The sequence below is a fragment of the Pan troglodytes genome, chromosome 8 (genome assembly GCF_028858775.2).
Source record: "Pan troglodytes isolate AG18354 chromosome 8, NHGRI_mPanTro3-v2.0_pri, whole genome shotgun sequence".
Taxonomy (NCBI): domain Eukaryota; kingdom Metazoa; phylum Chordata; class Mammalia; order Primates; family Hominidae; genus Pan; species Pan troglodytes.
The window spans coordinates 131,669,300-131,811,758 of record NC_072406.2 but is presented as its reverse complement, the minus strand read 5'-3'; the positions used below and the strand labels follow the sequence as shown (position 1 = coordinate 131,811,758).

Here is a 142,459-nt window from a genome sequence, read left to right as displayed (position 1 = left end):
TCGGTCATATTGTATTAGGGCCCAACCTATTGACCTCCTTTTACCTCAGTCAGCTCTTTAAGAGCCCTGTCTTCAAACCCAGTCACAGTCTGAGGTACTTGGGGGTTTGGACTTCAACACGTAGATTTTAGGGAGGCACAATTCAGCCCATACCACCAGCCAAAGATCTGATCATCAGCTTACCTGCATTTCCCTCCTCCCCCCATCATTCCCTACCTTAGGGCCCATCCAAATTGCCCTACAAAATGTGGAGTCCCTTCTCTATGCACAATATGAAATATATGAAATAATATAGACATATAGAAACCAGATACTTGCAACAACCTATTCATGACTGATATACCCTTAAGGTTCTTGGACAAATGGGAGTACCTATTAAAAATTATTCTTTCAGGCCAGACACAGTGGCTCACACTTATAATCCCACCACTTTGGGAAGCCAAGGTGGGAGGATTGCTTGAGCTCAGGAGTTCGAGACCAGCCTGGGCAACAAAGCAAGACCTTGTATCTACTAAATTAAAAAAAAAAAAAAATCAGCCAGGTGTAGTGGCAAATGCCTGTAGTATCAGCTACTCAGGAAGTTGAGGCTGGAGGGTCGCTTGAGATCAAGGCTACAGTAAGCTATGATCGTGCCACTGAGCTCCAGCCAGGGCGACAGAGCAAGACCCAGTCTCAGTCAATCAATCAATAAGATCCTTTCAGAGACATCTTGAAAATATTTTTTAACTGAGAAAGTGGAAAAGAAAAGTCAAGAAACTGACTTAGTTTCATTATTAGTCTAATCTAAAATAACAGGTTTGCTGTGTGCTAAAAATAATACTCAGACTCTCTGAATGAGTAAGCCCACTAAGAATAAACAGGGTTTTTTTAAATCATAAAAATGTCAATCATAATCAACACCTAATGTGGGAAAGTATCTTCCTCTTAAAAATATTAAGAAGGTGGCTGGGTGCAGTGGCTCACGCCTGTAGTCCCAGCACTTTGGGAGGCCAAGGTGGGTGGATCACAGGAGTTCGAGACCAGCCTGGCCAACATGGTGAAACCCTATCTCTACCAAAAATACAAAAATTAGCTGAGTGGGAGGCACCTTGTAATCCCAGCTGCTTGAGAGGCCGAGGCAGGAGAATCACTTGAGCCCAGGAGGCAGAGGTTGCAGTGAGCCAAGATTGCGCCATTGCACTCCAGCCTGGGCGACAGAGCAAGACTCCATCTCACAAAACAAAAACAAAAACAAAAAAAAATTAAGAAGGTGAGCAATGAGCAACAAAAACGTCTAAATTTTGCAGACAGAATAAGAGCCCAAAGGTTGTATGCACTGAAAAACAAAACCGAATAGCTATTCATATTTTCCTTAGGGTTTGAGGACAAAGAAGCTCTAGAAGAAGGTTATACTGGAGCCAGAAAGGAAGCATACAAAAATATCCCTATCTATTTTTGTAAAGACAGGGTCTCACTCTGTTGCCCAGGCTGCTCTTGAACTCCGGGCCTCAAGTGATCCTTCTGCCTCAGCCTCCGAAAGTGCTGGAATTATAGACGTACCCCACCACCTGTGGCTGAGTTTCTCTTTCAACCGACAAATAGAACCTTTCTTGGAGTTAGAAAGTAGGAGATCAGGAGCTTCTCACTAATGATGGTGTAATTCAGCAATGGATCCCTTTTCGGGTCATCAGCTTAGTGTCAGTTCCTGGTTCTATCTGACTCATTGCAGTAGTGGGAGGTTTCGAAAACTTGAAGTCAGGAGGGTTTACATCAATTTCACATATTACAAACAACAACAACAACTCACAGCGCTAGGGAGGCATCCCATTCTACTCATCTTTACAACCTGACAAGAACAGGAATACATTCAACAGAAATATTCTTCTCTGCTACGAACAGATTGAAATAAATACCTGAGTTCCTGATAGAATGGAAAATAACAGCTTTCCATAGGTGCGGAATCACCAATGACATCAGAACAAAACTTATTGCTCGGTACCAAGGAGAAAATGTCTTGAGGACAAGATGTGAATAACAAGTTCAGAAGAAGGGAATGTCAGTCAAAAAAAAAAAAAAAAAAAAGCAGCCTCCTGGGCGACAGAGCAAGACTCAAAAAAAAAAAAAAAAAAAAGGAGATGAAGGAAGATTATCATGCTACCTCTAAATTTCTACAGCAGGCTCCATAGAGCTCAAAATACTTTAAAGACGTATTTTTATTCTGAAGTAGCAGGAAGGAAATATCAGCAGCGTTTACAGATGGTGAAACTGAAGCGTCACATCATTGGGGGATGCCCAGTTCTCCCTGCAGCATCTAGTAGCTGTGCAGGATGGGGCCTACAGAGTGAGTTTCTGTCTTTCCTAGGAGCTTACCAACTCAGTCATCAGAAGGTTTCCCCAATCTAAATATATATTATTTTAATGTAAAAATAGAATATGTTGGCAGGGCGTGGTGGCTCACGTCTGTAATCCCAGCACTTTGGGAGGCCGGGGCGGGCGGATCACGAGGTCAGGAGATAGAGACCATCCTGGCTAACACAGTGAAACACCGTCTCTACTAAAAATATAAAAAAATCAGCCAGGCATGGTGGCGGGCACCTGTAGTCCCAGCTACTCGGGAGGCTGAGGCAGGAGAATGGCGTGAACCCAACAGGCAGATCTTGCAGTGAGCCGAGATCGCGCCACTGCACTCCAGCCTGGGCAACAGTGCAAGACTCCGTCTCAAAAACAAAGAATATGTTAATAATTATATTAAAATTTCCATCAGAAACCTCAAGGCTATTGAGAACCAGGATTAATCTACTGATTACAATAAGAGAGGGGGCTGGGCACAGTGGCTCATGCCTGTAATTCCAGCACTTTGGGAGGCTAAGGTGGGAGGATTTCTTGAGCCCAGGAGTTTGAGACCAGTTTTGGCAACATAGTGAGACCCCATCTCTATAAAACATAAGTGAATTAATAAATAAATAAAATAAGAGAGGGGACAAAGAGATGTGGTCATTTGGTCAGTGTATTGGTTTTCTAGGGCTGCTGTAACAAATGACCATAAAGTGGGTGGCAGTAAACAACAGAAGTGTATTTTCTCACAATTCTGGAGGCTAGAAATCCAAAATCAAGGTGTTGGCTGGGCCAGGCTCCCTCTGAAGGCGCCAGGGGAGAATCCTTCCTTGCCTTTTCCAGCTTCTGCAGGCTGCCTGCAATTCTTGGTGTTCCTTGGCTTGTAGATATATCGCTCCAATTTCTGTCTCATTTGTCACACGGCACTCTCCCTGTGTGTCTGTATCAGTGTTCAAATTTTTCTCTTCTTATAAAGGTACCAGTCATTGAACTAGTGTTCCAGTAAAACCTCATCTTAACTTTTTTAGATCTACGAAGGATGTATGTCCAAATAAACTCACATTCATAGGTACCGGGGATTAGGACTTGAGCATATCTTTAAGGGGACATGATTCAATCAGCAATAATCAGTTTGAAAACAAGATATTACTACCTAGTGGTAAATACACTCAAAACTACCAAAGGCCATGACTCTCCCCCCAAAAATGGAGATAGCATCATCTTTACTGTTGAAATAGCCCAGAATGTCTTTCTGAATAAGCTCTCTCTAGATGTTCTTCCCACCTCTAAGACTCATGATTATCTATGACTTAAAACTTACCATCTCACAGACTCTCTCTCTATATGCGGCTTTTCCATTACAACATTTTCACATCCCCATCCTTGAAGCTGGTAACTGTGTTTTTTGTTGTTGTTTTGTTTTTTGTTTTTTTCCAGAGGAAACTTGTCCTGAAATGGAGTGTTTTGTTCTAAACAGTTCATGTATCCTTTAGAAGGAAAGGAGAGGGATGTTCACAGACAGAAAACATATAGTAAAAATAATTAACATATTTGAGCTTCCATTCTGCTTAAGACTGTGGTAGACACCATCAGTCTGTTTAATACACATGACCATTCCCATTTAGGGACATGGAAAATGAAGGGCAGAGCACAGAAGGAACTTGCCAAAGTCTCACGGACCCTAAGAGGGTAAAGGGTAAACTACAGATACAGGCATATGCACCCTGCTTCTGACCCCAAGAGCAACACAACTAGGACAGGTGAAAGGAGTAGAGAGGATGGGATGAGAAAGGCCAGGAACAGAAGCTTCCTTCCTTTCTTTTGCACCAAGCAGCGGTTTGTTCAGGAGCTACCGTTTTCCGTTTGTGCAGTGCTGCCTCTGCACCTCAGCAAATTTCTGACCGACCAACAGAATCAGAATAAGCCACTCATACAACACCCCACAACAGGGACCCATTGTCATGGAAGTCAGGTGGCTGAGAGCTAAGCATTATTCCCCTGATCCATCCAGGGCGTTGTTTGGAGGTTGGATGAAATCATGAAATGTAAGCATTCTTTCTGAGTCTGGAAGCAATCCAACGAAATTGAATGATTCATTCCTGACCCCAATTACCTCCTTTTACCCCACAATATTCTTTCTCTACCTTCTCCTACAAAAGCATGTGTTCACTCAATAACTGCTATGTGCTAGTTTTAACAATCTGACAGCTCAAAGAGATAGACATCAGCTCTCTTTTTTTTTCCTTTTCTTTTTTCTTTTTTTTTTTTTTGAGATGAAGTCTAGCTCTGTCGCCCAGGCTGGAGTGCAGTGGCTCAATCTTGGCTCACTGCAACCTCCACCTCCCAGGTTCAAGCGATTCTTCTGCCTTAGCCTCCTGAGTAGCTGGGATTACAGGCATGTGCCACCACACCTGGCTAATTTTTTGTATTTTTAGTAGAGACGGGGTTTCACCATGTTGACCAGGCTGGTCTCAAACTCCTGACCTCGTGATCCACCCGCCTCAGCTTCCCAAAGTGCTGGGATTACAGGCGTGAGCCATCGCGCCCAGCTTTTCTTTTTCTTTAGAATTGAGAAACCATAGAGAGACAAGTCAAAATAACTCCTGAAGATTGCCTCTTTATGCAAGAGAAATACAAATAACCAGATTTCTTCTTTCTCTTTGGGCTTAAAAATGAAATCTCATGTGATTTATCTTTGTAATTCCAAGAAAATATTTAATGTTTTATTTTCTCCTTTTTACCATATTTTACTTTACTGTGTCACTTTCTGCTGTTCTGAATTATTTTTATCACCTTCTTTGTTCTTAGAATTGTCCTTTGCCCCCCATTTTTTCCCTCTTCTTCAGTTTCCTAATTGTCCCAGCTATTTCACTCTCTCTTTCTTATGGTTCTCTCTAGAATCATCAAAGTGTAGAAATTTAATATGAAAAGGGATCTTCAGTTAGTTTAGCAGCATCATTTTACAGATGAAGAGCTAAGGTTTAGGGAATTTGTCCAAAGTATTCCAGTTAATTTGTGGGAGGAGCTGGCACTGGAACCCAAATGTCCTGATTACCTGAATACAGCTCCAATTCCTTCTTTAGATCTAATGCCACATTCATATAAGACATCTTCATATCCCTGCCATACCTGCTGATCTGTTGTGCTGCGTACTAATGTCAAATCTTAGGCTCTGGGCCATCAAGTATGGATTTATTTATTTATTTTTATTTTTGAGACACAGTCTCTGTTGCCCAGGCTGGAGTGCAGTGGTGTGATCTCGGCTCACTGCAAGTATGGATTTAGTTATTCTGGTGCTTAAAAGGTTTGAGATGTCATTTTTCTGAGTAGATGGCAGATGATTTCATGAAATCTGTGAAATGCGGTGTTCTTATTTAATTTTATGAAAAAGAGAAATACAAAGAAGAAAAGGGGAAATTTTGATACAGTATTACCAATAGTAAAAGTGTGGAGAAAGGAAGAGGAAGTGAAATTTTACAACTCAAAACTATGCTCATGGTATACGCATAGATTTCAGTCAGTAGCACAATCTAATAATGAAACATTTGGGTCATAGGTCAAACAAGTAATTACAATCTGATGTTTTTCACTAATTAGAGTAGAAGCAAATTTTATTCAATGTTGTGTCCCCGCAGTCCCCACAGTTCTTGATGCATCCTAAGTGCTCAATGCACTGTGTCTAATAAATGTTGACTGAAATAAATATGTGGTCTAGAGAAAGTTAAATTAGAAGATCGACTCAACACTGGATTCAGGGTTCTTTTAATGCCAATATTCTAATTCTAATTTTGAAAAGCAGCACAAGAATATTACCAGTTAGAAAGAAAGAATCCGGCCAGGCACGGTGGCTCATGCCTATTATCCCAGCACTTTGGGAGGCCAAGGCGGGTGGATCACCTGAGGTCAGGAGTTCAAGACCAGCTTGGCCAACATGGTGAAACCCTGTCTGTACTAAAAATACAAAAATTAGCTGGACATTGTGACACGTGCCTGTAGTCCCAGCTACTCGGGAAGCTGAGGCAGGAGAATTGCTTGAACCAGGGAGGTGGAGGTTGCAGTGAGCCATGATCACGCCACTGCACTTCAGCCTGGGTGACAGAGAGAGAGAGAGAGAGAGAGACACTGTCTCAAAAAAAAAAAAAAAAAGTTAACATAGTAAACATCATGTTATGCATATTTTACCATAAAAAAAAGCAAGGTAGGGAAAATGTGTATAGTTTTGAGTAAGGAGGTAGATAAATCTAGGTATATTATTACTTATGTATTACAAGGAAAAATAAATATAAATTTTAAATTGCTAACTTTAGTGGAAAAGAGGGAACAGGGTGGAGAACACAGGGATATAAGCTAGACTTATTTGAATATACCTTGCTTTATAGATTAGATTTTGAAATTGTGTAGATATTTTATATAATTATAGAATAAAATAAATAGGCACTCTCAAAAAGAGAAGAAGAGGAACTATACCTCCCCTCTCTCTTTCTTCCTCTACTCCAGCAACCTTATAGACCACTATTCCAGATGATAGTGATGCAAGCTAGGAGGGGGCTGCCTGACCACTATGGACTTCATGTGAGCCAATAAATAAACTCGTGTTGAGTTAAGCCACTGAAACATTGCAGAAGCTAGGATAGATTGGTTTTTGTTTTTGTTTTTGTTTTCGTTGTTTTGTTTTGAGACAGGGTCTCACTCTGTCGTCTAGGCTGGAGTGCAGAGGCACGATCGTGGCTCACTGCAAACTCTGCCTCCCGGCTCAAGCAATCCTCCCATCTCAGCTTCCCAAGTAACTGGGACTAAAGGCACACGCCACCATGCTCAGCTAATTTTTGTATTTTTTGTAGAGATGGGGTTTCACCATGTTGCCCAGGCTGGTCTCAAACTCCTGAGCTCAAGCGATCTGCCCACCTTGGCCTCCCAAAGGGCCAGGATTACAGGCAGGAGCCACCACGACTGGTCTAGGGTATATTATTTGGACCGAATACCAGGTAATGCAGGTAAAGCACTTGGCCCTGACTCATGCTAAGCAGTCAGTACAAATGCAGCCAAGCCTCGGGTCAGCCCCAAAACCAAGAATGAGAACCACTCAGACTCCCTGTCAGAATCACATCTCTTCCCCTCTTGGAACATCTGTTTCTTTTTTTCTCATGTAGAGATCAGTTTTCTCTGCTTCTCTCTTCACATGATAAACAGAAGGTCACTATCCCATAATCCATAAAGTAATTTTTCCTCCATTCAAGAGGCCAATAAGTTCAGGTATTGGCTGTCTCTCAGGCTAATTCCCTAAAGTCTCAAACCCCTCAAGAGAAAGTATTACTGCTTTAGCTTGGGTTAAGTGTGTGCTTGTGGCCCAATAACATGGTCACTGGAGAAAGGTCTTGCCGCCCTCCAGCCCCTGCTGTGAGTGGGACAGGCAGTCACCCAAGAGCAGTCACTGGCAGGCTCCACAGGCGTGCCCCCTAAAATGACTCTATTGGTTGGGATATGGGTTCAGAGACCCCAAATAATAACGGTATAAACAGAGAAAACAGTTATTTTTTCCTTTCTTGAACAGCTGTATGTAGGCAGCTTAGAGTTCATATGGTAGTTGTCGTGGGTTGAATAGGATCTCCCAAAAATTCATATCCACCCAGAACCTCAGAATGCAACTTTACGTGGGAACAGCGTCCCTACAGACGTAATTAGTTAAGGATTTGGAGATGAACTCATCCTGAACTTAGGGTGGACCCTAAATCCAATGACTAGTGTCATTATAAGGAAAGGAGAGGACGTAGAGGAACACAGAGAAGAAGGCCACATGAAGATGGGGGCAGAGATTACAGTGATGCTGCCACAAGCCAAGAACACCTGGGACCACCAGAAGCTGGAAGAGGCAGGGAGGATTCTTCCCTGGAGCCTTCAGAGGGAGCATGGCCCTGCTGACACCTTGATTTTAGACTTCCAGCCTTCAGGACTATGAGAGAATAACTTTATATTGTTTCAAGCCACCTAGCTTGTGATAATTTGTTGTGGTGACTGTAGAACACTGATATAATGGTTTGGGGGGCATCTGGGACCCAGGCTACTTCCAGCTTCCTTTCCACTATCCCTACAAGGTGGCTCTCATCCTCATAACCCAAGATGGATTTCCAGGCTTCATATCCATCAAGCGTTGGGATGGGAGGGGAAAGAAGGAGCTCCCTCCCTCCCTTTAAGGACACACCTTGAGTAGCACCCCACACTTCCACTTACATCCCACAGCCAAGCCCAGATGCAAGGAAGGATGGGAAACACAGTCTACTTTTTAGAGACAGAGTCTTACTCTGATGCCCAGGCTGGAGTGTAGTGACAACATCATAGCTCACTGCAGCCTCAAACTCCTAGGTTCAAGCAATCCTCCCACCTCAGCCTCCCGACTAGCAGGCCTGGCTAATTAAAAAAAAATACTGTGGGCCGGGCGAGGTGGCTCACACCTGTAATCCCAGTACTTTGGGAGGCCGAGGCAGGCAGATCACGAGGTCAGGAGATAGAGACCATTCTGACTAACACGGTGAAACCCCGTCTCTACTAAAAATACAAAAAATTAGCTGGGCATGGTGGTGGGTGCCTGTAGTCCCAGCTACTCAGGAGGCTGAGGCAGGAGAATGGCAGGAGCCCAGGAGGCGGAGCTTGCAGTGAGCCAAGATCGTGCTACTGCACTCCAGCCTGGGCAACAGAGCCAGACTCTGTCTCAGAAAAAAAAAAAAATCTTTTTTTGTAGAGATGGGGTTTCGCTATGTTGCCCAGGCTGGTCTTGAACTTCTGATCCTCCCACCTCGGCCTCCCAAATTGCTGGGATTATAGTCATGAGCCATTGCACACTCAGCCAAACTGCTACCTTTTTTAAAGCAGAGATTTGCCTTAGGATAGTTAATATGGTAGTGGAATATAAAATGTCATTTTTTATAAAATGGAAATGTTAATACTTATTTGGTATGGTTGTTGGGAGGATGTAATGAGATACTAATGCCTGGCTCACAGAAGGTACTCAGTAAACAGTAGTTATTATTAAAGGTGGGAAAGGCTGGGGGACATCAATCAATTCATTCATGTATCCAGCAAACGTTTGATGAGAGCACACACTCAGTGTCAGGGTTAAGGGTCTAGGGAGTCACTCCCCCTACCCCCACTCTAAGAGTCACACCAATAGAATATATGTCCAAGGATCTCTAGCCAAGCAGGAAGCAGAAAACCAACCTGGACGCAAAGCTCTAGTAAAAGCTGGATTTGAACATGGCTTAAACCTAGATCTAAGGGAGACAAAATCCTCCTTTTCCACTGAACTGAACAGAGGAAGACTCATGAGGCAAGGGTCACCGGACCTACCCATCCAGTCATACTGGAGAAGTTGGAAAAAAGAGAATGACAGATCCTCGCTTCCCCTGCCACAGAAGTGGTCCTGCCAAGGGGTGCTAACCCCACAGAAGCATTGTATCTGAGCTCAGGCAAAGCAAGAAGGGTGGGACCTGGGGCCTTGCCTTTAAGACCAGTTACTCCACCCACCAATGAAGTTGGCCCAATCAGACCTTCAACCTCTCCCCTGGGAGGGGGCAACTAAAGGAAAGGAGAAGGATGATGGAAGTGTTTCCTCAAAATGTTCTTCCAATAGGAAGAGAAATCTTCTCCACATCCAGGGTCTAAAGAGGAACTAAACTTCTATCTGGTTCTCTTTAAGCTATCAGGTATTTGGAAGTTGGGGAGGTGTTCATGACATGAAGAGAAGGATGTACAAAGACATGGAACCACAAAAGATCATGGCAAGTCCAGAAAAGACTCAGTAGTTTATTTTGTCTGAGGCATAGCCATTGTGTGGAGGAAACAACAGAAGAAGTGTCTAAGCAGCCAGGCAGGTGCAAGATGATTTGTCAAGACTGATTAATTTGAAGAAAGATGGCTATTGGAAACTAACAGGAAACATCATATTTATCCACGAAATGCCAGGAGCATTCTCTTTAAATTAAGGAACAGGACAAGGATGTCTGTTATTCTTGATATTATTTAGCATTTTTGCTAGGCATTGTAATAACACAATAAAAAGGATAAGAGAGGCTGGGCACAGTGGCTCATGCCTGTAATCCAAGCACTTTGGGAGGCCAAGGCAGGAGGACTACTTGAGGCCAGGAGTTCGAGACCAGCCTGGCCAACATGGTGAAAACCCATCTCTACTAAAAATACAAAAATTAGCCAGGCATGGTGGCGTGCACCTGTAATCCCAGCTACTTGGGAGGCTGAAGCAGGAGATCACTTGAATCTGGGAGACGGAGGTTGCAGTGAGTTGAGATCGCACCACTGCACTCTAGTCTGGGCAACAGAGTAAGACTCTGTCTCAAAAAAAAAAAAAGAACACGAGGCACAACATAGGATAAATTAATTTATCATTATTATAGATAATATGATTGTCTACCTCTTGCCATCTTACAGAAACAGCTAGGTTGGACCTTGTTTTAGTCAAGTATGGACCAATCAGCATGCACTTTCTCCTTTCTGAAACCCATACAAACCCTCAACTCAGCCAGACTCACAGAGACGTTGGGATGACCTGCTGCTGATAGGAGCTAACCCCTCTGGGTCTCCTCTCCACTGAGGGCTGCAGACGTTGGGATGACCTGCCTGCAAATAGGAGCTACCCACTCTGGGGCTCCTCTCTTCTGAGGGCTAAAGATGTTGGGACTACCAGCTGCAGGAAGGAGCTACCCACTTCGGTCTCCTTGACTCATCAGGATGACCTGCCTGTGGATAGGAGCTAGCCACTTTGAATCTCCTGAGAGCTGTTCTGTCACTCAGTGAAGCTCCTCTCCACCTCACTCACCCTCCAGTTGTCTGTGTACCTCATTCTTCCTGGATGCATGACAAGAACTTGGGACCTGTCGAATGGTGGGACTGAAAAAGCTGTGACACAAACAGGGCTGAAACACAACCCCCTGGCTCACCACATTGCAGGCAATAAGAAAAGAAGAGCTCTGGCCCTTCGGGGAGCTCAGACCTAGGGGCTCTCCAAGCCAGGGCTGCGACACTCTCTTTGGGGCTCTGCGGTTCCTGGCATCTCCAAGTTTGCAGGTGCCACCATATTACCCTCATCCAGACACGGGTGCCTGCATCAGAAGCTGCATGCAGTACATCTGGTCCAGCCACAGCTTTTCATGGAGCAAGCACCTGTGGTGGCACCTGGAGCTGCCTGTCCCACCATAGCAGCTGGCATGCCTGGCTGTGCATAGTGGCCAGACCCCATGCTTGCTTGCCCACACACCCGCCACTCCACGCCTGGCTTGCCCTTGGCAGGTGTGGGATCTGAGCACAGCCTGCTGGGCCAAGTGGGTGGGATGAGCCCAGTGGGCAGAAGCAATATTCAGGCAGAAGGCGCTGCTGGCCACAGAGGTTTTCCAGCTGGAAAAACGACACCCCAAGGATCCTGTGACAAAACTACATTTCTTTTAAAAAGGAGGAAGGAGGCAGGAAAGGAGCCTTCTGGCCATGGGGAGAGTAACTCAGTGGGGGTTACTAGATTGGGTGGTTGGAAGACTGAAAGTGAAGAGCCCATTTAGGAGAATGACTCCAAGAATGATGGTGGTGGCAGGAGGGAAAAAGAAAAGATGGATGCTCTGAAAGTAGAACACTGGATATTTGATATATGAAGGGATTATTGTCGATTTTTTTTTTTTTTGAGACAGAGTTTTGCTCTTGTTGCCCAGGCTGGAGTGCAGTGGCACAATCTCGGCTCACTGAAACCTCTGCCTCCCAGGTTCAAGCGATTCTCCTGCCTCAGCCTCCCGAGTAGCTGGGATTACAGGCACACACCACCATGCCCAGCTAATTTTTTATATTTTTTGTAGAGATGGTGTTTCACCATGTTAGCCAGGCTGGTCTCGAACTCCTGACCTCTGGTGATCCGCCCATCTCAGCCTCCCAAAGTGCGGGGATTACAGGTGTGAGCCACTGCACCTGGCCTGTTGATTCTTTCATGTTTGGTGTTTGGTTGGGTTTAGAGTGAAGGAAATGAGGTGTTAAGCATGATGCTGTTTCTGGCCTGGGCAAGTGGGTGGCACCATCTCCTGAAGTAGGAAACATCAGGGAGAAGAAGGTAGAAGGGAGATGGAGTGCCACTGTGCATACAGTGACTTCGAGGTACCTGTGGGATGTCTAGGTGGAGCTGTCCAGTTGGGTGAGGTCTGGGATGAGGTTGTGCAGATACAGAAAGTCAGAATGGATTCGTATAGAGCAGGTGACCGAGGCCATGTGGAAGAGGCAGATGGCCTGGAGAGGGACTAGAAAGGATTCTGGAAAGGAAAGGAAAATCCAGACCCAGAGGATGGTCAGCTTTGAAAGCACAGGCAGAGAAACAGGAGCCCACAACATAGGCTGGAAGGAAATAGCCAAAATATAGGAGGAAAACTAAAGAGGGTAAATCTCATGGGAGTTACAGGAAAGGGGTCAGGAAAAGGGTCAACAGCTCCAGAAGCCACTGAACATTCATACACAGAAAGAAAGGAATACTGTCCATTGGATTCAACAACAAAGACACTGTTTATGACCTCAGTGAAAGCAGTTTCTGGGCTGCTGAGCACATAGGCCATGCCTTGGGTGGAGGCGTGAATGGGAGGCATACAAAGCTGCTTCTTGTGGTCTGCTCTCCCCGCCGCCTCTCAGGGAGGCCGTCCTGTCCACCATCCTGTGGTCCTAAACAGCCACATCCTGTAATCTGAGGCCAGTGACCTATGACTTGTCTCCTCACTTGAAGAAATTACCAGGCTAGTTGGGTTCCATCTCTTGAGCATCTGTCTGTTGACGGTGGGAGCTGGGCTAAAGATCCTGAAGTTGACTGAAGCTGGAGTGGTCATTATGGGATGGTGCAGGATGGGTAAGTAGAGAGTGGGGGAAATGGCAGAGATGGTCAGAGAGAAGCAGACACACACACACACACACACACACACAGATGAGGGAGGAGAGGGCAGGGTAGAAAGGAGGAGGAGCCCATCCTGATGAGTTTGCAGCCCCTATTCCAGGTTTCCATGAGGCCAATTATCCTTCAGCATCTTGGGTAAGAGGTCTGGGGTGAGGTTCAGCAGATACAGAAAGTCGGAACGGATTCGTGTAGAGCAGGTGAACGAGGCCATGTGGGAGAGGGAGACAGCCTGGAGAGGGACTAGAAAGGACTCTGGAAAAGAATGGGAAATCCAGACCCAGAGGATCTATTGCTAGATTTGCACATGGTTGCCAGTGTGTCCCTATAAGAAGCAGCTCCCTAGAGCCAGCCAGATGGGTCTCTATTCCAAAGGAACTTGAACAGAACAGGAAATGAGGAGGTAGAGGCACTGAGTGTGGACAACTCCTTTAAGAGTTTAATTTTGCAGGGAGGAGAGAAATGGGGCAACAACAGGATAGAGTGGTGAGAGCAACTTAAAGATTATATATATATATATCTTTTTTTTTTTTTTTTGAGATGGAGTGTCACTCTGTTATCCAGGCTGGGGTGCAGTGGCGCGATCTCGGCTCACTGCAACCTCCGCCTCCCGGGTTCAAGTGATTCTCCTGCCTCAGCCTCCTGAGTAGCTGGGACTACAGATGCCCACCACCGTGCCCAGCTAATTTTTGTATTTTTAGTAGAGATGGGATTTCACCACATTGGTCAGGCTGGTCTTGAACTCCTGACCTCGTGATCCGCCTGCCTCAGCCTCCCAAAGTGCTAGGATTCCAGGCGTGAGCCACCATGCCTGGCCTATTAACTTAAAGATATATTAATGTTGCTGGGGATAAATCAAGAGGAGAAGTTGGACACACAAGAGAGCTGGGACAACTGAAAAATCAAGGTCTCAGAAGAGGTGGATGGTGGGATCATCTTTGAACAGAGACTGTGAGCCCCATGTCATTGGCACCAATGCATTGGGCCCTCGGCCTCCCCAGGACAGGGCGGGTCTCCTCTCAGAGGCCTCTTTCTTACCTCCCTGGAAAGAGAGGAGCCACAGCAACTCCCGCCCTGTCTTCATCAACCCTGCGTTTCTAATCAGGCTGCTAGCATCTTGGGTTGGATACCTGATATTTCACTTCAAATGCCTCCCAGACTTGCTAAGTCACTTCCAGGAAGCATTGACAGCTGTGTGTGATCACTTGTGATGGGACTCTTGAGCAGCAGCCAGCTCTAATACAGAGCTTCAAAGGTGGCGCTGGTTATATTCTGGCTGTCTTCACCTTCAGTGTTAAGGCATACAACAGCCCCTCGTAACCTAACAGGCATGTTTCTCATTACTTCTTTTTTATTTTTTATTTTTTTGAGATGGAGTCTCACTCTGTTGCCCAGGTTGGAGTGCAGTGGCACGATCTCAGCTCACTGCAAGCTCCGCCTCCCGGGTTCAGGCCATTCTCCTGCCTCAGCCTCCCAAGTAGCTGGGACTACAGGAGCCAACCACCACGCCCGGCTAATTTTTTGTATTTTTAGTAGAGACGGGGTTTCACCACATTAGCCAGGATGGTCTCAATCTCCTGACCTCGTGATCCGCCTGCCTCGGGCTCCCAAAGTGCTGGGATTACAGGCGTGAGCCACCGCACCCAGCCAAAGCCACCGCGCCTGGCCGTTTCTCATTACTTCTTTGCAAACACTCTATGCCCCAGCTCCTCCAGACAGCTCACTGTAGAACGGCTCCCCATTCCTTTTCAATCTGCCCTACTAAAGATCCCTGAGCAATTTGCGGAGAAGGACTGGGTCTTGTTCGTCAAGGTACATCGAACTCCTAGCACAGTGCCAGGTATAGAGTAGGCATTCAGTAATACCTGTGGGATACAATTTTCCCTGAATGCACTTTATGCTTTCACACCTGCAGGCTTTTGTTCACGATACTCCTGCTCCCCAGAAGACCCTCTTCCCGTTTCAGACTCTTAACTAGATTCCCCTTATCTACTGTCTCTCTCTCTCTCTCCCCTCCAGCACCCGATTACTCTTCATCTTCTTAGCCTGTTGTGCTCTGTCCTGAGTTGCCCCAGCATACTGTATTCAAACTGCTGGTTTACTTGATTCACTGCCCAAACCCCCTTACCCCTATTAGGCCTGAAGACAATGGATAGGCTTTACCCATCTTTATATTCCAGTCTTAAACTCACTGTGTTTCTTTTTCTTTTTTTTTTTTTTTTTTTTGAGACAGGGTCTCACTCTATGACCCAGGCTGTGGAGTGCAGTGGCACAATCATGGCTCACTGCTGCAGCCTCGAACTCCTGGCTCAAGTGATCTTCTCACCTCAGGATCACTGACAAGGTCGCACCACGTTTCCCAGGCTGGTCTCCTAGGCTCAAGCAACCCTCCCGACTTGCCCTCCCAAAGTGCTGGGATTACAGGCAAGAGCCACCGTGCCTGGCCTACTCTCTGTTCTTAGCAACAATTAGAATAATGTCTGCCGTATAGTAGGTATCAATATACCTGTGTAATCCAGGTAGGACAGGCTCCTCTTCTGTATCCTGGAGTACTTCTTGCTAAAATACAGTGAGGAGAGATGAGACAGGAATTAAATATTCAGTCTTACTGTCTCTCAATTTTGAAACTGCCTCAGACCATAGGACTCTCTAAGTTTAGTGACACCTGGTAGCACCTCCATGGCAGGGGTGGAGGGCTGCAGCTCTGCTGGAGACACTCTCCCAGTTGATCAGAATGTGCTTACCACCCTTTTGGCCGCCTCACTAGTCTTTGCCAACCCAAACCCCACTGGCTGCTACGGAGTCCACAATGAAAGGGGTCCCCAAGAGAGTGTTCTTGGATCTCACACAAGAAATTATTCAGGGTGAGTCTGCAGAGTAAAGTGAAAACAAGTATATTAAGACAGTAAAGAATATAAGAATGGCTACTGTGGCCAGGCGCCTGTAATCCCAACACTTTGGGAGGCCAAGGCAGGAGAATCATGAGGTCAGGAGTTCGAGACCAGCCTGACCAACATGGTGAAACCCCATCTCTACTAAAAATACAAAAATTAACCAGGTGTGGTGGCGCACGCCTGTAATCCCAGCTACTCAGGAGGCTGAGGCAGGAGAATCGCTTGAACCCAGGAGGCAGAGGTTGCAGTGAACCGAGATCGCGCTACTGCACTCCAGCCTGTGCGACAGAGTGAGACTCTGTCTCAAAAAAAAAAAAAAAGAAAGAAAGAAAAGAAAAGAAAACAAAGGCCGGGCATGGTGGCTCACGTCTGTAATCCCAGCACTTTGGGAAGCTGAGGTGGGCAGATCACCTGAGATCAGGAGTTCGAGACCAGCCTGACCAGTATGGTGAAACCCTGTCTCTACTAAAAGTACAAAAATTAGCCGGGCGTGGTGGCGCGCGCCTGTAGACCCAGCTACTCAGAAGGCTGAAACAGGAGAATTGCCTGAACCCCGGGAGGCGGAGGTTGCAGTGAGCCAAGATCATGCCACTACACTATAGCCCGGGTGACAGAGCGAGACTCCATCTCAAAAAAAAAAAAAATAGCTACTGCAAAGACAGAGCAGCCCCAAGGGCTGCTGGTTGCTCATTTTTATGGTTATTTCTTGATTATATGCTAAACAAGGGGTGGATTCTTCATGCCTCCCCTTTTGAGACCAAATAGGGTAACTTTCTGATGTTGCCATGGCATTGGTAAACTGTCATGGTGCTGGCGGGAGTGTAGCAGTGAGGTCACTCTCATTGCCATCTTGGTTTTGGTGGGTTTTGGCCAGCTTCTTTACTGCAGGCTGTTTTATCAGCAAGGTCTTTGTGACCTGTATCTTGTGCTGACCTCCTATCTCATCGTGTGACTTAGAATGCCTAACCTTCTGGGAATGCAGTGCAGTAGGTTTCAGCCTCATTTTACCCAGCTCCTATTCAAGGTGAAGTTGCTCTGGTTCACATGCCTCCGGCAGACTGGAGGTACAGATAGATCTCACAGAGCAGCCAGTATAGTCTGGATGAAGGAACAAAGGAAACGACACAGTTCCCTTGTACCGTTCATGCGGAAAAGGCCTTATAGAATTAGGCCTCCAGAAAGAGGGGGCCCACAAAGACCCTCCTTTTCTCTCCATTTCTCCATCTGCGCTCAATACCCCCCTTCCTGCCAACCCCTCTTTCACGCAACCAGACCTGATACCTTTCTCTTTTCCTCCAGATACTTCTCTCCGTAGTTTACCCTGTTACCCTAACCTTGTTGATTTTTTTTTCTGCTTAGTCCATCATTTTCTCAGAAATGTGTCTTAACATCTCCCACTATGATTGTGGATTTGTCTATTTCTCTTTTTAGTTCTGTCAACTTTGTTATGTATTTTAAAGCTTTGTTCTTTATTAAGTGCTGCATATCATGTATGAAAAATTATAGATATAATTTGAGGCCCTAGATGATAGTAAGATTTATTTTTGCTTCTGGAAGGCAGTTGGGGTCTGCGCAGGCACCCTTAATCCAGTGGTTTTCAACCACAGGTGATTTTCCCCACCAGGGGACATTTGGCAATGTCTGGAGAAAGTTTGGTTGTCAGAATTTGGGGAAGGAGAGGTGCTACTGGCATCCAGTGGTTAAAAGCCAGGAATACTAAACATTGCATAGGATGGTCCACTGATAATGTCAATTTATCAGTGTCAATAGCACTGAGGTTGCGAAAGCTTGCCCTAATCCAATTATCAGAGGTGTTTGAACCAAAGTAACTCCATCTTGAGTAGGGGCTGCGTAAAATAAGGCTGAGACCTGCTGGGCTGCATTCCTAGAAGGTTAGGCAATCTAAGTCATGGGATGAGATAGGAGGTCAGCAGAAGATACAGGTCATAAAGACCTTGCTAATAAACCAGGTTGCAGTAAAGAAGCCGGCTAAAACCCGCCAAAGCCAAGATAGTGACAACAGTGACCTCTGGTCGTCATCACTGCCACACTCCACTTGCGCCATGACAGTTTACAAATGCCATGACAACATTAGGAAGTTGCCCTATATGGTCTCAAAAGGGGAGGCATGAATAATCCACCCTTTGTTTAGCATATCATCAAGAGATAACCATAAAAATGGGCAACCCGCAGCCCTCGGGGCTGCTGTGCCTATGGGGTAGCCATTCTTTTATTCCTTTACTTTCCTGATAAACTTGCTTTCACTTTACTCTGTGGACTCACCCTGAATTCCTTCTTGCTCCAGATCCAAGAACCTTCTCTTGTGGTCTGGATCAAGACCCCTTTCCTGTAACACAGTCAAACGGTAAGCCAATGGGAAGCTGGGTTTCAGTCTTTGTGAGAGTTTCTCTATTTTCATTCCCGTTCCTTCCAAAGGGTGAGGCCCTTTGGAAGTTGAAAGCTGGCGGCGACTACTTGAGCTCTTCCTTCCTTAGCATGAGACTGCTGGGAGCTTCTCTGCCTCATGAAATAGGCAAATGCCTCAAAATTCAAAGCTCTGCTAACCCTTCTCTCCAGGACCTTGACCCTCAAATCCTCACCCCCTTGGCGGCTCACCTTCAGATAGGTCTTGTTTGTTTTGCCAGCTTTTCTAGCTGCTCCGGATAGGAGGGCTGATCTGCCAATCTGCCTTTAGGGGAAACAGCAAGAGATTGCCTCTCAGTCTTTTCTTGAAGCTTTCAAATGCAGGCTTTAGGCCTATTGTGATGCTAATGGCTCTCCTCTGCCCTTACTTTGCCCATTCTGCATGGAGGGGGCAGCTCTAGTCCCCCAAGCATGAAAGAAGTTGGATACTCCCGGTTCTGATCATTACTGCCACCAGGAAGAGCTACGGGGTGAGAGGGGGGATAGATTTCTCCCTAGTTATGTAAGAAACAAGCAGGTCTCACCCTTCATTTTTCCTTTCTCATACAAGGTGAAATACTGCAGTCTCATACGAGGAAGCATGTTTTTCCTGTTAACATTATTTTGATCCTGGTCCTTAGGGAAAAATAAGCCCGGCATTAAAGTGCGGGGAGCACTCACCTTCCTCCACCCCACAGTCTGGCTTGTAGTGCTAGAACACCAACCAAGTGGTGACTGGGCCGGACCACAAATGGATGCGGATGCGGTCAGCTCCCGTTATGAGGATAGAATTCTAATCAGATTGTGGATCCGATTACTTCTGACTCATAAATCTCCCTGACTTTAGAAAACAGGGATATCTTATTTATTGGAGGAATGACAGTGTGAACAGAGGCATGGCTGCCTTCTCACCAGCTGAGATAAACGCCGACCAGACCAGCACAGACATCCTGTGCTCGTTTCCTTTACTTGGTTTTTCAAATAAAGCCTTTGTGTGTCACTGGTATTGTGAGGAATACGAAATAATGAAAGAAGTGATTCTTCAGGTGAGTCATTCTATTATAAAATGGAGCCCACAGTCAGGAACTGCTCCCTGAGAGAGCAGGACAGGATTTCCCTGCGCGGGGAGTGAAAGCAGAAGGCGCAGTCACGACGCGCCCCCTACTGGTCAGCGAGGAGAAATCCCTCACCTCAGGTTTCAATTAGTGCGGGTGAGTCCTGGATTAGGAACCTCAGACCTGAGGCCTGGTGTGGTGGCTCACACCTGTAGCCCCAGCACTTTGGGAGGCCGAGGCAGGTGGATCACTTGAGGCCAGGAGTTTGAGACCAGCCTGGCCAATATGGTGAAACCCCGTCTCAGGTAAAATAACAAAAATCAGCTTGACGTCGTGGCACACACCTGTATACCAGCTACTCAGGAGGCTGAGGCAGGAGAATCGCTTGAACCCGGGAGGCGGAGGTGCAGTGAGCCGAGATGGCGCCATGGCACTCCAAAGAATCACAGAACTGGCCAGGCGCGGTGGCTCACGCCTGTAATCCCAGCACTTTGGGAGGCCGAGGTGGAAGGATCACCTGAGGTCAGGAGTTCGAGACCAGCCTGGCCAAAATGGCGAAACCCCCCTCTCTACCGAAAAATGCGAAAAGTAGCCGGGCATGGTGGTGCCCAACTACTGGGGAAGCTGAGGCAGGAGAATTGCTTGAACCAGGGAGGCCAACGGAGGTTGCAGTGAGCTTAAGTCGTGCCACGGCACTCCAGACTGGGTGACAGAGAGGAACCTTGTCTCAAAAAAAAAAAGAAAAGAAAGAAATATTACTGAGAATCACAGAACTGAAGTGGAATTCCATGAATCCAATGGAATTACATTAAATTCCATGAGTAGGAATCCAATTCCATGAATGAAATTTCATGAATCCAATGGGATTCATGGAATTGCTGACACACAGTGAGATACTAAGGAGGCTAAGATGAAGAGCCCCTGTCTCAGGACTCAGGGCCTAATTTAACAGCCACAATCTGCCAAGGTCAGAGGTAGCCTTAACGTGTACTGTACTCATAAATCAATCTCCCTGGAGATTTCAAACCTTCAAATTGCTTTGGTAAAGCCTTAACTCCTTTCAACCTGAGGAAGTCGATTGAAGAAAAAAGCCTTAGCTCTAAAGAAAGATTTTGAGTTTCTCATTCCAGTGGACCACAAAAAAATTAAAAAGAAAGAAAGAAAAATTGCATTTGTGCAAAATCAACCATTTACATTTTATACTAATCAGTAAGTTATTCTTGGGCCTCGTGCTTGTTTGTAAACACATGCCTTCTCTCTTTCATTCTAACTGGAAACTTTATCCTTAAATCTGTTCGTGCAATAATTATGAAATGTAATTTTATTTTTAAACAATATATTTTCTTTTGTTTGTTAATTTCTTACTTTTTTTTTTTTTTTTTTAGACAGAGTCTATGTTGCCCAGGCTGCAGTGCAGTGGCGTGATCTCGGCTCACTGCAACCTCTGCTTCCTGGGTTCAAGCTATTCTCCAGCCTCAGCCCCCCAAGTAGCTGGGATTACAGGCATGCGCCATGACGCCCGGCTAATTTTTTTTGTATTTTTGGTAGAGACGGGGTTTCGCCATGTTGGCCAGGTTGGTCTCAAACTCCTGGCCTCAAGTGATCCACCTGCCTTGGCCTCCCAAAGTGCTGAGATTACAGGCGTGAGCCACCATGCACAGACTCTTTTGTTAATTTCTTTAATTTTTAAATTTCTATTGATATATTATAGTTGTTCTTATCCTGAGGATATTTTGATACATGTATAAATGCATAGGATCAAATCAGGGTAGCTGAGACATCGATCGCCTCTATGTATTTTCTTGTATCTTGATCGTTAGAGTGAAATATAAGGAACAAAAAACAAACATGGAGAAGTTACCATGTTTTTAGTATTTTTAAATCCTAAGGGTTTGAAAGGTATATATTTGGGATAATGGGCCTTTTTGTCTTTTTTTGTCTGAAGGAAATTTGTGACCCAATAATTAGTCAAAATTATCTCCAAAAAATGTTAATGAAACTGGGCACCTTTTGGGAGACATTTTAAAATTATGTCAGCTACTTCAATGTCAGAGGGTGGACAGAGTTGGCTGAGAACAGTCACATTTAGACAAGAGTCTTGTGTGTACTCTTTTGGTTATGAAAATGTAGGGCAAGTAAGCACTCGTTGCCCTGAGTGAAAAGTGACGTAAACATTTTTTTAAAGGGTTCATGAAGCCTGTCCCTCCCTTAATACCTCTTGATGGGACAATTTCATTGTCAGGCTGGGGCTCACACCTGTAATCCCGGCACATTGGGAGGCCAAGACAGGCAGATCATCTGAGGTCAGGAGTTCGAGACCAGCCTGGGCAACGTGGTGAAACCTGGTCTCTACTAAAATTACAAACATTAGCCGGGCATGGTGTCGGGTGCCTGTAATCCCAGCTACTTGGGAGGTTAAGATGGGAGAATCACTTGAACCAGGGAGGTGGAGGTTGCTGTGAGCAGAGATTGCGCCACTGCACTCCAACCTGGGCAATAAGAGTGAAATTCCATCTTAAAAAAAAAAAATTAAAAATTGAGAGATTTCACAGGAACAAATTTCTGGTCTTTCTGGAAAATTGGAAATCTCTTGTAACACTGGACCAATGCCCCACATGACAATTGCTGCGTGGAGCCAAGCATCAGTCCCTGGGTCTGCCCCCAGCCTACATCCAACTTGTGACAGCTTGGCTCTGTCAATCCTCCACCTGGCTGGCCTCTGTGAACTGTGGGATCGCACCTTGTGGAAGGCTTGTGCTGGGATAGAGCTGACTCAGTGCTGGGGGATCCCTGAGGGGACCCCAGGATTTGAATTCCAGGTTCCTGGAGGATATCAGCTGAATGCTCACCTTTCTGTGTGCCCTGTAGGCATAGATAAGTTTGGCGTTCAGGAGAAAGAGGGTACCAGAGCTCCAAGCTCGATCCGGCACTTTTGGATCCGTTTCCATCGGTTCTTACAGCTGCTCCTCAGACCCTAGCAGCCAAGATGGTGAAGCAAATTGAGAGCAAGGTTGCTTTTCAGGAAGGCTTGGAGGCTGCAGGTGATAAATTTGTCATGGTTGACTTCTCAGCCACGTGGTATGGGCCTTGCAAAAAGATCAAGCTTTTCTTTCATTCCCTCTCTGAAAAGTATTCCAACATGGTATTCTTTGAAGTACATGTGGCTGACTGTCAGGATGTTGCTTCAGAATGTGAAGTCAAATGCATGCCAACCTTCCAGTTTTTTGTTGTTGTTTGTTTGTTTGTTTGTTTTTGAGATGGATTTTTCCTCTTGTCCCCCAGGCTGGAGTGCAATGGCAAAATCTCGGCTCACAGCAACCGCCATCTCGCAGGTTCAAGTGATTCTCCTGCCTCAGCCTCCCGAGTAGCTGGGGTTATAGGCATGCGCCACCAGGCCTGGCTAATTTTTGTATTTTTAGTAGAGACGGGGTTTCTCCATGTTGGTCAGGCTGGTCTCGAACTCCTGACCTCAGGTGATCCACCCGCCTCAGCCTCCCAAAGTGCTGGGATTACAGGTGTGAGCCACCGTGCCTGGCCCTTTCCAGTTCTTTAAGAAGGGACAAAAGTGGGTGAATTTTCTGGAGCTAATAAGGAAAAGCTTGAAGCCACCATTAATGAATTAGTCTAATCATGGTTTCTGAAAACATAACCAGCCATTGGCTATTTAAAACTTGTAATTATTTTTATTTACATAAAGTATAAAGTATGGAGACTATAAACCCAACTGCCATCTGGATGACAACAAAATATGAATTCTACTCTTTTTAAAAAAAAAAAAAAAAAGAAGAAAGAAAAAAAGAGGGTATCAGAAACAGACCCAGAGATGACTGGGGTCTGGGAGGAGGAAGCTGGAGAATCGGTGAGTGTGAACAGTATGCGTCAGTCAGGGTTCGCCAGAGAAACAAAATACACATATACAGCGCTTGTGTGGTGGGGATGTGTATGTGTGTGTGGGTTTAATTTTTATTATAAATAGAGATGGGGTTTTGCCATGTTTCCCAAGCTTGTCTTGAACTCCTGGGCTCAAGCAATCCACCCTCCCCAGTCTCCCAAAGTGCTGGGATTACAGGCATGAGCCACCGCACCCAGCCATGTGTGTATTTTTTTTTTTTTAAGGAATTGGCTCACATGATTGTGGGGACAGACAAGTTGGAAAGCTGTAGGGCAGGGCAAGTCAGGGCAGGGCAGCAGGCTAGAAACTCAGCCAGGGCAGATGCTGTAGTCTTGAGGCAGAATTTCTTCTCCTCCGGGAGAAGTCAACTGATGGTAGATGTTAACCAAGTCTGTAGAATATCTACTCAGCAGCATCTAGTGTTGGAGTTAAATAGCTGGGTGCTATGGTCCAGCCAAGGTGCCGCCTGAAACACCCTCACATGGTGGGAAGAGCGGTGGTTGAAGAAGGAACCCTGGAGACCTTGATGTTGAAGAGAGGGCAAGGGAAGAGGGTGAGTCAGAGCCTGCTGGGGAGGAGAGCTGGAGACATTGCATAACACCAGTGACAGTGTGCCCACAGAAGTGGTTTCGGTAGGGGTGGGTGCAGGAATGGATGGCTGTGGGTGGATCAGGACGTGGGAAGTGAGGGGACTTAGCTGGCTCTTCCACGACATGTGATCAGAAAGTGGGGGTGGTGAGCTGGGGGTGGTGACCCGGGCGCGATGGCTCATGACTGTAATCCCAGCACTTTGGGAAGCCAAAGCAGGTGGATCACTTGAGGTCAGGAGTTCAAGACCAGCCTGGCCAACATGGTGAAACCCCTTCTCTACTAAAAATAGAATTTTTTTTTTTTAATTTAGCTGGGTGTGGTGGCACATGTCTGTAATTCCAGCTACTCGGGAGGCTGAGGTGGGAGAACTGCTTGAACTTCGGAAGCAGAGGTTGCAGTGAGCCAAAATTGCACTACTTCACTCCAGCCTGGGCAACAGAGCAATACTCTGTCTCAAAAAGAAAAAGAAAAAGAAAAGTGGGGGCAGGGGGTAAAGTGAGGAGGAAGCATTTCTTTTTGGTTTGTGTTTTCTGTAGGCTAAGGACAAGAAAAGAGCCATTGGAGAGAGAAAGAGATGAAGTGGAAGACAGTGAGTGAGGGGCTGGCAGAAGGATTTCCCCTCTTCAAACTAGAGGAGAACTTCCTCAGCCTCCATGCAGCCGGCCAGATCCTAGGGCAAAGCTCTGGCTAGAGAAGGCAAGGACAGGCAAGAAAATGTTTTAGAAAAAGACCCTTTCCATCTGGAATGCTTTTTCCAACTCCCTTCACACCTTCAGGCTGGCTTCTAGTTGCACCAGGAACTCTGGGCCCACGTGTGAGGTGCGGGGGCAACACTGTCCATCGGGAGGACCTGTGGCTGCCTCCTCATCCCTTCCACCGAGCGCAGGATGGCACCATTGCTGGCTTCTGCTGCCCTCTGTTGTGGTCCTGTACCTCCTCACCTGCTCAGATGCTCCGCGGGGACTGATGGAGCTCTTCCTGGTCTCCAGTGGTTCTTACTGGGTAGTGCTGGACAACAGAGTACCAGGAAGGCAGGGACCTGGCCAAGCGCACATACGCATGAGTGGAGGAAATTTTACAATTTTTAGGAAGCAACAAAAGTATAAAGTGGGAATTGCACATCTTCCTTACGTTTCTTTTGTTGTTTTTATTTTGAATTACGTATTGAGGGAAGCGCTACAATTTTTTCCATAGGTGGGTGTCTAGGGCTTCCCCAGCCCCGCTCTCAGCCCTCTGCACTCACACTTTTCAGAGCCACAGGATGTGTAAGGGCACCGGAATCACAAAGGGTGGGTGTGCCTGCTGGAGCTTTTTTTGTGCTACCTGAAAGTTCAAAACACGCTGGAACAGGGAAAGAAAGGTATTTGCCCAAGTGACTAAGACATGTTCCAGCGTTTTCCCACAGGCTCCTGCACATCCCAAAATAACTGCAACCCTGGATCCTGTCCGTTGGCATTCGATTACATTTGTATAATGTTACAGACAGTGGGCAGGCCGGTCAGCCACACTCACACAGGGGCTTGCAGGGCCGCACAGCCCATAATGGAGCTCCACGCTATGTTTCCTGGCTAGGCTGCTAAGGGAGAAATACCAAGGCAGAGACCACAACAGTAGCCAAGTGCAGACCTGCCAGAAACATCCAGATCACCAAGAGGGCCCTTGGGCAAGGCCCTCCTTTCACAGATGAGAGCAAAGGGCACAGAGAGAGGAAATTACTTACATAAATTAACTTAAATAAATTACATATCTGGGAATTATGAAAGTTGGTGAAAGAGTTGGCCCTCAACTCACAGCTCCTAAAGAGGTATTTATTTGTGCAGGAACATCAATTTAGCCTTAGAATCCTAACATCTTAAGTGGAAGGGACTTTTAAGCACTCCCTGACCATCCAGGGTGCTTCTGTGCCCAGGTCTGGACAACAATGTGGGAAGAAGGAAGTGTTGGAATGAACCTGCCACCCCTCCGGGGATTCTATCTTGCTGAGGAAATGACTCAGGATGTTGAGAAAACAACTGGGTTTTGGCAAATGCACAGAAGGGTGCTAGGAGCTTTGGGAAGGGAGAGTCTGAGAAGGAATGCGTGGTCCAGGTGGGGAAAGTTTCAACCCAAGGTGGGCCTCAGAGTGGGAAGATCTGGAGGCTGGGCATGGTGGCTCACAGCTGTAATCCCAGCACTTGGGAGGCCGAGGTGGGCAGATCACTTGAGGTCAGGAGTTCAAGACTAGCCTAGCCTGGCCAACATGGCAAAAACCCATCTCTACTAAAAAATACAAAAATTAGCTGGGGTGACGCACACCTATAATCCCGGCTGCTAGGGAGGCTGAGACAGGACAATCACTTGAACCCGGGAGGCAGAGGTTTCAGTGAGCTGAGATTGCATCACTGCACTCCAGCCTGGGCGACAGAGTAAGACTCCATCTCAAAAAAAAAAAAAAAAAAATGGAGTCGGAAGATTTGGAAAAGCAGATAGAGAGGGCCCAAGCAGGCATCGCAGGAAATAGCCCTGACACTCGGTAGATGCTCAGTGGCTATAGCCCCCCAACGCCTACAGGGGCCAAGACAGTTGCGTCACCAAGAGCGTACAGCTAGCTCTATGCCCTGCTCCCCACACAAGGCCCAGGGGCCACCAACACAGGCCAGATAACTCCCGTCCTGATGCCCACAGCATGTCTCATTTGGATGATTGAAAATATTCCAACCACATTAAACAGCTACTTATTTGATGATGTTTAGTGATAAAAATACTATCAACTTAATCCAGTAACCACTCAAGGAGGCTTAACATCGTATGAGGTCCATTGAGTCCCAAAGAGAAGTGGTCACATCATCTTTGGTTCTTTTTTTTTTTTTTTGAGACCGAGTCTCACTCTGTTGCTCAGGCTGCAGTATAGTGGCGTGATCTCGGCTCATTGCAACATCTGCCTCCCAGGTACAAACAATTCTTGTGCCTCAGCCTCCCAAGTAGCTGGGAGTATAGGTGCATGCCACCACGCCCGGCTAATTTTTGTATTTTTAGTAGAGGTGGGGTTTCACCATGTTTGCCAGGCTGGTCTCGAACTCCTGACCTCAAGTAATCCACCCGCCTCGGCCTCCCAAAGTGCTGGGATTACAGGAATGAGCCACTGCACCCAGCCTGGTTCATTTTTAAAATAGTCTAGTAGGTTTTTTTTTTTTCCTATTTACATGTTCGAGTTTCTAGAATCAGTGGCATGTCGGCTTGTACTCCCCAAATGAGTTCACCCAGGAATGATGTTGGCAGATTCCCATGGGAATGACTTCAGCCTTCCTCAGCAGGCTAACAGTGGCAAGCACACCAGGGTGTATTTTTGTGCAGCATCGTCAGGCACCAGTATTAAACTCAATACAGTCATGAGAAATTCAGCTCGGGGGCTCTTAAGTCAGCACTTCACTGAGAGTTCCAAGGTCTCAGGCCTTTCTTTTTTCACTTTATTTGGCAAGTAGTTAAATAAATAAATAAAATAAAAATAAAAAATAAACAAATCCAGCACATCTCCATGCTGTGGGGCTGTGGTCCCTCCCAAGGTTAAAAAAAAAAAAAAAAAAGCCACTGGCACAGCAAGAAGAATCTCCTTCTACCCAGGCCTGAGTGTATCTCGTCCCTAACTCCAGAGGCTTCTAGGAACCCAATCCAGGAAGATAAATCTGGTCTCAGTTTGGTTTGGTGACTCACAAGGTGTTAATAAAGATGACCCCAAGATTCTCAGAGCACATTTCCAACCCCCAGTGACCTAGACTCCAAGGAACACTTTGGCCAGCCTTGGGCAATAGTGGGAGCTGGCTTCCCTGTGCGCTTCCTTTTTTAATTTTTAGAGACAGGGTCTCAACTCTGTCGCCCAGGTTGGAGTGCAGTGGCGGGATCACAGCTCACGGCAGCCTCATCTCTTGGACTTAAACTATCTTCACGTCTCAGCATCCCTGGTAGCTTGGGACTGAAGATGCATGCCACCACCTAGCTGATTTGTTTTTTGTAGAGACAGGGTCTTGCTATGTTGCCCAGGCTGGTCTCAAACTCCTGGCCTCAAGGGATCCTCCTGCCTTGGCCTCCCAAAATGCTGGGATAACAGGTGTGAGCCATTGCGCCAGGCCCTCTGGGCACTTTTGGACAATCTCAGCTTCTTGGTGAGGCCTGAGGACAGGTGGGCAGACATGCTACCTAACTGGCACCTTGGCTGTTGGCTGGGTCAGTCCGAACGGATGCAGCAGGCATATTCCCATTACCGGAGTTCACAGCCCTGAGTCTTCCCAGGTTCCTGTTGCAATCTGAGACTGAAAGGTGACCAAGACAATTCTCTCATGAGCCAGGCTATTGGAGACGTCACAAAACCCAAAGCAGGCTTGTTAAATGCACCTGTCATTTATTCTGACTGAAACCAGGGACAGACAATCTCCATGATGCCACTGCTTTCAAAGATTTAGAAACCACAAAAACCATTTTGAGTTATATTATTACTTTATTTTCTTTTTTTAAAATGTAGCATTAAAGTCATCCAACATACAGATATTCCTATGGCTCCTGGCACATTTTACTCTCTCTGAAGTCAGGTATTTTAATTATGAGATGAAGGAAATCATCTCATTAAAATGGCAACATTTCTGATAAATGTTTCATATTTATGTGATGGGTAATTGACTCCCCATCTACCCCTCCAGTCCAGAGCTACAAAAGACAGCGCACAACCACAGCTAACAGGTGGTGGGGGTGCCCAAGTAGACAGGGCTGCAGAACAACAAGCAACGGGGTTAAACTTCTGAAACAACAAGCAACTTCTTTATTTGTACAGAGTAATATAGAAGAAAAGCATCATTTTCCTTTTTAGTCCTTTTATTAGTGTTTTGCCTCCACCCAAGTTACTGCATACCAAGCAGCTAATAAAAACCAACTGACTTAAAGTCTCTGAAATGCATGCAACTTAAAATTCCCTAAAGCACACATCGGTTCCGAGTCTGATTTTTACGGGGCAGAGGCTACGGTGCTGTTGGGTTACCAGGGGTGTCTGTCGTGCTGCTGGGGTTTGAAGTCGCTGCTGCTGTGGCTTCTGGCTGCTGGGTTTCTGTGTGGGGATCTTCTGCATTTCCAGCATTTTTCTTGCCCTTGTCTGCTGCCACGGCACTCATCTCCATGATTGCCTGCAGTGGCTGATCTGCTTCAAGGTTGCTGGGCTGGAGTTCATAGACCTGGACTTGACCTGGGACATCAATGGCTTTCTGTTCAAGTTTTTCCAAGATGGTCTGAACCTTCCTGACACCGTCTCTCCTGGCCTGACGCACATCGGCTCGTCCCTCGGGGTCCACTGAATCCAGGGCCAGCAGCTCTTTGGTCAAATACTCTTCGATCATCAGGTACTTTTTGTCAGTCTTCTTGCCTTCAAAGTTGTCTACAGCCTGCTCCAGCCCCTGCACCTTCTCCAGGATGGCTTCCACTTTCAGCACTCCTGGATGTTTTGGGGGAGCCTCAGCTTCTCCTGGTTTTGGAGGTGTAGCTTCTGCAGGGGCAGTGCTGGGGGCTGCCCTCTCTTCTGTAGCCACACTCTTGGGGGAAGAGGGGACAGCAGAAGGGCCAGGGCTGGGAGGAGGACAAGGAACTGGAGCAGGGGGAACTTTCACCTCTACCTTCTCAGAGGGAGGTGGGGGCTTCTGGGAAACAGGTTTAGAATCCACCTCTTTGCGGATCACTTGAATTGGGACGTGTCCAGGAGGGAGTTCTGGTCCAACTGGGCCTGGCTTACTTTCTGGTTTGTTTTCAGGCTGGGGAACAGGTGCAGTTTCTCGATGGGTCATGGGCTGCTGAAAAAAGGACACAAAAAGATATTTTTAATAACTGACTGAAAGTCACAGAAATTGTTTGTAGCTAGTACAGATTAGAAAGAAAACTGAGAAATGGCTTTTTTAAAAAAGTTTAATAGTATAAAAGATTTTCAAAGTCAATCAATGGCTGTTACAAAATAAAAACATGGTATTAATCATGTATGTAACCAAATCATTAGTCAGGCTTCCATTGATCACCCCAGGCTATTTGTCTGTTACCTCTCACTGAATTTCTCTGTAGATGGTATTCTTAATGGCAATGAAAAGAAACCCAATAAAATTTTCAAAAATGAAAATAGCTAACCTGGGCAATATAGTAAGACCCCAACCCTACAAAAAATCTTTAAAAATTAGCCAGGTGTGGGAGCTTGCACTCGTAGTCCCAGCTACTCAGAAGGCTGAGGCGGAAGAATCGCTTGAGCCCAGGAATCCAAGGCTTTAGTGAGCCACGATTATGTCATTGCACTCCAGCCTGAGTGACAGAGCAAGATCCTGTCTCAAAGAAGGAAGGGAGGGAGGGAGGGAGGGAGGGAGGAAGGAAGGAAGGAAGGAAGGGGGGAAGGGGGGAAAAGGGGAAGGGGAAAGGAAGGAAGGAAGGAAGGGGAGAAGGGGGAAAGGAAGGAAGGAAGGGGGAAGGGGGCAAGGGGGAAGGGGAAGGAAGGAAGGAGGGAAGGGGTAAAGGGCGAAGGGAGGAAGGAAGAAGGGAAGGGGTAAGGGGGGAAGGGAGGAAGGAAGGAAGGGGGGAAGGGGGAAAGGAAGGAAGGAAGGAAGGGGGCAAGGGGGAAGGGGGAAGGAAGGAAGGAGGGAAGGGGGAAGGGGGAAGGGGGAAGGAAGCAGGGAAGGGGGGAAGGGGAAGGGGGGAAGGGAGGGGGAGGGAAGGAGGGAAGGAAGGAAGGAAAGAAGGAAAAAGATAGCAAAAACTCATGCTGACTGCTGAACTAGGCTGACTCAGAGCAGAGTCCTGAGTGACTCCAGCTCTCAGGTGTTGCAGCCTTGGAGTCACTGCCTCTGGTCCTCCTTCCTTACACTGTGCAGACAGTCTGCTCACGGTGTGATCTTCTTGTCTCCTGTTTTAGGAAAGATATGATCTTCTTTTTTTAAAACCGTGACAGCCTAGTAGTTTCTGCCCAGACCAATGTATTTTTTTAGGATTAGCCAAGATGCTCTAAATGGTTAACTTCAGAACAATTTTGCTTCAGGATAGCTGTGCTGTAGCCTAACATTCAGCAATGACACAGCGCCTCTGTGCTAACCTCTGGCTGCACAGGTTTTCCTGTGACTATAAACTACAGCCATATAGATATATAGATTTTTGTGGGGGACAGGGTCTCACTCTGTTGCCCAGGCTGGAGTGCAGCGGGGCTATCACAGCTCACTGCAGCCTCAACCTTCTGGCCTCAGGTGATCCTCTCACCTTAGCTTCATGATTAGTTGCAACTACAGGCACATACCATCGTGCCTGGCTAATTTTTCTATTTTTTTGTAGAGACAGGGTTTCACCATGCTGCCCAGGCTGGTCTTGAATTTCTAAGCTCAAGCAATCTGCCCACCTCGGCCTCCCAAAGTGCTAGGATTATAGGTGTGAGCCACCACGCCTAGTAAGCCATATATTTTTTAATGAGCTATGCTCAAAGCAAAAATATCTTGACGCTTTTTGTTTTTGTTTTTGAGACGGAGCCTCGCTCTGTCACCCAGGCTGGAGTGTGCAGTGGTGTGATCTCAGTTCACTGCAACCTCTACCTCCCGAGTTCAAGCAATCCTCCCACCCCAGCCTCCCGAGTAGCTGGGATTACAGGCGCCCACCAACATGCCTGGTTAACTTTTTTTTTTTGTATTTTTAGTAGAGATGGGGTTTCACCATGTTGGCCAGGCTAGTCTTGAACTCCTGACCTTAAGTGATACCCCCGCCTCGGCCTCCCAAAGTGCTAGGATTACAGGATTACAGGCGTGAGCCACTGCGCTTGGCCTTATCTTGGCTCTTATTCATGTAAGTGAATATCTAACACTTCTTTTAAAATCTCACCCTAATTTCATCAACTGGGAAATAACTGGACTATATTATTTCTAAACTATTCCCAGCTTAAAACACTCAATTCCACTATAACGTTCAGTTTGGTGAACTCCTGGAAAGCCTCCCAAAAGGGAACTTTGAATCAGCTCTAAAAGGGAGGTCACCACAAACACGGTTAATGGTAAGAACAGGATGAAATATCATTTCACTGATGATGAGAAACACATGGGAATGATGTGGAGAAAATATCCCTCTCTCTACAAATGGGACCCTCCTAGGATTGCTGAACCCAAGTATGGATCGATGTAGCTGTCTACACTCCAGCAACCTCCTTTTCCATCAAATCTCTTTCGTCAATGCAGACATTCGCAACTTTGGCCCTTACCACTCACAACCCAACCACGCACCCCTCCTAGGTTCTAACAGCGATGGCTGTGTAAGAAGTGACTTTAGAAACACTTTAGAGAGGGTGTTCCACAGCCTGTGCTCTTCAAAAACGTCAAGGCCGTGAAAGCAAAGAAAGGCTGAGGGAACACTGAAGAGAAGTTGCATCTAAATGCGGTGCTCATGATCCTTGTTTCAGTCCTGGAAGACATCCTGGAAGTGGGGGCAAACTGCTATAAAAAAGATTCAAAAATGGGCTGTGTACTGGATAATAATGTTGTAAGAATGTCAAATTTCCCGAATCTGGTAAGTCTACCATGGTTATGAACGAAAATGTCTTCCTCTTAGGAAAATATTTGCTATTCAGGGGAAAAGGGACATGATGTCTGCAATTAATTTTCAAACAGTTAAAACACATCAATAATATACGAGAGAAGAAATGACAAGGCGAATGCAGACATATTGACAAACAGTGAACTGGATGAAGTATATGTGGGACTCTGTATGATTCACACAACTCTTCTATGAGATTGAAATTATTTCCAAATAAAACAACATTTTAAGATGAGGGTGCTCTATTCCAGGGCCCTGGCCAGTGTGACCATTTGTAATGAAAGAATATCCCACATTTGTTCACGGGGGGCTTTCCTTTTTAAAAACTGTAGCATTCAGCTGCTCAAGTTGCAGCCACAGGGGGCCCAGGGCTGCTGACTGTCCTGCTGCTAAGCTGCGAGCTGCTTCAACTAAATGACATCCTCTTCCAGGAACCTGCACCTTGTGTCTCCACTGGAAGATAACCAGACCCCTGCCTACAACCTTCCCCAGGCCAGCACGGCTTCCAATCCGCCATAGCTGGCTGATGCCTCAGCCAGACCACATGGTACCTGATTACAAAGGGAGGAGGGGGGTTAAGACATGGGCCCTGTGGTCAGGCTCAGCCCTAAGCTGAAGAGATAAAATGAACACTTCTGAAATGCCCCGAATAATGACATGTTGAACTCATACAAGTTGGGTGTTCTCATTAAGGGACTCATATGAGGCATCATGAGATGAGAAGGATGAGTAGGCTTCATGGAGGAGACAAGACTGGCTCGTCCCTCAGAGGACAGGGAGAACCTATACTGTGCAGGCATTTCAGGGAGCGGGTTCAGCATGGGCAAAGGCACAGGGGTGGGAATGAGCAAAATGGGCCTGCAGAGTGGAGTGGGTAACTGAGCGGAAGGTGACACACTGCCTACACCCAAGATGAGGCTGTGGCTGCGGTGTGGATGCAGGTGTGAAGAGCCCTGAAAGGGTGTGGTGGACACTAAGGAAGCTGGTCCCAGGTATGTAAGTTCTGCCAAGCTGTTTCGTCTGCTCTAAGTCAGCCGCAATGCACAATGATCAGCCCAGCAAAAGCTGCAGAGTGCAGAGGGTTCACAGCCTGAGCAACTGTCCTGCATTTCTGTTAATACCTAGCAATTTCTCGAATCTCACTTGCCTCTAGGTACACGCATGTTAAATAGGCAGGGATGAAGGGGGAACCCAGGGCACCCACAGAGCTCCTGCACCCCTGGAGACATACCACCATAACCAGTCTGCTGACGACTAACTTCCCGTACCTGAGGCCTGTCGACCACGGTGTGCACACGGATGGGCGAGGGGGAGTGGAGTGGCGTGCTGCTCCTGGCTGGTGAGCCCTCCCGGCTCGATGCACCCTGGACAGATGACCTGAACGGGGATGCCGCCCGCAGGGGCCGGGGCTCCCAGTCATCCCCCTGGATCTTGTGGTACACAGGCTGGTGGGTCTGGTACTCCCCCTGCTGCGCTGGGTAGTGCGTCTTCTGGGCTTGGTGGAAGGAGGGCTGGGCTGCTGGCCGGGTAACGTTCTGCTCGTGTATCACCGGAATGGAGATGTACCCCCGCGGGAGCTGGTGACTGCCCAGGCTGCTCCTGCCAGAGGAAGGCAGGCTGGCCGAGGAGGATGAGGATGAGCAGTCGGAGGCAGCTGGAGACTGGGACCGCTGCAAGAGACACAGGGTAGAGGGCATGACCCCACAAATGACTCCCCTGGCTTGGCATCCTGACCACGCCTTCTGCTGTGCACCTCCTCAGGGCAATCCATATTGTAAGACCTCCTATCTGTAATTTTCAATTTTCAAAATGTGCAGTTAAGACTGAGAGCTCTGGGGCTGGGCGCGGTGGCTCACACCTGTAATCCCAGCACTTTGGGAGGCCTAGGTGAGCGGACCACCTGAGGTCAGGAGTTCAAGAGCAGCCTGGCCAACATGGTGAAACCCCATCTCTACTAAAAATACAAAAATTAGCTGGGTGTGGTGGCGCATGCCTGTAGTGCCAGCTACTCAGGAGGCTGAGGCAGGGGAATTGCTTGAACCTAGGAGGCAGAGGTTGCAGTGAGCTGAGATCACACCACTGCACTCCAGTCTGGGCAACAGAGAGAGACTCCACCTCAAACAAAGCAAAACAAAACAAAACACACACACACACAACAAAGACTGAAGGCTTTGGAATCAAGGGGCCTATGTTCAAATTCCTAGTAATTCAATCATTTTCTAAGCTTCATTCAAAATATAGGAAGAGTGCCCCTCCCTCACTGGGCTGCTCTGAAGATGAGGTCAGTCACCTGGGCATGTGCCTCAGCCCCAGGCCAGCACACAGGAAGCGCTCATACAAGGGATGTGTTGTCCCCACTACCCTTTCTCTGCCAATCTACAGAGAACTCGGCTGAGCAACTGGGAGCTGCCAGCATCCCGTGTGGCCCAAGGCAGGTCAAGCACCTTTCCCTGCTGGGCCACCTTCTATTCACCTTGAAATTGAGAGCATTTCCTCTTCTAAGTGCCTTGTTAGCCTAAATTTGTGAAGATGTCTCGCATTTATGTGTCACTTTGATTTCTTGCAGCAAAACCATTATAAATATAGGCATTACTTATTTTTTTATTTTTGAGACAGTCTCGCTCTATCACCTAGGCTGGAGTGCAGTGGTGCGATCTCGGCTCACTGCAACCTCTGCCTCCTGGGTTTAAGCAATTCTCCTGCCTCAGCCTCCTGAGTAGCTGGGATTACAGGAATGTGCCACCATGCCCGGCTAATTTTTGTATTTTTTGTAGAGATGGGGTTTCACCGTGTTAGCCAGGCTGGTCTTGAATTCCTGGCCTCAAGTGATCCACCTGCCTCAGCCAGGTACTACCTCTTTAAGAAAAGAAAAAAGGTATCCCACATTAACTGTAACTTTTCACTCTCAAGCAGGTGTGAAGCTGAACAGATTCAGACGGAGCTGAGAGGCAAGCATGACTCAGGGTGCAGATAGGACACGGGGGTTTGTGCCCAGGAACAACGCTGGCACACACCACAGGATGATGTGCAGACAGGAAAATGAGAGGACTTACTGCTCAGGAATCCTACTAGGAATGCCTCAAATCTCAGCTAAGAACCAGATTAAGAACTATTTTTTAGCTATTAATGCACAGAATCCACTGACATATCCCTGAGATGTTTGGCTTCAGGATTAAAATGCTGTCTTAAAGCAGCTGCCTTCCTGACTCCTTATTTCTTTTGAAACTGTGGTGCACGGTGAGGGCAGGCATGGGGTCTCATTTTCCTGTCAACATAGCTCCACAAGCGGTTAAGATTTATCCATAAGCATTGAACTGAATAAAATAATGCACAGCTATCTCTGTGCTTCTGAATAGAAAGCCCAGTGTGAATAAGGAGCATGGAAATTAGGCGCCAGAAGGCAGGCCAGGCTTCCAGTCCCAGCTCTGCTCCCTCCACCTGTGTGCATCTGGAGCAGGCAGGCTGCGGTGTGCCCTTCCGAGCCGTTCCTTAGCTACAAAAAGAAGCCACATGATTCCTGCCCTGCCCCACTGAAGAACAGCCCTATGAGATGCTGGGGGATGATGTGGGGCCATCACCCTGTCTTTGCTGGGTGACCTCTGATGCTGCAGGCTAGACCCAGATGCCCTGCATGTGAACAGGTGCCTGGCCCAGGGCACTGTCCTCGGGGGATGGGCCCGGCCTGGGAAGCACAGCGGCTTGCTCCCCAGCAGGCTGGTGAGCCTGGCCTCTCCTTACCTCAGGTCCGTGGGAGGCTGGGGGCTGGGCTGCCGCCGCCGCTGCCACCTGTCCACACTGTTTATCTGGCTGAGTGGTTTCTGGCATGCCCCGCAGAGGTGACTGGGACCTCTGAGGAGCCGCTGCTGCCGCCTCAGTTCGGAATCGCTGCATCCCAGGCTGGGGATAGACATGGAAAGGGTGCACCTGCCGGTTCTCAGCGCCTTCATGGAGCACAGGAATGGGAATGTAGCCTGGTCGGAGCTGGGGGTACACAGGGTGGCCTTCCCTAGCAGGCGGCAGCCTAGAGCCCTCCCGGGAAGGGCCATTGGCAGAGGATGGAGTCTCCTGAAATAAAAAGTGGAGAAACACAGGCTGGTTAGAAACTGGGAAGTGAACCCTCCTGGCAGAGGAAACACTGTGGCGCTTGGCATTGTGATCTTCCCAAGTGACTTGGGCCTCAAAGCGTCAGCCAGCTCCCAGCCCTGTACCCTCCAAATCCCCCACCCCATAGAGGTTGCTATTTGGCCAACAGTTTAGGAATTAGGGGCATCAGGAGAAAGCCAAAAGTATCTGTTAAGCAAAGGAAAGGTCCCAGTTCTCCAAACTGGTAAGACAGGTTTCTTTTCTGGGTGACTGAGGGAAGCGGTGCGTGTAGGAGAGCTGTCCACGCCCGCATTTTCAGAGGCCCGAATCAGAAGATGAGCTCCAGGAGCAGGGGTCAGCTCCAACTTCTACATTACAGCAAGCGTCTCTGTTTCCAAAAAGGCCCTCACATTTCCCAGCAATATAGAGCTTGTACTGGGCCCAAACACAGGACACAGTTTGGGAATCTTTACAGAGAAGTGGGCTGGGGAGCGAGGGCTGCCTCCTCAGGAGTATTGTTAGAACAATTTGCAGGAAGGGGAAGGACAGGGATGCAGAGGCAGCATAGGGAGAGAGGAGCACCCAGGGTTAACTGTGTCGCCTAACGATGCCAAGTGACAAAGATTCTCTGCTTGACCAAACCTTAGGCTTCCGAAGCATCTCCTAGGCCCATCTGTGCACTTCCTTGTAAAGTCAAGTTTTAGCAAAAGACACTGCTAAGTCAGTTTAGCCAGAAACCACCCCCCAGCCTCACTATCTGATCAGCTTCCACAGCCTCCAGGTGCTGTCTAATCACCCTGGCCTGTCTTCGGCAAGAATCCTGTTTGGTCAGCATAGCCAGAAACACCCTTAGCCCTGATGTTTCCTCTTCTAATTTTCCATCCACACTGCTCCTTGACTATAAATTCCCACTCGCCCGTGTTGTATTTGAAGTTGTGCCCAGTCTCTACCCATGACTGCAAGACCCTACTGCCATGGTCCCTGTGCCTATCTTGATGGCCCCGAATAAATCTTCCTGACTGTGCTTAACAAGTATCACTGAAGAACTTTTTCTTCAACGCAACAGAGCCTGCTTGGGCAAGGAGCAGTTGGGGTCCTTCTCTTATGTCCTCTCTTGAAGTTCTCCCTTCAGTGGCCTGGCTATTTTGGGACCCTTGAGAAGGCCAAGTTCCAGATGTACCACAGGAAAGATCTTATTTCAGAAAACAAGGCTGGCCAGTCACTCACTGGGCAATGCCATCTCTCAGCAAGCTGGGCTGCGCAACAGAAGTCCTAACAGTCCCCGAGCACTGAGGGTCCTTTCCCAGGAGGGGAGCTACTGATAAGTGTCATTTGCATATATCTGTGTAAGGCAACTCTTAAGAAGGGGAGTGATCTTTCCTGACGGAGGCAGCTGTCTGCACGGCGAACAAACGCCAAAGGCTAACAATCTATGAGCTTGCAGGGGACAATCTCTACTGCTGCGGAATCAATCAAAAGTAAGGACAGATACTGAGGGCTGCTCTGCACTTTGAGAGAACAGACCATTAATTCTGTGATGTTTCTATTTGTGTGCAGGCGTGGGCACCAGGTGGCTGACCCTGGTTTAGCCCTTTCAGGCCCATCAACTCCCTCCCTCCTGCTGAGACCCTGCCCTTGGAGGGCCTCCAGCACACAGGAAAGGCATGGGTGTCACTGTGTCCTTGGGGACATGGGCAGACAGGCATTCTCAGATTAGAACAGCCACGTGCTCAGGGCGGCGGCATTACATTAGCCTGCTTAACTCTCAGGTCACCCAAGAGCAGGAGCAGGTCCAGGCCTCACATTCAGAGCTGAATTCCTGCTGTGAGACGGCCCTGACAGGGAGCCAGCAAGAGGCACTGAAGAAACCCTCTGCTACTCAGTGTTGAGTCATAACGTGCCTGTGGGCATTCTGTCCACTCACTGAGGTCCTCCTCCTTCCAGCCGAAATCAGGGCCTGCATTAGTCCTGCAGTGTCATTTTTGCTGGCTGCCCAGGGGCTCATTGTTTCTTTCCAGCCACGCACAAAAGCCTCAACCATCTGCACACTCCACACAGCAGGGCCCAGCAGTGAGCAAACCCTCATCCACCACCTGGGGGAACATCCTGCCACCCGCTGAGGAGTCCTATGGGGTTACCAAACCAGCAAGGGGCACTCCCTGCCAACAGGGGCTTACAAGATGGGCTAAGGGGGCAGGAAACAAACAAGAAGCAGAATTACTTGGAAAGCACGGAGGCCCTGAGGGATGGGGAAAGGCACAGGCTCTTCCAGGGTAGACGCCGCCCTAGGTAGGGTCTAAGTGTGATTCGTACCTCTATTTCTAACAGTTCTGTGAGCTTGGTAATTCTCTTACCTCTGTAAGCCTTTGCTTCCTTTTCTAGAAAACGGAGCTAGCCAACACCTGCCCTGGAGAAATGTTGTGAGGTTTTATAAGGGCATATCAAGAGGGATGCCCGGAAGACTGGCAATAAATGTGAGTTTCTCCCTAAATACGCACAAAATTATGCTTTTCAGACTCCAAAGTGTCAAAGGAATCAAAAGTGAAGGATAGGGCCAGGCACGGTGGCTCAAGCCTGTAATACCAGCACTTTGGGAGGCTAAGGCGGGCAGATCACCTGAGGTCAGGAGTTCAAGACCAGCCTAACCAACATGGTGAAACCCCATCTCTACTAAAAATACAAAGATTAGCTGGGCATGGTGGGGGGCACCTGTAGTCCCTGCTATTCAGGAGGCTGAGGCAGGAGAATCACCCGGACCCCGGAGGCAGAGGTGGCAGTAAGCTGAGATCATGCCACTGTACTCCAGCCTGGGCAATAGAGCAAGACTTTGTCTCAAAAAGAAGAAAAAAAAGAAAAAGTGAAGTACAAAGTGAATCAATGGTGCTAGAAACCAGAATGGTGGTCACTTCTGGAGGAGATGGTAGTGGCTGGGAAGGGTCTCGAAAGAGCTTTCTGAGGTGATGGGAATATTCTCTTTTTCTGGGCAGTGGTAAATGGGTGTATGGCTGTGTAAAACTCCATCAAACCCCCACACTGCCCACTCTGCCACATCCCACCCACACTCTCCGGTTTTAACTGGGAGAGCTGCTGATCCCAACCCCTTATAGCCAGACCCTTCCAGGGCCTGGAGTCCTCAGACAGGCCTTGAGGAGATGCAGCTCCTCCTGGGGGAAGCCCCTGGATCCAGAAGGCCCTTGAGCCAGCCACGAGCTGAGCACCTCGTGCATCTCGCTGAGCACCTCGTGCATCTCGCTGAGCACATTTTGTGCCTCCATTGAAAAAGAGAAGGGGAATAAGACAGGAGAGAGAGGGAGGAAGGAAAAACAACTCTGTCTGCACACAAGACTGTGACAGCAGAGACTGCTTGCTGGAGCCAATATTCAACCTTTCCAGAGACATGGCTTGGTCCACGGGGAAGGAATGTGGTCACTGCAGGCAGAGGCAGTGGTGTCAGAAGAGTGGTGGGAAGCAGTGGCAAGGGGCAGGCTTGGGGGTCAGTGCTGAGCTGAGGGAGATGAGGCTAGAGACCAGGGGCCAGGCTGGAAGTGGGGGCTGAGGTCCACCCTTCTGAGTGTTCCAACCATCACAGGAGATGCCTCAGCAAGACAGAGGGACTGGAAAGGAGAAGCCAGGACATGCTGGGAAGTGAGGAAGGACGTCAGGGAGGAGGAGATGAGCACAAAGCAGGGCAGAGGGCCTGGAGGGTAAAGGGCACCCAGAAAAATGAGAGGCATGTGGGGGAAGGGGAAAGGTCTCCACCGTGCGTGAGGTCCACTGAACAGGCCAAGCCTGCCGGCACAGCTGGAAAGCAGAGACGGTCAGGACAGGCAAGGGCGGCCTGGCTGCTTCTCCAACAGTCCCAAGGTCTGTATTCCTGGGCTTGGGTGAATTAATGACCCATTTTTGCCATTTAATAAAAAACCAAGTGTCTCCTTGTGAGCATTGCATCTAAAAGATGTTCCAGGCTCCCCTTCTACTCTGGTGGGGTTTTGTTTAAAAAAAAAAACAACAAAAAAAATTGCTTTAAATAAAAAAAAACATGAATTTCACAAAATAGGCAATTAAACACTTCTACATGAATGAATAATTTCAACGAAAAATGAAACTCCCACCCGTAATGAGGTCTATGCCGGGAATGCTGATGCCACATTCTAATGTTCCCATCCACTATCATTAGGGTCACAACAGCAAATGCTTCGGCTTTTACTAAGTAAAAAACACCACCTGGGCCAGGCGCGGTGGCTCACACCTGTCATCTCAGCACTTTGGGAGGCCGAGGAGGGTGGATCGCCTGAGGTCAGGAGTTCAAGACCAGCCTGGCCAACGTGGTGAAACCCCATCTTCACTAAAAAAAATACAAAAATTAGGCTGGGCGCGGTGGCTCACACCTGTAATCCCAGCACTTTGGCAGGCTGAGGTGGGTGGATCACGAGGTCAGGAGATCAAGACCATCCTGGCTAACACGGTGAAACCCCATCTCTACTAAAAATACAAAAAAAAAATTAGCTGGGCATGGTGGCAGGCACCTGTAGTCCCAGCTACTCGGGAGGCTGAGGCAGGAGAATGGCGTGAACCCGGGAGGTGGAGCTTGCAGTGAGCCGAGATCGCACCACTGCACTCCAGCCTGGGCGACAGAGCAAGACTCCATCTAAAAAAAAAAAAAAAAAAAAAAAAATATATATATATATATATATATACACACACACACATACACACACACACACAACAAAAATTAGCTGCGTGTGGTGGCGGGTGCCTGTAATCCCAGCTACGGGAGGCTGAGGCAGGAGAATCGCTTGAAGCTGGAGGCAGAGGTTGCAGTGAGCTAAGATCACACCATTGCACTCTAGCCTGGGCTACAAGAGTGAAACTCTGCCAAAAAACTCACACACACACACACAAAAAACACCGCCTGGAAGAGTTAAATTGCCCTTTCTCCCTTCTATGGTGTTTTCAACACAATCTAGCAAAGAGAGATATTTTGTAAATAAAAGAATCAAAAGAAAAAATGTGTAATATTTATAATTCTAGAATCTGACTAAAACATGTCTCTTCAGTCTACTAAGTGTTTTCAAGTTCAAGCACATCCAGATAATGCCTCTTGGTTATACCAGCATCTCTCAGATAAGGCTTACTATGTGCCCCTTCCTGATTCAAGCGGGAGCTCGGAATCTGCCTCCTCAAAGTTGGGGGGACAGCTCTGTGTGATCATGGGACAGGGACTGGGACGCAACCACGGTGACCAAGCAGATGACTGCTGATCCTCATGGCCACCTCATCAGGGCCCGCCTGCAGCTCAGAGCTCATTATCCTTATCTCGGCTAAAGACATCAGGAACACATATTATACAAAATCCAATTAGGAAAGAAGAGCCCAGGGGCTCAGTCCTGACTCTCACTGCTTATCTCGCTATATTAATTTATAAAATGAATTGGCTAATTCTGCCCCCTTGTTTGTGCATTGCATTAAAAATCTGAAAAATCTGAGGCATGTCTCAGGGCACCAAACAACTCCATGAGATGGCCAAGATAGAAAGCAGGAAAAAAATGACCCGAGATGAGTCAAAATTTGCCCTATGATGTACAAGATATTATGATTAGAGAAAGTCTGAGGTCAGGTTCTGAGCTTTGGTGAGCTGTTGGGCTCGTTTGCTTAAGAGCAGGTCTAAACTGCACTAGTGGTTTTTAGCAGCAACATGGGCGCTGAGGGAACAGCAGGAGACCTGGGAAGAGGCTGCACTTGGTCCTAACGCTGGCTCTGCCCCTAAATACATGTGTTACGGAAGTGGCTCACATGCCCTCTGTGAACTTTAGTTTTCTCAGCTGCAAAATGAAGGGGAGGCCCAAAAATGTTCTAGAAAGCAGTGGTTCTCCAGCGCTTGGGGTATCGAAGCACCCAGGAAACGCAAACATTGCAGACTCTTAAGCCCAACCCAAGTAGGTCTGATTCCGTAGATGTGTGAGGAAGCCTAAAGGTCCGCAGTGAGAAGAACAATGATGGAAAGTTCCTTTCAGCTCTGACACTCTGCGTGGCCTGATTTCCAAAGTCCCTTCAAGCTCTCAACAGCTATACAAGCCCCCAAACATGGAAAAGTTAATGTCACAGAAATCTAAAAACGACTACTCCTAACTACACTCAAATCATATCAGAACTGCCGGAACTCAGAGCACCCCAAAGTTTCATGTCCCAGATGAAGAGGAGGGCCCGGGTCTGGTGGTTCATGTCTGTAATCCCAGCACTTCGGGAGGCCGAGGCGGGTGGATCATCTGAGGTCAGATCCATTCCCAGGAGTTTGAGACCAGCCTGTCCAAAATGACAAAACCCCGTCTCTACTAAAAATACAAAAATTAGCTGGCCGTGGTGGTGGGCATCATAATCCCAGCTGCTTAGGAAGCTGATGATGCACGAGAATCGCTTGAACCCAGGGGTGAGAGGTTGCAGTGAGCCAAGATTGCAGCACTGCACTCCAGCCTGGGCGACAGAGTGAGACTCTGTCTTAAAAAAACAACAAAAAAACAAAACCAAAAACAAATGAAGAGAAGGAAGCCTCTAACCCCCAACCCTGTGCCCTAAAAGCAGGGTGGGAACCACAACCCTTGGGCACCTGCGAGGTGTCTGCCTAGAGAGGCGTATGCCAGGCACATGTTCATGAAAGAGCCATGGAGAAGAATCTACCTTGACCCACCCACAACTGACTCCCTGTACACTGAGTGGTCACTGAAACCCGAAAATGGGCACCTTCTGTGAGCCCCAATCTTGGCTCCATGGTACAGTGCTCTTTATTTTATTTTTATTTTTGAGACAGAGTCTCACTCTGTCGCCCAGGCTGGAGCGCAGTGGCGCGATCTCGGCTCATTGCAACCTCCGCCTCCCGCGTTCACGCCATTCTCCTGCCTTAGCCTCCTGAGTAGCTGGGACTACAGGTGCCCGCCACCATGCCCAGCTAATTTGTGTGTGTTTTTAGTAGAGACGGGGTTTCACTATATTGGCCAGGATGGTCTCGATCTCCTGACCTCATGATCTGCCCATCTCGGCCTCCCAAAGTGCTGGGATTACAGGCGTGAGCCACCACGCCTGGCCAGTACAGTGCTCTTTAAAAAGTGGGCTCCACATCTACAAACCACAGCTTCCATCACTCTGGTCTGAACTAGGAGAAACAGTAACAAAGGCAACTCTTAGGGCTGTCTCGTAGCACTTCCGACTTGGCAGGCCTGGGGTATTAAGTAGGACACAGACTGTATTAACTGGGTTTTTAGGCCAGAAGAGCCTTCACATGGGTCAAGTGAACACTTCAAAACTTCTAAAACAAAGAAAAAAGATGCAAGAACACAGGAATCCTGGAACTCCCCATATGGCTAAGGCCTGGATCAAAATTAAGTGGCCTGGCTCGCCTCCATCAGGCAGGAAACAAACAAAACACACTTTTCTTCCAAAGTGCAACTGGAACTGGGCGTGGTGGCTTACACCTGTAATCCCAAGACTTTGGGAGGCCGAGGTGGGCGGATCACTTGAGGTCAGGAGTTCAAGACCAGCTTGGTCAACATGGTGAAACCCTGTCTCTACTAAAAATACAAAAAAAAAACCAAAAAAAAAACAAAAAAAACATAGCCAGGCATGGTGGCGGGAGCCTGCAATCCCAGGTACTCGGGAGGCTGAGGCAGGAGAATCGCTTGAACCCAGGAGGCAGAGGTTGCAGTGAGCTGAGATCATGCCATTGCACTCCAGCCTGGGCAAGAGAGTGAGGCTCTGAATTAAAACAACAACCAAAACAAAAAACAAAGTGCAACTAGAGTCGAGCTTCAGCACCCTACCGAAGCTCTCTGCTTGCTATGATGGGGTGCATGAATGAATTAAGTATTACTGCCCATTTGATACTGAAATACACAATAAACAGCCATTAACATCCCTACAGCCAAAGTCAAAATCCCTTCAGTCCCCACTGGATTGTAATACAGGGTCTCTCCCACTCCCCCAGCACTATTTTGGGCACATAATAGAGTCGGGGAAAATTCTGAATAATAAACTAAGTCCACATTCCACTTACAGCACACCTGAGGAGTTAGGCTTTGTCCAAAGACTCCTGGTAAGATAAGAGGTGTGTGCCAACCACATACTCTATAAACTATCATAAGTCACAGGCTACTGGAGGCTTTATCTAATATGCCTGTTACTAAAATATATATACATTTTATCCTGGGATAAACAGATGACTGTCCCTATGTGTTTTCAATGGGAAAAAAAATTTTTTTAGAAGATGAAACCAACATTGCTTCTCTCTGCAGCTGTGTCCAAATAAACAGGAATGAACCAGCATGAACCCAGGTCTTCAAGGTGCCACCCTGGGTTCCAGTCCCTCCTTGATGCTCACCAGCTGTGTGACCACGGACAGGACTCCTTGCTACTGTTTCCCCAGCTGTAAAGATCCCCATATTTCCCAGGGGTTTTTGCAAGAGTTAAGTGAAATAAGGTATGAAATAAGGTACAAGTCTTTGTAAACTCTGAGCTGCTCTGTGCCCTAAACAATTGGGTTTCTTTTTCTTTCTTTCTTTCTTTTTTTTGGAGACTGAGTCTCGCTCTGTTGCCCAGGCTAGAGTGCAATGGCACAATCTCAGCTCACTGCAACCTCCGCCTCCCGAGTTCAAATAATTCTCATGCCTCAGCCTCCCGAGTAGCTGGGATTACAGGCACCTGCCACCACGCCCAGCTAATTTTTGTTTTTGTTTTTGAGACGAAGATTCACTCTTGTTGCCCAGACTGGAGTCCAAAGGCATGATCTCGGCTCACCACAACCTCTGCCTCCCGGGTTCAAGCGATTCTCCTGCCTCAGCCTCCTGAGTAGCTGGGATTACAGGCATGTGCCACCACACCCAGCTAATTTTGTATTTTTAGTAAAGATGGGGTTTCACCATGTTGGCCAGGATGGTCTCGAACTTCTGATCTCAAGTGATCTTCCTGCCTCAGCCTCCCAAAGTGCTGGGATGACAGCCGTGAGCCACCACGCCCAGCCACAATTGCACTTCTTTGTTCCACAAATAGTTATTGATGGACTCAGCTTTTCTCCAGCACTAGCTGGTTGGGCTTACTGTTTACAAAGCCTAATTCTTTTTTTAAAAAAATATTTATTTATCTATTTATTTTAGAGACAAGGTCTCACTATGGGGCCCAGGCTGCTCTCGAACTCCCGGGCTCAAGTGATCCATCTGCCTCGGCCTCCCAAAGTGCTGGGATTACAGGTGTGAGCCACCGCGCCCTGTTCAACAAAGCCTAATTCTTTAGTCTGTCTCACCAAGTTGGTAGTAAGACAGTTAGAATTAGAAGCCCCTTTATCTGAAAGTCTTAAGAGGACTAATTAGCAAGGATGTCACTTTCTCTGCTTAAGACTTTATCTAAAGTTTCACAGCCTGGAAGCAAAGAGCCAAAGACAACTCTAGGGACCTGAGCCCTAAAAGACCCGCCTCTCCAACAGGCTGGGCCGCTGCTCTGGGGAAGAGGCCTGCTCTGCAGACAAACTCCTGGTTGAGCAGGGCGCCCAGCTGCACTGACTGTGGTTCCTTGACACATCTCCCTGAGGCCTAGAGAGAAAAGCCAGGCCAGGCTGGGGCACAGAAGGGTCCGCCTGGGAGCAGAACATCTGCTGGCGTCTCCTCAACATCCTCGATGGCCCCTCACCAGGGCACACGTCAGCCATCTCCAGGCCAGGCACCATCCACAGCTGCTGGTATTTCCCCTGCTGGGGGCACCTGAGTCAGCATCCAGCCTCCCTGCAGCCCCAGCCCTGCAGCCTGCCTCACGGGTTCCATGTGGCAGAGGTAGGAACTGGAATGTGGCCCAAGGTCACATGAAGTTAGCTTCAGGGCATGTTAGAACCTACCTACCTCTTCTTCAGGGGAAAAAAAAAAGAGCGGAGCCACCTGCTTTAATCAAGCCAAAGTCACAAATCACAGATGGAAACTATCTGAAATTTCCATCCCAGGAAGCAAACTCTGAATTTAGACAGAGTCAAGGAAAAGGACCTCTCTCATCTGCTACATTTCCATGCTAAATGGAATGGTCAGCCACCTGGCAAGTCCATCCTCCAGACACGACCCTACAAGTGCCTGTTAGGTCTCAGTATACAGGACATCAGCGGACGTGTATTCTGTACAAAATACAATTTCCAAAAGAAAAACATCCTCAGTTCATCAGCTGCCATGCAGGCAAGGGGACCCTCTCTGATGGACGGTGAGACCCCTGAGTCCCGGGGGGGCTCTGCTCCCACCTGCAGTGGCTTCTCAAGCATTCGGTCCACAGCAGCCACACCCCCCAGAAGAGGGTGGTGGCACTTGGAAAACCCCTCCTTCCTTCCATCTGCGGTGACATTTACACCCCTGAGAGCTGGGTCCAGAAGAGCTGTGCAGGTAATCGGCCCCTCAGTAAGGTGGGCTGACGTCCCCCCTCACAGGCAGCGCTCCTAGCTCCTGCCTGGTACTTTGCGGCTGCACAGACACGGCTGAGGGAGACCCTCCCCTTGAGGAGCTGAGGCTGAGTAAAGCCAGCGCTCTACACAGCACAGTGGAGGAAACAAGGACCCAGCCTATCTCGGGCAGAGGATGGGGAGATGCATCTATGGACGCATGGCGCAGGGTCTGGCAGCTGGGTCAAGGCTCCCGAAGGCCCTGCAGCTTCATCTGTTACTGTTCCTTTACATCCTCCACTCACAAGGGGCACGGGAAGCCCCAGGGAGGGCTCCAAGGGCCACCTGGACACTGGTCGGGGGAGTCAGCTACATTCCGTACAAGGGGGATAAGAGGAGGCCTTGCTTCTAAGAAACAAGACCCCAGTTCTCTCTGACAGCTGAAAGGCCCACGGACAGCCAGGACAGTCTGCTGTGTGGAGAGGCCACACACCTATCCACAAACACACTTCTACTCCACAGAGCAGGCTGCATATGTTTCCGGGAGTTCCACGCATGCATCAGTTCAGGCTTTGGGACGTTCGCCTCCCACACACCATCTTCCTTGATTCTCCCAACCCTGCTAACAGAAGTGTTGCTATGCCCACTTCACACAACGGGAGACTGAGGCTCAGGAAGGGTAAGTGCTTTGCCTAAGATCTCTAGAACCCAGGTTTGTCTGATGGTAAGGCCAGGTAGATGCTAACCTTTCTGCTACTCCTGTCACAGCTGTACACTGTGATAACATCCATGTGTCACTAACGTCTCCAAAACCTTCATCTCCCGGGGTAAAATGCAGCAGGAGAGGCAGCAGGAGAGAAAGGCTTCCATTTCGCCCAGCCACGCTCGGCTGAGGCTCAGACCTGGAACATTCAGTTCAAGTATGCTCTGGGTCAGGGAGCCAGCGCTCCATGCTGAGTCATCGGGCCAGCCAGGCAGGGCACACGAGAGTGAGAGCACTCAGCTTAATTCTGAGTCACCACAGCCCCAAGACTGCAGGGACGCCCGGCATGGAGCGCTGTCAGAACCGGGGAAGACCCCATCCAACCCAGGAAGGAGTGCTAACCCCGCTGGGATGCTGGGGGTCTGAACTGACCCTGAAAGGGTGGGCCAGCGAAGGGGCTGGCTTTTCTTCTGCACATGAAGGGGCCTTCCCATCCTCCCACTGTTTGAATTTTTAAACCATCCATTCATTTATTCATTCATTCAATGTCAAGGAAGAATTTTTTAAATAACTGAAAAAAATATATAATTCTACTTTAATAAACACTGAGAAAGATACTTTAAAACAGCGAACGTTTGTTCTCCAATTGAATGCTAAGGAATTTTCCGTAAAAAGTCTCCCCAGTTCACTGGGGCACAGCTCTGTGCTGGGAGCTCTTGGACAGCTGAGCTGTTTACAGGCTCCTGACGCACAGAGCTGGCACTCTGCGATTCTAGGCTTTTCTGAATTGACAGTGAATAAGAACCTTCACGTATACGGTGTCTGATCTTGCTGCCAGCCACACGAAAAAAATTTTTAAGGACTCTTTTCACAGTGCCAGGGGCTGCTCTCTGCACAGCTATGGAAGTAGGGTCTGGCTGCTGCCAGCTCCCAGCCTCTCCAGCCCTGCTGGAAGATGCTGTGTCATTGGGAGAAACAAAAAAGAGCTTCTCCAGACCTGTAAGGATGAACTTAGGGAATCAATACTGAAGTCCTTTGTGCAGAGAAGGCCATTCACAAAGTGACAAAAAGGAGCAGGCCTCTGGGGACCTTTAGGAGCCCAGGACAACTCTGCAGTTCTTAGGAACCAATGGAAGGCTTCCCGGGACACACCTGCATCCTTCACGGGCAGCTCTTCTGTATCTGCCTTCGTGCTCTGGGCAGGCCCATGTTCTACCCTTCTCCACAGTCACTCGTTCGATCTTTTCTGAGCCTGTGGACCCTGCCAGGCATCAAGAGGCAGCGATGAAGCACACAGACTCTGCCCCAGAACTCCTAACAGGGGTGTGACCCCAAGACAAAGCAGAAAAGTGCAGAGCTTAGGAAAAAAGATTCAAGTTAAAATAATATGGGGTCCAGAGGAGAGACAGCCTGCTTCGGACCAGGGAGAGGCAGGACATGCTTTGTGGAGAACAGTCTCAAAGTGGGCAGACTTGTCCTCTATACGGCATTTAACACTGTGACTCGCACACTGTGGGCACTCAGTGAATTTCAGATGGGGTAAAGGAGTGAGTAAAGAGTCGGGCCCATCTCCTAAATCCAGACCCAGGTTCAAGAAACAGGCCAACATTTCTGATTAACTGTACAAAGATGGACTCAGGGCTGTTTATCACCTCAAGCTGTGCCTGGGGAGTATAAAGCAGCCGTGCCTGGGGAGTATAAAGCAGCCAGGCCCACTAAAGGCAAGTCTGTCTGTCACCCCTTCAGGAACTCAGATGGGGGTAAAGCCACAGAAGTCTTTCTGTTTATCACAGGCCAGGCACACTGCCTCTCCAAATCTGCTGTCCCATGTGTAAGACACTTCATAGTTTCTAGTTCAAAGAGCTGGTGAGGATTTAGAGATAAGGTTACCAAAAGCACCCACTCATATCTGGCACATATATATATGTGTGTGTTGACAGACAGAAAAATACTACATTCATTCCTCTCCCCCCAAATTCTTCCTAAGCTTTTGCAAGCTGCCTGGCTTCCTAAAAGGCTGCCAAGGTCCCAAAGATACCTTCATCGAAATACGTGACAACTTAGTAACACCAGATACCTCACATGGTATCACATGTGCCACATGATGCATACAGATGAATCCTGCACCTGCAAAACGAGGGGCTCTGGAGCCTGCCTCAGACGGCCGGCTGATGGGCATGGTAGCGCTCACCTATAATCCCAGCTACTTGGGAGGCTGAGGCAGGAGAATCGCTTGAACCCAGGAGGCGGAGGTTGCAGTGAGCCAAGATCGCACTACGGCACCCCAGCCTGGGAGACAAAGTGCAACTCCGTCTCAAAAAAATAAATAAAAAATAAATAAAAAAAAAAAAAGAAGGCCAGCTGAGTCTATGCTCTGAGGCAGAAGCAGATCAGGGGTGTCTACTTGACTCACAACAAAAGGGAACCCAGGAGGGGCTGGAGAATAACACGGTCAAGTGTGACACAGGGTTCACTCGTGTTCGCCGGTGCCAGAGGGTCTCAAAGATCCTAATAAGCAAGGCCTTTGTCTTCAGTTTCTTCTGTAAGCTCTCTTAAACATTTAAGAGCAATATTAAAACAGCAAAACTTAAAGGAGAAAGAGTAGGTCTGGATGATGAATGGTTTTCTACTTTGGATGATAAACATCAGAACATCATTTTTAAATGTCAATAGAAAGTAATAAACACGTAGAGTGGTTTACATAAGGTGACTGTGTGTCATTCCAGAAACGAGGACAGCACTAAGCAAGCCTCATGGGTGGTATGAAGCTTTCTGACTCACAAGCAGCCCTGATAGCATCCAACAGTTAAGCCTTCCCAGCCCTGGATAACGTCAAACGCTGCCGCAGGTCCTGTGTACAGGCTCCACCCTCATAAAGGGTAAATCTACCCTACAAAACGGGACAAATGATGTTCTCGGAGGTGCAGTCGGTTCTCATGTGAACAACACAGGCTGTTCTTTAGAGGGGAAAATGAAAGTCCTGGATGAGCTGGGCTCCAAGGCATCTGGCCATGCTGTTCATCTGCCCCCCAACAAATCACTTTCATGCAGTCGCACAGGAACTTGCTCAGCCACAACTGCAACTTGCTGGAAATACGAAGGAGAGAACGGCCACTCATTTCCTGATTGTGCTCCGCCTCTGCTAAGAGGCGTAACAGCTTGCAATAGATCTGGAAAGAGCAAAACGATCTCATCTTTAAGAAAATTCAGGAGTCTCTGCTGAACCTTAAGCAAAATAAATGGGTCTCTCTACTTCAATCATAACTCGAAACATTTCCAGTGTTATCTGAAAGGATGTTTCTATCTCCCTGTCACAGTGCCTGAGTATAATCTGTTAAATGATTATGGTGAGATTCTGCCAGATGGGCAAGACAAAAAGAAAAGGCTCTGGGCTTGCTTCTTCCTGGGGTCCAGGAAGATCTCTGGACCACCTCCCCACTCTCGCACTGCCAGCCACCCTGCCAGACTTTGCAAGGTGCTGTCTCGGCTCGCTTCCCATGTCACCCCCATATTCACACCTCCAGAAGCCCGCGTACCTGGGGAGTTTCCCCAAGAAGGAAAATGGAGGCTTGGGAAAATGCTCTGCAGGATAGATGTTCAGGAGGCACTAAGCCGCAGCTCCTCCTCCCCAAAATGGGATCACTGGCCATCCATGGCTCCCACTGCCAGTGCAGCAGAATCAGAACCACCAAAAAAGCTTTTTGGACTTAATAGTTTTCTGGGCCCTACACTGAGCAATTCAGATTTGAACATGGGGTTTGGGCAGGGAGGCGATGAGACACAGCCACAATCTGTGTTCTTAACAGGACTCCCTGGAGACTGCCAGGCTGGTAACCCCCAAGATCCATGGAGCTAGAGCGGCCCTGCTCCATGAGGGAGGAAGGTCTCCCTCTCATCCCAAGGAGGCCTGGCGGGAACAGCACTCCAGAACATCCGGCCTCTGTTTATTCAGGGAGGAGCCTGGAGGAGTGGCTGCACCAGCACTGAATGCCATCCTCTGCCAGGAAGGGGCCTGGACTGGTATGAACTTGCCAAATTAGTGGGAAGCCCAAGTGTGCAGAAAATCAAAATCCAGGAAGACTGCAGGTGGGGAGGCCCAGCTGCTTAGAATGGGGCTGGATGAAGCCCAACATCTTTGCCGGGAGCCGTCCTGCTTCAGCAATGACAGAAGATACTTGCTTTCGCTCTGCCCCTCTGTGAAAACAGGGAGTTGTCCTAACTACTTCAGGAGAGGGCGGAGGATCAACTGCAAGACGGCAGTAGAAGACGAAATAAAATACAAAGGTCTAGTCTTTTCTTTCCATTTTCTTACTAACGTGATTAAATTTTAAACATCCTGAAGCTGAGTCCTCCCCCAAAAGAGAGGTCGTCTCTTGAGCTCCTCATGCTCAATGAACAGCTTTTTACTGATTGGCAGCATTTCCTCTTGAAGATGATGATGCTCAGACGGGCCTCAGCTCAGCTCCTCCAAAATCGCCCTTTGTTTTATGCAAGGGTCTTTTTCTCATTATGCATTGAGAAGCCAATTTCAAATACAAAATGATATTCAAGGATTTTCCACTACATTTAGTCTCCAGTAAGGTGTAACTCACACAAGTGCAACCTGATATTGTGTGTGTCAAAGCACAGGATTGAAAGCAATGAAGCACAAACAGCCATGGGCTGAATGTTAGTTTTCTCCTTAAGTTTTGGTGCCATGCTGACAAGTCTCAAGTCATTCACTTGGTAAAGGGAACTCTTTTCTTGAGTTGATCAGTCCCATCATCAAAATCCAAGCAACCTCAGCACAGAGGTCAGTGACCCAATAACTTGGTGGCCAGGAGGGCACAAAGATAATCAAGTATTCTAGCCTGCACGCTTCAGTTTCCCAAAACACTCACTGCCAACTTCTGAAGAGACACACTGCCTCTTACTAGGACTTTCCTGACACTTGTTCTCTCCCTGTTGTTGGTACTAGCTGGATGACCTTCCAAGTCACACCTGAACTCTCTGGGTTTCAGAAAATAAAGAAGCCTAACATAAGAGATCTTCAAGGACCTTTCAACTTTAAAATTCTGACTGTGAAATTTTCAAATAAATCTTTCCAGCATCAGACTTCTGATTTAGTAGTTCTTTTTATTTGCTGACAAGAATAATGGTAACTAAACCTGCTTTTTTTCTTTTAATAAGGTTTATGAAATCACAGCCTAACCCATGCACCAGGTGGGTACAGGAAGATCTCAACTTGCTGGGTAAGTTTCATGCTGAGAACAAAGTGCTGGGAATGTTTATGTTCAAACTTGATCTTCACTCACAATAAAGGCTGCCAGCAGATACCACTGTCCCTATGTCTACAGGAAGAAGGCCTCAAAATAATAGTTGTAAACCACACTAAAGATCATGTACATCCACACAGACTCCTAAGAAAGGTGGTTTGAAATGAGTGTCAGTTTCACCCAAAAATGGGTGGAACAGACACACAAAAAGGTATATGTAACTGTGCCCATCCCAGCTAATTACAGCCTCTTGTACTAATTTTCAAGAATAAATATACAACTAATCTCTCGTAAATGTAAACTGCTGCCTGTACACGGTCTCACTGCTGGGCACCGGAGTTTTATCAATATTGTTAAAACAAAAAGTGCATAAAGATGAAGGGAAATAATACAGGTCTTTCTTCTAAAACAATGGGTTACAAAGCAGTTTTAATTTGGTGAGTTTTTAAATCTTCAAAATAATTTACCAGCTCTTTGCTGCTTGTATCTTGCCCAGACGGCATTAACAATTCAGCTTTAAGTATAACATATTTATTTTAAAAACTTTTTATCCTGAAAGCTCAAATTTATAAAAAATTGAAAGAATAGTATAACTAACTCTGATTTTTGAAAATTAACACACTCATTCCAAATTTACGTTTTCAAATTTCATGCTCTTGGGGATTAAGAAGTATATATCCTTGCCTGTATGTAAATGAGACATACTTCTGCTGTATTCACAAGAGTATCATTAGTCAGTTATTTGTGTACTGGTAACAAATCCTCAGTATTTTAATACCATAACAAGGCAGGAAGCGAATGCCATTATAAATATACACGTATCATTCTCTTTCTCTCCAGTGTGAGGCAATGTGGTAAGGCAATGGCCAACTGTAAGACAGTCTCAGATCTCTAGTCTAGATCTCTAGAAACTGCTGGGGAGAAGCACACCCTGTTTTTTATTTTACAAGTCATACTAGGATACCTTCATATTGAAAGCACTTTCAAACAATAATACAATTTTAATTTAAAATACACACACACACACATATATATATGAATGTTTTGACACCAGCCTCCAGAGTCATTGGGTGCCTAACATGGGACAGTAGCCAAGATACCCCTCAACCAAGTTGGAGAAGTTGAGCGGTAAAATTCCCCCCAAAACCACCATCCAAGCTTGCGAGTGTCCCCCTCGAGTCCGCGGTCAGCAGGGTGCGCCGCGGGTCCCGGGCCCGGAGGCCGAGCGGGCAGCAGGGGCCGCGGTGGGCCGGGGCCTCCGGAGCTGACCAGGCCGGCCGCCCCTCTCCCAGCCCTAGAGCGCGAGGCCAGCGCCGGACACCCGGCCTTCCGCCCTGGAGTCGAGCCGTGGACGGCACCGGAGCCACTGCGGGGTCGCTTCCCGGGCCACCGAATCCCGGGGCCTCCTTTCGCCCCGACGCCTGTCAAGGGCGGGTCCGGAGCGGGGACTCGTCCGGGCGCAGCGGGAGTGTGTGGCGGGGCGCGAAGCCGGTGTCCGCCCGCGAGGGGCCTTCGCCGACCCCCGGGCCCCGCCGCCTCGCGTCCCCCCGGCCCAGCCCACTCCCCGCCGCCTGCCGTCGAGGTGGCGCCACCGACCAGGGCGGGCCGCGGGCCCGGCTCACCTTGGGGCCCTCAGAGGGCACGCGCGGGTCGTTCCACGTAGTGGTGCGGCTGTTGTGGTCCACGAAGAAGGGCCAGCCGGTCTGCGGGTCGATCTTGATCTCCCATCCGGGGGGCAAAGGGTCGCGGTTACCGTTGCCGGACGCCACCTGCATCATGGGCGAGTGGGTGGCGGCGCTCATGCTGGGTTGGGGTCTGCCCGCTGGGGCGCGGGTGCGGGGCGCTGGCTCCGGGCGCCGAGTCTCTGGCCGGGCCGCCGCCGTGGGCCCCTCTCCGCCGCCGACGTGTCCGGGAAGCCGGCGCCGGGCACCTTTATGAATTAAAGGCGGGGGTGACGTGGCCAGAGAGGGGTGGAAGGGTCTGGAAATAGCCTCCTCGCTGCCAGAGGGGAAGGAGGAGATAAAGGGAGGTAGCAACTGGCCGGCTAGAAACTTCTGGTCCAGTCCAGAGAAGTTGGCCGCGGCCCGGGGTTGGATGCGGAGCTCCGCCCTGAGTCATCGGCTATAATCGCGGCGGGCGGGGCTGAGGAGCGGGGGCGGGGCATCGGCCCGCTTGCCCCTCCCCCACCTCCTCCCGCCCCTCCCCCACCTCCTCCCACCCCTCCCCCTTCCGCCTCGTGCGCGTGCCCGGGCCGGAGTCGCCGCGGGCGGGCGCGGGCGCGCCTTCGGGGTTCGCCTGCGGGTGGGAAGCCGGACGAGCTGGACTGGGGCCGTCCTCCGTGCGCCCCGGGCGGGTTTCGGCTTTCATACTCGCTCTCTCCCTCTCCTTTGCGCCGAGTGAGTGTTCCCGGGGCCGGAGCCCGTGCTCCCCGTGCCTGCCGCCCGTCCTTCCTGTACAAACAAAACCATCTCGCCCACCTCCACCTCCTCCCCCATATATGATAGCCGAGGACCCTGAGGGCTGTCCGGGAGGAGCGCGGGGACTCTCATCTGACACCGGAAGGAAGCCAGGGAGAAAATGGAAGTCAGTGCAAACTCACCTGCCTTCCTTTGGAAACTTCAAGAAAAAAAGAGATTGTATCAGCTGATGGCTTTTAGTCTCCTACACTAAAAAGAAAGTTTCGTTGCAGTGAACAGCTTTAAAGATAAATCACATTTTCTTGGGTCTGGATCTTTTTTATCGTAGAGGTTGGTTCTTGCTATCTTATATCTTGACCCTGATTTGGGAAGTAAAGACCGAATAACCATGACATTTTTTGTTTGGTTTATTCAATTGCATTTGTAACCTGTCAAAGGAGAAAATTACAAAACATTTAAAGATCTTTGTTGTTGTTGTTGTTGATGTTGATTTTCATTTTTTAACTTTTATTGTTAAAGATCTTATTTGTGATTCTAGAAATTGGGCAACATCTCCATTAAATTAGAATAAGTGCTCCCATGAGCTGAGCAGAAGAGGTTGGTTTTATAGACAGAGAAGGGCTGAAGAAAGCAGAAACAAAGAACCAAGACTGGATTGGTTGTTTCAAAATTACTTTCCTTGTAAGGAGGGGACAGAGAGACAGAATCATAGAAAAATAACTCATGAGGGCTTGCCATCATGGCCCATGCCTATAATGCCAGCACTTTGGAAAGTCAAGACTGGAGGACCTCTTGAGTCCAGGAGTTTGAGACCAGCCTGGACAACACAGTAAGACCCCCATCTCTGCATAAACAAAAAATAAGCCAGGTGCAGTGGCTTATGCCTGTAGTCCCAGCTACTCAGGAGGCTGAGGTGGGAGGCTCATTTGAGCCCAGGAGTTTGAAGCTGCCATGAGCTATGATTTTGCTCTTCATGCCAACCTAAGCGACAGAGCAAGATCCTGTCTCTTTAAAAGAAAGAGAGAGAAAGAAAGAGAGAAATGATTGAGAGAAATGTAACATCAGGTTACATACTTCAGATTACTGTAAAGTTGACCCTTAACATGGGTTTGAATTGAGCAGGTCCACTTGTACATGGATTTTTTTTTCAATAAAACTTACACCGATGTGCTTGCCTCTCCAGTCTCCCCTTCCACCTCCTCCACCTCTTCTGTCTCTGCCACCCCTTGACAGGACAATCAACCCTTCCTCTTCCTTCCCCTCCTCAGCCTCCACATGAAGATAATGAGGATGATGACGTTTATGATGATCGCGTCCACTAAATGAGTAGTAAGTGTACTACTCTTCCTTATGTAAATGTAAAATCTCTTCCTTATGATTTTCTTAACATGTTCTTTTCTCTAGCTTACTTTATTGCACGGATACGTATAATACATATACAACATATGTGTTAATTGACTGTTCATGTTATTGGCAAGGCTTTCGGTCAAGAGTAGGCTATTGGTAGTTTTGGGAGATTCAAAGGTATGCAGGGGCGGGGCATGGTGGCTCACGCCTGTAATCCCAGCACTTTGGGAGGCCAAGCAGCGGATCACTTGAGATCAGAAATTTGAGACCAGCCTGGCCAACATGGTGAAACCCCAACTCTACTAAAAATACAAAAATTAGCTGGATGTGTGGCACACGCCTGTAATCCAGCTACCCGGGAGGCCGAGGCAGGAGAATTGCTTGAACCCAGGAGGTGGAGGTTGCAGTGAGCCAAGATCATGCCACTGCACTCCAGCCTGGGCAACAGAGCCAGACTCCAGTTCAAAAACAAACAAACAAAAAAGTATGCAGGGATTTTCTTTTTTTTTTCTTTTCTTATTTTATTTATTTTATTTATTTATTTTTTTGAGACAGGTTCTTGCTCTCTCTCCCAGACTGGAGTGCAGTGGTGCAATCTCAGCTCACTGTAACCTCCGCCTCCTGGGTTCAAGCGATTGTCCTGCCTCAGCCTCTCGAGTAGCTGGGTTTACAGGTGTGCACCACCATGCCCGGCTAAGTTTTGTATTTTTAGTAGAGACAGGGTTTTGCCATGTTGGCCAAGCTGGTCTCAAACTCCTGGTCTCAAGTGATCCACTCGCCTCAGTCTCCCAAAGTGCTGGGATTACAAGCATGAGCCACCTCGCCCAGCTTTGCAGGGATTTTCGACTGCACGGAGTTGGTGCCGCCAGCCACCTCCTGTCACCCCCCAACCCTCACCCCTCATTCGAAAGTAGCCTGTTTGGGAAATTAGACTATCACCTCTCCTGATTTCTCAGAAAGTCAGATAACAACTTGGTTTTGGTTTGGTGATGTGGAACTTTAGCATGAGTGACTCCTTTCTGATTTTTCGTCGGGTTTGTTAAGGCCTAATGCAGGAGCTTAGTCCAAAACAGTGACCTCTTATAACTTTTATTTAACAAACGTCAATGAGCACCCCAATTCCCCTGGGAAAGAGAGACTGTGTTCCAGAAAGAGAGAATGTTTGGGAGGTGACATTTTAGATCTTTAGGCATACTGACTCATTCCCTTTCCCAGAAACGCTTTGAACTAATATTGGGCCTAGTTTTCAATTCGGAATCAGAGAATATCCTCGAACCCCAGTCAATACCTCTGCCCCTTCCTGCCCTCAGCTTACTCCTTCTGGAGGAAATGCCAGAGAGGCCTGCCTATCATTTACAATGGAATGATTCTCACTTGTAAAAGTATGCTTATCCGCTTTGGAGTCCAGTAACTCCAGTGATGATTAGGCCCCAGGGACTGATGCAGGTCACCAAACATGTTAGAGACAGGTGTATAAACCCGAATGTCAATGCACTAGTTTCCCATGGGAAATATTACTGTTGAAGGAACTAGACCCCCAAATTCACTAGTCAGTGTCTGCCTTATGCTTCCTTATGTCTGCAGCCCTGAACCCAGAGTCCATATTCAATAAATGTTGATGTTTATCGAAGATTGAATCCAGAGTGAAATTTTATTTCTATCTTCTTCCTTGCTCAATTTGCTTTCCACTACAGTTTAAATAACTACCGTTTAAATAAACACAGAGGCTGGGTGTGGTGGTTCATGCCTGTAATCCCAGCACTTTGGGAGGCAGAGGTGGGGGGGATCACTTGAGGTCAGGAGTTTGAGACCAGCCTGGCCAACATAGTGAAACCCCGTCTCTACTAAAAATACAAAAATTAGTCGGGCATGATGGCGGGTGCCTGTAATCCCAGGTACTTGGGAGGCTGAGGCAGGAGAATCGCTGGAACCCGGGGAGCAGAGTTTGCAGTGAGCTGAGATCAAGCCACTGCATTCAGCCTGCGCAACAGAGGAAGACTCTGTCTCAATAAACAAACAAATACTGAAAGTGGTGTTGGCCATTTTTCCCCTGAAAGAAGCAGCAGGGAGGAAGCAGGTTACTCTGGGATTAACATAGCTGCTTCTGACAGTTGCTCTGGAGGCTAAAGCAGCTCCATCCTGGATGCTCATCTGCCATGTTCGTTTCTGATGAACCCGTTCCAGGAATGCCTCTAAGATTTCTATTTTCACATACTTACCCTTAGGTCAAAATAACGTTGGTGTTACTGTAAACACATACTTACTATAAATCCTGCCTGTGGCGAATTCCCTGTGGTATACAAGCCCTGGGACCTCAGGGTAACAGTGCAGGGACCCGCCATCTTGTCTTGCAGCCATCCAGGACATGGCTTGTGTTTGTAAGTCCCTATTAAGTGTTTCTCTCTGAGAAACTGGATTTGTCCACCTCTTTCTTCAGCTTCTCAGTTTCCTCAGCCTTTGAGGGTAGGTGTGCATAGACCTGCTCACCGCAGAACAGTTATCCTCCGCTAGGGACTTCCGCAGGGTTTGTCTAAAACAGAGACACAAGTCTTGGAGAGCTGGCTGGAAGAAGCTGCTTTGAGCCACGTTGAATACTGAGCATCATGTCTGTCCTCGGTGGCTTTTTCTTTTCTCCAGGCCCTCAGACACTCCCTCTTTAGGCCTCCTGGAGTTCATCTGCCCAGATCAGAAGCTTAAGCATAACCCTAAATTTCTTTTGCCCCTCACCATTTAATTATCCTTTTTTTTTTTTTTTTTTTTTTTTTTGAGACTTGCTCTGTCACCCAGGCTGGAGTGCAGTGGCGTGATCTCGGCTCACTGCAACTTCCGCCTCCCTGGCTCAGGCGATTCTCCTGCCTCAGCCTACCGAGTAGCTGGGATTACAGGCACCCGCCACCATGCCCAGCTAATTTTTGTATTTTTAGTAGAGACAGGGTTTCACCATGTTGGCCAGGCTGGTCTTGAACTCTTGACCTCAGGTGATCCTCCTGCCTTGGCCTCCCAAAATGCTGAGATTACAGATGTGAGCCACCGTGCCTGGCCCATTTAATTATCCTTAAATCTGTGGATTCCACTTCCTAGATATTCCTTGATTGTGAACTCCTGTCTGTCTTTAGTGCCACCAACCCATCCAGGTCACCTTTGCCTGTCATCTGGATCTTGGCACGGCCTCCTGATGGATCTCCCAGACTCTAATCTTTGTGTGTGTGTGTGTGTGTATGTGTGTGTGTGTCTGTGTGTGTGCGTAAGCAGTTGGTCACGTAAACCAGCCTCTAATCTTGTTCATCTCCAATTCGTTGCCCACGTGGTAGCCAGAGCAATCTTTCAAGCACAAAACAGGCCTTGCCCCTTCTCTGCCTAGAATTCTTTAATGCCTCTCTGTTGACTCCACAATCCTTGGCTTGGTGTACACAAGACCTTCCTCCCCTCAGCCTGGTGTGCACTCTGGCTGGCCTTGCTGCACCATATCATGCAGGCACTGACACAGCCTGCCCTTGCCTCTGCCCACCCTGCTTCCTCCACCTGGAGAGCCCTTCTCTCCAACACCCAATGGCCTCCACTCTCTTTGCCTGGCTGACTGCCCTTCATCATCAGGTATTACCTTTGGCATCTCTCTTCTTCATCCTCCTGGTCTGAGTCATGTGTCCCTTCTATTATGGCAAAAACTGTGATTACTTTTACACCAACCCAATAGGTGCTCTGCAGAAAGTAAAAAGTTTCCTCTTCGAAGTTTCCCTTCTTGTTAAAGAATAAATCATAAATGTTAAAAATAATAGTTTCTTTTAAAGACTAAACTTCCTTCAAGCCTCCTTGCTTTGTGCTAGTAACTCTTTGTTAAGCCTTGTCCTATGTAGCTGTTAGATATAAAATAATAAGTACAGTTGGCCAGGCACAGTGGCTCACACCTGTAATCCCAGCACTTTGGGAGGCTGAGGCAGGTGGATCATGAGGTCAGAAGATCGAGACCATCCTGGCTAACACAGTGAAACCCCGTCTCTACTAAAAAAATACAAAAAAAAAAAATTAGCTGGGCATGGTGGCCGTCGCCTGTAGTCCCAGCTACTCGAGAGGCTGAGGCAGGAGAATGGCGTGAACCCGGGAGGCGGAGCTTGCAGTGCGCTGAGATCACACCACTGCACTCCAGCCTGGGAGACAGAGCGAGATGCCATCTCAAAAAAAAAAAAAAAAAAAAGAATAAGTACAGTCTATGTCCTTGTACTTTAACCAAGATATTCGTACTAGACGTGCTCACAGGCACGTTCCAGCTTGCAGCCTGTGCCCCTTCCTTATTTAAAAATATTATTACTTTTCTAAGTCCTTTCGCAAGCAACTTCCTCTTTTCCTTTGTTCTCTGTTGCTTTTACCTATTTAAGAAAGTTTTAAATTATTAGCAAGTCGGATTTAATTTAGACTGTGAGGTCCCGCTCCAGCCAATAGAGACAGGACACAGTAGCAGAAACAAACTGCATAAAGGATAAAAATTACTTCAATTCTTTGTTCAAGTGTGCTCTTGCTATTGTTCCATCTGCAAGGAGCACCCTTTCTGCAGAAAGTAAAATTGCCTTGCTAAAAAAATTTTTTTGTCTAAATGCTAATTTTTCCTTGCCGTACCAAGGAACAAGCACTCTGTTTCTAAATAAACATTTTCCTTATAACATGCTCCCTTATACATCCCGTGCCACCCTGTCAATTGCACTGCATTGCAATTGCTTGTCTGATGGTCTAATGTGTCCATGGATTGAGTTTCGTGAGGGCAGGAGCAGACTTGTCAATCACCACTGGGTCCCCAGCCTCTAGCATGGTGCCTGACAGACAGTAGTTACTAAAGCAACAATAGTTGTAATGGCTACCATTTATTGAACATTTACTGCATGCCAGGTACTGTGTGAAAGGCTTTGTGTGGATTGCTGCATTTAATTTTTATGGGAGAAGCTGTAATGTGTGCTGCCCAGATCCACTTTCAGGGATGAGGGACTTATTCCACCTGCTGTTGGGGATGCTGTAGGAAGCCGAATCTCAGCTACCTATGGGGACTGATGCAGCTAAAGAAAACTGCCTCGCCCAAGGTCACACGTCCCTCCAGGGACAACCTGCATCTAGTGACTGATTTATTGAGGGGCTTAGAGGCCCAGCCCCTTGGGTCCAACTCAGGATAGGGCTAACGGGCTACCCCGGCTCCAGAGCGCCCTCTGGGGTTGACTGCTGCTTTCTTTGGGACTGCCTCACAGCTCAGCTTCTCCCTCTGCACAGTCCTGCTTCCTGTGTTGCTCCTAGGAGAATTCCATAATAAAGTCCAGCTTGCTACCTCTCATAGTCCGCTTCCTGAGGAACCAAGCCTGGAACAATCCTCTCAGCAGCCTTCTGGGTAGGCGTTATTATGATTCTCCTTTTACAGATGAAGCAACTAAGGTTTGGAGACATTAACACAAGGCTCTTGATTTGTGGAGGCGGGATTTGAATTGTGGCAATTGACGCTGGATCCCACGCTATTAACCAGGCGCTCAAACATAAGTGAATCAACGGCTTAGTCCCACTTGTCACCAAGGGAAAAAATGTAAAAAGCTAGAATTGAGAAACAACGTTTTGTGCGAATGATTTTTTCTCAATGCTGAGGAAACAGGAGCCATAGCTGGCTGCTGTGGAAGATTATAAATCAGCCCTATTAATGCTGTGCCCAGGCCTGACTGACTCATAGCACAGGTCACAGACAGAGGACTCAAGCCCAGCTATAATGGTGAGTTTTAAATGAAAATGTCAACCACAAGATTTCAGCGTCTGGGTGATTTGATCCATTTCTATTGGAACACAAGAGCCAGCATAGGAGAACAGCCAGTTCTCCCTGATCGGTGCAAAATGCTGGTCATCCCAGGTCTTTTTTTTTGCTTTTGGGATGTTGTGAGAGATCGGCACGTGCAGCCATGCACACCTTCACCAGCCATGCCCTCTCAGGGGGCCCTTCCACTAGGGGCAGCCTAGATAAAAGGAGGCCAGGGCCATCTGGATGGAAGCCATGGCCTCTCTCTAATGTCCTGATGGTCGAGTGCATTGGGAGAGAAGGGCTACAGGCAGTAGGTATTAGCACTGAGGGGGATAGAAGACGTCCGGCCTGGTTATACTGTGCAGACTTCTATGATAAGCTCTATAAATACGCCCTGCTGGAGGTGGAAGGGGAAATCAATATGGCTTCGCTGCAGAGTTTCAGATTGCAGCACTAACTTTGCATCTGTTTGTTATTAAAAGTTAAAGTCTGTGCCTGCTTGAGCCCAGTCGCCCTGTGCTCTCTGACCTTGTGCGGCAGGTACATCCTGGAACAAGCATCTGGGCCTTTAATCACAAACCATCCTGTTTAGCTATTTAACTCTCTACATTCTTCCCTGAAAGAATGGCAGGAACCATGGTACTGGGGACTCTAGCATCAAACGCTAACTATTTTTTACATTTTAGTTTTTGAGGTGGAGTCTTGCTCTGTTGCCCAGGCTGAGTGCAGTGATGGGATCTCAGCTCACTGCAACCTCTGCCTCCTGAGCAGCTGGGATTATGGGTGTGTGGCACCACACTGGATAATTTTTGTGTTTTTAGCAGAGATGGGGTTGCCAGGCTAGTCTCGAACTGCCAACCTCAAGCAATCCACCTGCCTCTGCTTCCCAAAGTGTTGGGATTATGGGCGAGAGCCATTGCACTCAGCTATTTTTTTTCTTTTTTCTTTTTTCTTTTTTTTAATATCAGACACTGTCCTGATCTCATTTATCTACCCAGCAACTCTAGGAAGCACAGGCTTTTATTAAACCCATTGCATGGTTGAGGAAATAGGCTTGGAGATGTTGAATAACTTGCCTGAGCTCACGTAGCTGACCAGCAGGTAAAACCAGGATTTGAAGCCAGGTCTGGCTGATTCTGCAACCTGTATTTAACCACAAGGCAAAACAGCCCTCCACCTCTTGCTGCTTCTCTTTTTTAGGTGAGTCCTAGCTGAGCAGCTGAACTGCATTGAATAGTATCACCACAAGTTCATATCTACCCACAATCTCAGAATGTGAGATGTGTTCATATCTACCCACAACCTCAGAACGTGAGATTACTTTGCAGATGTGATCAAATTGAGATGAGGTCATACTGGATTAGAGTGGGCCTTAATCCAATGACTGGTGTCCTCATAAGAAGAGGACACCGTTCATAACCATAATCCCAGGACTTTGGGAGGCCAAGGCAGGCAGATCCCTGGAGTCCAGGAGTTTGAGACCAGCCTGGGCAACATGTCAAAACCCTGTCTCTACAAAATAAGCAAACGTTAGCTGGGCGTGGTGATGTGAGCCTGTAGTCCCAGCTACTTGGGAGGCTGAGGTGGGAGGATAGCTTGAGTCTGGGAGGCAGAGGTTGCAGTGGGCCAGTATCATGCCACTGCCTTCCAGCCTGGGTGACACAGTGAGACCTATGCCTCAGAAAAAAAATAAAAAGAGGGGCCGGGTGCGATGGCTCATGCCTGTAATCCCAGCACTTTGGTAGGCCAAGGCGGGCAGATCATTTGAGATCAGGAGTTCAAGACCAGCCTGACCAATATGGTGAAACTCCATCTCTACTAAAAATACAAAAAAATTAGCCAGGTGTGGTGGTGCACGCCTGTAATCCCAGCTACTGGGGAGGCTGAGGCAGGAGAATCACTTGAACCCTGGAGGTGCAGGTTGCAGTGAGCCTTGATCGCGCCACTGCACTCCAGCCTGGCTGACAGAGGAAGACTCTGTCTCAAAAATAAATAAATAAAAAATAAGTAAATAAAAATAAAAAGAGGGAAATGTTGATACAGAGACACAGACATACAGGGAGAAGACCAAGTGACAATGAAGGCAGAGATCAGAGCAATGCACCTGTAAGCCAAGGAGCACTGAGGATTGATTGTCTGCAGCCTCCAGAAGCTGGAAGAGGCAGGTAGGATTCTCGCCTAGAGTCTTCTAGAGAGAGCATGGCCCTGTCACCACCTTCATTCCTGACCTCTTCTTTTAAGATCAGTTTTCAATTATATCACCCTGACTAAACATGAATGAATGGATAGCTTGTCAAGCCAAAAACCAATAAATAATGATATGAATGTAGGAGGGAAGTGAAAAATGTCTGGTTACCCATTTGTTTATTCACTCCAACAAGCATTTGATGCCAGTCTCTGGGATTACAATGGTGAATGAAACAGGCTCAGCCTCTGTGCTCAGGAGTTAATGATTTTGTGAAGTCAAGAACCCTGTGAAGAGTTAAGTTACATTACAACATGGTAAATGTTATTGCAGAGATACAGATAAAATGCTGTGGGAGCCGAAAAGACAGAGCAACTAACTCAGCCTAGTGAATCTGGGAAGGCTTCCAGGAGACATTTGTGTTGAAAAAAGTTTTAAATCAATAATCAGTAGTATACACACGATACAGAACTCCAGGTGCCAAAGGAGACTGCATTAGTTCACTAGGGCTGCTGGGACAAAGTACCACAAACTAAGTGGCTTAGAACAACAGACATGCATTGTCTCAGGTCTGGACTCTAGAAGTCCAAGTCAAGGTGTCAGCAAGGTTAGAGCCTTCCAAGGGCTGCAAGGGAAAACTCTGTTCCATGCCTCTCACCTAGCTTCTAGTAGTTTGCTGGGCATCATGCTGATCTCTGCTTTCATTTTCACATGGCATTCTTCCTGTATGATTGCCTGGGTCCAAATTCCTCCCTTTTTTTTTTTTTTTTTTTTTTTGAGACAGAGTCTCACGCTGTTGCCCAGGCTGGAGTGCAGTGGCATGATCTCGGCTCGCTGCAACCTCTGCCTCCTACGTTCAAGCAATTCTTGTGCCTCAGCCTCCCCAGTAGCTGGGATTACAGGCACCTGCCACCATGCCTGGCTAATTTTTGTATTTTTAGTAGAGACAGAATTTTGCCATATTGGCCAGGCTGGTCTCAAACCCCTGACCTCAGGTGATCCACCCGCCTCGACCTCCAAAAGTGCTGGAATTAGAGGCATGAGCCACCACACCCGGCTGCCTCCTTTTCTTTTTTCTTTTTTATATAGAGATGGGGTCTTACTGTGTTGCCAAGGTTGGTTTTGAACTCCTAGGCTCAAGTGATTCTCCTGTCTCAGCCTCCCAAAGTGCTAAGATTACAGGCATGCGCCACCGCACCCAGCCTCAAATTCTCCCTTTTCAACAAGGACATTAGGGGCCCACCCTACTCCAGTGTGACCTCATCTTAACTAATCACATCTGCAATGACACTATTTCCAAATACACTCACATTTTGAGGTCCTGAGGTAGGACTCCAACATATAACTTGGCGGGGGTGGGAGAGGTTCACAATTCAACCCATAACAGGTACTCGGTGAAAAATAAACCTCCCGGCTAGGCTCAGTGGCTCACACTTGTAATCCCTGCACTTTGGGAGGCCGAGGTGGGCTGATCGCCTGAGGTCAGAAGTTCAAGACCAACCTGGCCAACATGGTGAAACCCCGTCTCTACTAAAAATAAAAATAAAATAAAAAAAAAACTAGCCCAGCATGGTGGCACCTATAATCCCAGCTCATCGGGAGGCTGAGGCAGGAGAATCACTTGAACCCAGGAGGCGGAGGTTGCAGTCAGCCGAGATCATGCTACTGCACTCTAACTTGGGTCACAGAGCAAGACTCTGTCTCAAAACAAAAAAAAAAAGAAAAGAAAAGAAAAAGAAACTTCCCTTCCTCTATGCTCCCCAGCTTCCCAGTTCCCTGCTCTAGAGGCAACCAATGTCTCCAGCTTACTGGGTGTTTTTCCAGGGGGTCTCCCATTCATTTACCAACATATATGTGCACGTTCTTCCTACTCGTAAAATGATAGCCATGTGCACTGGCATTCACCTTCCTCTTTTTACTTAACAATGTTCCTGTGAAATTTTCCGTATCACTCCACACAGAGCCTCTTTACTCCTTTAAGTGACTGTACAGTACTTCCTAATTTATTGAACTGGTCTCCTATTAATAGATATTTAGTTTCCAATCTTCTGCTATTACAAACAATGCTGCATTGTGTGTGTGTGTGTATATATATATATATAGAGAGAGAGAGAGAGAGAGAGAGAGAGAGAGAGAAAGAGAGAGAGAGATTGAGACAGAGACAGACAGACAGGGTCTCACTCTGTTACCCAGGCTGGAGTGCATGGCATGATCTCGGCTCACTGCAACCTCCACCTCCTGGGTTCAAGTGATTCTCCTGCCTCAGCCTCCCAAGTAGCTGGGATTACAGGCGTGCACCACCATGCCTGGCTTATTTTTTTGTATTTTTAGTAGAGATGGGATTTCACCATTGGCCAGGCTGGTCTCAAACTCCTGACCTCAAATGATCCACCTGCCTCAGCCTCCCAAAGTGCTGGGACTACAGGCATGAGCCACTGTGCCTGGCCTTCAGTGTATTTTCTTGTGCACAGGTCATTTTGCAAGAAAGTACGAGTAGATCTATCAATACCTGGAAGTGGAAGTGCTCCATCATCAGGCCAATGCGTTTTAAAATTTAAGTTATTTTGCCAAATTTGTCTCCAAGGAGGTCAGAGAAGGTCAGCCTCATACCAGTAGCGTTCAGAGTGCACGTTCCCCATGATTTTTTTTTTTTTTTTTTTTGCCACAGAACAATAGACACCTTTATTCCATGGGCAAAGACAGAAAGGATGAGGATTTATTTGCCTTTCCGGGCCTTGATTTTCCTAAGACAGAACTCCAACTCCTTGCCCTCTGGCACATAGCCATGGGCTTGGCCACACTGTCCCAGCCTTGAAGCGATGCACGCAAGAAGCTCGCCCTGCTGGAACTGCTCCCCCAGGAGACGGCTGATTTTGGCATTCTTTTCCCTTTCATCGTATTTCTTCTGAATTTTTTTAGATCGTTTTTTGTTTAAAGTCTTTTCTTCCTCAGGAGTCAGTTTGGCTCCCTTCTTGCAGCCCAGGGGCAGCGCATAGTGGGACTCGTACCACTGGTGGTACGGTGTGCTGTCGGTGAGCACGAAGCAGTTCTCCACCAGGGTCTTGGTACGGACCAGCTTGCTATTGGACGCATCATAGACAACATCAGTGATCCTTGTTTTGCGAGTACAACACTCTGAACCCCAGGAGAAATTCCCCATGTCCCGCCTCAGGGCACCGTATTTATTGTTACCTCCCCTCACACGGACTGTGTGGATGTGGTGGGGGCCAATCTTGGTGTTGGCAGCCAGGTGCCCCAACTCATACTTCCGCTTCTTGTCGTAGGGCTTTCTCTTGCTGCCAGTCTTGCGGCGCTTGTGCCAGTTGTCCTGAGAGATGCCCATCACTCGGCGCTGGCTGAAAAGACGCCCCATGATCTTACCGGACTGTGTTAGCTAATGTTCTGATCTTTGCCAATCTGATATATTCCCCTTATGCTTTTAATTTGAATTTCTATTATGATGCGTGTAATTGAGCATCTTTTCTTTCTTTTCTTTCTTTTTTTTTTTTTGAGACAGAGTTTTACTCTTGTTGCCCAGGCTGGAGTACAGTGCGATCTCGGCTCACTGTAACCTCCGCCTTGTGGTTTCAAGCGATTCTCCTGCCTCGGCCTCCCAAGTAGCTGGGATTACAGGCACCCACCACCACTCCTGGCTCATTTTTGTATTTTTACCAGAGACAGGGTTTCACCATGTTGGCCAGACTGGTCTTGAACTCCTGACCTCGTGATCCGCCCACCTCGGCCTCCCAAAGTGCTGGGATTACAGGCGAGAGCCACTGCACTTCGCCCCTGTTGAGCATCTTTTCATGTGTTCAGAGACATTTGGAATTCTCTTCTGCGAACAGTCTGAACCTATCCTTTGCCTGTTTCTCCACTGGGACTAAGGGATAATGAAAATGATTTTTACAGATGCAAAAGGGGTTAAACAAGAGCACCAGGTCGATGTGGGACCCATAACAATGGGGACTGGCATTGAAAAATGGCCTGAGGCATTCTACCTCTGGTCCAGTTGCTTGAGATTTCTGACTGAGGCCCCCCCTCCCACTCTCGCCTAAGCAGCAGCCAGCTCTGGAACCAAGGGAAAGCCTGGAAATGAAATTGTAGGTTTAGAAATGAAAATTTGAGCTTGGAATGCAAATTGACTGAGAAACCACCAGGCCCCTCCTCTGAGCCTGGTTTATCTCCAGCCTCTGAGGCTGATTTAAGCTTGGTCGGGGATAGAAGGAAGTGAGAGGTAGGAGCTCGCTGCATGACTTAATAGGCTGAGAGGAAGATGAAGATTGAAACAGGTACACATGTCATAAAATGATGGTCAGAGACCAGTGTCAGGAATTTCTTCCAAGGCCACAAAATATTCTTCTGCCTTGTTCTTTTGTCTTTTCTTCACTGGCTAGGGCTGTGCTAAGTTAAAACCCAAATGGACAGTCATTTCTATCTAAATCCGTTACTGTCTTAGAAGGTGTGGGGCAGTGTTTTCAGGATGGAGAAAGAATCAGGGTTGTGCTTTGGGGATCTCTGCCACCATGTGAATTGCACTCTGAGGTTTAAGTAGGTACCGGTACATGTCTTCTATTGTTTCCAGAAGGTGCACAAAGTTGCTTCCAGAGAGCCTGTTAAATCTCATTCTTCTATTCTTATATGCTTCGAGATTTCTTTTTTTTTTTTTTTTTTCGAGAAGGAGTCTTGCTCTGTTGCCCAGGCTGGAGTGCAGTGGCATGATCTCGGCTCATTGCAACCTCCGCTTCCTGAGTTCAAGCAATTCTTCTGCCTCAACCTCCCAAGTAGCTGGGAGTACAGGCACGCACCACCACGCCTGGCTAATTTTTGTATTTTTAGTAGAGACGGGGTTTTGCCATGTTCGTCAGGCTGGTCTGACCTCATGATCCGCCTACCTCGGCCTCCCAGAGTGCTGGGATTACAGGCGTGAACCACTGTGCCCGGCCCTCTTCAGGGATTTCTTGAACACCTCCAGACAATAATCCCTCAGCTAGGCTCCATGGAAGCTTTCAAAGACATGGAAGAGCTGATCCATGCCTTCTAAAATGGTAGACTCTAGTTGGGGAGTTAAGCCTTCTGTGATAGTTAATTTTATGTGTCCAGTTGGCCCCAGTACCTAGATATTTAGTCAAACATTATACTGGATATTTCTTTTTTTTTTTTTAATTTTCTTTTTTTTAATTGATCATTCTTGGGTGTTTCTCACAGAGGGGGATTTGGCAGGGTCATAGGACAATAGTGGAGGGAAGGTCAGAAGATAAACAAGTGAACAAAGGTCTCTGGTTTTCCTAGGCAGAGGACCCTGCGGCCTTCCGCAGTGTTTGTGTCCCGGGGTACTTGAGATTAGGGAGTGGTGATGACTCTTAACAAGCATGCTGCCTTCAAGCGTCTGTTTAACAAAGCACATCTTGCACCGCCCTTAATCCATTTAACCCTGAGTGGACACAGCACATGTTTCAGAGAGCACAGGGTTGGGGGTAAGGTCACAGATCAACAGGATCCCAAGGCAGAATAATTTTTCTTAGTACAGAACAAAATGAGAAGTCTCCCATGTCTACCTCTTTCTACACAGACACGGCAACCATCCAATTTCTCAATCTTTTCCCCACCTTTCCCCCCTTTCTATTCCACAAAACCGCCATTGTCATCATGGCCCGTTCTCAATGAGCTGTTGGGTACACCTCCCAGACGGGGTGGTGGCCGGGCAGAGGGGCTCCTCACTTCCCGGTAGGGGCAGCCGGGCAGAGGCGCCCCTCACCTCCCGGACGGGGCGGCTGGCCGGGCGGGGAGCTGACTCCCCCACCTCCCTCCCAGACGGGGCGGCTGGCTGGGGGGGGGGTGGCGCTGACCCCCCCCCACCTCCCTCCCGGACGGGGCGGCTGGCCTGGCGGGGGTTGACCCCCGCCTCCCTCCCGGACGGGGTGGCTGCCGGGCGGAGACGCTCCTCACTTCCCAGACGGGGTGGCTGCCGGGCGGAGACGCTCCTCACTTCCCAGACGGGGTGGCTGCCGGGCGGAGACGCTCCTCACTTCCCAGACGGGGTGGCTGCCGGGCGGAGGGGCTCCTCACTTCTCTGACAGGGTGGCTGCCGGGCGGAGGGGCTCCTCACTTCTCAGACGGGGCGGTTGCCGGGCGGAGGGTCTCCTCAGTTCTCAGACAGGGCGGCCGGGCAGAGACGCTCCTCACCTCCCAGACCGGGTCGCGGCCGGTTAGAGGCGCTCCTCACATCCCAGACGGGGCGGCGGGGCAGAGGCGCTCCCCACATCTCAGACGATGGGCGGCCGGGCAGAGACGCTCCTCACTTCCTAGATGGGATGGCGGCCGGGCAGAGACGCTCCTCACTTTCCAGACTGGGCAGCCAGGCAGAGGGGCTCCTCACATCCCAGACGATGGGCGGCCAGGCAGAGACACTCCTCACTTCCCAGACGGGGTGGCGGCCGGGCAGAGGCTGCAATCTCGGCACTTTGGGGGGCCAAGGCAGGCGTCTGGGAGGTGGAGGTTGTAGCGAGCGGAGATCACGCCACTGCACTCCAGCCTGGGCACCATTGAGCACTGAGTGAACCAGACTCCATCTGCAATCCCGGCACCTCGGGAGGCCGAGGCTGGCGGATCACTCGCGGTTAGGAGCTGGAGACCAGCCCGGCCAACACAGCGAAACCCCGTCTCCACCAAAAAAATACGAAAACCAGTCAGGCGTGGCGGCGCGCGCCTGCAATCGCAGGCACTCGGCAGGCTGAGGCAGGAGAATCAGGCAGGGAGGTTGCAGTGAGCCGAGATGGCAGCAGTACAGTCCAGCTTCGGCTCGGCATCAGAGGGAGACCGTGGAGAGAGAGAGAGGGAGACCGTGGGGAGAGGGAGAGGGAGAGGAAGACTGTGGGGAGAGGGAGAGGGAGAGGGACTATACTGGATATTTCTGTGAAGACATTTTCTGGATGGCATTAATTGACTTTTTTTTTTTTTTTTTTGAAACAGGGTCTTGCTCTGTCATCCAGACTGGAGTGCAGTGGCGTGATCTTGGCTCACTGCAACCTCTGCCTCCTGGGTTCGAGCGATCCTCCCACCTCAGCCTCCAAAGTAGCTGAGACTGCAGGCATGCGCCACCATGCCTGGCTAATTTTTTTTTTTTTTTGTAGTGACAGAGTTTCACTATGTTGGCCCAGGCTGGTCTCAAACTCCTGGGCTCAAGCCATCCACCTGCCTTGGCCTCCCAAAATGCTGGAATTACAGACATGAGCCACCGTGCCCAGCCCAAGATTGACATTTAAATCCGTGGTCTTTGGTTCCAATGAAAGATTTATGAAGGGGGAAAAAGTCTGTGGCCTTTAAGTAAAGCAGATTGACCTCCATAATATGGGTGTGCCTCATCCAATCAGTTGAAGGTCTTCAACAGAACAAAGACGAACCTCCCCAGGTAAGAAGTTCTGTCAGCAGACTGCCCCTGCCCCTTCCCTAAATCACTAGTTTGCCCACCTAACCTGCAGACTTTGGATTTGCACCTCCATAATCTTGTGAGTCAAGTCCTTACAATAGATCTCTCTCTATATTTACACATCCTGTTGGTTCTTTTTCTCTGGGAAACCCTGGCTAATATAACTCCTAACGAATTGCATTATCTTCGTGGTGATATCTGACATTACCCGAAGGAAGCCTCCAATCAGACAGACCTTGAACAGGAACTAGAGATTTAAGCAAGATTCCAAAGCAAAGTCAAGTTTGACTATATGGAGGAAGAAGGAAGGGCCTTCTGGGTAGGGAAACACATTTGTAAGAGCAAACATATGGAGTTAGGCCCAAGCAGGAGACCAATCTCAGGGTCACAGGTGCTCTGTTACCTTTCCCATAGCAGCTGCCACAGTTGCACCTGGACACTTGTTAGTGGCAGTATGTGTTCAATGTCTGTCTCTCTCCTTAGGCCATAAGCTGGTATTTGGAGCACATATACATTCCTCATGCCTACTTAGTTCCATTCTTAACACAAGTTGGTGTTGATTAAATATTATGAAATGAATGAATTCACTTTGCCTTCCTGCTGAATTATAGTCAATGGCAGAATTAATTCCCTACCCTTTTCCAAAAGGTGTCAAAAAACTGGCAATGATGGTTATGAGAATTGCTTTTTCCTAATGGGGAGTCAATTTTATTATTTTCTATTTCAAAATACATCCTTGTAAACAATTCAGATAATGCATAAAAATACAAAAAAGAACATCTGTAATCTCATTGCCCAGAGATGAGTTGAGAAATGAAATAACATTAAATTGCCACTGACTGTAAAATGTAGTGTATTGTTATTGCCACATTATCAGATCTTTCCTTGCTCTTGAACTAAGACCCTCATATTTATTGAGTGCTTGCTGTGTGTTAGCCAGTGTGTAGGATCTGAAATACAAAGGTAAATAAGGGAAGCATAGGGTATTCCTGGCTTCTGGAAGTGTCTAGTTAGTTCTCTAGGTCAGGTGGGCGTGGCGGCTCATGCCTATAATCCAGGTGCTCTGGAAGGCTGAGGTGGGAGAATTGCTTGAATCCAGGAGTTCAAGACCATCCTGGGCAATATAGTAAGACCTCATCTCTATGAAAAATCTCTTGGGCCGGGCGCAGTGGCTCATGCCCATAATCCCAGCACTTTGGGAGGCCAAGGCGGGTGGATGACCTGAGGTCAGGAGTTCGAGACCAGCCTGATCAATGTGGTGAAACCCCATCTCTACTAAGAAATACAAAAATTAGCCAGGCATGGTGGCGGGCGCCTGTAATCCCAGCTACTTGGGAGGCTGAGGCAGGAGAATCACTTGAACCTGGGAGGTGGAAGTTGCAGTGAGCCGAGATTGTGCCATTGCACTGCAGCCTGGGCAACAGAGCAAGTCTCCGTCTTAAAAAAAAAAAAACAAAAAAAAGGCCGGGCATGGTGGCTCATGCCTGTAATCCCAGCACTTTGGGAGGCCAAGGCAGGTGGATCACGAGGTCAGGAGATCGAGACCATCCTGGCTAACATGGTGAAACCCCGTCTCTACTAAAAATACAAAAAATTAGCCAGCCATGGTGGCACGTGCCTGTAGTCCCAGCGACTCAGGAGGCTGTCTCAAAAAAAAAAAAAAAAAAAGTTAAAAAATTAGCTGAGTGTGTACTGTGGTGGTACATACCAGTAGTCCCAGCTACTCAGGAGGCTGAGGTGGGAGGGTTGCTTGAGCCTGAGAAATGGAGGGTGGAGGTTGCAGTCAGCCAATATTGCATCACTGCACTCCAGCCTGGGTGACAGAGCAAGTCTCTGTTTCAAAAAAAAAAAAAAAAAAAAAAAGGAGAGAAAGTTTTCTAGAATCAAAGCTTTTACAGACTCCGGTGTTTCTGCATCATCTCTTGGCTGCTGGACACAGGTTCTTTTTGCTGTGCTTGAAAACACGTTTTTCTTTTCCCAAGCTGTGGTGAACAAACCCCTCAGAACATTTCCCCAAAGCCATTTCCATCTTATAGAAAATGTGTTGCTACATTTTGAAGGATTCTTTTCATTACTTCCCCTGGGTCCCTCTGGAAACTTGGCTTCAGTTTAATGATTTTCTTGGTTGTTGTTGTTTGTGTCTAAAGATCACATTCTTCTACCAGGGAGCAGCTGTTTACCCTGACAGACCAAACTGGTTTAACTTTATTACTTTTCACTAATGAAAAGAAACATTGTTCTTAGTAAGTAGAAAGAATATTTAACACCGTTTTCCTTATTTATGTTTGGTTTGTTTATTTGTTTGTTTGTTTTCTAGAGACAGGATCTTGATCTGTTGTCCATCCTGGAGTTCAGTGGTGCAACCATAGCTCACTATACCTTGACCTCCTGTGCTCAAGTAATCCTCCTGCCTCAGCCTCCTGAGTAGCTTGGCCTACAGGCATGCACCACCACATCCAGTTGATTTTCTTATTTTTCATAGAGGTGAGGTTGCTCAAGCACTATGTTGCTCAAGCTGGTCTCAAACTCCTGGCCTCAAGCAATGCTCCTGTCTCAGCCTCCCAAAGTGTTGGGATTACAGGCATGAGCCACCATATCCGGCCTTATATTTTGATTTTTTAAATGTTAATAATTTTTAAGTACATAAATGATATATAACACATATGCTTGTTTGAAAATGTATTTAAAATTTAGGCCGGGCACGGTGGCTCACGCCTGTAATCCCAGCACTGTGGGAGGCCAATGCAGGTGGATCACCTGAGGTCAGGAGTTCAAGACCAGCCTGGCCAACATGGTGAAACCCCATCTCTACTAAAAATACAAAAAAATTAGCTAGGCATGGTGGCACACACCTGTAATCCCAGCTACTTGGGAAGCTGAGGCAGGAGAATCGCTTGAACCTGGGAGGCAGAGGTTGCAGTTAGCCGAGATCGCACCATTGTGCTCCAGCCTGGGTGACAGCGAGACTTCGTCTCAAAAATAAAAAAATAAAAAATAAAATATTAAACAATTGAATAGAGGAAGCTTATCATCCAACAAATCTTGGTCTGGCCTTTTTGTTGTTGCTTTCTTTTTATTTTATTTTTTTTTTTCCATTGTCAATATTCAATATAATGTTGCTTTCTTTAGGGTTTTTTTTTTTTTTTTTTTTTTGAGATGGAGTCTCACTGTGTCACCCAGGCTGGAATGCAGTGGTAAGATCTTGGCTCACTGCAACTTCCGCCTCCTGGGTTCAAGTGATTCTCCTGTCTCAGCCTCCCAAGTAGCTGGGAGTACAGTGCCACCAAAACTGGCTAATTTTTGTATTTTGGGTAGAAATGGGGTTTCACCATGTTGGCCAGGCTGGTCTTTAATTCCTGATTTCAAGTGATCCACCTGCCTCCGCCTCCCAAAGTGCTGGGATTACAGGCATAAGCCACCACGCTCGCCCCTTTTTAGGGTTGTTCTTATAGGGTATAGGCATGGAGCTTAATGCACTTGCACCTGGGGAAAACTTGTTACGATTTTCTGAAGTTCCTCTGTTCCAGATTAATTTCATTCAAAATCTGTAGATTACAGCTGGGTGAGGTGGCTCGTGCCTGTAATCCCAGCACTTTGGGAGACTGAGGTGGAAGGATCACCTGAGGTCAGGAGTTTGAGACCAGCCTGGCCAACATGGTGAAACCCCGTCTCTACTAAATATACAAAAAAATTAGCCAGGCGTGGCGGCGTGTGCCTGTAGTCCCAGCTACTTGGGAGGCTGAGGTGGGAGAATAGCTTGAACCCGGGAGGCAGAGGTTGCAGTGAGCCAAGATCTCACTACTGCACTCCAGCCTGGGTGACAAAGCAAGACACCATCACAAAAACAAAAAACAAAACAAAACAAAAACCTGTGGGTTACTCATCCAGCTATTCTGTACTGTTGATTGGCCACAGGATGCCAAGACCTACTCTTGAACTGGAGCAGGCAATCTTTGCCCTCAAGGGCTCTATACCTGGCGAGGCAGCCTGTGCCCTCAGGGTTAGGACTGGTAGCCCCAAGACTATTTCAGGCCTCAACACTAGGCTGGTAAAGGCACATTTTGAAAACTGGGGAAAGCATTTGCTAGTTAGTGGCAGCTCACTGTATGTGCAAATGGCAGGCAAGTCCAAACACAAAGACCAAGGTGTGCTTGTGTTGGACTCAGTTGCCAACATGATGTGGGAGAGGAGGCCAGTAATATGGTTCTTTCTCTTTTTTTGCCTTTATTGTTAACATAAAGGGCAGAACTAGATTCTGCAGTTAAAACTTTAGAAAATGTATTGCTTTCTCTCTAATTACAAAAGCAATTTATATACACTCTATGAAAGTTGAATGGCTGGATGTGGAGGCTCACACCTGTAACCCCAACACTGTGGGAGGCCAAGGCAGGAGGATTGTTTGAGTCCAGGAGTTTGAGACCAGCCTGGACAACATAGGGGGAGACCCTGTACTTACATAAAATAAAATTTTTTAAAAATTAGCCAGCTGGCCGGGCACAGTGGCTCACACCTATAATTCCAACACTTTGGGAGGCCGAGGTGGGCCATCACCTGAGGTCAGGAGTTCGAGACCAGCCTGGTCAATGTAGTGAAACCCCGTCTCTACTAAAAATACAAAAAAATTAGCCAGGCATGGTGGCGCATGCCTGTAGTCCCAGCTACTCAGAAGGCTGAGGTGGGAGAATCACTTGAACCCGGGAGGCAGAGGTTGCAGTAAACTGAGATTGTACCACTGCACTCCAGCCTGGGCAACAGGGCAAGATTCCATCTCAAAAAAAAAAAAAAAAAATCAGCCAGGCATGGTGGCATGCACCTGTAATCCCAGCTACTTGGGAGGCTGAGACAGGAGGATCACTTGAGCCTGGGAATTCGAGGCTGCAGTAAGCCCTGATTGTGCCACTGCACTCCAGCCTTCATAACAGAGCAAGACCGTGTCTCGAATAAATAAATAAAAATTAGAAAATACAGAAGTCTCCTGGCTAACACGGTGAAACCCCGTCTCTACTAAAAATACAAAAAATTAGCCGGGCGTGGTAGCGGGCGCCTGTAGTCCCAGCTACTCGGGAGGCTGAGGCAGGAGAATGGCGTGAACCCGGGAGGCGGAGCTTGCAGTGAGCCGAGATCGCGCCACTGCACTCCAGCCTGGGCGACAGAGCGAGACTCCGTCTCAAAAAAAAAAAAAAAAGAAAAGAAAATACAGAAGTCACAAACAAATAAAAATCTCACAAATGGGTGGGGACTCTTAAGGAGACACGATTAAGGCTGATATTGGGAAGAACTTGCTAGCAAGTAGGAGTGAGCTCCTGGTCACTGGCCTTATTAACAGAGCAGAAGACTGGATTGTCTCAGCTTCTAAAAGGACTTGGGACTCTGAATTTTGTGATGGGGGTGCCTGTCCTCAGCCTGCTGGGTTCTAAACAGCGTGTCCTTTTGCCCCCACAGAGCAAGAAAGGGCCGAGTGAAGCAAGGCTCTGCAGAATGGTGTTTGCAGAGTCGGTTATAGGCCTCAGGCTGGGAATGCCACTATTTGTTCATTGATTCACTCATTCATCCACCCAATCTTTAAGTATTTATGGAGTGCCTACTATGGGCTGGACACCACACCAAACTCTGGGGATGTTCTGTGAACAACACAAACTCTGACACTCAAATTATACAGATAATAATTTTGGTGCAAATGTTAACACTAAGAAGGAATAGAATAAGATGCCTTGAGAAATTAAATATGGAGGGAACCCTCCAAGTTGGGAGGTCAGGAAGGCATCTTGAGGAAGTCACGTGTAAGCTGAGGCTTGTTGGATGAGTGGGACTTAGCTGGGCAGGAAGAGTGTGGGAAGAAACGATGGCCACTGCAGGTGTGAAGGTCTGTGCTAAGGAACCTTCAGGGAATGAGACAAGGCCACTGAGGGAGGCGCATGCTGAATAGACCTCTGGCGAGGCCCGGGGAGCCTCTACAGTGATGCGAGAATTTATCCCAAGGGTAATGGGAATCACTTGCAGAATTTTTCTTACTTTTTCTTTTCTTTTTTTTTTTTTTTTTCAAGATGGAATCTCACTCTGTCACCCAGGCTGGAGTGCAATGGCACGATCTTGGTTCACTGCAATCTCTGCCTCCCGAGTTCAAGTGATTCTCCTGCCTCAGCCTCCTGAGTAGCTGGGATTACAGGTGCCCACCACCATGCCCGGTTAATATTTTTGTATTTTTAGTAGAGATGGGGGTTTCGCCATGTTGGCCAGGCTGGTCTCGAACTCCTGACCTCAGGTGATCCACCCACCTGGGCCTCCCAAAGTGCTGGGATTATAGGCATGAGCCACCGTGCCTGGCCCACTTACAGAATTTTAAGCAGAGGAGTGGCATGGTCAGGTTTGTGTTTTAAAAAATCATTTCGCTGCCATGTGGAGAATGCCTTGCAGGAGGGTAAGATTGGAAGCAGACTCCAGGTTTCCATATAAGTTCAAAGGCCAGAGGGCAAGGCAGAGGGGAAAAAAAAAAGCCAACATGAACGTTTCCGGGAGAGATGATGTGGCTGGGGTAAGAATGGGTTTGATTGAATATATATTAGTGCCAGGCACTGTGCTCAGCAATTTACCTGCATGATCTCATTCAATCCTCACAAACACCTATGAAATAGGTACTATTATGATTGTCATTTTATAGGGACCACTGAGGCTCAGAGATGTTAAGAAACTTGCCCAAGATCACACAGCTGGTGAACAGAGAGCCAGGATTTGAACTCCTGGGGTTAATTGCCACCCATAACAGCCCATGCCCCATGGGCTCAATTATCACCTATACTGGAGAGAATCAGATCAACTCAAACTATTCTTCAGAGTAAGAAGCAACAGGCTGGGTGCCATAGCTCATGCTTGTAATACTAGCACTTTGGAAGGCTGAGTCGGCAGATCGCTTGATCCCAGGAGTTCGAGACCAGCCTAGGTAACATAGCAAGACCCCCATCTCTACAAAAAACACAAACATTAGCCAGGCATGATGGCACGCACCTGTAGTCCCAGCTTCTCAGGATGCTGAGGTGGGAGGATCACTTGAGCCTAGGAGGTTGAGGCTGCAGTGAGTGCTGGATTCCAGCCTGGGTGACAAAAACAAGACCCTGTCTCAAAAAATAAAAATAAAAAAAATAAAAGCAACAGAACTTGGTGATAAATGATTAGCTCCACTTAGTAACATCGGGACAGCTATTTCAAAGTGAAAATTTGTTGTAGGTATACCTTAACGAGAGGAAAGTTGCAGATCAGTAAATTTACACTAAAGTAATAATAATAATAGCAAACATTTGTATGGTACTTTCTCTGCACTATGTAAAGTTCTTCTAAGAGGTTAATCCTTAGAGGATTCACTTAATCTTCTTAAGAGCCCTGAGAGGGAGGTGTTATTGGTATCATTCCCATTACACAGACCAGGAAACTGAGGTACATAGAGCTCAAGGAACTTACCCAAGGTCACACGGTAGCAAGTCTCACCGGGGTATATAAGCCCAGGCAGGCTGGCTGCAGAGGCTGGCCTCTTAATCACAGGCCATGCAGCTTCCAGGGGTTCCTGCAATGTAATGGTCCCCTTACCTGAGGCCAGACCTCACCAGAGCAACTCATTTCTCTGAGTAAAAGAGGCCAGGAGTGGCTGTGTGTGGTGGCTCACGCCTGGAATCCCAGCACTTTGGGAGGCCGAGGTGGGCAGATCACTTGAGGCCAGGAGCTCGAGACCAGCCTGGCCAATATGGTGAAACTCTGTCTCTACTAAAATATAAAAGTTAGCCTGGCGTGATGGTGTGTGCCTGTAATCCCAGCTATTCAGGTGGCTGGTGCATGAGAATCGCTAGAACCCGGGCAGCAGAGGTTGCAGTGAGCCAAGATTGTGCCACTGCATTCCACCCTGGGAGACAGTGAGACTCTATCTCAAAAAAAAAAAAAAAAAAAAAAAAAGCCCAGGAGCTTGCTTTTTCCTCTGAAGTCACTCTATAAACATGGTCAGTAAGATATAAAATTGGCCTTAGGATTTTTTTTTTTTTTTTTTTGAGAAGGGTCTCGCTCAGTCACCCAGGCTGGACTGCAGTGATGAGATCACAGCTGACGGGTTCAAGCCATCCTCCCACCTCAGCCTCTCAAGTAGCTGGGACCACAAATGTACACCACCGTGCCGGGCTAATATTTTTATTTTTTTGTAGAGACAAGATTTCACTATGTTTCCCAGTCTGGTCTCAAACTCCTGGGCTCAAACAATCCTCCTGCCTTGGCCTCCCAAAGTGCTGGGATTACAGCTGTGAGTGCCCATGTCCAGCCCCGCCTGAGGACATTTAAATAATAAGCCTTCCAGACTGGCGTACTCAGCCCTCATTCCCTGAGGTAGAAATTCCGAGTCTGCTGTAAGCTGCTCATTGGAATGACCTGAACTGAAAAAAGGGGTTTCTTTTCCAGATGTTATTTTCTGAATTGGCTGGGTAGGTATTTGTAGGAGGATGAGGGGTTATTCGATAAGGAGTCCACAGGGAGTTTTCTCAGGCTTCCAGTGAAATATTTTCATTATGCAGATGTGGCCGGCTTGGTGCTTAATAAAGCTTTGCTTAATTTGGATGGCTGTGGAATTATATTTGGAGGGATTGCTATTCAAGGGAACCAGTGGAGGGGCAGTCGTTAGTTCCTCACAAGTTCAGATGTCTTTTTGTAACAGAGAATACAGCTTTCCAAAAAAAATCACAGGTAGCTCCTTGTGAACTGGACTCTGAAGAGGGGAGGACGCTCAGGTGCCTCCTTGGACCCGGCCTCCCTTCTGAGTCACTATCACCCCGGAGCCACCCACGGTGGTCGTTCCTGTTTCAGATACTTAGAGGTCTTCCCACTGCTCTCGGGTAGAGCCCAAGCTCTTTGCTGGTCCCACCAAGCTCGTCACAGCATCACCCTACTGGCCCTGCCAGCTTTCCTCCCAGCTGCCCTGCTCCCCAGTCCCACCTACAGCGTCTCACCTTCCGCCAAAATACCCTGTGCAGGTTCCTTCCTGCCAGAAATGCTATTCTCCCTTCTCTTCATCTGGTAAACTCCAGCTCATCCTTCAAGGCCCTGGCAGCTCATCCTTCAAGGCCCTGGCAGAAGTTTCTTGGGGAGACTTCTCCATGGGCCCCAGGTAGAGGGAATCAACACTCATAGTGCCATGAAAGATCTAGTACAGCCTTATCATGCACAAATTATTTGGTTATGGCCTCGCTAAACAGAGAGGCCAGGGATCAATTTATGGGTCTTCAGTTTTCTTTCTTTCTTTTTTTTTTTTTTGAGACAGAGTCTTGATCTGTCACCCAGGCTGGAGTGCAGTGGCATGATCTCAGCTCACTGTAGCCTTTGCCTCTTGGGTTCAAGCAATTCTCCTGTCTCAGCCTCCCGAGTAGCTGGGATTACAGGCACACACCACCATGCCTGGGTAATTTTTGTATTTTAGTAGAGATAGAGTTTCACCAAGTTGGCCAGGCTGACCTCGAACTCCCGACCTCAGGTGATCCACCCGCCTTGGCCTCCCAAAGTGCTAGGATTACAGGTGTGAGTCACCGCGCCCTGCCCATTTTTCTTTCTTTGCCCCATCTGTGGCCCCTCCATCCAGCACGATGCCTGGTGAGCAGTAGCCATATGGGGCAGGCCACACTTCCCAAGCTGTGTCCCACCTATTATTTCATCTTAGCAAGACTGTCCTGACCACAGCCCTGGGGTAAGATGCCCATGTTTTGGACCATGTGAACCTTGCCTCCCCTATGCCTGGTCTTAGAGTGGATCCTTGGAAGCCAACCCATAGGCTGGCATGTGACCTGTGATGACCTGAGAAAAAAGATGAACCATCAGGCTCTGCTTTTAGGCATGTGAACTAAGAAACATGGGAAGAACTGGCAGGAGAAGAGAGAAGGGGTGTGGCTGAGTCACATGAAGAGGAAGGAACAGGAGGAGTGAAGACAGGGGGATGGCCGCCACTGAAGTGCCTTGAGCTGCCCTGGCTCCTGGGATGCCCTCCAGCTCTTGTCTCTGGGAAGCCTGGCTGGGCTGTAGCTACCATTCTTGATTTCTGAGATCAGTTCCCTTTTGTGGTAGCCAGCCTCCAAGATGGCTCCATGACCATCGCCTTCTGGTATTGTATCCTCCCACACTGAATAAGGTAGACCAATAGGATATTCCAGACAAGATGGTTGTGACTTCCAAGACAAATCATAAAAGACATTGCAGATTCTGCTGTGGTCTCTTGAATCACTGCCTCTGAGGAAGGCCAGTCACCATGTTGTGAAGACACTCAAGCAGCCTTGTGGAGAGGCCACACCCGGGAGGAGCTGAGGCCTTCACCGAGAATCAGCACCAACTCACTACGCATGTGCGTGAACCACTGTGGAAATGGATCCTCCTGCCCCAGTCAACCTAAAACCACTCACTGCTCCCAAATTCCTGACCCACAGAAACTCTGTGAGATGATAAATGTTTGCTGTTGTTTTCTGAGCTAAGTTTTGGAGTAAAGCATTAGGCAGCAATAGATTACTAATATACTTTTTTGTTTCTTTACAACAAAAAGTCTTTGTATTCACTTGTGTATAAGCACTTGCTAGTTGCTTACTGCTGACATGTGTGGTTGGTGGCCCAACTACATACTAGGGGCAGTTTATGCCCTGGAATTAGCAGCTGCTCCACTAGAAGCATAGAAGAAGAAATCCCTCTCTCTCTCCCTCTCTCTCTCTCTATATATAATATACATATATATATAATATATTTATATTTACATATATAATATATAGATTTCTTCTATATATTATATATGTATATTATATAAACCAATAACACATTACTTATGTTTGCTGTGTTACCATTTTTTATTTTTATTTTATTTTTTTGAGATGGGTCTCATTCTGTCACCCAGGCTGGAGTGCAGTGGTGCAATCTTGGCTCACTGCAACCTCCGCCTCCCGGGTTCAAGCGATTCTCCTGCCTCAGCCTCCGAAGTAGCTGGGATTACAGGCATGTGCTACCACGCACAGCTAGTTTTTTAATATTTTTAGTAGAGATGGGTTTTCACCATGTTGGCAAGTCTCGTCTCAAACTCCTGACCTCAAGTGATCCACCTGTCTTGGCCTCCCAAAGTGCTGGGATTACAGGTGTGAGCCACCATGCCTGGCCCTATGTTACCTTTTTTTTTTTTTTTTGAGATGAAGTCTCACTCTGTCACCCAGGCTGGAGTGCAGTGGCACGATCTTGGCTCACTGCAACCTCCACCTCCCGGGTTCAAGCAGTTCTCTGCCTCAGCCTCCCAAGTAGCTGTGATTACAGGCACCTGCCACCACACCCAGCTAATTTTTATATTTTTAGTAGAGACAGGGTTTCACCATCTTGGCCAGGCTGGTCTTGAACTCCTGACCTTGTGATCTACCTGCCTCAGCCTCCCAAAGTGCTGGGATTACAGGCGTGAACCACAGCGCCTGGCCCTATGTTACTATTTTTGAAGAGGTTTTCATACACATCTCATTTGACCCTCTTAGCAACTGACATAGATATATTATTCTAGATCTCAGATATACTTACAGCTACAGATTAACTTTATCTTGAGAACTTTTGCATTAATGCCCAGATAAAGCACATTTTGCAGTTTTTTTCACTTAAATATAGGATCAATATGTTCATTTATTCGACAAATATTTACTGAGTTCCTACCGTGTATAAGAAGTGTGAAGACATAGAAAGGAAGCAAACATTAATCTTGCTTTCAGGGAATTCATAATCTAGTAGTAGGAGCATTAAAACCTACATAAATATCACCTTTGTTGTGAGGCTGTAGAAAAAAAAACAAGATATACAGAAATAACTAAAACTATGCAGAAACTTCTAAAGCCCTAACACCTGGGACTGGGCAGTGGCCTTGTCCTGGGTATTGTACTAAAAGCTTTGTTTTTTTTTTTTTTGGACATGGAATTTCACTCTTGTCGCCCAGGCTGGAGTCCAGTGGTGCAATCTCGGCTCACTGCAACCTCCGTCTCCTGGGATCAAGTGATTCTCCTGCCTCAGCCTCCTGAGTAGTTGGGATTACAGGCATCCGTCATCACGCCTGGCTAATTTTTTATATCTTTTTAGTAGAGATGGGTTTTCACTATGTTGGCCAGGCTGGTCTTGAACTCCTGACCTCATGATCCACCCACCTCGGCCTCCCAAAGTGCTGGGATTACAGGCGTGAGCCACCGCGCCCAGCCCGTAATCCCCATTTTACAGACAAAGAAATGGAGGCTGGGAGATATTCATTAAGCCATTCCCATGCTTTTAACTGTATTACTCTGTTATCTGCAAAACAGATAGTAAAGAAAGGCAGACCAAGATTGGTGTCCATGTATTTTCTGTTTTTTAGTATTGTACTTTATTAAATATAAAAATATTTATATGCCACAAAAATTATTTTAGTGACGACTACCAGAAAAGTACAAAATCACTTAATAACTGGTTTTCTACAGCTTGATTTGTCAAGAAACTTATAAGCAAATGGAAGGTGTCTAATAAGTACTTACTGCAGTTACTTACTGGAATGAACAGTTGTGAGAACAAGAAGAAAACCTGTAACTCTGAAAATTGTTCTGTTTTTTGTTCTTTTTGAGACGGAGTCTCTCTTGCTCAGGCTGGAATGCAGTGGCACGATCTTGGCTCACTGCAACCTCCACCTCCCAGGTTCAAGCAATTCTCCTGCCTCAGCCTCCTGAGTAGCTGGGACTACTGGCATGCACTGCCACACCCGGCCAATTTTTGTATTTTTAGTAGAGATGAGGTTTCATTGTGTTGGCCAGGCTGGTCTTGAACTCCTGACCTCAGGCAATCCGCCTGCCTCAGCCTCCCAAGGTGCTGGGATTACAGGCATGAGCCACTGCACCCGGCCTGAAAATTATTTTATATCCCATTCATAGATCTCTTCAGAAGGTCTACTTTAAAAATAAATCACATAAAGAATTGTTCAGACTTGTTTGGTGATGCCTCAACTTCAGAACATTTGCAAAGAAATCACATGTAAAAGCAATCATCTCAATACAATTAAATGCTAGTTTAAAAAAAAGTTTCCTTTAAAACAGTGGTTCCCAAAATTTAGCATGCGTCAGAATCTCCTGGGGGAAGCATGTTAAAATATAGAATGCTGGCCTCCTCCCCAGAGTTTGCTACAAGTTTGCAGGTGGTTCTGATGCTGGTGTGGGCACAACACTTTGAGAAGCACTGCTTTAAGATCTAGTCTCTAGAATTCAAACTAATAAGCAATGAGCATATACCTTTGCCTTTTCTAATAGTAAATAAATAAAAGAACATTTCAGGTAGCTGCATAAGTCTTTAGACTCTTGAAATGTTCTACTGAAATAGAACGTATAATTTATTAATCTTGGCTCATAATCATTCCCATGAGTTCAAAAGACAGAACTACAGGACAGTCCTGAAAAATCTATGACTACATGAAAACATTTACTTACATGCCCTTTACAAAATGTATTTACAAAACACATAGCAACTATTAGGGTACACAGACCTTGTTTCTATCTTCCCCACGCTTCTTCTCTATAGGAAATCCAATATGAAATTATAAAGAGTACTGAACTCAAGGCTGGGCGTGGTGGCTCATGCCTGTAATCCCAGCACTTTGGGAGGCCGAGGCGGGTGGATCACCTGAGGTCAGGAGTTCAAGACCAGCCTGGCCAACATGGTGAAACCTCATCTCTACTAAAATATAAAAATTAGCCAGACGTGGTAGCAGGCACCTGTAATCCCAGCTACTCGGGAGGCTGAGGCAGGAGAATCGCTTGAACCTGGGAGGCGGAGGTTGCAGTGAGCTGAGATGGCGCCACTGCGCTCCAGCCTCGGCGACATAGTGAGACTCCATCTCAAAAAAGAAAAAAAAAAAGCACCGTACTCAGAATGAGAACTTCATCTATCATCAATGTACACATAAATATCAGTGAATCGTCATACTCAAGACTCAGATTAAAGAACTTCTTCATCAGGGCAGCAGTAATATTCCACAAAATATATTGGTCCATCTTCATTTCTAATCATATACTGTAATGAAAGGAAGCCTTGGTTATCTGTCCGAGTAGATACCTGACAAGACAGGACTAATGCCTTTGTAGAGGGTTTCAGTAAGGAAATCTTGTATCTGTTGACTTGGGTCTGATTATAATGCTTCCATCAAATCAGAATCTTTGGGGCGGTCAAGGTGGGAACTTCCTACATTTCCAAAAGTAGATAACCTGAAATAAGGCTTGTCAGGAGACATGGTAATTTGTAGGACCTCACTCGTCATATCCAATTCAGAAAAAGCTTCACAGAGCCCCTCTGACTGCAGAATTTTATCAATAACATTAGTGCTGTAGAAATTAAAGTCCAGGTCCCTTCAGGTTCCTGTGTATTGATTTTGCAGACTGCCACCTCTCCTGCTTCTTCCAGGAACAGCATCAAAGGGTAACCATAACCTTGGTAACACATCCGAAGTGCAGTTCAAGTCCCTGGCATAGGACTTGATCCAAAAATAGATAAACAGTCTAAAAGGACAATGAAATTAATTCAAAAAGTAACAGACTCTTCCTGAACTTTAAGCTCTTGAAATATTCCAGCCTGAATAAAAGCATTTGCTTGCACACACTTTGCGTTTTCCATTGTTACTTTGATTCCATTTTTAGTTGCGAAACACACGGCACATTTTCGGAAATGAATAGCTTTTAAGATAGTGGAGAGATTCCTAACATTGTCAAGGCTGGCCACAAGACTGTATTGATCATGCTCGTCTTGGATCTGTTGGGTCAGGAGGGGCATCGCCCACTGCACATTCGGCCCCGAGGGATGCTCCTGGGTCCTGTTCCTGCAGATCCCGAAACACCTTTGCACGGGGGTCTGGATGCTGGAGAGCCTCTCCCAGCAAATTCCCTGAGGCGGAGCAAGGCAGCTCCAGGAAACTGCAGAGGAAGTGAAGCAGCCCCTGCCGCTCTTCAGATCAGCCTTCCACTTCCTTTCCAAGCATTTTCTTGTAAAGGTAATGAAGAGTTAGTTCATCCAAAGGTGATGATCAAATTAGTGGAGGGCCTCTTGAAAACAATCTGTTCTATACTGAAGTCAACTGGGTTCTAGCCACAAGTTGCTTTTACTACTCTTCCCCTTAGATAGTTGGTGGGTTTTGCCAGAGAAGCCCCACTGTTCTCTGTTGGTGCAGCCATTTTTGCACGACTCATCAGGCAGTTTATAGCACAATTTAGAAACACCAGGGATAGCAGGATTACGAATCATGCTGTCTGCTGATGTAAACTCTATTTGGATACAATAATGTTTTTAAATAACCTCAAATACAATTACCACCCTGAGGACGGTGCTGGTTGAATGACTACAGGAATATCATTCAGATAGTTCATTAACTAATTACAGAGCATCACAAACAGAGCCTACTGCCAGGGAGGGGCTGTGGGGATGAATCACAGGGCTGAGCTCAGGGGCCAGAGTGATGTTCAGTTCTTTTCTGGTGCTGGCATCACAAGGTGGCACTCTTGACTGAGAGAGGGAGGCTTTTTCCTCCTCTCCTGTCTCTCTAGCATCCGTGGGAAGGTGCTACGCGAGGCCCAGAAATACATGCCAGGGTCACATGGCTTCAAAAAGCTCTCTTCCTTCCCCTCGTCACTCACTGCACTTGTAACTGAAGACAAAGTCTCAGGCAGGGTGCGGTAGCTCCCGCCTGTAATCCCAGCACTTTGGGAGGCCAAGGCGGGTGGATCACCTGAGGTCAGGAGTTCAAGACCAGCCTGGCCAACATGGTGAAACCTCATCTCTACCAAAATACAAAAATTAGCCAGGCATGGTGGTGGGCACCTGTAATCCCAGCTACTCTGGAGGCTGAGGCAGGAGAATTGCTTGAACCCGGGAGGTGGAGGTTGCAGTAAGCCAAGATTGCGCCACTGCACTGCAGCCTGGGCGACAGAGCGAGACTCCATCTCACAAAAAAAAAAACAAAAAGTCTCAGAGAGCTCTGGGCAGGCATGTTGCTGGTTGCCTATTTAGTTACTGAAGCTGTTGTGTTTTGCTTTCTTGAGGAGTTTGAGCACTGCATGGAAGAAAGGTTTATTAGGGACAAATGGGCCCCACTGCCCTGCTGCCTTGCCAGAGGATCTTGGGTCTTCACTACACAGGACAGGAGTGACCACCCGCCAGCTGGGCTGGTTGTAGTGCCGGCACGTGGTAGGGTTAAAAAATCGTTTAAAGTTATAAAAGTGTTTGCAAAGCATATGGAAGCCCTGCTACTTTGGGCAAGCCTCTCTTTGAATCTTGGTTTCTTCAACTGTAAATGGGATTAGTAGTAGTGGTATCCACCTCAAAGAGTTATTGGATCAAACGATATAAAAAATGGGAAGTGCTCAGTACAATGCTTGGCAAGAAGCCAGGGCTCAGTAAATGTGCAGGCCCTTCCTCTCATTGTCATTTGGCTTCATGCACGCTTACATATGGCCTTCAGAAGAGAACAGATTCAGATCTCTGTTCCTTAGCCCCAAGCATGCACCTGTCAGCATTCAGGCCCATGGTTATTTGGCCAGCCTTGTAATGATACTAAAGACTGACTATTCAGAATGTTTCTTCTGAACTTTCAAAATCAATGACAGTTGCACACTATCTCCTTTCAGGCAAAGGTCCCCTCCAGCAGACCCTCTCCCCACCTTGTTTTGAAAAAAGCATTATTTAAGGGAAATATAACAGCCTGGCTGGCTGTACTACCTTATTTTTCTATTTCCCTCCAAAGTGAATGCCAGACATTTCTAGGCCAAAGACAGGATTAACATTTCTCAGCCTAGTAAACACACCCATCTGGATTCAACACGGGGAGCACCAGCACTGCAACCGTTTCCTGTAATCGGCTTGAATGATCCAGGCTGTAAGCTTGAAAATTAAATTCTGGAAGCGATATTTCCATCCTGGAAGCTGTTTCAATTACAGCTTCTTGCAGATGAACCTCAGATAAGCGGCAAACTTACAAGCCCTGGCACGGATGTAATGAGTCTGCACGATGGGAACCTGGCCATGCTACAAGGAAGAGGCTGCCTGCAGGCTGAGAATACAATCGCTGGAGAGAGCAACAAACCTGCGCTGAGCAGCTGCGGCGCGGCAGACATCCGGTGAGACTCTGAGAACCACAGGGAGCCGAACGTGGGCCCCATCCTCAGAGACTTTTGGTTCAGTGGAGGAGATGTATCACCAGGCCATTTTATGTAATAGGCTGGGATGGTGCTCAACCCTGGTGCTGTGAAAACATTAGCCCAGCTTGGGATTGAGGAAGTGATCCCCGAGCTGAATCTCCATAATTAAGCAACAGTCAGCTGTGTGAAGTAAGGTGGAAAGGATATTCGAAGCAAGGGTAAGAGCAAGCAGAGACCCAAAGATATGGAACAGGGGTGTGTGTGTGTGTGTGTGTATGTGTGTCCGTGCATGTGTATCTGAGCCTAGCCAGCCCAGTATTCAAGTACAGGAAAGGGAGTGCCCAGGGAGTAACTGGGTGTACGTTTGCCCTTCACCATCATTTTTAGCATCAGAAAGTCCTTCAGAAACTGCCCCAAAATCTTGGGTTCAAGACACCAGACTTCTAGGGTGTGAGATTCAGAGCCCAGTGAGTCTTCCCAAGGTTTGCAGAGGCCAAGCCTTTACATTTCTAATCTTTAGTTTACAGTGGGGCCTCGGTATTACTAACAGAATTAGGGCTCAGTAGGTGTCCAAACAGCCAGTTCATGGAAGCTGAGGAACCTGAGCCCAGAGGGAAACTTCAGGACACACAGCAATCAATCCTGGAACGTCTCTGAGTTTCAGGGCAGTTTTGGAGGTCATTAGGGAGGTAGCAGCGGGCTGATTTGATAACAGATGCCACCTTGCTGACTGTTCTTCCAGTGTGAAAATGACTTGGGAGCACAACAGAGGCTCCTTTTGAAGGCTGGTCCATGAAGCAGATGCCTCTATTTGTTCTTTTTTCTTTTTCAGAGACAGGTTCTTGCTCTGTCACCCAGGCTGGAGTGCAGTTTTGTGATCGCAGCTCAGTGAAGCCTTGAACTCCGCAGCTCACACGATCTTTCTGCCTCAGCCTCCTGAGTAGCTGGGACTACAGACATGCACCACCACACTCAGCTAATTTCTTATTTCAGAAAAATTTTTTAGAGACAAGTCTTGCTCTCTTGCCCAGGCTGCTCTTGAACTCTCACCCTCAAGCGATTCTCCCACCTCAGCTTCCTGAGTAGCTGGGATTACAAATGCAAGCCACCACGCCCAACGTTGTTCGTTTTTTATATGTTCCACAGTGTATTAGTCCGTTTTTATGCTACTGATAAAAACATACCCAAGACTGGGAAGATAAAGAGGTTTAATTTGACTTATGGTTTCACATGGCTGGATAGGTCTCATAATCACGGCGGAGGGCAAAGGGCACTTCTTACATGGCAGCAGCAAGAGAAAATGAGGAAGAAGCAAATGAGGAAACCCCTGATCAAACCATCAGATCTCATGAGACTTATTCACTATCATGAGAACAGCACGGAAAAGACAAGCCCCCATGATTCAATTACCTCCCCCAGGTCTCTCCCACAACACATGGGAATTCCAGGAGATACAGTTGAAGTTGAGATTTGAATGGGGACACAGCCAAGCCATATCACACAGTTTGGGTGAAGGATACTTAATAAGGGAGGGCGCAACATACAAAAACTGCAACATCTGGCTGCCATCAGCTCCTCCACCAGCGCCCCCGCGTGGGAATTAGTGGAGCGCCAGACAGTCCTGAGGTCAGGTCAGTCCTAAACTTGCAGTTGTTTGTGAGACTTACATCACTTAATTTCACAAACCTCGCTGCTCAAATGGGGACAGTCAGGCTTATGAGTAGTTGTGGGTGTCAAATGAATGTTCGTATGAGGTCTGGCATCACAATGAGTATTTTAATGGATCTTATCCAGATGCCTCCAGATGCTATTGGATAAAAGGTTGCAGCTAACAACTGACCTTGAATTTTTCTGGCTACTTGGGGGGCAGTGCTGCCCTTCAGTTTGGAGACTCCCCTTAGTGTCACCACGGTAGGCAGTGGGGTCAGCCCATCCATAATTACACTCAGAAAACCAGAGGCAGCAGTACCTGAGGGCCTCCAACTTGACCTTTCTTCCTCCTGCTTCTACTGAGCTCTGCCTATGAGCCTAGAGGCTTCTCAACCACCTCTCCACACCAGACTGTGAGAAAAAGGGCGCCTGCCTAGAAGTGACACAACTTGAGTTTCTTCTTCTTCTTTTTTTTTTTTTTATAAGACAGGATCTTGCTCTGTTGCCCAGGCTAGAATGCCATGGCATGATCACAGCTTGCCACAGCCTCCATCTCCCTGGCTCAAGTGATCCTCCCATCTCATTCACCTCAGTAGCTAGGACAACAGGCATGTACCACCACACCCAACTAATTTTTAATTTTTTTGTAAAAACAGAGTCTCACCATGTTGCCCAGGCTTGTCTCAAACTCCTGAGCTCAAGTAAAGCTCCTGCTTCAGCCTCCCAAAGTGCTGGGGTTACAGGCATGAGCCACTGGCCCACTGCACCTAGCACAACCTGGGTTTTCATTCACTGCCACAATAGAACTTGGCACTGAACAGTTCTATTGCCACTCTCAGTTTCAAAATCCCAGAAGAGGGGAAGATTTTAAAATATTTAATAGTATTATTTTTATTTTAAAAGTAACGCAGATACATTTAAAAAAGAAAAACCCACAACGAATAGTATAGAATGCTGAAGTTGAGTCACTTGACTTCTTCTGGCCTCAGTTTCCTAATCTATAAATGGAAGACAATAGTAATACCTTCCTCTTAGGGTTATTATGTAGATTAAATGAAGGATAGGAAAGGCACTTGGTGCAATGCCTGGCAGAGAACAAGCATGTGATATATGTTAGCGATTACCATGATAGCCATTGTACATCCAGAGATGACTTAGAGTCTCTTTCCAAAAATAAGCCATGTTTATAAGAAAACACATTTACACACACTTATACACAGAGAGATGTTATACTTAATGCTCTGCAACTTGCTGTTTTCACTTAACAATAATCTTGAGCATGTTAATGCCTATTAATTCCCCCACACTCTTAAAATGACCGGGCAGTATTTTGTTGAATGGATGTACCATAATTTATATGACCAAATGGGAACATTTAAAATACATAATTACCGGCCGGGCGCAGTGGCTCACGCCTGTAATCCCAGCACTTTGGGAGGCCGAGGCAGGCGAATCACGAGGTCAAGAGATCGAGACCATCCTGGCCAACATGGTGAAACCCCATCTCTACTAAAAATACAAAAATTAGCTGGGCTTGGTGGTGGACGCTTGTAATCCCAGCTACTTGGGAGGCTGAGGCAGGAGAATTGCTGGAACCCGGGAGGCGGAGGCTGCAGTGAGCTGAGATCACGCTACTGCACTCCAGCCTGGGCAATACAGCGAGACTCCATCTCAAAAATAAAATAAAATAAAATAATAATATAAAATAAATAATTACATATTTGCTCAGAGGTTTTATATTTGAAAATATAGGCAAACAACCATTTGAATAACTCAAACACATTTTCAAAATGTACAAGTGTTACAAACTGGACCCACGTTATGTACAAACAGTGCTGCTGAGAGACAGACTGGAACCTCGAATCAAAAGCACCGTGGGCCAAAGTGGACAAGTCTAATGGGGCAGGTTAAAAGCAGTATAAGTTACTATACTTATTCCAGATTCACTTGAAACAGAATGGAATATTAAAGGAGGTGTAATAGTTGTTTGTTCAAGTTCTTTACAGCAATATAAAGGGACCAGTGATTTTACCATTATATTCTTCAACTGGCTTCCCAGCACCTCGAATTCAATCAGTGTCCTGCTGTGCAGAGGTATTTTGAAATGTGCCAAGTCTTCATTGGAGTGGAAGTGCATGAAACCAGAGTTAATACCAGGAGCAACAGGGAGTCGAATTTATGGAGGTAAACTGTTGCTAGCTCTGCATTTCCACTCCTTTCGGCTGCTGGGACCAGTTGAAATTCTGACTGTATACTGGATGGTTGGGAGCTGAGGTGCACTGGGTCACAGGTACAGCTCTGGTAACTGCCGGGTTTTGAGTTTCCACAAAGAGGTGTGCTACAGGGTCCGGGGCCTAGGCCAGATAGCACCTGGCATGCTTTCCACCAGTTACTGTGATGCCTACTGGATGCACCAGATACTCTGCTGGGACCTAGAGGTACAATGGACAACAGGAGACTGGTGGAGCTTAGATTTTAGTTGGGGAGACTGACACAAACAAGCAAGCAAACCAAATAGATAGAACTTATGTATGAGTCCATTTTCACACTGCTATGAAGACACTACCTGAGACTGGGTAATTTACAAACAAAATAGTTTAACTGGCTCACAGTTCCACGTGGCTGGGGAAGCCTCAGGAAACTTACAATCTGGCAGAAAGTGAAGGGGAAGCAGACATGTCTTACTATGGCAAAGCGGGAGAAAGAGAGCCACTTTTATTTATTTATTTATTTATTTATTTATTTATTTATTTATTTATTTTTATTTCTTTTGAGATGGGGTTTTGTTCTTGTTGCCCAGGCTGGAGTGCAACAGCGTGATCGTGGCTCACCATAACCTCCGCCTCCCAGGTTCAAGCAATTCTCACCATAACCTTCAGCCTCCCGAGTACCTGGGATTACAGGTGTGCACCACCACGCCCAGCTAACTGGGAAACTGCCACTTTTAAAACCATCAGATCTCATGAGAACTCCCTCGGTATCATGAGAACAGCATAGAGGAAACCGCCCCCATGATCCAGTCACCTCCCACCAGGTTCCTCCCTTGACATGTGAGAATTACAGTCCGAGATGAGATTTGGGTGGGAACACAGAGCCAAACCATATCAGCTTGTGATTAGCACGTGAAAGAAAGAAACAGTGATGAAATAGAGAGTAACAAGGGGAATCCACTTTCCATAGGAGATGAGGAAGGTGACCCCTGAGCGGTGACTTGATAGATGACAACAGCCCAGCTCTGGGAAAAAGAAAGCAGAAAGAACAAGGGCAAAGGCCCTGGGGTGGGAAAGAGCTTGGCATATTTGATGAACTGGGAAAAAAACCCAGGAGGCTGAATCAGAGTGGGCAAGAGGAGAAGAAACTAAGGCAATAGGCCATCTCCTGCAGGTTTGTATAGACCATAGCAAGGAGTTTGGATTTCATTCTGAATGCTATGGGAGGCCACAGAAGACATTAAGAAAACAGTGGCATAGCCTGATTCCTATCTTTTCAAAAAGATCACTTGACTGCTGTGTGGAGAATGCATTGAAAGGAGGGAGGCCAATGGAGAAGACTGCAGTTTCCCTTGCAAAAGATGATGCTGGTGGAGGCAGAGGCTGCAGCAGCAGATGTACAGCTGTTATCAGTCCCCTCCGGCAGGCCAGAGCCCTCTGTAAGCTCCAGAACACAAAGGTTCTCCAGGGGTCCCCAACTAACTCACTCCCTGGTGAGCTCTTGGGCAACGGCCTAGTGCAGAGGCAAACGTCTGGTGCTATAGGGGTTATGGGACACATTAAGACAGACACCTGTCTCACTGGGGAGACCAAACACCCCCACATGACAAATTAAATTATAAAATTCCAGGCCTCAGGCATTGGTGACCAAGAGCACTAGAGTTAGAGGAAGCAGAGATGACTTGTCATCACCACCGACACCTGTCTTTGGAACCCTTGGCAAAACTATGAACTCTGTATATCACCTGGTATAGGAAAGGTCTATACCACCTTTCTTTTCCCCAGCCAGGAATACGGACCAACGCCCATCTCCCACACTGAATATACCCAGACCCCCTTGGCAGCTTTAGCTACCCGCAACACACATCTGTTTTTGTTTGTTTGTTTTGAGACGGAGCCTGGCTCTGTGGCCCAGGCTGGAGTGCAGTGCCGCAATCTCGGCTCACTGCAACCTCTACTTCCCAGGTTCAAGCAATCCTCCTGCCTCAGCCTCCTGAGTAGCTGGGATTACAGGCGCCCACCACCTGTTCAGGAAACAGTACTGGATCAACCTAGATGGAGTCAGAAGCTTATGTCTTTCACAAGGGGAAAAGGGGTAGGGCTGTGGTACCAAAAAAATCAAAAATCGCCCGGGCACGGTGGCTCAAGCCTGTAATCCCAGCACTTTGGGAGGCCGAGGAGGGTGGATCATGAGGTCAGGAGATCAAGACCATCCTGGCTAACACAGTGAAACTCCATCTCTACTAAAAATACAAAAAATTAGCTGGGTGTGATGGCAGACACCTGTAATCCCAGCTACTTGGGAGGCTAAGGCAGGAGAATGGCATGAACCTGGGAGGCAGAGCTTGCAGTGAGCTGAGATAGCGCCACTGCACTCTAGCCTGGGCGACAGAGCGATACTCTGTCTCAAAATAAATAAATAAACAAATAAATAACATAAAAAATAAAAAAATCATAAATGCCAGTGTGAGTATTTGAAATATAGGTGGTTGGGGGCAATAGGCACAATGGCTTGCACCTATAATCTCAGTACTTTGGGAGGCTGAGATGGGAGAATCACTTGAGCCCAGAAGTTCAAGACCAGCCTCAGCAACATAGCAAGACCCTGTCTCTACAAAGAATTTTTTTAAATTAGCCAGGTATGGTGGCGTGTGCCTGTAATCCCAGGTACTTGGGGGGCTGAGGTAGGAGGATTGACTGAGACTGAAGTGAGCTATGATTATGTCACTGCACTCCAGCCTGGGGAACAGAGTAGGACCCTGTCTCAAAAAAAAAAAAAAAAAAAAAAAAAAAAAGGCTAGGTGTGGTGACTCACCCGTAATCCCAGCATCCCAGCACTTTGGGAGGCTGAGGCAGGTGGATCATTTGAGGTCAGGAGTTTGAGACCAGCCTGGCCAACATGGTGAAACCCCATCTCTACTAAAAATACAAGAAAAATTAGCTGGGCATCGTAGCGGGCACCTGTAATCCCAGCTACTCAGGAGGCTGAGGTAGGAAAATTGCTTGAACCGGGGAGGCGGAGGTTGCAGTAAGCCCATATTGCACCATTGCATGCCATCCTGGGCAACAGAGTGAGACTCCACCTCAAAAAAAAAAAAAAAAAAAGAAAGAAAAAGAAAGAAAGAAATATAGATGGTGGGTGAGGAGCCACTCCACTGTTAAGCAGGGTGTGGCTTTTCTCTCGGATTGTTTTGAAGACCTTCTCTTTGTCTTTGGTGTTCTGCAGCTTTACTATATTGTGTTGGGTGTGGATTTCTTTTCATCTATTTCACCTAGTATGCATTGTGATTCCTATTGTTATGGGCTGAATTGTGAATTGTGTTCCCCTGCCACCACCAAATTCACCTATTGAAGTCCTAACCCCCATGGCCTCAGAATGTGGCTGTATTTGGAGATAGGGTCTTTAAAGAGGTAATTAGATTAAATGAGGTCAGTAGGCTGAGTCCTAATCCAATATGACTGGAGTCCTTATAGAAAGAGATTAAGATACAAACATACACAGAGGGGAGACCACGTGAAGACACAGGGAGAAGACAGCCACCTGCAAGCCAAGGAGAGAGATTCAGAAGAAACCAACCCTGCTGACACCGTGACATGAGACTTTTAGACTCCTGAGTGGTAAGAAAATTAATTTCTGTTGTTCAAGCCACCGAGTCTGTGGTGCTTTGTTAGTTCAGCGCTGGCAAATGGATACCCTGACATCTAAGGATGCATGTCTTCTACATTCTGTAATGTAAAGATGCATCTAAGGATGCGTGTCTTTTACATTCTGGAAAATTCTCAGCTGTTTCTCTTTGGCTATATTTCCTCTTCAGCTGTTTGGCTCTTGTTCTTTTTCTCTGCCCTCTCCTAGACTGCAATCTAATGAATATTAAACTTATTCTCTCCTCCCTGCTCCATGAACTCTTCTGTGTTTCCCACCTCCTTCCTGTCCCCATTGCAGGCAGGGTGATTTCTTCAGATCTCTCCTCCAGTTCACTCATCTTCTGAATATCTGCATCAAATTTGGTGTTTAACCATTATGTTTGTTTAAACAATTGTTTTACATTTTTAAAGTTTCATTTCTTTTTCAAATCTTGCCTTTGGCCAAGTGCAGTGGCTCATGCCTAATTCCAGCACTTGGGAGGCTGAGATGGGAGGATTACTTGAGGCCAGGAATTTGAGACCACCCTGGGCAATACAGTGAGATTCCCTGTAGCTACAGAAAATTAGCCAGGTGGTTGGGTGCGGTGGCTGACGCCTATAATCCTAGCACTTTGAGAGTCTGAGGCAGGCAGATCATTTGAGGTCAGGAGTTTGAGACCAGCCTGACCATGGTGAAACCCCATCTCTACTAAAAATACAAAAAAAATTAGCTGGGTGTGGTAGCGCCTGCCTATATAGTCCCAGCTACTTGGGAGGCTGAGGCAGGAGAATTGCTTGAACCCAGGAAGCAAAGGTTGCAGTGAGCCGAGATCACACCATTGCACTCCAGCCTGGGCAAGAGAATGAGACTCTGTCTCAAAAGAAAAAAAAAAGTGCTCATGTAATTCAATAATAAATACAATTGTCTGGGCACAACGACTCATGCCTGTAATCTCAGCACTTTGGGAAGCCAAGGGTGGGAGGACTGCAGGCAGTTTGAGACCAGCTTGAGTAACATGGCAAGACCTCCATCTCTGAAAAAAATACAAAAATTAGCTGGGCGTGGTGGCACGCACCTGTAATCTCAGCTACTGGAGGGCTGAGATGGGAGGATCACTTGAGCCCAGGAGGTGGAGGTTGCAGAGAGCCATGATTGCACCACTGCACTCCAGCTTGGGCATCAGAGCAAGACCCTGTCTCAAAATAAATAAATATAATTGTGATAAATTAGTATTTTAAATAAGAAAATATTAGAAGCACAAACTCAGAACTTCTGGAGGCGAAACAGATGAGAGAGAAGGAACATATAGATATCAAGTGTGGGTGACTTATTCATTCTTAGGTTGGGTGGTGAATTCCTAAGAATTCAATTTATTCTTGACAATGTCATATGATATATATACATCATATATTATTTTATATATATTTTTATATATATATAATGAGTAACATATTACATCTTGTTTTGAAATAGCATTTTGTTTAGGGGAATCAGAAAGGCCCATATTCAGTCAGACACAGTGACTCATGCCTGTAATCCCAGCACTTTGGGAAGCTGAGGTGGGCAGATCACTTGAGGTCAGAAGTTCGAGACCAGCCTGGCCATCATGGCGAAACCCCCAACTCAACTAAAAATATAAAAATTAGATGGGTGTGGTGGTGCACACCTGTAGTCCCAGCTACATGGGAGGCGGAGACAGGAGAATCGCTTGAACCCGGGAAGCAGAGGTTGCAGTGAGCCGAGATTGTGCCATTGCATTCCAGCCTGGGTGACAAGAGTGAAACTCCGTTTCAAAAAAAAAAGAAAGAAAGAAAGAAGAAAGAAAGAAAGAAAGAAAGAAAGAAAGAAAGGGCCATATTCTACCTCCGGCCAGTCACATCTACCTAGACCTAGTTCCAAAGCAGGCAATGGAGGGTAAATGGAAGGCCAGCCAAGGGATTGCGGAGTGTTCCTCCAAATCCCACTAGAGAGAGTGGATAGGCTGGGCTGGACCCACAGCTGCCCTCTGTGTCTGAGTTGATCAAGCTGTGAGGTCTGTGTATAGGTTCCAAGGTTGAGGGTTTACTTCCCTGATGCTCAGATTTGAGTCTCAGATGCTGGTCTGTGATATGGGACAAGTCAGTTTCACAGGGATCCATCATCATCGGAAGAATGGATGCAGAGAGCAAGAGCAAGAACAAGACAGCCCCTGGAGCCAAGGCAAAGCTGGTGCAGGTCTCGGGAGGAGAAGGGAGAATGAGAATGCTCGCTCTCCAGCGAGGGTGCCAGCTGCCCTTCAGTGCTCCTGTGAGGTGGCATCAGGGGATCCAGGGAGGAGAACCACACCCTTATCCCAGGTCCCTTTTACTCAGTAACTGTCCAGTGGCCAGTGTAGCCCACTTCAGAGAAGCTCCCCTTAACTTGGGGGTGAAATCAGGCGTGGGGTGGGAGGAGGACAGGAAGGGGCCCTGTATTCCTGCTCCTGGAGGACAGCCTGCTTCAAACAACGCAGTTCCCGTTTAACATTTTAAAAATCAAATTAACACAGTTCCTGGAGCCTAATACGTGTTCCCTTGCTTCCTTTCCCTTCCCCTCAAGGAGCCTACCTTCTCTAGGATGAAGAGCTTACCCAAATCTTTTGATCACGACAGGTATCGAGGTGCCCTTATTCCCGGCGGGGCCAGCAGGCTAGAGGCTGTCTCCTTAGGGACAGAGCTCCCTCTGCTGTCTCACCAGCCGCAGCCTTCAGGATGCAGAACAGAGCCCATCCACGGCGACATCAGCTTCAAATAATTGTCATAATAACCTGTGACAATCTGCTTTTCATAGAGGACAATTGTCTGTTGATATGTAGCTTAATAGTGGTAATATGGAGTATGGCAAAGGCTGGAGAATCAGCCAGGGCCCTGTGCAGCAGTGACCTTTGGTGTGCTTCTTAATTTCCTTGAGCCTCACTTCTCTCATCTTTAAAGTGGATATAATGGATCCGCGTTATCAGTCAGGGTCCAGTGAGGAAAACAGAAATTATGGTACAGATGCTCCCCTGCTTATGGGTTTATCGGGATGCTCCACCTCCCGATAAACCCATTGAACATTTAAAATATCCTATGTAGGAATTCAACTTTCAGTATTTTCGACTCGGTTATCCCCATATAACCTCATTGTAAGTTGAGGCGTGTCCTGAATGCTATTGCTTTTGCACCATCGCAAAGTTGAAGAATCATAAGTGGGGCGCTGTGTGTAGTTGTTTTTTTGTTTTTTGTTTTGTTCGTTTGTTTTTTTGAGACAGTCTCGCTCTGTCGCCAGGCTGGAGTACAGTGGTGCCATCTCAGCTCACTGCAACCTCCACCTCCTGGGTTCAAGCAATTCTTGTGCCTCTCAGCATGCTGAATAGGGCTCTGGCTGATGAAGTAGGTGAGGCCCGGGGAGCCTCTATAGGGATGCGAGAACTTATCCCAAGGGTAATGGGAATCACTTGCAGAATTTTTCTTTTTTCTTTTTTTTTTGAGATGGAGTCTCACTCTGTCACCCAAGTTGGAGTGCAATGGCGCGATCTCGGTTCACTGCAACCTCCACCTTGCGAGCTCAAGCGATTCTCGTGCCTCAGTCTCCTGAGCAGCTGGGATTACAGGCGCCCACCACCATGCACGGCTAATTTTAGTATTTTTAGTAGAGATGCGGTTTCGCCATGTTGGCCAGGCTGGCCTCAAACTCCTGACCTCAAATGGTCGGCCTGCCCTGGCCTCATGTGTATGTTATTATGACCCTGTAAATGCTATCTACAGCTGAGCCAAATAATGCAACATAATCACTTTTCCTTTCCTATATAACTTTCATCTTAAAGAGTTAGTAAATTTCGGCCGGGCATGGTAGCTTACGCCTGTAATCCAAGCACTTTGGGAGGCCGAGGTGGGCGGATCACGAGGTCAGGAGATCGAGACCATCCTGGCCAACACGATGAAACCCCCGTCTCTACTAAAAAAAAAAATACATAAATTAGCTGGGCCTGGTGGCAGGCTCCTGTAGTCCCAGCTACTCCGGAGGCTGAGGCAGGATAATGGCGTGAACCCAGGAGGCCCAGCTTGCAGTGAGCGAGATCGCACCACTGCACTCCAGCCTGGGTGACAGAGCGAGACTCCATCTCAAAAAAAAAAAAAGGAGAGTTAGTAAATTCCTTATTTTCTGTTCACTTGGTTTTCTAGGTACTTATTATTAAGATATCCCCAAATTATCCCTCAGTTGTTTGCTTTCCTTTCAGTAAGATCAAATAAATTAGGTATTCTTTAAATTTAATCTTCTTAAAGAAATCTCCATCACAGCCTTTTAAAAAGTAGTGGTGCTGGGCGCGGTGGCTTACGCCTGTAATCCCAGCACTTTGGGAGGCCGAGGCGGGCGGATCACGAGGTCAGAAAATCGAGACCATCCTGGCTAACACTGTGAAACCCTGTCTCCACTAAAAATACAAAAAAATTAGCCGGGCATGGTGGCACGTGCCTGTAGTCCCAGCTACTTGGGAGGCTGAGGCAAGAGAATCACTTGAACCCGGGAGGCAGAGGTTGCAGTGAGTTGAGATTGCACTACTGCACTCTAGCCTGGGTGACAGAGCGAGACTCTGTCTCAAAACAAATAAAAAATAAATAAAAAATAAAAAAAGTGGTAAAATACATATAAGATAAAATTTACCATTTTAATCCCTTTTAAGTGTATAGTTCAGTGGCTTAAGCACATTCCCACTGCTGTGCAACCATCACCACCATCCATTTCCAGAACTTGTTTCATCTTCCCAAACTGAAGTATCATACTCATTAAGTAATAACTCCTCAGTCCTCTTTCCCCCAACCCCTGGCAACCACCATTCTACTTTCTGCTACTAGGAACTGGACTAGTCTAGGTACCTCATACAAGTGGAATCATATAATACTTGTCCTTTTGTGACTGGCTTATACCACTTAGCATAATGTCCTCAAAGTTCCTCCATGTTGTAGCAAGCATCAGAATTTCCTTCCCCTTAATGGCTGAATACTATTCCATTGTAGGCATATACCAGCATTTGTTTATCCATTCATCCATTTGATGGACGCTTGCATTGCTTCCACCTTTCAGTTATTGTGAATAATGCTGCTGTGAACATAAGATGTCTTAGTCTATTCAGGCTGCTGTAGCAAAATACACTAAATGCGATAGCTTTTTATTTTTTGCCCTCTGAACAAATGGACGCTTTTATTTTTTATTTTATTTTTAGAGACAAGAGTCTTGTTCTGTTGCCTAGGCGGCTAGAGTGAGGTGGAGCTATCATAGGTCGTCACAGCCTCAAATTCCTGGGCTCAGGTGAGCCTCTTACGCAGCTAGGACTACAGGTGTGCACCATCATGCCTGGATAATTTTTTTTTCTTTTTGTACAGATGGGGGTGGGTGGGTCTTGCTATGTTGCTCAGACTAGTCTCGAATTCTTGGCTTCAAGTGATCCTTCTACATTGACCTCCCAAAGTGCTAGGATTATAGGCGTGAGCCACCGTGCCCAGCCTGGATAGCTTCTAAACAATAGAAATTTATTTCTCACAGTTCTGGAGGCTGGATGTTCAAGATTAAAGCACCAGAATGATTGGATTCTGGTGAAAGCTGTTTTCTGGTTTGTAGATGGTTTGAGTGCAGTGACACAATCATGGCTCACGGCAGCCTCGATCTTCTGGGCCCAAGCAATCCTCCCATCTCAACCTCCTGAGTAGATGGGACTACAGGCATGCACCACCATGCTTGGCTAATTTTTTTTTTTTTTGATTTGGAATCTCACTCTGTTGCCCAGACTGGAGTGCAGTGGCAGGATCTCAGCTCACTGCAACATCCACCTCCTGGGTTCAAGCGATTCTCCGGCCTCAGCCTCTTGAGTAACTGGGATTACACGAACCCGCCACCATGCCTGGATAATTTTTGTATTTTTAATACAGACGGGGTTTCACCATATTGGTCAGGCTGGTCTCAAACTCCCGACCTCAGGCGATCTGCCCGCCTCAGCCTCCCAAAGTGCTGGGATTACAGGCGTGAGCCACCACACCCAGCCTAATTTTTAATTTTTTTTAGAGATGGGATCTCACTATATTGCTCTGGCTGATCTCAAACTTCTGTGCTCAAATAATCCTCCCGCCTCAGCCTCCCAAAGTGCTAGGATTATAGGCGTGAACCACTATGCTGGACTTCGAGGTCTTTTTAATAAAAGCACTAATCCCATTCATGAAGGCCCCACCCCCATGACTTAATTACCTCCCAAAGTCCCCACCTTCTAATACCATCACCTTGGTTTAGGTTTTAACATATGAATTTTGGGAGGACAAACTCAGAAGACAGCAATGGAGGTACAAATGTCTCTTTGAGACCCTGCTGTCAATTCTTTTGGGTATATTTTGAGAGGTAGAATTGCTGGATCATATGGTAATTATATTTTCAATTTTTTGAGGAACTGTTATACCGTTTTCCACAGCAGCTAGACCATTTTACATTCCCAGCAGCAGTGCACAAAGCATTCCAGTTTCTCCACATCCATGCCAACACTTGCTATTTTCCCTTTTGGGTCAGTAGTAGTCATCCTGGTGGGTGTGATGCTCTTTCCTCTTGGTAGTTTTTTTTGTTTGTTTGTTTGTTTTTTTTGAGGAGTCTGGCTCTGTTGCCCAGGCTGGAGTGCAGTGGCACGATCTTGACTCACTGCAACCTCCGCCTCCTGGGTTCAAGGAATTCTCATGCCTGAGCCTCCCAAGTAGCTGGGATTACAGGTGTGTGCCACCATGCCCAGGTAATTTTTGTATTTTTAGTAGAGATGGGGTTTCACCACATTCGCCAAGCTGGTCTCACTAACTCCTGACCTCAAGTGATCCACCTGCCTCCCAAAGTGCTGGGATTACAGGCGTGAGCCACTGTGCCCAGCCCCTTTGGTTGTTTCTTATCAAGTTTTTAAGTAGTTCCTCTTCTGACTTCTTATATGTCGGCAACCTCCAGGATTCTTAGTCCACTCCTCGTCCATGCCTTCCCCAGGGAATATTTTCTCTAATACTAAAGTTAAACTACACCTGCAGATTTATTACTCCCAAAGCCAGTCTGAGCGAGCTCCAGACTGCTATGTCCATTTATACAATGGACAGCTTAAAATACATGCCCCACAAGCAAGTACAAAACCAAATGAACTTTCCCTACAACCTGTTTCTTCTCCCATATTCCCTGACTCAATAAGAGGCCCCAGTCTAGGCCAGGCATGGTGGCTCACGCCTGTAAGCCCAGCACTTTGGGAGGCCGAGGTGGGCAGACCAAGAGGTCAGAAGATCGAGACCAGCCTGACCAACATGGTGAAACTAAAAATAGAAAATTATTAGCCAGGCATGGTGGCACGCACCTGTAATCCCAGCTACTCAGGAGGCTGAGGCAGGAGAATTGCTTGAATCTGGGAGGTGAAGGTTGCAGTGAGCCAAGATCACGCCACTGCACTCTAGCCTGGATGACAGAGCAAGACTCCATCTCAAAAAAAAAAAAAAAAAAAGGCCCCAGTCTGGACAGTCAGCCAGGCCATTAACATGGGAGTTGGCCAGGCGCAGTGGCTCATGCCTGTAATCCCAGCACTTTCGGAGGCTGAGGCAGGCAGATCACTTGAGTTCAGGAGTTTGAGACCAGCCTGGCCAATATGGTGCAACCCCACCTCTACTAAAAATACAAAAAAAAAAAATTAGCTGAGTGTGGTGGCATGTGCCTGTAATCCCAGCTACCAGGGAGGCTGAGGCAGGAGAATTGCTGGAACCTGGGAGGTGGAGGCTGCAGTGAGCTGAGATCACACCACTACACTCCAGCCTGGGTGACAGAGTGAGACTCCATCTCAAACAAACATGGGAGTTATCTCAGTTTCCCCTTTCTCTCATCCTTCTGCCCTGTTCTCTTGTATCCATAATCTTCAGACTCTTCTCACTGATACTGCCTAAATCCACTCAACATATACCTCCTTTTCTCTTACTTGGACTGTTGAAATAATCTCCCAGAAGTTCTCTCAGCCTGCTGTCTTTCATTCCTATAATACCCCACACTAATGCTTGAGTTATCCTGCTACTATACAGATCTGATGTTAGTCCTCTGCTTAAAACCCCTGAATATATATGGAAGAGTGAGGGACCAAGAATAGCCAGCACCCTTCTAAAGAAGAGCAAGAAGGAGACATACCCTACCAGGATGTGAACTTATAATGAAGCTGTAGTTTGGTATTGGCACAGGCATAGACAAGTTGGCCAATGGACTACTCCATTGGAGTCCATAATAATAATAAACTCAGTCTATATGAAACTCTGGTATCCCTGGTGGCCATGAAGCTGTGCTGCTCAGACCTCCCTCCAAGAGAACCTGCTGCAAGGAGTGTAGTTAGTGGACAACCTCCAAGTGCTGCGTCTTCATGTCCATGGCAGTATTCAGGTAACTACTCTCCCAGAGCAGGCTCTCCCAGAACTGCTTTCAGCCAGTGACTGAGATTGTGGAGGTACTGGAGCTAGAATCCATGGGACTCCTCTAGGGGGCAGTCTTGGCTCTGGGGCTCCCCACAGGGCTAGCCAGGGCTTTCTCAAAGCTGCACCAAGTCTGAGACAATTCCCATTCAGCCCTCCTTCCTTCTCTGTTTTCACAGGTGTCCAACCTGAACTGTGGGCATCCTTGACTATTCCATTTCCCTCCTCCTTTCATTTTTTTACAAGATTTTCCTTCAGTCCATCTCTTGCACATTTAATTTCTTGTGATCTTCTTCTTAAAGGACTCAAATTGCACAATAACACAGGGAACATGTTAGATCAACTTGGTGGAGGGTGTTCAATAGAGCTTGAAAATAATGCTTATCCGTATGGAAAATTTAAAATTGGATCCCTACCCTACACATATGCAAAATTTAACTTCAGGTAGATTAATGACTCCAAATATTAAAGTTTTATTTTATTTTTTGAGACAGGGTCTCATTCTGTCACCCAGGCTGGAGTGCAGTGGTGTGATCTGGGCTCACTGCAACCTCCACCTCCCAGGTTCAAGTGATTCTCATGCCTCAGCCTCCTGGGTAGCCAGACTACAGGTGCCTGGCTAATTTTTATATTTTTATAATTTTTATATTTTCAGTAGAGGAGGGGTGCTGGCCAGGCTGGTCTTGAACTCCTGATCTCAAGTGATCCACCCGCCTCAGCCTCCCGAAGTACTGAGATTACAGGTGTGGGCCACCACACCCGGCTCAAAGTTGCATTTTTTATTTATATATTTTTTATCCTCCTGGGATCCCTGAAAATATCAAAGTTTTAAAACTCTTAGTTTCTATGGATGAGTATCTTTTATAATCTATAATTTAGACCTTGAGGTAGGGAAACATTTCTTAAACAAAGACACACATACACTCAAGATAAAGATATTTGACCATTTTAAAATTAAAAGCTTTTGTTCATCAAAACCATTTTATTTTATTTATTTTGAGATGGAGTCTTGCTCTGTCGCCCAGGCTGGAGTGCAGTGGAGCGATCTTGGCTCACTGCAACCTCTGCCTCCCAGGTTCAAGCGATTCTCCCACCTCAGCCACCCAAGTAGCTAGGATTACAGGCACATGCCACCACTCCTGGCTCATTTTTGTAGAGACGAGGTTTCACCATATTGGCCAGGCTGGTCTCGAACTCCTGACCTCAGGTGATCCACCTGCCTCAGCCTCCCAAACTGCTGGGATTACAGGTGTGAGCCACCACGCCTGGCATCAAAAGCATTTTAAAAAGAGAGGGACAAGTTACAAACTAGGAGAAGATATTTGTAATATACATATATAACAAATAATTAGCATCAAAAATTCCTAAAAATTTGAGAAAAGCACATATAACATAATAGAAAAATAGGCAAAAGATATCAATGGGCATGCTTCAGAAGAGGAAACTTATGGTTAACAGAATATGAGGAGATGTTCAACTTTATTAAGTAAAAATTAAGACCACATTGAGCTAATACTTTGATTGTCAGACTACAAAACTAAGTACTGAAGAAAATGTGGATCCGCTCACAGAGCCTCTTAAACGATGCTGATGGGAGTACAAATTTGTGTATTCACTTTGGGAAAAAGGTTTGATGTTACCCACCAAAATGGAGTGTTCATATACCCTGTTAGCTGACAATTTCACTTTTAGGTATAGATCCAAATAGATCAAAGAAAAGCTCTTGCACTCCCTGGCGGTCTAATGGCTGAGGGGTGAAAGGCTCTTCCACATCTATCACAGGAGACACATACAAGAATGTTCATAGCTGGCTGGGCGTGGTGGCTCACGCCTGTAATCCCAGCACTTTGGGAGGCCAAGGCGGGTGGATCACCTGAGGTCAGGAGTTCAAGACCACCCTGGGCAATATGGTGAAACCTCGTCTTTACTAAAAATACAAAAATTAGCCGGGAGTGGTGGCGGGCACCTGTAGTCTCAGCTACTCAGGAGGCTGAGGCAGGAGAATCGCTTGAATGCGGGAGGCGGAGGTTGCAGTGAGCCGAGATTGCACCACTGCACTCTAGACTGGATGACAGAGCAAGACTCCGTCTCAAAAATGAAAAAAAAAAAAAAAATAAAGAAAGAAAGAAAGGTTAAAAAAAAAAAAGAATGTTCATAGAAGCATTATTCACAGTATAAAAACCTGCAAGCAACCCAAATATCCATTAATGAGAAATCAGACAAATGTAGTATATTTATACACTGGAATATCATATAATAGTCTAAATGAATGAATGATAGCCATAAAATATGGCTGAATCTTATGTGTGTTAATTAAGTGAAAAGCAGTCTCAAAAGATTACAAGGACGTAATTTTTTCCTTTGTAATAAGACTTTTTAGAGCAGTATTAGGTTTATAGAAAAATTGTGCATGAAGTACAGAGTTCCCATGTGCCCTCTCTCCCATTACAAACAGTTTCCCCTGTTATTACTGTTTTATATTAGTGTTAACAAGTGTATCCATTCATAATTGATACATAAACTTCAGTTAATCATAATGTATCAATATTGGTTCATCAATTCCAACAAATGTACAATTGAGGAACAACTATTGATACATTATGATTAACTGAAGTCCATAGTTTACATTAGGACTCACTTTGTGTGGCACAGTTCTATGGGTTTTGACAAATGCATAAGGTCATGTATCCACTATAAGAATATCATACTGAATAATTTCACTACCAGTAAAAATGACCTGTGGTCCACCTATTCATCCCTCTCTCCTTCCCTGATGCCCGGGCAACCACTGAGTTTTGCCCTTTCCAGAGTGTCATATAGTTAAAGTTGTAGCGTTTACAGCCTTTTCCAACGGGCTTCTCTTGGTGATGTACATTTAACATTCCTCCATGTCTTTTTGTAGCTTGAGAGCTGTATTAGTCTGTTTTCACACTGCTGATAAAGACATACCCCAGACTGGGAAGAAAAAGAGGTTTAATTGGACTTAGAGTTCCACATGGCTGGGAAGGCCTCAGAATCATGGTGGCAGCAAGAGAAAATGAGGACGATGCAAAAGCGGAAACCCCTGATAAAACCATCAGATCTCGTGAGACTTATTCACTACCACAAGAACAGTCTGGGGGAAACTGCCCCCATGATTCAAATTATCTCCCACCAGGTCCCTCCCACAACACATGGGAATTATGGGAGTACAATTCAAGATCAGATTGGGTGGGGATACAGAGCCAAACCATATCAATAGCTCTTTTTTAAAAAATCACTGAACAATATTTCTTTGCATGGATGTGCCACCTGGTATGACAGTTTATCCATTCACTTATATCAAGGACATCTTAGTTGCTTCCAATTTGGGATGATTATGAACAAAGCTGCTGTAAACATTTGTGTGCAGGTTTTTATGTAAACATGTTTTCAGCTCATTTGGGTAAGTACCTAGGCATTATGTTTAGTTTTGTAAGGAACTGACAAGCTGTCCTCCAAAGGGGCTATAACATTTTGCAGTCCTACCAGCAAAGAATGATAGTTCCCGTTGCTTTTCATACTCACCAGCACTTGGTGGTGTTAGTGTTTTGGATTTTAACCTTAATAATTTCACTGCCAGTAAACATGCCCATTTTAACCATTCTAGTTTGTAGTGGGCATATTCTTTTTACTAAGTTAAAAAAAAACTCAAATATACATGTATATACATATGATTTTTAGGACTATGTACATGTGGAATAAAACCTTGTAGAAGGAAAGCAAGAAATAGTAAAGACAGGATTCAGAAAGATGGTTACCCCAAGCGAAGGCAGGGGTGTGTGTTATTGTGTGTAGGAGGTATAGCATAGATACAGATATAAACTCGTGTCATTATAACTTTTTAGTGTGGTGGGTTTGTGGCTATAATCAAAACTAAAGTAATAAAGGTGGGTGCGGTAAACTGAATAATGGTCCACCAAAGATTTCTATGTCCTAATTCCCGGAATTTGGGAATGTTATGCTAAAAGGGACTTTGCAGATGTGATTAAGAATCTTGAGATAATCTTCGCCCAAAGTAATCACAACAGGTTCTCGTAAATGAAAAGGGGTGGCAGGAGAATCACGATGTACGTACAGAGGCAGAGAAGAAAGAAGATACTGTGCTTCTTTTCTTGAAGATGGAGGATGGGGCCAAGAGCCAAGGAATGCAGGCAGCCTCTAGAAGCTGGAAAAGGCAAGGAACCAGCCCTGCCGACACCTTGATTTTAGCCCAGTGTAACTGATTTTGGACTTCTGACTTCCAGAATTGTAAGAAAATAAATTCGTGTTGTTTTAAGTATCTAAATTTGCAGTAATTTGTTACAGCATCAACAGGAAACTATCACAGCGGGCCAGGCATGGGTTAATGAATTGGATTATAATTAAATCCAGTTCTACACCTAGGTCCAATTAAAAACATAGACAAAACCTTTGAGTGGCTCCTCACTGCCTGGAAGAGAAAGCTCAAATTCCTCAGCATGAAATAGATTCTTGACAACACGGTTCTACAAGGTCCTCTCTAGCTTTAGTTCCCTTCCCCCCACTCCCGCCCCCATCCCCAGCCCATACATTTTAGCCATGGGTCCTGGCGTCTGAGCCTTTTGTTGTTCCTACGGACTCTTATGGGGCTCAACTCCTTTGCCGTGTCTCTATGAAGTCTTTCAGATTGAAATTTCCTCCCCTGAAAATGGACAACATAAGGGCTTGCTGCATGGTTGATTCTGCTTTCAAGAGTAATGTTCAGTGGCACGCATATGCACCGCCACTTGCAGAGGTCGACATGCACTTAGTACATGTCGGCAGAAGCAACTCTTAAGCCATTACTAACCGGGGCAGTTAAGTTCTGGCAATGGGCTGAAAGATCTTTCTTCATCGCCACTCTTCACTAAGCTACAAGACCAAGTACTTTCTCCTGAAGGTACTTAGAGGAGGAAAAAAGCACACCAGGAACTGTTGTGGGGGGTGAGAAGACAAACTCTACAGGGATGCAGAGCTAGTGTGAACATGGCTTCCCCTATCTTCATGCAAAACTGCGTTTCTAGCCCACATGACTGATGTCTGTAAACGCAACTTTATGTCTGTGCACGTCTCTGCCCAAGGATTTTTTTTTCTTTTAACTCCAAGAATACAGGGGGAGTTGGGCAAGTCATTATAATAGGGCTCCTCTTCTTACCCCACTATCCGATGAGACACTTGATAGGGAAACCTCTGAAACTTGTAAAGCAATTTACAAGCAGGCCACCTACTTGTATTTAACAAATAGGTTAGAAATACCTATTTGTGGGAAATCGCGCCCCCAAAACACCCCAACCCCTCCGGGTCCCCGCCAGCACAGCCTCTCTTCTGACTGTCGCGCGAAGCGGCGGTTGACTAACGCGAGCCAGCCGTTCTGATGAACACAGGAGGGCCGGACGGCTCTGCTGGCTCGGACACCACGCGGAGGGAGAGTGCTGCCTGAGCCACAGTTGAAGAAACCGCTCTCGGGCTGGACGAAGGCGGAGCAGCAGCTCAGACTGGGCCAACAGAAGAGCCTTACAATGCCTGGAGCAGTCCGAGGACAGCCCCCGGCGCGAGGCACTCTGGGACTTGTAGTTCGCTTTCCCAGACAGCGCTTTTTCCCACTTGGTCTCCCCGCCTTTCAATGTCGCTTTTATTCTTCCCTTTACCTCCCAGCCCGCCGACTTCCTGGTCGTCGCACGTCCTCACGTATGACTACACTACCCAGAAGTCTCCTCTTCACGTCCCAGCGCGGGCGGGCGCCGGCGGCTCCTCTTGACTACAGGTTCCAGAAGTCCTCTGCAGAAGTGCTTCCCTCTCTCATTTCCAGGACCACAATTCCCAGAGACTTCGGCTTCACGACGTTTCTCTTTTTGCCCGATCTCTCCCGGAGCTGGCTGGGCTTCGGCCGGCCAGAGGCCCACAGCGACGACGTGATCCGTCGTGAGCGGGTCCCAGGGTTTCCTCGGCGGCCCTTTTTTCTCTCCCCTCGGTCGTCCCCCTTGCAGGCTGTCGCGGCTGGCCTGAGCGGTGACCTGGCGGGTCGCGCCTGCGCTCTGCCCTGTTTCCTGCCTGGCTGGTGGCGGCGGCCATTTTGTTCATCCTCCTCCTCCTCCTGCTCCTCCTGGTTGGAGCGCAGTGTCCGGAGCGGGCTGGGGGGAGAGAGCCCGAGAGCAGGGTTCGGTGCCTTTTCCTCTGTCCCCAGCCGGTGCCCAGAGCCCCCCTCCCCTTCCTCCCCACCCCCCCCCTCCCCAACCCTGCCCTCCCCCTTGTCCCGGGATCGCTCCGTCGCACCCACCATGATGGAAGACGACGGGCAGCCCCGGACTCTGTGAGTACCCGAGACGAGGGGTGTCAGGCGCCAAGAGGCCCGGGCACCGCGGGACGCTAAGGGAGGGAGCAGGAGAGACTGGGCCGAAGCCGGGACTCTAGGCGGCTCCCTGACCAGGGCGGCGTGGACGCGAAGTGCATTCCTCATCTGTCCCCTTTTCCTTGGGAAGGAAGTCCTCCCTTCCCCCAAACAGTCACTTCCTGGGGTCTGGGGCTTGTCTCGACCTTTTTCTCTGGCGTCCTTCTTTGCATGCCCTCCCTAGGCCGGGTTTCTGCACGGCTGAGGCTGTCAGGCCCAGGAGAACTCCTGCACCCCCTCCGCGTTGGACGCCCTGGGCTGGGCCTGGAGCTGCCGGCGCCCACGGGGGAAGGGCCTGGCGGGGGTGGGATTGGGGGTGGGCCCGGGGGTGGGCCCCGCGGGCCCTGAGGAATTAGCACTCACCCCTTCCACGTCCTCAGCTCGAGTCGCTCCCAGCTCTTCTCCCCAGCTAAGCTCTCGGAGGAAGCAGGACACTCTTTCACCACTCAAGCCCCTTCTCTCTTTATGCCCCACGTGCCCCCGCCCACGCTGTCAGAAACACCCGCCTAGCGCCCGCTACTTTTGAAGTACATAAGGGATACCTTTGGCTGCCCGAGCATCTTTCCCTTCTTGGATAAAGAAGTTTACTTTGAGCGCTCCCTACGCTAAACTGACAACCAGTTGTTAAACTCCTTTTGCTCTCTAGGTGTTGCCTCTTCCTAATCTGTTTGTGCGTCGAAACCTTCAGAGTTGGCTAAAATTATGTCTTCATCCGCTATTTGATGTGTGTCTTCTGAACGCTTTTTCTCCTGTCTTGCTGTTGCTTTTTACCTGAAGCTCAATCTAATGAATGAATTCCATCTTCCAACCACTTAATTCTGGTTTCCTTCCTTTCCCAATGAAGAGTGATGACTCAGCATTTGCATTCCTTTCTGAATAGTGTGGCACTCCTTTGCTCTGCATCTTTTTTTTTTTTTTTTTAAGTCTGAATACTTTTTAATTAAATGTTTAAATTGGGCACCCTAATTTCCCGGCCTTTCCAGGTCTAGCACTCCTACCTTGAGTACCAAGGAGTCAGATCGCTGCTTTGTTTCTCTTGCCTCTCCTGGTATTGATAGGATCATAGTCCACTTGGCTCTGCTGTCTGATGGGGAAATTGCTTTTTAGGGAATAGATGAAGGTGGAGGGGCACTCGAGAAGTTTGACTAGCTTCACATCTCTTCACTCCTACCAAAGAAAGGATGCTCAGTAAAGAAGATAGATGTTCAGTATTGATAGAGATTTTTTTGGTGTGGCCTTGTACAGGAATAAATGTGTTCTCTAACGTCTCACTGAAGTATCCGTCCCGTTTTGAGAATCTGAGGCCTACTGAAGCACATCAAATGCTTCAGTGAAACGCCTGCTTAATAGAACGTCTTTGTGTTTTGTGTTGTCTTCCATTTCTGCCTTCTCTCCCTAGAAGAAAGAATTGGGACACACTTTAAATTTGTCCTTCAGGCCGGGCGCAGTGGCTTACGCCTGTAATCCCAGCACTTTGGGAGGCCGAGGTGGGCGGATCACGAGGTCAAGAGATCGAGACCTTCTTGGCCAACATGGTGAAACTCCGTCTCTACAAAAAACACAAAAATTAGCTGGGCGTGGTGGCGCGCGCCTGTAGTCCCTGCTACTCGGGAGGCTGAGGCAGGAGAATCACTTGAAGGCAGGAGAATCACTTGAACCCAGGAGGCGGAGGTTGCAGTGAGCCGAGATCGCACCACTGCACTCCAGACTGGTGACAGAGCGAGACTTCGTCTAAACAATTAAAAAAAAAAAAAATTTATCCTTCAACATCTGTTGAAGCCAAGACTTGGTGTTGAGTTACAATGTGTACTTTGATATAAGCATCTGGGAAAGCTAGACTTAAAGACTAGCTAACATGTATTTAACAAAGATAAAAGTTACATTGTATCTAAAAATCTGAAGTATCATCACACACTGAATGATTGATAAATACTCATGGCAGGGGTCTCATTTACTGTATCTGTTCCTTACCAAGAGGAATCTCTGGTTTTGTAGTGCTAAAGAATGTGCTTTTTTGATGTCTTTTATTTATCTTTGCATCTGCCTTGCCTTCATCCCTATCAGAGTTTCTCCAGGGGAATAATAAGCTAACTTCTTTGTCACTTATTTCCTTCCTCTACCTTCTCTAATCTCTTGTTCTTTCTTTGAAACACAGTTAAGTTGTCTATGTTTACAGTTCTCTAAAACTGTGACATATGTTCATATGAATAAATAAACATCTTAACTCTGTTGTTTTGTATGTCAGTACGTGTTTACTATTCTGTCTTCCTTTTTCCTTCTCCCACCCTTTTCCATAGGGCCTTTTTTTTTTTTAAGAGAAGGACTACTACATCTTCCTAGGTCTTACCCCCACAGCACTTAGTTCACTGCCTGGAACATAAGAGGTACTCAGAATTTCTACAATGATTATACTTCTTTCATTAAATTAGTATTAAGTTCTTTTTTAAAAGTCCTGGTTGAACTAAGATTGTAGGCAGACATTACTGTCACACGTGGTGCAGTCTGTTGACTTTTATATATTTTTTAAAACCTTCAAATGTAAAATCTTGAGATAAAAGCAAATGTTTAACAATTGGGATTTTTATTAGAGTTTAATACAAATAATGCATAGTTTTTCTAAGTGTACGTTTTACATATTCTCAAAGGGTTCTATTAGATATAAGTAACATGATGAAAACTGAACATGATTTTAGACGTTGATATCTAGTAGGGTTTTATTTTATGGAGATCTTATATTTTACATTGTGAGCTATGGATTAGGTTTTTCCAGTGGCCAGTATGTTTTAAAAGAATGTGTTCTTAACAAAGCTTATCTTAAATTGTTTCCTTAAGATGCCTGTGTGTTACTAGTGAGGTTTTTTTCCTGCAGACACACACAAGCTAAGACATATGGTTCTATCTTCAGAAAACAATATGGTGTTTAGAGCCTAGGTAGGTCTTTAAATATTCATTACCTACAGTATTACTAATTTATTTGATGGTATTTAAAGTGGCAAGAATTGCTTTGATGTTGAGCCTAAATTTCTGTTTGTCATATAGTTGCTTTAAAGGTCTGTTTTCTGATGTTCTTCATTCTCATTTGACATTTATTTTGGGGTATTATGCATTGAGTAACTTGTGATCTAAAAAAACAAACAAGATCATGCTGTGTAATACTGGTGTTGGAACTGGACTGTCTGACACCTGCCTTGTGGGACACACGTTTCAGGCTTGGGTTGTGTGTATCTTTGTAGTGCAGTGATTTGATCCATGGTATATCTGAATCTACAATATGACACTAAATTGTAATAGTGTTTTATTGTAGCTTATTTTATTTTCTTCATCTGTCTGATGCACCAAAATTGCTAGGAATTCGTGTAATACCATGTTACACAATCCCTTCCTTTAAGGCTATTCTTTCTTCCTGGAAATAAGCTAATGATTTAGAGTATAATCTGAACATCTAAGAACAAAGCAGAAGAAAATTCTATAAACTATTACAAAATTGACTGGCTATACCATGGATTTGGCTATACTGTGGCTATAATCAAGCCCCTCATTCAAATTCAACTTAATCATATTCTTTGTTTCTTTAAGAGAGAGAGAGTGAGTGTGTGTGTGTGAGAATATCTCATATATATAGTTGGTCAATTTAGTTGTACCTCCTGCAGCTATCTTCCATCATGCCTCCTTCCTAAAATGAAGTACTGTACCGACAAATTGAACAATTAATTAGAGATCTATTGAAGGATATTATTGCAAAATCTCTTCTTGTATAGGACTTGTCAAGAACAAAAGCAAAACTGTTATGGAAATTTAGCTATAGTTTTTTGTGTGAAAGTGCTGATAATTTCAGCCTTGGTAGGGCTACTCTTTTCAGAGTGAGAGCACATTCAGTGTTGAAAAAGTGTCATTAGTCTTCTGAAAGGCATGATATTCTTAACTTAAAATTCTGCCCAGTCGGACACAGGAAGTAGTTTGGCAATGTGAATTTCTGCCTACTGTGAAACTGCTAAGTTTTTAGCCTCAAATTGGATTTTAACCCTGATATTAGAGATAAAGGTGTCATTTTCAGTTTTTAATGCTTCAGTTCCTACAGTTCCTGTTCTTAGAAGACAAAATAGACTCTAAGGTATGCCTCTTCTAAATTTTTTCCTTGAGTTAAAAATCATTTTGGAATTTCCTAAGTGTTTACTCTTTGAATTGACCTCTCAATACAAAAATTAGAGCCATATATCTTTTTTCTGTTATTTTGTGTATGTTCTTTAGGTAGCAATTATATATTTAAAGACTTGGCTCTTTAGCTTGACTATTTCATAACCAGAGCAGAAAGAAAGTGAAGTGTAGAAGCTATAATTTGGAACGAATAAAGATATCATTTCAATGAACTACCAAGAGATGATCTTACTAGGTCAGGCATTGAACTTTGTCTTAAATATTTTTGTTAGTATTTACTTTGGGACAGATTATTTTATGATACTGTAAAAGTACTTAAAATAGAATAGTACAGTATTTTAAAAGCTATACAATACGTCTCTCAAGTGTTATGATGCACGAAGGCAAATGTAAATGAAGAGGCAATCTGAAATTTGGGTACAAGAACTCAGTAAAAGAAAAGACAGTCTGAAATTTGGGTAAAGTTTAGGTGAAATTATATAGTGAATCATGGCCTTTTAATCCTGGTAAATTAAGATATTGTATGTGTTGTTATGGAAGGCCTTTCATGTTAGTTTTTGAAATTTAGTTTGCTGCTTAACATTTAACTTTTAGTGGAGATAATTTGAAAAATAGGAAACCTTAATATTGGATTTTTAAATAAATATTTCATGACATTCTAAACTTAGATATTAACATTTTCATCTTTGCCTTCAGTGCTAGAAATGTAAATTAATATATCTAAATATGCCTCTAGAAATTCTTCAAGATCTGTAACTGGCGGGAAATAGGTTGACTTAGAATAAAGATTTATTTTTTTTTTTTTTCAGATGGAGTTTCGCTCTTGTTGCCCAGGCTGGAGTGCCATGGCGCGATCTCAGCCCACTGCAACCTCCACCTCCCGGGTTCAAGTGATTCTCCTGCCTCAGCCTCCCCCAAGTAGCTGGGATTACAGGCGCCCGCCACCATGCCTGGCTAATTTTTTGTGTTTTTAGTAGAGACAGGGTTTCACCATGTTGGCCAGGCTGGTCTTGAACTCCTGACCTCAAGTGATCCACCTGCCTCGGCTTCCCAGAGTGTTAGGATTACAGGTGTGAGCCACCACACCTGGTGGAATAAAGATCTTATTAAGCAGTGACAGCTTTTTTTGTGACTATTAGATACAGAAGGTAACTAATTCCAATACAGTTTTTCCTGAAGAAATCGATGTTTAAACATTAATGGAAATTTAAAACTATTTAAATCATTTTAAATGTGTTATATTAAAATGATAATTCTATTTTAATTTTGTTATTAGCTAGCTTCAATATGTGAAAACCAGTTTTATCCATCCTTCTTTTCTCTTAGAAGTGAGCTAACTAGCCCTTTAGGCAAGGAGCATAATGTTTAGAAGCTCAAGATCACTTGTTCGTTTCTCTTTCTTTCTTTCTCTCTTTCTCTCTGTCTCTCTCTCTTTCTCTCTTTCTTTTTTATTTATTTTTTTGAGATGGAGTCTCACTCTGTCGCCCAGGCTGGAGTGCAATGGTGCAATCTCAGCTCACTGCAACCTCTGCCTCCCAGGTTCAAGCGATTCTCCTGCCTCGGCCTCCCAGGTAGCTGGGATTATAGGTATGCGCCACCATGCCCGGCTAATTTTTGTATTTGTTGTGGAGACAGGGTTTCACCATGTTGGTCAGGCTGGTCTCAAACTCCTGACCTCATGATCCGCCCGCCTTAGCCTCCCAAAGTGCTGGGATTACAGGCGTGAGCCACCGTGCCTGGTCACTTGTTCATTTTTCTTACAGATAGGTCTACTCTGTACAAAAAGAAATCATTTCAGAGATACAGGCTCACAAACCCCTATGAGTTAAGAAGGGGCAAGCAGCCTATCGCTGGCTCGTAACCCAATAATAACCTTTTAGTCCTGCTGGAAAAAGTATGTCACTACATTGGCCTGCTGATGGATCAGCTCTTTAATTACGTGGAAAAGGTGGCATAGTGGACGTAAAACAGTTTGTCACTTGTTTAGTCCTCTAGTTAGGTAATATTGGATGTGTGTTTCAATTTTAGAGCAGGTACACTAAGGTTATTAGTACTCATTGCAATAAAATTCTTAACTGGAAAATCGCTACTAATTCTTAATTGGATCTTTTCAGTTTTTTACTTAACCTAAGCTTTCTCAGTCTATTTTTCCCTTTGAGTATTCCATCTTAAAGCATGTTGTGTATTTAATGTGGCAGCTATGTTGCAAGTCTTATTTTGGTCTTAATACTCAGTTTCCAGATGTATATTACAAGTAGAAAAAGAAATTTACTTTCCAGAATGAACTTTGTTAAATTTTACAGATATTGTTTGGTTTATGAGGTTGTTCATAACAGATGCAAATTTGAGGAATTATGTGTAGAATACCAGAAAGACTTTAGTGTTTGGCAATTTATTTAGATAAATTAAGATAAATCCATAGTACAAGACATAAACCAAGGTGGTCATCTCTGTGTGATGAAGTAGCATTTTTTTCTTTTCTTTTTTAAACTTTCCTGTATTTAAAATCTTTTACACAAAACACATTCAATTGTAATTAGGAAAAAAAACCCAAATTTTTAAGTGTCCATAGTCAAAAGTATGCCTGGATTTGTCTTAGTTTTTCTCTGAATTTCTTAAGAAATCTTTGTATTAGCTTTTTTATCTACATTAAGATATATTTTGTTGGCTGGGCATGGTGGCTCACTCCTGTAATCCCAGCACTTTGGGAGACCCAGGCAGGTGGATCACTTGAGGTCAGGAGTTTGAGACCAGCCAGGCCAACATGGTGAAACCCCGTCTCCACTAAAAATACAAAAATTAGCCGGGCGTGGTGGTGCACGCCTGTAGTCCCAGCTACCTGGGAGGCTGAGGCAGGAGAATCGCTTGAACCTGGGAGGCGGAGGTTGCAGTGAGCCGAGATTGCACCAATGCACTCCAGCCTGGGTGACAGAGTGAGACTCCATCTCAAAAAAAACACATATATATTTTGTTGATTCTGATGCATTTTAGACTAGGAAATTTTATATTTTACCCTGCTCTCCTAAAATGAAACAGTGAAGACATCATTGCAAACAACCTTACTCAGCCAAAAACAAAACAACAAAAACCCTCCACCCTCTGTATGTTTTACTATAACTTTAATTCTGTTCTTTGTTCATGTAATTGCTTTGGTTGGGAATCTAAGATAAACTCACTTTATGTTTAATATCCTATTACAATCAGATGTTTTAATGAATTAGTATTTGTTGTATGTGTGTGTGTGTTATAAATTATTTTTAATTAGAAATTGTAGTTATCTTGAGACCAGTTTAAAATTTTAACAATTAGAATAAGATGAGAAAATGATATCCAGGGTACAGAATAATAATGCCATTGGGGTATACAAGATCACATTGATTTGTTCTTTAAATGTCTTTCAGAGTGGTATTTTAGTGGCCTAAGAACAATTGTTGCTTTCCTAAATAAGGGTTAATCTTACTTTCATAGGATCAGGTTTAATTGGAGAAATTTTGTTGAAAACAGAGGAAGTTAAAATGAAATAAAAGGTGGCCGGGCGCAGTGGCTCACGCCTGTAATTCCAGCACTTTGGGAGGCCAAGGCGGACAGATCACCTGAGGTCAGGAGTTCAAGACCAGCCTGACCAATACGATGAAACCCCGTCTCTACTAAGAATACAAAAATTAGCCAGGCATGGTGGCATGCGCCTGTAATCCCAGCTACTTGGGAGGCTGAGACAGGAAAATCGTTTGAATCTAGGAGGCGGAAGTTGCAGTGAGCTGAGATCATGCCATTGCACTCCAGCCTGGGCAACAAGAGCAAAACTCCATCTCAAAAAAAAAAAAAGAAAGAAAGAAAGAAAAGGTGATGAATTGGATGATAACACATTAGAGCCAGAGCTAAAGGAAAAATTGCTGATAACGTATTTTTTTCTTGTGCAGATACGTAGGTAACCTTTCCAGAGATGTGACAGAAGTCCTTATACTTCAGTTGTTCAGTCAGATTGGACCCTGTAAAAGCTGTAAAATGATAACAGAGGTAAGATCTTCCCAGTTCCATGTGCTGACAATTAGCATGATGGGTTGATTAGCATGATTTTAAAATTTCATTGTAAGCCTCAAGTTATTCTGGTGGAGAGATTTGTGTTGTGTTGACTTATTACTTTGATTTGGCTGACAAACTAGGCTTAGAATGGAGTTTTATTTAAGAGGGCAAAGTTTCTGTGCTGTTAATCTCAAACGGTCGTTCTTCATGGTGTGGTTATCTTGAAGTGATTCTGCTTTCAGAACATTATTAGAGCTCATTTCAGAATGGTGAAAAATTGGAAAGTATTTCATACAATTCCAATAAGAATGTTAACGATTTAGACAGCATGTGTTCATGTGCGAGAACACGAAGTTATTATGTGTGTAGTGTGCAGCACCGTTCGTCTCGTGTGTCTGTAGCAAATACTTACCTTTTTATACTTTCCTGCTAAGACTGTAGCAGCACCCAATTAGTCATGTTTTAGGCTTTTCTTCCTTGTGTTTTTGTTCACTGATCAGCTTTCTTTTTTTTTTTGGACTATTTCCTATGTACTAGATACTGCAGTAAGTGCTAGAGATACACTGGTGAATAAAGATAGTTCCTTGGCCCAGAGAATTTTACAGTTTAGTAGGGAGACAAAGGAGTTAGCAGGCACTTAGGAAGTAGGATAATAAATGCTCTAGAAGCAGACAACTTAAAGTGCTGTGGGAGCAAATGTGTATCCAGTGCAGCCTTAGGTCAGTGAGCGGCTTCTTGGAGGACTCACTGCCTAGGCGGAAACCTTAAAAGGATAGTAGTACATACTGGCTAGAAAGGAATTGAGGGAAGAAGGGATTCCAAATAAAGGGAACTTTGATCCAGGTTGGTAGGGAGAGCAGGAGTGCTTGAGACAGAGAGGGAAAAATAGAACCCGTAGCATGGTTGTAGTTAAAATGGAATTAGTCATAAGAGATGGCAGGAGTTTATGGAAAGGGCTAGAAACTGTGCTAAAGAGTTTGTTTTATCCTGAAACGGAGAACTGTTAAAAAACCTTTAAAGTGCATTGGCCTTTTGATTGTCTTTCCCAAGTAATGACAATCATTATTTTGTTCTGGTGTATTATATTTTTCCTTCCTGCCTTTAATTATTTATTTGTGCTTTCATCGATCAAAAATTTCCTTTGCACTAGGCACTATACAAGGTACTGGAGATATAATGGAGAGACAGCCAAATGAGTTTCCCAAGCAAATAGGGATGTAAGCCATGAAGAGAATAAAACAGAGTTCTGTGATGATTGGAGGGTTGGTGCTATATAGGCTAGGTGATGAGAGATGTCACCTCTTTGAGCTGAGATGAATAACAAGATGGTGCTATCTATGGTGAGAGCTGGAGGCAGAGGAAACAGCAAATACAAGTCTTGAGTTGGTAATGAACTTGTGTTTGTGGAATCAAAGACCGATGGCTAGAGTTTGGTGAGGGATGGAGGGGAGTTAAGGGAAATGAGTCTAACAGCAGGATTCAGAATCACAGGACATTATGGTCCATGACATAGTTTAGGTTTTACTCTGATTGCAGTGGCAGACCAGTGGAGGGGCTTAAGCAGGGGAATGAGGTGCCAAGATTTGCATATTTAAGCTTACTACTTTATGTAGAGAATGACTGTTTTATGGAGAATAGATTGTAGCGGGCAAGAGCAGAAGGAGAAAAACCATCTGGATTTTCTTCACTAGTCTAGGTAAGAGATGATGGAGGCTTATTCTCGAAAGTGCTAGCCGAAGTCAAGATAAGGACAGAGGTTGATAGATTTGGAATATATTTTGGAGGTAGAATTGATAGGACTGGGTTGGCTGTGGGACATAGGGAAAGGAAGAAATCAGGAAATACGCTAAGATTCATGTTAATGCAGTTGTATAGATGGTAATGCTATTTATTTGCTAAAATGGGGGTGACCTGATGGATGTCACCATGGGGAGTGGTGGGAATCAGAAATTGTGTTTTGGATGTTAGATTTAAGACATGAATTAGACATCAAAGTGGACATTAGATTAGGCAGTTGGATAAAGTAGTTTGGAACTCTGGAGAGACCAGTGCTGAAGCTTGCAGTGGTATTTGAATCCATGAAGCCATGGGACTAGATGAGTTCACAGAGAGAGAATGATGGTAAAGAAGAGCACAGAGGCCGTGAGGTCTGAGCCCTGGACAAGCTCAACATTTAGAGTTTGAGTAAGGGAAGAAAGATCCTACAGTGAGGAAACAGGAAAACCAGAGTGTGGTAGGAGACAGAAAAGAATGTTTAAAGGAGGATGGTGGTCAACTGTAGTGAATTCTGCTTGGAAGTAAAGATTAGGATGGAAAAGGAATCACAGAAGCAGCAGAGAGGTCATTGTTGAGCTCAACATGCAGTTTCAGTGGCATGGTTGGCTTGGAAGCCGACAGAAGTAGGTTTAGGAGAGAACGGGTTGTGAGAAAGTGGGGAAAGACTCACTAGAAAATTTTTGAGAAACATTTGATAAAGATTTATTTTAACTATTTTTTTAAACCCCATGTATACATACAGCTATTTGAAGGGTAGAGGGACTCGAAATGAATTTTCATAACATCCATATTCTAGAACTCCTAGATTTGAGCTTGTAAAGTCTCATATTTCTCTGTCTTGACATTTACGTCATCCAACAAAAATTGGTGTCAACGCTAAATAAGGTAGGGACATAACGGATTTTTTTTTTTTTTTTTTAAGAGACAGGGTCTGACTCTGTCCTCCAGGCCGGAGTGCAGTGGCGCCATCATGGCTCACTGCAGCCTCCACCTCCTGGGTTCAAGTGATCCTCCCACCTCAGTCTCCCAAGTAGCTGGGACAGCACCGCCACACCTAGTTCATTTTTAAATGTTTTTGTAGAGATTGGTTTCACCATGTTACCAATGGTCCCGAACTTCTGGCTGGTCCCAAACTCCTATGCTCAAGTGATCCTCCTGCCTCTGCCTCATCCTCCTAAAGTGCTGAGATTATAGGCATGAGACACTGCACCCAGCCATAATTGATTTTTTTTTTTTTTTTTTGAGATGGAGTCTTGCTCTTTTGCCCAGGCTGGAGTGCAATGGCATGATCTCGGCTCACTGCAGCCTTGGCCTCCTGGGTTCAAGTGATTCTCCCGCCTCAGCCTCCCAAGTAGCTGGGACTACAGGTGTGTGCCATCACGCCCAGCTAATATTTTTTATTTTTTATTTTTTTGTATTTTTAGTAGAGACAAGGTTTCACCATATTAACCAGGATGGTCTTGATCTTCTGACCTCGTGAACCGCCCACCTCGCCCTCCCAAAGTGCTCGGGTTACAGGCGTGAGCACTTTTTTTTGAGACAGAGTCTGGCTCTGTTGCCCAGGCTGGAGTGCAGTGGCACGATCTTGGCTCACTGCAACCTCTGCCTCCCAGGTTCAAACGATTCTCCTGCCTCAGCCTCCTGAGTAACTGGGATTACAGGCGCCCGCCACCACACCCAGCTAATTTTTTGTATTTTTGGTAGAGATGGGGGTCTCACCATGTTGGTCAGGCTGGTCTCGAACTCCTGACCTCAAGTGATCCAGCTGCCTCAGCCTTCCAAAGTGCTGGGATTACAGGTGTGAGCCACTGCGCCCAGCCCATAATTGATTTTTAGGATGTCACTTGGTGGTGTAAATAAGAAGCTACCAGAGGGTATAAACTCTAGCAGAGTATCTAGCAGCTATTTATTTTTCTTTCATAAATTTCATTTCAGTATGTGAAAAATCCTTTTTCCCCCATAGTTTTATGATTTTTTTTTACTTTAGATGTTGTTTATCATAGATTCTAGCTTTCCTTATATAATACAAATATATATTATTGATTCTAAGTCAAATTTTTTTAGAATTTTAATATCTCTGACAGTTGGGATGTGACTTAGAAATAAGTGGTGTCTTAAATTAGATGATATGCAGTGTGATGTGAATATATAAAATATGTGATGTCAGTGAATATATGTGTATATATACATGCACATGCATACATTGATTGGGAGCTGGCCTACTATTAGATAGATTTGAAATTGGTATTCACGAGTAGACTAGTTTCCTAAAGTGTATGGGATTATCATAGATCTACTATTGGACCCCTGTATGTTTTGCTGTGATTATCAATGTTTTCCTTAGAGACCACTGGGGCAAAAGAGATAGGAGTGAAAGGAAAACTCAACTAGCACAATTTTAGCCTCTTATTTATTTTGATGTCCTTTCTTCAATGAATATTTATGGTAAATGTAATAACTCTTTTACAAGAATTTAAATGTGTGTTTTCATTTGAAGTCTTCCCCCATTTCCTTTCTTTACCTCTTAAGAACAGCATTCACGTGGCTACAACAGTAGGATTTTGTATGAGAGCCCATAGTTTTGTTGTCAGTATTAACGATCCCACTTTTTTTCCCTCAAGGAAATGCCTTCTGGTTCCTTTGCCACTATTGTTTAGACGTCTTATTTTGGATTTTTCTTCTAAAACTTTCCTGGAATGAAAAACTGTTATGGTTGAAAAGATCTTTATTTTATCTGGTATATTTATCCCTTGTAAGTCCAGCTAGAATTCCACATTTTAAATATTATTCTTATAGGGCATTTTACATTGAATAATGATGGATGTTTTTAGCCTTACATAAAAATATGTATTTGTACAGTTGTGCAGCTATTCAGTACAGGTTGCAGTTTCATAGAAATTCATTTCTAGTTTGGTTGTCAGGTGAGAATGTTGCTATAGCTTAGGTAGTACTACTTTCTTCACATCTTTATAAATGTGTTTTAGGTAACTACTGTCAAGCACAGGGTTGCAGAATATATTTAATATAGATTTTTTATATGGTGTTCTTATGTAAAATTGTAGCTTTGTCTTGGAATATTTTATTCAGATACATTTTCAGAACCTCTTTTCTTGATCACCGCTGTTACTTCTCTGATCTTTGGAAGACCAAATTCAAAGTATATAGAATCTTCAGTACATTAGACTATTTTGGAAGGTAGGGAATTCATTTCAGTAGCTGGTTATAAAGCTTAAGTTTTCTTGTTTTTATTTTCATTCTTTCCATATCCAGAAAAGAAATCAATAAAATTCAGTCTTTGTAGCAGCATAGAATTCCATCATTTGTAGTATTGATCCTAATTTTGATCAGTAGTTTATGAAGTTGGTTCTTGCTGTATTTCTGTATCCTGGGATACCACTTATAGAGGATTATGATGCATAAGTAGAACGTAATTTAAAAATAATATTGGAGAAGGAAAGTAGTGGTAAGGAGTGGTCCTCATCAGATCTGAGTTTGAGGTTTTGTTTGGTTTAATATAATCTTCTATTTTATATTTAACACACTTCACCAGAATTCTTTATTTTCATTTAATACTGATGCTCATGATTCTACAACTGCTTTTATAGTTCCGTTTGAGTTCAGCAGTATTCTGAGGTGCAAAGTCAGATTTAGCTTTAAATCTTATTTAAAAAGTGTTAGGCTTTCATAAGCTTATGCAGTCTCACCTTGTATATTCCCAGCTATCAGTAATGTTTTTTCCTGGATTTTCTTCTCAGCAACCCGATAGCAGAAGGGTCAACTCTTCTGTTGGATTTTCTGTTTTGCAGCATACAAGCAATGACCCATATTGCTTTGTGGAATTTTATGAACACAGAGATGCAGCTGCTGCATTAGCTGCTATGAATGGGAGAAAAATTTTGGGAAAGGTAAGATAATAGGATGATGGCACCTTATGAGTACATATATTTGCATGTCAAACTAGTTTGTATTCTTTCTAGGCAAATTTTTGAACAAATATTTGGCTGCTGAGTGATGGTTTTGCTTTATTCAGCTTAGTGCTTTTACAAAAATAACCCTGCTTGATAAATGATTTAATAAGTGGTAAGTGTTGTAACTCATGACATGCCTAATAATTTTATTAAATATAATCTTTATTTTTAGGAGGTCAAAGTAAACTGGGCAACCACACCAAGTAGCCAGAAAAAAGATACTTCCAGTAAGTACTCCTGCTGCATTTTACTGTGGAAGAGTTCTGAAATTATCCAGGAGGCATTACCAGCTTAAATAGGGTTTTTTTTTCCTCCTCTAGAGTTGCCTTAAAAAGGTTTTAGTGGCTGACTTCTTAAGTATTTGATTACCAAATGCTCTGATTTCAGATCACTTCCATGTGTTTGTTGGGGATTTGAGTCCAGAAATTACAACAGAAGATATCAAATCAGCATTTGCCCCTTTTGGTAAAATATCGTAAGTATCATAATCAGTACTACACTCAGTCATGATAGGCAGAATTGTATATGATTAACTTGTAATTGAATTAAGATTTTCTTTCTCTAGTTAGTATGGTTTTGTTTTGTTTCTTATTTTTTATTTATTTATTTTGGTTTGTTTTGAGTAGTGGATGTTGTTGAAAATGTTAATGTCATTTCAGTGTCTTGGGGTCTCGTTTTCATCTAATCCTGTGTATAATATGTTAAAAAAAATTTAAGTGATTCTGTTTGTTATCTTTGAAGCAGATGTTTGAATGGTAAAACTTATAAAGTCTAGCTTTTTGTCATATGTTTTCAAAATTTGGTGGTTTAGGATAATGAGTTAATCAAAAGTAAATGTGATTTATACTATGTAAGAGTTCAATAACTTTTATAGGAGGAATTTATAAATGGGGGAGAGTAGGTAAATCCTTGGATATATTGTGATTAAATTGGAAATGTTCATGTTTTATTATGATAAATGTGTTTTTGATATTTTAGCTGTAAGTGAAAAGTACTATTATACTATTAAAATGTTTCAATGTATGAGTCATAAATGTGGGATTAATTAGTAGATGTTTTTGTTAGTGATATTTGATTCTACTAGTTAAGAGGCAAATGTGGTTTGATTTTTAACAAATTTATGCTCAGATTTTACTGTTGTTACTTGGTAAAAAATATATTGGAAAACTAAAAATGGTTATGAATTGTAAAAAATGTTTATCATAATTTATCTTTCTGATTAAAATCAGTTTATTTTGTATATTTCCTGTAGATTTAAAATAAACATGTTAGTACTACTTTACAGGAAAGTGTTTCAACTAAGAACAACAGTATTTTCTCTATACAATTTGTTGCTCTATAGATTTAATTTCTTTAAAAGATGTAATTCTTAACTTTCTGTTTTGATATTTGCTTTGCTTTTTAATCTAAATGTGGTAAGTAGTACTATTTTAAAAATCAATATAAAAATAATACAGGTTGCTGTTTTTCAATCTTTATTTATACCTGAGACCTGCAGTTTTTCTTAAGTCCAAGTCACAATTAAAAGTAATAGCATTCTGGTTATTTTGCAGAATTGCTCATAAGAATGGACAGGATCTTGAAGGCTAACTGCAAGGAACTGTGCACACTGGAACTCAGTTGTAGATTTTTTTTCTCATTTCTATTTATTCTTATTATACATTATTTATATATACATATTTTAGTATTTACATTTTAACATTCTATATTCAGTGGAGTTCTATATTTCCAATCATTTAACTTACTCACTAAAATTTCTGTGTAAATTTGTTGTTTTCGTACTGGTGTGCTTAGCATTGTTGTTAGTTTTTTATTCTCCTTTCTTAAATTTCTGAAAATGTCAATTTTTCAAAATTTACAGCTGCCCAAACTCCAAAATGATGGTAGAGAATTGACCAAGAAAAATAAAGAAATCTGTTAACAGGCCATGTATGCCTTTTTAATTCCTATTTTTTCCTCTTTTTCAATTTTTTAATATTTCATATATTTTGTATCACTAGGCAGAAGACATTTAACTATTTAGAGATTGCATGGTAAAGTAGTTAGTATTGTTACAGTAATTTATAGAATCAGTAAACCTTAGAGGACACTAGTAAATAGAATATTAGAAAGGGAAACTGTTGTTCCTATTAATCTTCAAATTTGAGCATTTAGTTTAGAAAGCACAGGCTATTTGATTAGGTTGCATGTTTATTACATGTTTTTGTCCTACTGCTTTTTTCTAACAGGTAAAGAAGCATTAGGGAGAGTTCAGGAATGGTTGTAGTTAATTAGGGCTAACTGGAATTTTATTTTAAAAATGCTCACAATACAGTGTGTGTGGTTCCTTTTAGTTTTTATTTTGAGGGTGGCTCTTACTTCCCTCATTTAGCTGTGCTTCTTTTCACAGGGATGCCCGGGTAGTTAAAGACATGGCAACTGGAAAATCCAAAGGCTATGGTTTTGTATCTTTTTATAACAAACTGGTACGTTCTTCCATCTCAATTTATATTTTTTAATACTAAATTTAGTCATTAGTTACTTAATGTATTGAATCTGAAACTTGAATATACTTGAATGTTAACTACAAACACAACTTTTATGTAATGTTATGTATGTTTTAATAATAGAGTATAATTTCATTCCTCTTTCATAAACTCGAAAATAAATAGCTAGAAAAAGAATGATTATACTATAAGAAAGATAATTAAAATTGCGTTTGTACATTGGTAAAGGTCAGATGGATTTAGAAGTAAAGCCCAAGTCTAGGACAGACGAGCTAATCTGAGAATTTAGAGGGTAGGTAAATTATATTCAGTTTTAACCATGAAAATCTCAGTTTTAACTCTTCCTTTTAAATTATTACTCATACTCTTATATAACTGGGATGTGAATGACTACAACAAATTATGTAAATAAAAATTTAAGCAATTCATCTTGATTTTTGCATATATTCTTTGCAAAAGGGGTACCAAAGTAAGCATTTGCATTAACTGTAACATTAAATAATAAAGTGGGCTTTGATTTTAAAGCAGTTTCAATAACTTAAATCAACTTTTTTTTTTTTTGAGATAGAGTCTCGCTCTGTTGCCCAGGCTGGAGTCCAGTGGTGCCATCTCAGCCCACTGCAACCTCCACCTCCCGGGTTCAAGCGATCGCGCTGCCTCAGCCTCCTGAGTAGCTGGGATTACAAGCACGTGCCACCACACCCAGCTCATTTTTATATTTTTGGTAGAGACATGGTTTCACTTGGGTTCGCCAGGCTAGTCTCAAACTTCTGATCTCAAGTGATCCTCCCGCCTTGGCCTCCCAAAGTGCTGGGATTACAGGTCATCTACATTTTATTGAAGTGGTAAGATAAAGGGCCAGAGTATTCTGTTTTTGCTTAGATTGAATCTCAAGTTCAAATCATTTTCTAATTGGTAATAGTTCAGTTTTGTTTTGTTTAGGATATTTAGTAAATTCATCTACTGATTTGTATGGAACCAGCAGCGCCGATATTTTATTTCATCTTACTGAGTCTTATTTATCACTCTTTTCTTTGTGATTGTGCTTTCTTTTTTATCCATAGGATGCAGAAAATGCGATTGTGCATATGGGCGGTCAGTGGTTGGGTGGTCGTCAAATCCGAACCAATTGGGCCACACGTAAACCACCTGCACCTAAAAGCACACAAGAAAGTAAGATATGTCCACTGTGTGTGTTAAAATTATAGATTCTTCACAAAATCATATATCATGTATTCATCTAGTCTCAATTTCTAATTTATTTATGTAAGAGACAGGGTCTTGCTCTGTTGCCCAGGCTGGAGTGCGGTGGCATGATCTTAGCTCACTGTAGCCTGAAACTCCTGGGTATAAGTGATCCTTTCACCTCAGCCTCCCGAGTAACTGAGACTACAGGGACATGTCACCATGCCCAGCTAATTTGTAATTTTTTTATAGAGACGGTCTGGTTACGTTGTCCAGGCTGACGTAGTATTTAATTAGTGTTGCAAGACACTAATTATTTCATTTTATATTTCATTATCTGAAAATAATTGGGCTGTGGTATAAGTATTTTTGGAGCTGTGAATCACCTGATTTTATAGATCAAGTCTGTGTCAAATCATAGCATCAAGAAAAATTATGTTTTCTCCTCCCATTGAGGCATATCTTTTTTTTTTTTTTTTTTTGAGGCGGAGTCTCGCTCTGTCACCCAGGCTGGAGTACAGTGGCGCGATCTCAGTTCACTGCAACCTCTGCCTCGCAGGTTCAAGCGATTCTCCTGCCTCAGCCTCCTGAGTGGCTGGAATTACAGGCGTGTGCCACCACACCCAGCCAATTTTTGTATTTTTAGTAGAGACAGGGTTTCACCGTGTTGGTCAGGCTGGTCTCGAACTCGTGACCTCGTGATCCACCTGCCTCAGCCTCCCAAAGTGCTGGGATTACAGGCGTGAGCCACCGTGCCCTGCCTTAATTTTTGTATTTTTAGTAGAGACAGGATTTCGTCATGTTGGCCAGGCTGGTCTCGAACTCCTGACCTCAGGTGATCTGCCCACCTCAGCCTCCCAAAGTGCTGGGTGCCTGGCCTGAGGCATATCTTAATAGTATATAGTAATTAACAAAAGAGTTTTATAGTACAATATAACAGTCAACGTTTTTGTTTTGTTTCTGCATACAGACAACACTAAGCAGTTGAGATTTGAAGATGTAGTAAACCAGTCAAGTCCAAAAAATTGTACTGTGTACTGTGGAGGAATTGCGTCTGGGTTAACAGGTACAATGTTTGGTTTTCTAATCACCTCTGAGGAGCTTCATCACTGTTCATATGAATTTCGTGATACACATGAGCCATGTTTTATTTGTATGTTTTGTTTTATAGATCAGCTTATGAGACAGACATTCTCACCATTTGGACAAATTATGGAAATAAGAGTTTTCCCAGAAAAGGGCTATTCATTTGTCAGGTAACACTCTACTTGAAATATCATTATTACTCTTACATTTGATTCATTCCTTTCACTTATGTTCTCCAGGGTATCAGTGTTTGTTATTTTAGTGCTTCTTTGCAGTATAGAAGTTTAAGCTACCTACCTAATGTACTTTAGAAAAAAAATACCAACTTGCAGGTGTAAACTGATGAGTTTCCATGTTATTTATTGTGTTAGGTTCTTAAAAAATAAAAGACAAAATCATATCATTTTTCTTTCTTAGATTTTCAACCCATGAAAGTGCAGCCCATGCCATTGTTTCGGTGAACGGTACTACGATTGAAGGACATGTGGTTAAATGCTATTGGGGTAAAGAATCTCCTGATATGACTAAAAACTTCCAACAGGTAATTCGATTTTTCATAGCATTCTTTAAGGTTTCCATCTTACATGTCACATAAAAGCTTTGGAAACTCTGTAAAATAAACAATAAAATAAAGCATATAGCTACTTTCAGTTGATTGTATTTCAAAATTGATTATTTGCGGTATTAACTGAATCTTAATACTTTCTTTTCACAGGTGTCACCACCCCAATAAACTTAGACAATGATAAATAACAGAGTCCTATTCACATAAGGGTGCTTACTTAGTTTTTCTCTTCCTTGTCTCCCACTCTTTCTTCATATACGGTGTTTCTTATGTGTTCCCTAAAACAATACTTTGCTTTTTCCTAGGTTGACTATAGTCAGTGGGGCCAATGGAGCCAAGTGTATGGAAACCCACAACAGTATGGACAGTATATGGCAAATGGGTGGCAAGTACCGCCTTATGGAGTATACGGGCAACCATGGAATCAACAAGGATTTGGAGTAGAGTAAGTTGTTTGGGTTTTTCCAGTATAGAAACGTATGGTTCTGACAAAATAAATAAAAGTGTGTTTTCCTAGGGAGAATCTATTTTAATTATATACATTGAGCTATTTGGCATTATGAGCATTATAGAAACAAATCTAACAAAATATGATTTATGAGGCTAAGAAATTACTTCTCATTACCTAGGTGGAAAGGGGGGATTGGGGTAACATTTAGTGTGTCCTATGATCCCTGTAAGCAGTTGGTAGAATTTGACTTAGATTTCTGATACACTTTTATTTATTTTTGCATGTAAAAGATCTTTGTCCAGATATATTCAAAAGTTTGATGGTTTTATGCCTATGTGGTATGTGTGAGAAATCTGAGGTTTGTGTGATACAAAGTAACTGGCCTTTTTTTTTTTTTTTTTCTTTTGTTGATAGAGTGGTTTCCTCCTTTGTAATTCCCCTGCCCAGGGCCAGCCCATAGCTTTATTTTCTGATTTCTTCCTTTGAGACTGTTTCCAACATGAACTTGTTTTTAAAATTTCTTATGTAATAGATGATGTGTTGAATCATTCACAATTTTTAAAAAATTAGTTTGCAGATACTCCTCAGACATCAGTGTGTTAAATTGTGGTTATCTTAAAAATATCAAAGACTAATACTGGAATATGTATTCTACATATATATCATTTATTTCTTTGATCTTTCTATTTGTTGTAGGTGTGTTGATTTCTGGTTTTCTATTCTGTGATTAGGCTCTGCTTGATTTTTGTGTAAATACATATGTGATTTTTTTTTTTCTTGTGTTTGCTGAAGATTTTTTCTTTTTCTTCCAAGTCAATCACCTTCTGCTGCTTGGATGGGTGGATTTGGTGCTCAGCCTCCCCAAGGACAAGCTCCTCCCCCTGTAATACCTCCTCCTAACCAAGCCGGATATGGTATGGCAAGTTACCAAACACAGTGAGCCGGGACTCTAAAAAAAATTGTAATTCATGATAGGCTTCGATTTCCTGTGACACTCTGAAGACATGAAAGTAGACATCGGAAAATGAAAATATTTATTTTAAAAATTGAAATGTTTGGAACCTTTAGCACAGATTTGCTTTGGTGAAGGACACATGTCTTCTAGTTCTGCCTTTTTAAGTTTTTGTTCATGATGGATATGAACATGATTTTTCTTTGTGTACAAAAACTAAAATAAAGTCAATAAAGACAATTCTGACTACAAATTTTGATATAATAGGAAAAATGGCTAATACATTTTGATTCTTAGATACTATTCCATTTTTATCTTGCTGTTCAGTATTTTAACTCACTGTGTTTTTAAAAGAGCAAAAAAGGGAGGATCGTGAAAACCTGGGAATCACATATAAGTTCATCCTGAATCCTGATACTCCCCTCCCCTTCCCTGAGGTGGACCACATTTGAAGTCAGCAGAGAAAAAGTGTGATATTCAGAAGAAATGCGTGATTTTGGAGTCGCTTTGGAGGAAATATTTTCTTTCTCTATGCCTAAAGAAACTGAAGCCAGACTGAAGTTTTGCACCCTAAAAAAGGAACAGCGTTGTTTGAGTTACTTGAGCAAATGGTGGTGGTCCACGTTAAGACATATTTTTAAAACTTCCAAAAGTGTCGATTATTAAAATTGTAGTATTTTACATTTCATTTTGGGGGGAAATCCAAGTATGGTGTTTGTATTGAAGTCAGACAGTCATACTTGTGCTTTTACATGAAGTTTAAATGATACACATTGTAAATATTCAATAACTACAGTGTTTAAAAAGCATGCTTCAACATAGAAGTAGCAGCAATGTAATTATTTGAAGTAACACTTAACACACTCCGCTGCATTGAATGCAGTGGATTGATCAGAATGTTAAGACTGACATTTCCAAGGTTGGCTACTATGTAAAATTAAAATTACACAAATTGTGCAGAAAAAGCCTTAATTTTAATTTCATACAATCTTTGATGCATTAGTATGTTCTAAAATGTCATTGGGAATTAGTTTTTTGTTTTTGTTTTTTTCTTTTTTTTTTTTTGCTTTATATTACTTGGTATGTAAATACCTTGATTAAAACCTTGTAAACCAATTTCAAGGTTACTATAAGTTGTATAGTACAAGTGTTTTTTAAAAATCTTGGGGTGTTTTTAAAAATTAAGATATATTTTGCCCAAGAATTTTTTTAACAAGATTGCTAAAAACATCTTATTTAGACACTTCAATGTACCAATTTATAATTGGATATTCAGTTTAAATAGTACACAGAGTTGTGGCTTTTATTTTCAATTAATTTTTTTCCTTGTGGGCAGTGTGCATGGTATCATAAGCCTGAGCAGAGACTTAAGTTGTATGTGTGCAGAGTTTGTAAAGGAATCAATTGGAAGATGCAGAAGACTGAGGTTTGCTTTCAAGGTATTTTTCAGGCTGTGTGGGTAAAATTTGCCTCAAATTTCTATCAAACAGGAATGTAAAATAGATAAAATCCTATGTATTTGAATTGTCAGAGCTAGGGAGTGCAAATGTTTTGGCAATGTATTCAAAATACTGGCCTGGGCACCAAAGAGAAAATAGCCTTTTACAGTTACATAGTAAGATGTGATTGGTACCCACAAATTACTGTTTTCTAAACATTTGAAGTTTTACGATTAGCTTTAAAATAATGATGATTTTATAAATTGGTGATCACAATAATTTTGGTATTACTCTCCTCCTTTTCCCACTTAGCAATATAGCCAAATGTATTCAACATAAAAATTCCTAGGGTCTGAAATTCATAGCTGGGCCAAATTTTTTATGGCACCTTAGTTTTACCATAATGGTCATCTATTACACTCTTATGTTATAAAATATACCCTTATTTCTTTTGTTGATAGTATCTTTGAGGAATGTTTTTGGAAAAGTTAATTTATATTTTATAGGGAGAACACTCAATAAATTATGTTAACTGTGCCCCCGAGTTAAAAATTTTATGAGTATATGTGAAACTTGAACAACTGAAGACTTTTTTTAATTGATAAAAATGCTTAGTATGCCTGTTTTGGTCTGCCAGTAAATTAAGTAGCTTACTGAGATAACTAACAGCTAAATATAGCTGTAGTGTTTCCTGACTGTATATTCTATGATTTAATAAAATTATCCAGACTAGTTATATTGCCACAGTAAACATGTGACTGAAGTGTCCTTCATCTTAATCTGAAAGAGGGCAAAATTTCATGATCAGTTAATGGAAGTTATTTCATATTAAGTGGTTTTTTTTTTTTTTTTTTAGATGGAGTCTTGCTCTGTCGCCAGGCTGGAGTACATGTAGTGATGAGAACTTGGCTCACCGCAACCTCTGCTTCCCAGATTCAAGCGATTCTCCTGTCTCAGCCTCCTGAGTAGCTGGGATTACAGTCACGTGCCACCATGCCCAGCTAATTTTTTTGTATTTTTAGTAGAGATGGGGTTTCACCATGTTGGCCAGGATGGTCTCGATCTCCTGGCCTCGTGATCCGCCCGCCTCGGTCTCCCAAAGTGCTGGGACTACAGGCGTGAGCCACGGTGTCTGGCCTTTTTTTTTTTTTTTTTTTTTTTGAGACGGAGTCTTGCCCTGTCGCCAGGCTGGAGTGCAGTGGTGCAATCTCGGCTCACCGCAACCTCCGCCTCCTGGGTTCAAGCTATTCTCCTGCCTCAGCCTCCTGAGTAGCTGGGACTACAGATGCATGCCACCATGTCCAGTAAATTTTTGTATTTTTAGTAGAGACAGGGTTTCACCATGTTGGCCAGGATGGTCTCGATCTCCTGACCTTGTGATCCACCCACCTCGGCCTCCCAAGGTGCTGGGATTACAGGCGTGAGCCACTGCACCTGGCCATTAAGTGGTTTTTAAAATACAAACCTACTTATCCAAATGAAATGTACCGTTTAAAAACTACAACTGGGCTGGGCGCGGTGGCTCAGCCTGACCAACATGATGAAACCCCGTCTCCACTAAAAATACAAAATTAAGCGTGGTGGCCCGTGCCTGTAGTCTCAACTACTCAGGAGGCTGAGGCAGGAGAATCTCTTGAACCCGGGAGGCGGAGGTTGCACTGAGCCAAGATTGTGCTATTGCACTCCACCCTGGGAAACAGAGCAAGACTCCGTCTCAAAAAAAAAAAAAGTGCAACTGTTGCTGGGCATGGTGGTTTACACCTGTAATCCCAGCACTTTGGGAAGCTGAGGCGGGTAGTGGATCACCTAAGGTCAGGAGTTCGAGACCAGCCCGGCCAACATGGTGAAACCCCATCTCTACTAAAAATAACAAAAAAATTAGCTTGGCGTGCTGGTGGGCGCCGGTAGTCCCAGCGACTTGGGAGGCTGAGGCAGGAGAATTGAACCTGGGAGGTGGAGGTTGCAGTGAGCTGAAAATGCGCCACTGCACTCCAGCCTGAGCGACAGAGTGAGACTCCATCTCAAAAAATAAATTAATTAATTAAAAGTATGGCTATTGAGCTAACAGACGATTTTATAACATGACCCAATGCTATCTTGATCCAACTTAAGCCTAAGATTCGTTGCTCCCCACCCCGTTCATCAAAAACATCAGCAGAGACTTTTTGGGCATGCAAGGAAATGTTTTTTATTTCATAATTATTTTGAGATTTATTTTGGTGATGTGTTTCTGACTGACTGCCATATTCTTTGTTCTCATAATTTCTCTACTAGTATTTTCACTCCCAACCCCCATGCCATTCCCACTTGATTTTTATGTCTGCTGGCAGTGAGAGGCTAAAATGGCCAACTTAAGCCAAAGCTGTAAACAACAGTTGAAGTAAGTCTTTCAATAAAGACTAGACTATATGATAAGTGGCTTTTTCTTATTGTCGTTTATTACATAATTATTCTACCGGGTTGCCATGAAATAAGCAACTGGGTTTTGTTTTAAGTTTTCAGTAAGTTATGTGGAGTATGTATGTAGTCAGGACCTATTTCCATGTTCTGTGTAAGTGTTAACAAGTCCATTAGCTTTGTGGAATTAAAATTTAATCTCTGGATATGAAGGAGTAGAAATTTGCATCCTTCTAAAAATGCATGCTCTGTTTAATATTAATATATTAAAATTTATTAATTTGGAGTCCTCAGATATGGGAACTAATTTTACTGTCTAGGTTGCTCTTTGGTAGTATCTATGAGTAAAGATGATACTTGACAAAAATAATTTAATAAATGTTTTAGATACTTTACTAGTATGTCCAAATTAAATTTTCCCTATTAAAAGCATTTGAGCTTCTACTTAATACATTATAAACATTGACTTTGCAATTTTATTACATATTGGAAAGATGCAAAACCTATTTCCTTTAGACTTTTACTAGTTTTTGTAAGCCTTCACTCTTAAGTGGTCCAAATGAGGGTTTTGCTTAAATGTGTATTCTACTATGTTTAGTAATTAAATATTCTAGTAATTGGCCAGGCACAGTGGCTCACACCTGTAATCCCAGCACTTTGGGAGGCCGAGGTGGGCAGATCACTTGAGGCCAGGAGTTCGATACCAGCCTGGTCAACATGGCAAAACCCCATCTCTACTAAAAATATACAAATTAGCCAGATGTGGCGTGTGTCTGTGATCCCAGTTACTCAGGAGGCTAAGGCAGGAGAATCACTTGAAGCTGGGAGGCGGAGTTTGCAGTGTGCTGAGATTGTGTCACTACAATCCAGCCTGGGCAGCAGAGCAAGACTCCGTCTGAAAAATTAAAATATTCTAGTAATTATGTTTAAATAGGTTGCTGTAAATTAGATTGCCATCAATTCCATTTTCAAACAAGGAAATTATGTGAATATAACTTAAACTTTTTTTTTTTTTGAGACAGAGTTCACTCTTGTTCCCCAGACTGGAGTGCAATGGCACAATCTCAGCTCACTGCAACCTCCGCCTCCCGGGTTCAAGCGATTCTTCTGTCTCAGCCTCCTGAGTAGCTGGGATTACAGGCACCCGCCACTACGCCTGGCTAATTTTTGGTATTTTTAGTAGAAACGGGGTTTCACCATCTTGGCCAGGCTGGTCTTAAACTCCTGACCTCAGGTGATCCACCCGCCTTGGCCTCCCAAAGTGCGGGGATTACAGGCGTGAGCCACCTTGCCCAGCCAACTTAAACATTTTATTCCAGCTGGGCATGGTGTGGCTCACGCCCGTGACCCCAGCACTTCGGGAGGTTGAGATGGGAGAATCACTTGAGCCCAAGAGTTTGAAGCTACAGTGAGCCATGATTGTGCCACTCCAGCCTAGCTGACAGTGTGAATCTCTGTCTCTAAAATACAATAAAAAAAATTTTTAATGCAATATTAGTATGAAACCTGGGCTCCTATTTTCTACTTACTGATTTTATTTTGAAAGATAGCGTAGATAGGCCAGGTACTATAATTCATAAGCTACTTTGTGCAAGTATTTCTTTTATGAGCAAAGATGACTTTTAGTTTTTGAATTGCCTAAATGTGGAAGAAATTTAATTTATATCTAGGAAATAGGGGTAGATGAAATCTATATAATTTGTTGTTTTTATTTTAAGGGGGAAAAAAGGCACTGATAGCAATTGACTTTTTAATAGAATTAAGCTTTTGTGGCCGGGCGTGGTGGCTCACGCCTGTAATCCCAGCACTTTGAGAGGCCAAGGCGGGCGGATCACAAGGTCAGGAGATCGAGACCATCCTGGCTAACACGGTAAAACCCCATCTCTACTAAAAATACAAAAAATTAGCCAGGCGTGGTGGCAGGCGCCTGTAGTCCCACCTACTCGGGAGGCTGAAGCAGGAGAATCACTTGAACCGGGAGGTGGAGCTTGCAGTGAGCTGAGATCGTGCCACTGCATTCCAGCCTGGGCAACAGAGCGAGACTCCATCTCAAAAAAAAAAAAAAAAAAAAAAAAAAGAATTAAGCTTTTGTTTGGGGGAACAGAGAGACATAATCTACATAACTTTGATGGCTTGGTTTTTAAACAAGAATATCAGAGTAACAGCTGACAAAAGAAGTATATTCAATAAATTATTTCCTTAACTTTCCAACTCAAAATACATATGCCGAATTTTGTCTGTTCCAATTTATTGCACTTTAAAGAATTCACTAACCATTGTTTCTCTGAGACGTTCCTCTGGGAGTGATCCACATCTAATAACGTCTTGGAGTCAGCTTGGAAAGTTTGCAAACATGAATCAAACTGAAGTGCCTTTGGATAGCGTTTGAGGAAAGCCAGGGCGACTGTATGCTGGAAAGGAATCTCAGGAGTGAGCTGTCCAGTTGATGATCTTCCAGCGAGGCTTAGCTTGCCCGTGGGTCTCCTCTTTTCATTTCCTTCCTTCTTGGGAACTGACAAGAGTTTTGCAAAAAGCCTGGTTGTCATGGTGCTATAGAATTACGGCATTGTTAAGGTAAACCAGATTTTGCTGTATAAAATCAGCAGATACCATAACTTGCCCAAGTGTAATTTTTTTTCCTGGTCCTTTATCTTTCTTCCTTATGTTTTGGTATACCAGCAAAGAGAAGTCTGAAACCATCTAGACAAAATAAAGCATGAAATACGTAGCCATATGCAACTGTGCATGTTCTGAGAATTACTGTATAAATTTCAGGTTTTCACATTCAGTTCAGTTTACTGTTACAAGTTAAGAATTGAGTTGTTCCATATTGGGTTTGTATGATTGCTTTTGCTCACAAAAATAAAGCTAATGTGTAAGTCTTAACAGCTTTTTTAAAAATGAGACTACACATTTAATCATCTTAGCTTGCTACTTTTTGAAGAGGACTAAACTTGAAAAACATTTTTAATTTTCTCTGGCTAGGTTATATTTTAGCAGATGGCATAACTCATACTTTGTTTAATAAGGGTTCAGATTGGGGAAAAAGTGACGAAGGATGATGAAGGAGGGATAAGTCCTTGATTCAGGAGCACATTAACCTGAGACTAGACAATTCTGGGCAGGTGTAATAAGCCATGAATGGATAATCGGGTGGGGTGTTGATATGTAATATGTTCCTGGTTTAAGACTGTGTACACTTTATCAAGACTGGAAGACTTACCAGGAGACTTACCAGCCTATTGAAAATAAAATATTACCAACATGTTTGCTGATAGATGGCCCTGATAGTTTGTTTTCAATTTCCTTTAAGGTATGTTTTTATTTAGCAATATGGGTTCTACTTGTGTATTAGAATGTTGGGCAAATGGTCCTGTTTTACAATAGTTGCCTTTGAGCATTTTCGGTAAAATGACAGGGATTAGGATGTCCTTTAAAATCCACATTTAACTTCTTATACCCAGGGATATATTTTATTTTTTAAAAATGGATAACTTCATTCCTTGGTTGAAGCTCCCCGAAGGCAGGGACTTGGTTTGTTAACTACACAAATTCTAGTACTTACAACAGTTCTTGGCATGTGGTAGGTGTTCAGTAAATGTTAAATACATTAATATGATAAGAGGAAATGAAAGTAAACATGTATTTTATTTAGTCTCCCTCTTGAAACCAGAACATTACCTTGTGTTCTATTTGAGTAGAACTTGATCAGAATTGGTGGGGTGCTTGTGAAAAGGTAGATTCTGAGACTCTGCAGTTGTGGGTGAAGGTAGTCTGAAATAAAATTAATTGGCCTGGCGGGGCGCCGGTGGCTCAAGCCTGAAATCCCAGCACTTACGGAGGCCGAGGCAGGTGGATCACTTGAAGCCAGGAGTTCGAGACCTGCCTGGCCAACATGGCACAACCGCGTCTCTACTAAAGATACAAAAATTAGCCGAGCATAGTGGTGCATGCCTGTAGTCCCAGCTACTCGGGAGGCTGAGGCACGACAATTGCTTGAACCTGAGAGGCAGAGGTTGCAGTGAGCTGAGATTGTGCCACTGTACTTCAGCCTGAGCAACAGAGCGAGACTCTGTCTCAAAAAATAAATAAATAAATAAATTGGGGCCGGGCGTGGTGGCTCACACCTGTAATGCCAGCACTTTGGGAGGCCGAGGTGGGTGGATCACCTGAGGTCAGGAGTTCGAGACCAGCCTGGCCAACATGGTGAAACCCCATCTCTACTGAAAATACAAAAAACTAGCCAGGCATGGTGGTGTATGCCTGTAATCCCAGCTACTCGGGAGACAGATGGAAGAATTGCTTGAATCTGGGAGGTGGAGTTTGCAGTGAGCCGAGATTGTGTCACCGCACTCCAGCCTGGGCAACAGGGCGAGACTCCGTCTCAAAAAAAAAAAAAAAAAATGGCTGGGTGTGGTGGCTCATGCCTGTAATCCCAGCACTTTGGGAGGCCAAGGCAAGCAGATCACTTGAGTCCAGGAGTTCAAGACCAGCCTGGCCAAAATGGCGAAACCCTGTCTCTACTAAAAATACAAAAATTAGCTGGACATGGTGGCACATACCTGCAGTCCCAGCTACTCTAGAGGCTGAGGCAGGAGAATTGCCTGAACCTTGGAGGTGGAGGTTTCAGTGAGCTGAGATCACACCACTGCACTCCAGCCTGGGTAACAAAGCGAGACTCCCTCTCAAAAATAAATAAAAAAGTAATTAAAATTAAATTAATTGGCCTAGATTTCTTTTTTCTTCCTGGCTTGGGAGATTAAAACTACTAGCCATGGTTACACATTTTTCACAAAAACTAGGTGTTTTTCTTTTTTTCAAAAGTACAGATTTTTTAAAATCTAGGTTTTTTTGTAGTTAATGTTATCCATTACTGCTATGCAATGTAGTTTGCCAAGCATCTTTCAGCAGTGGTCAGGGCTGGCCACAGTGGCTCACACTTGTAATCCAGCACTTTGGGAAACTGAGGTGGGAGGATTGCTTGAGGCCAGGAGTTCAAGGCCAGTCTGGACAATGTAGTGAGACCCTGTCTCAAAAACAAAACAAAACAAAAAAACCCAGGCATGGTGGCATGCCCCTGTGGGTCCCAGCTACTTGGGAGGCTGAGGTGGGAAGATTGTTTGAGCTCAGGATTTCAAGCCTGCAGTGAGCCCTGGTTGTGCCACTGTACTCCAGCCTGGACGACAGAGCGAGACCCTGTCTCAAAACAACAAGAACAAAGATGATTAGGATGCACTCCTAATGGGAATGTGCTGGGTGTGTGCCAGGCAGGAACCATAACTACTTCTGCCTATGACTCTTCAAGAATGTGGGTGATCCTGGGCCATGTTTTAGGAAGAGGGGCTGCTAGCACAGCAGAACTGGGTTTCTGGACAGGCAACATCTGAGTATAACAGACAAAAATGGAACTAGCCATGGGAAGTGACACGGTTGAGATTCTTGAAGTGGAAAAAAAAAAAAAAATATATATATATATATATATATATAGCACAGACATCTGAAGTCAGCATGTGCTTCAGCGTATTTGCGAATAAACTAGTTGGATTAGAAGGAAGTTTCTTAATTGTTTAAGTGAGAATAAGACAAATTATAAAAGACTTGTAGCAATCCTAGGAAAACAGTAGGCAATTTGAGTGTTGATATTTGACTGTTTGATGTTCCCCATGTGAAGGCACAATTAAAGTAGTATGTTATTTAGAATTTGGTTTGCCCTTTTTGGGGGGCTGGAGTGCAGTGGTGTGATTATGGCTCATTACTGCCTTGATATTCTGGGCCCAAGCAATCCTCCCAACGCAGCCTCCCAAGTAGCTGGGACTACAAATGTGCACCATCGTGCCCAGCTTTTATTTATTTTTTGTAGAGACAGGGTCTCAATATGTTGCCCAGGCTAGTCTTGAACTCCTGGGCTCAAGCGGTCCTCGTGTCTCAGCCTCCCAAAGTGTTGGAAATACAGGTGTAAGCCACCATGCCTGGCCAGTTTGCCCTTGTATCATGAAGGATAAATGTTTCTTGAATGCCTTATATATTGTTTTTGTTTGTTTGCTTGTTTTTTAGACACAGTCTCCCTTTGTTGCCCAGGCTGGACTGCAGTGGTATGCGATCTCAGCTCACTGCAGCCTCCACCTCCTGGGTTTAAGCGATTCTCCTGCCTCAGCCTCCCAAGTAGCTGGGATTACAGGCACCTGACACCACGCCTGGCTAATTTTTGTATTTTTAGTAGAGATAGGGTTTCACCATATTGGCCAGGCTGGTCTTGAACTCCCGACCTCAAGTGATCCACCCACCTCAGCCTCTTTCAAAGTGTTAGG

At 45.3% G+C, this 142,459-nt stretch overlaps 4 protein-coding genes, 2 long non-coding RNA genes and 1 pseudogene across 15 annotated transcripts; 3 read left to right on the top strand and 4 right to left on the bottom strand.

Moving 5' to 3' along the window:
- The first annotated feature begins 12,884 nt into the window (after window positions 1–12,884).
- Window positions 12,885–25,186, top strand: LOC100616026 (uncharacterized). Its single transcript, XR_008537623.2, has 2 exons — window positions 12,885–13,183; window positions 24,597–25,186. It is a non-coding gene; the product is annotated as an uncharacterized LOC100616026 (long non-coding RNA).
- LOC134806977 (thioredoxin-like) lies at window positions 22,463–23,267 on the top strand. The gene is made up of 2 exons (XM_063781532.1): window positions 22,463–22,828; window positions 23,135–23,267. Exons 1-2 carry the CDS (start codon window positions 22,564–22,566, stop codon window positions 23,203–23,205), a joined length of 336 nt encoding a protein of 111 aa, XP_063637602.1. The 5' UTR covers window positions 22,463–22,563; the 3' UTR covers window positions 23,206–23,267.
- Window positions 25,187–28,511: 3,325 nt separating the features above from the next.
- Window positions 28,512–55,248, bottom strand: BAG3 (BAG cochaperone 3). Of its 2 annotated transcripts, none has more exons than XM_016919490.4 (4): window positions 54,670–55,248; window positions 36,352–36,678; window positions 33,882–34,283; window positions 28,512–29,864 (listed from the first exon to the last, which is right to left on the bottom strand). In XM_016919490.4, exons 1-4 carry the CDS (start codon window positions 54,847–54,849, stop codon window positions 29,046–29,048), a joined length of 1,728 nt encoding a protein of 575 aa, XP_016774979.1. In that variant the 5' UTR covers window positions 54,850–55,248; the 3' UTR covers window positions 28,512–29,045. The 2 variants fall into 2 exon arrangements, with proteins under 2 accessions (XP_016774979.1, XP_016774980.1); XM_016919491.4 differs by having other exon boundaries at window positions 28,512–29,861; window positions 54,670–55,191.
- Window positions 55,249–67,447: 12,199 nt separating this feature from the next.
- On the bottom strand, window positions 67,448–68,213 carry LOC741513 (small ribosomal subunit protein eS8-like). The gene has a single exon (XM_054660533.2). The coding sequence runs from the start codon at window positions 68,125–68,127 to the stop codon at window positions 67,471–67,473; it is 657 nt and encodes a 218-aa protein (XP_054516508.2). The 5' UTR covers window positions 68,128–68,213; the 3' UTR covers window positions 67,448–67,470.
- A 17,901-nt stretch (window positions 68,214–86,114) lies between these two features.
- On the bottom strand, window positions 86,115–86,976 carry LOC100614912 (cell cycle checkpoint protein RAD1-like; annotated as a pseudogene).
- A 20,635-nt stretch (window positions 86,977–107,611) lies between these two features.
- On the bottom strand, window positions 107,612–112,309 carry LOC134807213 (uncharacterized). The gene is made up of 2 exons (XR_010147036.1): window positions 112,032–112,309; window positions 107,612–111,411 (listed from the first exon to the last, which is right to left on the bottom strand). It is a non-coding gene; the product is annotated as an uncharacterized LOC134807213 (long non-coding RNA).
- On the top strand, window positions 110,723–132,555 carry TIAL1 (TIA1 cytotoxic granule associated RNA binding protein like 1). Of its 9 annotated transcripts, none has more exons than XM_009459336.5 (13): window positions 110,723–111,590; window positions 114,538–114,599; window positions 119,744–119,840; window positions 125,378–125,527; window positions 125,763–125,817; window positions 125,978–126,065; window positions 127,980–128,055; window positions 129,141–129,249; window positions 130,232–130,327; window positions 130,433–130,517; window positions 130,765–130,888; window positions 131,218–131,357; window positions 132,177–132,555. In XM_009459336.5, the coding sequence occupies exons 3-13, from the start codon at window positions 119,829–119,831 to the stop codon at window positions 132,301–132,303; spliced, it is 1,062 nt and encodes a 353-aa protein (XP_009457611.1). In that variant the 5' UTR covers window positions 110,723–111,590; window positions 114,538–114,599; window positions 119,744–119,828; the 3' UTR covers window positions 132,304–132,555. The 9 variants fall into 9 exon arrangements, 7 of the variants coding, with proteins under 7 accessions (XP_009457611.1, XP_016774975.1, XP_001154534.3 ...); XM_016919486.4 differs by having other exon boundaries at window positions 110,726–111,590; window positions 125,429–125,527; XR_010147035.1 differs by lacking the exon at window positions 114,538–114,599 and adding an exon at window positions 131,063–131,121 and having other exon boundaries at window positions 110,800–111,590; window positions 125,429–125,527.
- The last annotated feature ends 9,904 nt before the right edge of the window (window positions 132,556–142,459 follow it).

Coding starts and splice junctions, on each gene's coding strand:
- LOC741513 (XM_054660533.2), bottom strand. CDS start 68,127: ATGGGGCGTCTTTTCAGCCAGCGCCGAGTGATGGGCATCTCTCAGGAC.
- LOC134806977 (XM_063781532.1), top strand. CDS start 22,564: ATGGTGAAGCAAATTGAGAGCAAGGTTGCTTTTCAGGAAGGCTTGGAG. Junction 22,829..23,134: donor TGTTTGTTTGTTTGTTTGTT/TTTGAGATGGAT, acceptor TTCTTTAAGAAG/GGACAAAAGTGGGTGAATTT.
- BAG3 (XM_016919490.4), bottom strand. CDS start 54,849: ATGAGCGCCGCCACCCACTCGCCCATGATGCAGGTGGCGTCCGGCAAC. Junction 34,284..36,351: donor CAGCCTCCCACGGACCTGAG/GTAAGGAGAGGC, acceptor TGTCTCTTGCAG/CGGTCCCAGTCTCCAGCTGC. Junction 29,865..33,881: donor CCGTGGTCGACAGGCCTCAG/GTACGGGAAGTT, acceptor TCCTTTTTTCAG/CAGCCCATGACCCATCGAGA.
- TIAL1 (XM_001154768.6), top strand. CDS start 110,800: ATGCCTGGAGCAGTCCGAGGACAGCCCCCGGCGCGAGGCACTCTGGGA. Junction 119,841..125,377: donor GCTGTAAAATGATAACAGAG/GTAAGATCTTCC, acceptor TTTTCTTCTCAG/CAACCCGATAGCAGAAGGGT. Junction 130,518..130,764: donor AAGGGCTATTCATTTGTCAG/GTAACACTCTAC, acceptor TTTCTTTCTTAG/ATTTTCAACCCATGAAAGTG.